The 109,613-nt window shown below is 41.1% G+C and overlaps 2 protein-coding genes and 1 long non-coding RNA gene across 4 annotated transcripts; all 3 read right to left on the bottom strand.

Moving 5' to 3' along the window:
- Nucleotides 1-420: 420 nt before the first annotated feature.
- paip1 (poly(A) binding protein interacting protein 1) lies at nucleotides 421-63,776 on the bottom strand. The gene is given in 13 exon segments (XM_034170753.1): nucleotides 421-849; nucleotides 2,330-2,408; nucleotides 12,497-12,551; nucleotides 12,686-12,803; nucleotides 15,024-15,130; nucleotides 15,227-15,256; nucleotides 15,258-15,350; nucleotides 19,572-19,683; nucleotides 20,569-20,614; nucleotides 20,617-20,680; nucleotides 24,012-24,215; nucleotides 24,479-24,630; nucleotides 63,447-63,776. Coding segments are annotated over 13 exon segments (1,341 nt in total). The 5' UTR covers nucleotides 63,640-63,776; the 3' UTR covers nucleotides 421-761.
- LOC117510862 lies at nucleotides 5,735-12,169 on the bottom strand. The gene is made up of 3 exons (XR_004560829.1): nucleotides 11,970-12,169; nucleotides 10,242-10,245; nucleotides 5,735-5,745 (listed from the first exon to the last, which is right to left on the bottom strand). It is a non-coding gene; the product is annotated as an uncharacterized LOC117510862 (long non-coding RNA).
- Nucleotides 63,777-80,650: 16,874 nt separating the features above from the next.
- On the bottom strand, nucleotides 80,651-104,788 carry fgf10b (fibroblast growth factor 10b). 2 transcript variants are annotated; one of them, XM_034170750.1, is made up of 4 exons: nucleotides 104,283-104,788; nucleotides 103,535-104,109; nucleotides 81,480-81,583; nucleotides 80,651-81,219 (listed from the first exon to the last, which is right to left on the bottom strand). In XM_034170750.1, the coding sequence occupies exons 2-4, from the start codon at nucleotides 103,983-103,985 to the stop codon at nucleotides 81,028-81,030; spliced, it is 747 nt and encodes a 248-aa protein (XP_034026641.1). In that variant the 5' UTR covers nucleotides 103,986-104,109; nucleotides 104,283-104,788; the 3' UTR covers nucleotides 80,651-81,027. The 2 variants fall into 2 exon arrangements, with proteins under 2 accessions (XP_034026641.1, XP_034026642.1); XM_034170751.1 differs by lacking the exon at nucleotides 104,283-104,788 and having other exon boundaries at nucleotides 103,535-104,232.
- Nucleotides 104,789-109,613: the final 4,825 nt, after the last annotated feature.

Below are 109,613 nucleotides of genomic sequence, written 5' to 3'. Positions count from 1 at the left end.
AAGCCTAATTGGTGCTGGGGATTCCCTGTAAATCGTTTGGTGCCTCCTGGCTGTAACTAATCCTTTCTGTACATATAGCGGATTTGTCCGTTTTATACGTATGATGGATTTTGTCCATTTTATACATATGGATTTCGATTATGACGAACAAAAGCGTCTGGTGCACCTTGAATCTATTACATGCGAGTTTTACTGTATTTACTTTTCTGCTATGTGACACCTTTCAAAATGCATTCTGTTTTACAGGTTTTTGACCATTTAAGTAAACTGTGGCCAGATTTACTATAAGCAAATATAATATTTAACACAGGCAAAAATGACCACACAAAAATTCACACAGGGGAGATAAGAGCTATATATGCACTCTGTGGAAACAAAAACAAGCTCCACAGTGCAGTAAAACTTTTATAACTTTTTTTGCACGTGTCCTTCACAACAACTATGATGCACAAAGTGCTCTAAAAATCCACAGCACGTCATGTCCATCCTGGCATTTATTGGATAAGGTAAAGTTAGAAATTTCTCAAATTAAAAAGTCAAAAAAGTTTCAGCCTTATGAACAACTATCCTGCCAATTGTCCCATTTGATGAGCAACAAAAACTGCAGGAAGTGGTAGCATAAAAAGCGTTCTGCCAGACGCTCATGTGTGGTAAAACAGAAGTTCAAACCTACTGGTTTTTGATGCTAGATTCCTTTAGTTTATTACAACCAAGATTCCTGTAGGTTGTGGTTGAAAGAAAGTCAAAGTGCTGGTCTCACATCACTGCTGCCGTCTCCTTTCCGACTCTCGACAAAAACTCTCATAAGCTTCTTCAATCTCAGGCCCCATATCATCTTCAAAGTCATACCTGTAAACATAATTTTTAGTTTTTTAGCTCAAGATGTTGAAAACAGATGTGTCTCAGGGTGCTTAGATGTAAAAACAAACTATATAATAACAAAACCTCTTCACAGACGCACAGCCAGGCAGGTGGATTGGGAGACCCCCCCCCGGAAAAAAAAGTGAATTAACAAACTGGACAGTCTCTGTATTGCAGAGCCTAATGGGTCCATCTCTAGAAAAACTACCACACCCCAAAAAAATGCTACAGGGACACGGGCCCTGTAGAGTGCCTCCAAACAGAGTGGCAACATTCAATCTCCCATGGTTTTGACTGAGAGGTGCCATATTGTGTCCAACGCGAGAGTGATGACTGATCACAGTGTACATCACACACACACCTCAACGCAGCGGGATGCTGGATGCATTTACTCTCCAAAAAGTTTTAAAATGACTGAATGTTGTGCACATAGATGAATTTGATATAAAATGTATAGATTCCCTGCAGATACAGAAAGGAGGAAAGCGTGTGTGTGTGTGTGTGTGTGTGTGTGTGGGGGGGGGGGGGGGGGGGGGGGGGGGAGAGTTTAGGCAAGTTCATGTACACATATACACAATGTGTAGCCCCTACTCTTCAGGATTTTATATTAGAATTATGGCTGTATAAACAATGCCTTAATTTAGATAGGTTATAGAGCCGACATAGCAAATAAATAAATAAATAAACTTGAAAAATTGCATCAGTGTCATGCCAGGAATATATATTTTTAATACCACCAATGACAAAATGATGTTAGATATCATTATTGTGGAAATCAATAATGACCTCAGTTTCTCTGCAAAAAGAGGCAAAGAGCTCTGTTCATTGTTTTTCTGTGGATCTGCTGCATACATGTCAAACACCTGATAAATAATTTTCATAGATATGTTATTTGCTCTAATAATTGTCATAGAAATACAGAAAAAGTATATTTTGTGTGCTTGTGTATTAAATAGAGTTTTGTGCTGAAACACTGATCGTTAATTAAACACAACAGCAGACCTCTGAAACATGCAAAGTGTTTGAGTCATGTTGTTTTCACTCAGATTTTGACATTCAAGGCTCACGTGTAAGAGCAGGTGATGTATAGATACACCACTGTTATTCACATGCATGAATAAAAAATTAAAACAAACGAGCAAAATGCACTTTTTTTCCAACTGAAAAATCAAAATACATAAATAAGTTTTCAAATGTGTTTTTAAGATCTAAATTATCCCTACTGGATCACAATATCACCTTTATGAGTGTGGAGTAGAAAATACAGTAAATGCAGTGTACAGTGGCCCGAGATAAGAACCAATATGGCTTCAAATTGCTAGTTGTCACTAGTCTGAGTAGGGAGGCACTTAAATCACCAAAAATAATAAAAAATAAATAAATAAATATTTGCATGGGTATAATAACTGCACAAAATTAATGTACTGAGGATCCATTTAAATTATTTATATTAATGATGTGTACTCACACGTCATTTCCACCTTCTCCATAAAAATCATAAAAATAGTTCTGCCTGTCGAGGATCTCTTGGTATTTTTCAGCATATTCTGCAAAGGCACAACACCCAAGCACTGATAAAGTTGCAACAAAGATAAAAACACTTTCTTTTCAAAGCATTAAGACACACACACACACACACACACACACAGACACACAGACAGACACACACACAGACACACACACACACACACACAAAATCTGCCAATAGGTTTTCTTAAGCCTGTTTGAAACAGATGTGACATTGAGTCTAAACTATATTGCCCCCTCTGCTGGATAAAACCAGTACTAGATAGCCACCTGGTTACATACAGCAATCTATATATACAACCCCTGGCAAAAATTATGGAATCACCGGCCTCGGAGGATGTTCATTCAGTTGTTTAATTTTGTAGAAAAAAAGCAGATCACAGACATGACACAAAACTAAAGTCATTTCAAATGGCAACTTTCTGGCTTTAAGAAACACTATAAGAAATCAGGAAAAAAAATTGTGGCAGTCAGTAACGGTTACTGTTTTAGACCAAGCAGAGGGAAAAAAAATATGGACTCACTCAATTCTGAGGAATAAATTATGGAATCATGAAAAAACAAAAGAACGCTCCAACACATCACTAGTATTTTGTTGCACCACCTCTGGCTTTTATAACAGCTTGCAGTCTCTGAGGCATGGACTTAATGAGTGACAAACAGTACTCTTCATCAATCTGGCTCCAACTTTCTCTGATTGCTGTTGCCAGATCAGCTTTGCAGGTTGGAGCCTTGTCATGGACCATTTTCTTCAACTTCCACCAAAGATTTTCAATTGGATTGACATCCGGACTATTTGCAGGCCATGACATTGATCCTATGTGTCTTTTTGCAAGGAATGTTTTCACAGTTGTTGCTCCATGGCAAGATGCATTATCATCTTGAAAAATGATTTCATCATCCCCAAACATCCTTTCAATTGATGGGATAAGAAAAGTGTCCAAAATATCAATGTAAACTTGTGCATTTATTGATGATGTAATGACAGCCATCTCCCCAGTGCCTTTACCTGACATGCAGCCCCATATCATCAATGACTGTGGAAATTTACATGTTCTTTTCAGGCAGTCATCTTTATAAATCTCATTGGAACGGCACCAAACAAAAGTTCCAGCATCATCACCTTGCCCAATGCAGATTTGACATTCATCACTGAATATGACTTTCATCCAGTCATCCACAGTCCACGATTGCTTTTCCTTAGCCCATTGGAACCTTGTTTTTTTCTGTTTAGGTGTTAATGATGGCTATCGTTTAGCTTTTCTGTATGTAAATCCCATTTCCTTTAGGCGGTTTCTTACAGTTCGGTCACAGACGTTGACTCCAGTTTCTTCCCATTCGTTCCTGATTTGTTTTGTTGTGCATTTTTTATTTTTGAGACATATTGCTTTAAGTTTTCTGTCTTGACGCTTTGATGTCTTCCTTGGTCTACCAGTATGTTTGCCTTTAACAACCTTCCCATGTTGTTTGTATTTGGTCCAGAGTTTAGACACAGCTGACTGTGAACAACCAACGTCTTTTGCAACACTGCGTGATGATTTACCCTCTTAAGAGTTTGATAATCCTCTCCTTTGTTTCAATTGACATCTCTCGTGTTGGAGCCATGATTCATGTCAGTCCACTTGGTGCAACAGCTCACCAAGGTGTGATCACTCCTTTTTAGATGCAGACTAACGAGCAGATCTGATTTGATGCAGGTGTTAGTTTTGGGGATGAAAATTTACAGGGTGATTCCATAATTTATTCCTCAGAATTGAGTGAGTCCACATTTTTTTCCCTCTGCTTGCGCTAAAAAAGTAACCGTTACTGACTGCCACAATTTTTTTTCCTTGATTTCTTATAGTGTTTCTTAAAGCCAGAAAGTTGCCATTTGAAATGACTTTAGTTTTGTGTCATGTCTGTGATCTGCTTTTTTTCTACAAAACTGAACTGAATGAACATCCTCCGAGGCCGGTGATTCCATAATTATTGCCAGGGGTTGTATATAGACACACACACACACACACACACACATACAAGGTCTGTTAGAAAAGTATGCAACCCTTTTATTTTTTGCAAAAACCATATGGATTTGAATCACGTGTGATTGCATCAGCCAAGCTTGAACCTTCGTGCGCATGTGTGAGTTTTTTCACGCCTGTCGGTTGCGTCATTTGCCTGTGAGCAGGCTTTGTGTGAGCAGTGGTCCGAATTCCTCCGCTGCTCTTTCCATGACAAAAACTCCTGTAACAGTGAAATGTGCCGTTCATTTCCACACTGGACGCTGTGTTGATCCGGGACGTCGTCTGACTTCCACAGGAATTGCGGAAGACGTGGACATCTGCACTTTTTCGGCACATTGAGAGAGACGTGCGGAGGAATTCCGCACGTCTCGGTGGAGCCGCATGGCGCAAAGCAACGCCGTGATGAAGCCTGGACATGTTCTGGCATGTCCAGCTCATGCACAATTTCTCGGATAGTCACACGACTGAAAAGCCACCGAAAGCCATCTGAAAGCCGTCCTGTGAGACCAACACGGAGGTGCTTTTGTCCTGCACCATTCGCGGCTCCGTGGCGCATCCCTCCGCTTCTCTTTCCATGAAAAAAACTCCTGTAACAGTGGAATGTGCCGAAAAAAGTCTTGATGTCCACGTCTTCTGCCATTTTTGTGGAAGTCAGACGACGTCCCGGATCAACAAAGCCTTCACGTTGGAAATGATCTGGTTGTTTCAGCGGGGTGTCAGCCTGTCGATCGGCGCTCGGAGCGCGCCGCGCTCTCAGCTGCTGTGGGTGGTCTTTAAACCGGCTGGAGCACTCCTTAATCTGTGTAATCCCCATAAAATCGTCCCTGAAATCCATCTGAATTTTTCCGAATGGTGTCCACCTGGAGGTCTCTCACAGTTTCTAGAAAAATTTGATGCAGCAAAGCTCCAAATCGTTCAGACATTTATTCACAATAAAAATCCGACGAGAGGGGTGGACCACTGCTCACACAAAGCCTGCTCACAGGTGAATGACGCAACCGACAGGCGTGAAAAAACTCACGCATGCGCACGAAGGTTCAAGCATGGCTGATGCAATCACACGTGATTCAAAGCCATATGGTTTTTGCAAAAAATAAAAGGGTTGGATACTTTTCTAACAGACCTCGTATATTATATAGTTTCACCCTGGTCAGACGCAGTCTCAATCAGTTTAAAGCACATCCCTCTTGGATATTCCACCTTCTCATTCTGTTCGTAATTGTAAGGCCAAATACCCCATGAAGGAATCGAATTTCTGGCGCTTGTTTCCGTGACTTTGCTCTTTCTAGCAAGGTGGGTAATGAAATAATCGTTACGTGGCGGATAAAAGCACCAAATTTGGCATGAGGCTTCACTGGCCCTATTAATCAAATCTGGAATAGGAGCCCGGCATTTATGTAAATCGCAAAAAATTCAAAATGGCCGACACTCGACTGAAAATATCAGATGTATTAGTTGTTACGATCGTTACTGTAGGGTATAGCAACACTATTGTGCTTTATACTCTAGTTATTGGCTTTATTTAGTTTTTTTGATTAGCAAGTTGTGCTAGGCTAGTTATAGGCTAAATTACGGTAGCTCTTCTGGCTATAGTTAGCAAACTTTCGGGATTTATACTCTTTTACATGATGTAGATTTTTAATGGTTCTTCAGTTTACACGGTTCTTTAATACATATCAATAGATAGTATCTAAGTTTGGGGTTTTCAGTAGAAAGCATGTAGAGCATGGAATTTGTCTTTCTATAGTAACTATGCATAACTCAGCTAGCAGGGTGAACTTTAGATAGGAACCTAATACGTATTATATCATAGTTTTTGTTTCTATAATAACATAACCAGACTTATACCTTAGCCTATTAGCCATAACTTTGTTTTACAACAGTAGAGAAGCTTGAATCTTCGACTGGACTGGGTTGCTTGACACGAGGACGTTTCGCTTCAAATCGCAGAAGCTTCCTCAGCTAAAATTCTTGCTCTGGTAGTATGACTTCTGTCTTGACTCTTGTAGAGAAGAATGGAAGAAGAATTCATTTGTTTTACAACATGTCTACAGACTAGGTAGATGTTTATTTCAATCTTTTTCTGTTGGAACATTTAGGGTTCAGGTAGTAACTCTTATAATAATATGCAGTTATGATATTTCTTGTATATGTTGTTTACTGCCATTTGTGTAAGTGTCACTCATGTATGTGCTGTCCATATTCTTGAGCTGCTTGAGTGAGTAGAGAGAGTTCCCATGGGAAAAAAAGCTTTTAAACCTTCTATCCGTGGTTCTCAAGACCAGGCACCTAGGTGGCTCTGTCCCTTCTTCTTTCTTTGTCTTTTTTCTCTCTTTTTTCATATTTAGGAGTACCTTAGTTACACTAGTAGAGTTCCACTTTAGATTTGGAATGTATAATAGAAGATATACCTTACTGAATTTTCATATATCTCCACTCATATAAGTCGTAGGAAGGTCAGTTTCCTCCTATTGGTGTCAGAAGTCCCACTAAGGTAGGAAACAAGTTTTCCAACTTGAGGCCAGTTGTAGGCCTACTTGTGCTTATTCTTTTCCCACCATGCACATTTACTTCAGTGATGCATTATTATTGTTAAAACCTGCCAGAAAATTGTGTTATTATATTGATGCACAATATATTGTGGCTACGCTATGGTGTTTGATATGGCCTAGTAGATCTCAATACACTGTCAACTTTAAAAGTAGACCTCAGTTCAAAAAAAGGTTGGGCATCCCTGCCTTAGGTCAAAGGTCAAGTTTATAAATAAAGCATCATACCTGACAGTATTGCAATGCTCAAAATCAGACTCAGTGACCTCAATGACCAATCAGGGACTGGATATGTAGTGACATGGAGCTGTGTGGAGTTTATATTGTCTCTGGGAATCAGCCTGTGAGCAGGACTTATGTCCCTTTTGTCCTTTATTTAACACAATTATGACAGAGTTGGAGAGGAGAGCAATGAACTGCAGCAGCAGCCATTTTTTTTGTTCACATGTGCTCGCGCAAAAGAATCGTCCGTGAAGATAATTTTATTAACTACACAGATGTATAATAAAACAAATGGTGACTGGTTTATAACACAATTATGACAGAGTTGAAGAGGAGAGGGAGGAACTGCAGCAGCAGCCAGTTTTTTTCTTTGTTCACATGTGCGCGCGAACGGGACAGCAGGTCCTCAAACGAAGCAGAAGTACCACTGAAAGCAGCTGCCATCCAGACGCAACTCCTGCAGCAAATGATGAATTGTGGCGTCGCATTGCATGACATGTTTAGCCGCATGTTCTCCTTGAATTGCTGGCTGTCTGAGTGGTGTCCAAAAAATGAGGTGGGCTTCATAGATAATTGGCAAAGCTTCTGGGGAAAACCTGGTCTTGTTAGGAGAGACGGCATCCATCCCACTTTGGATGGAGCAGCTCTCATTTCTAGAAATCTGGCCAATTTTCTTAAATCCTCCAAACCGTGACTATCCAGGGTTGGGACCAGGAAGCAGAGTTGTAGTCTTACACACCTCTCTGCAGCTTCTCTCCCCCTGCCATCCCCTCATTACCCCATCCCCGTAGAGACGGTGCCTGCTCCCAGACTACCAATAACCAGCAAAAATCTATTTAAGCATAAAAATTCAAAAAGAAAAAATAATATAGCACCTTCAACTGCACCACAGACTAAAACAGTTAAATGTGGTCTATTAAACATTAGGTCTCTCTCTTCTAAGTCCCTGTTAGTAAATGATATAATAATTGATCAACATATTGATTTATTCTGCCTTACAGAAACCTGGTTACAGCAGGATGATTATGTTAGTTTAAATGAGTCAACACCCCCGAGTCACACTAACTGCCAGAACGCTCGTAGCACGAGCCGAGGCGGAGGATTAGCAGCAATCTTCCATTCCAGCTTATTAATTAATCAAAACCCAGACAGAGCTTTAATTCATTTGAAAGCTTGACTCTTAGTCTTGTCCATCCACATTGGAAGTCCCAAAAACCAATTTTATTTGTTGTTATCTATCGTCCTCCTGGTCGTTACTGTGAGTTTCTCTGTGAATTTTCAGAACTTTTGTCTGACTTAGTGCTTAGCTCAGATAAGATAATTATAGTGGGCGATTTTAACATCCACACAGATGCTGAGAATGACAGCCTCAACACTGCATTTAATCTATTATTAGACTCAATTGGCTTTGCTCAAATGTAAATGAGTCCACCCACCACTTTAATCATATCTTAGATCTTGTTCTGACTTATGGTATGGAAATTGAAGACTTAACAGTATTCCCTGAAAACTCCCTTCTGTCTGATCATTTCTTAATAACATTTACATTTACTCTGATGGACTACCCAGCAGTGGGGAATAAGTTTCATTACACTAGAAGTCTTTCAGAAAGCGCTGTAACTAGGTTTAAGGATATGTTTCCTTCTTTATGTTCCCTAATGCCATATACCAACACAGTGCAGAGTAGCTACCTAAACTCTGTAAGTGAGATAGAGTATCTCGTCAATAGTTTTACATCCTCATTGAAGACAACTTTGGATGCTGTAGCTCCTCTAAAAAAGAGAGCTTTAAATCAGAAGTGCCTGACTCCGTGGTATAACTCACAAACTCGTAGCTTAAAGCAGATAACCCGTAAGTTGGAGAGGAAATGGCGTCTCACTAATTTAGAAGATCTTCACTTAGCCTGGAAAAAGAGTCTGTTGCTCTATAAAAAAGCCCTCCGTAAAGCTAGGACAACTTACTACTCATCACTAATTGAAGAAAATAAGAACAACCCCAGGTTTCTTTTCAGCACTGTAGCCAGGCTGACAAAGAGTCAGAGCTCTATTGAGCCGAGTATTCCTTTAACTTTAACTAGTAATGACTTCATGACTTTCTTTGCTAATAAAATTTGAACTATTAGAGAAAAAATTACTCATAACCATCCCAAAGACGTATCGTTATCTTTGGCTGCTTTCAGTGATGCCGGTATTTAGTTAGACTCTCTCAGATTGTTCTGTCTGAGTTATTTTCATTAGTTACTTCATCCAAACCATCAACATGTCTATTAGACCCCATTCCTACCAGGCTGCTCAAGGAAGCCCTACCATTATTTAATGCTTCGATCTTAAATATGATCAATCTATCTTTATTAGTTGGCTATGTACCACAGGCTTTTAAGGTGGCAGTAATTAAACCATTACTTAAAAAGCCATCACTTGACCCAGCTATCTTAGCTAATTATAGGCCAATCTCCAACCTTCCTTTTCTCTCAGAAATTCTTGAAAGGGTAGTTGTTAAACAGCTAACTGATCATCTGCAGAGGAATGGTCTATTGAAGAGTTTCAGTCAGGTTTTAGAATTCATCATAGTACAGAAACAGCATTAGTGAAGGTTACAAATGATCTTCTTATGGCCTCAGACAGTGGACTCATCTCTGTGCTTGTTCTGTTAGACCTCAGTGCTGCTTTTGATACTGTTGACCATAAAATTTTATTACAGAAATTAGAGCATGCCATAGGTATTAAAGGCACTGCGCTGCGGTGGTTTGAATCATATTTATCTAATAGATTACAATTTATTCATGTAATGGGGAATCTTCTTCACAGACTAAGGTTACTCATGGAGTTCCACAAGGTTCTGTGCTAGGACCAATTTTATTCACTTTATACATGCTTCCCTTAGGCAGTATTATTAGACGGCATTGCTTAAATTTTCATTGTTACGCAGATGATACCCAGCTTTATCTATCCATGAAGCCAGAGGACACACACCAATTAGCTAAACTGCAGGATTGTCTTACAGACATAAGGACATGGATGACCTCTAATTTCCTGCTTTTAAACTCAGATAAAACTGAAGTTATTGTACTTGGCCCCACAAATCTTAGAAACATGGTGTCTAACCAGATCCTTACTCTGGATGGCATTACCCTGACCTCTAGTAATACTGTGAGAAATCTTGGAGTCATTTTTGATCAGGATATGTCATTCAAAGCGCATATTAAACAAATATGTAAGACTGCTTTTTTGCATTTACGCAATATCTCTAAAATTAGTGATGCTGAAAAACTAATTCATGCATTTATTTCCTCTAGGCTGGACTATTGTAATTCATTATTATCAGGTTGTCCTAAAAGTTCCCTGAAAGCCTTCAGTTAATTCAAAATGCTGCAGCTAGAGTACTGACGGGGACTAGAAGGAGAGAGCATATCTCACCCATATTGGCCTCTCTTCATTGGCTTCCTGTTAATTCTAGAATAGAATTTAAAATTCTTCTTCTTACTTATAAGGTTTTGAATAGTCAGGTCCCTTCTTATCTTAGGGACCTCATAGTACCATATCACCCCAATAGAGCGCTTCGCTCTCAGACTGCAGGCTTACTTGTAGTTCCTAGGGTTTGTAAGAGTAGAATGGGAGGCAGAGCCTTCAGCTTTCAGGCTCCTCTCCTGTGGAACCAGCTCCCAAGTCGGATCAGGGAGACAGACACCCTGCATTTAATCATTAGTGATTGATCTCTGCTCCCCTCCACAGCATGTCTTTTTCCCAGTTCTCTCCCTCAGCCCCAACCAGTCCCAGCAGAGGACTGCCCCTCCCTGGGCCTGGTTCTGCTGGAGGTTTCTTCCTGTTAAAAGGGAGTTTTTCCTTCCCACTGTTGCCAAGTGCTTGCTCACAGGGGGTCGTTTTGACCGTTGGGGTTTTCCGTAATTATTGTATGGCTTTGCCTTACAATATAAAGCGCCTTGGGGCAACTGTTTGTTGTGATTTGGCGCTATATAAATAAAATTGATTTGATTTGATCCGGTGTGAATGTGGCTCAAGCAGAGCGATACACTGGGCGATGGTGGCGTGTCCATCACCAGATGAGGGATGCGAATTTGTGGTGTCGCATGGCGTCCGGTGTGAACGCGGGGCATTAGAGGATATATATTTTCACTCGGTCGTCAGCCATTTTGAATTTTTTTGATTAACATGACTACTGGGTAAAAAGACGGCTCCTATTTCAGATTTAATTAATACGATATAATATTCGTACATCCTATTGAAGCCTCATGCCAAATTTGGTGCTTTTATCCACTGCGTAACAATTATATTGGAAAATGTCGCTAAGCCACCTGACTATTCAGTCATTGCCCAAAGTTTATGACCATAGACATGGATGCTTAGGATGAGGGGAAAAAAAAAAAAAAGACAGAAATCCAAAGTCTTGGTAAATTAAAAGACAGCAACTATTCATGGCGAAGCAGAAATTTTAAGAATTTAAGTGCCCTGTGGTGCATTTTGGTGCATTATTTGGATTAAAGTTGGACTTGAAACAGCTGTTAAATTTCTCTTGTGATCTCAGGCAGTATGGCATGTTGTACTATCCTGTAGGAGTATATACTGAATATAACAACACAATAGTTCACAAATATAGCTAACTCATGCAAAAAACTTTATTGATTTAGTTTGTTTTTGACTGGGCTCTAAGACTAGGCAATTAAAATCTCAACATTCAAAGAACTAGTTAACTTCATCAAGACATACCGCACTATGCCTTGTCTCGCACCACTAATGTAAGCGTAAAGAGAATCTGCGGTGGTAGAGTCGAAAATGTATGTCGTCTTCACGTTGTGGATTCCGAGATGGCCGCCTCCATCTCCGGTAAACACACCATTATTTTATGATAAATTTCTCAACGATTTGGAGTTTTTCCACTAAAATACCATTTCACGGATTTGAGGAAATAAAAATTAATGTTTTGCTAGTTCTTTTAGACGGTGAGATTTTGCAAAAAGACGGAAATCCATCCAAAGTCGGCGAATAAGCATCCATGCATAGATGCGGATAGCCGCATAAATGAAATGGCAAATTGAGAATCTCGCCTTGTGGCTCAGCTCTTTCTCCACGACAGTGGTCCACAGGATTTGCATTTAAATACCCTCAAATTAAAGCTGGAACCCCAAATTAAAAGTTTTCGATTCTTTAATCTCAAATATTTTAGTGGCAGTCAAAAATAAACTGATCATTTCCAAAGCACAACTACTTCTTGCCCAAACTGTATATTATAAAATACATATCAATATTCTATTCAGGGAACCACAAAGTGCAAGACTGATTCCACATTTTTAAGGTGCTGCAAACTAAATATCCTTACCAGGGTCTGCTGCTGTAAAAGGAATTCCATCTTCTGTGTAGAAAGTAGGCTCATTCTACATTTAAATAAATAAATACATAAATAAAGCAAGCCCATTTCTAGCAGAAATGTACTGTCATAATTAAACAGAAAAATTTAAAATGGAATAAAAATGAGGATTACTCCTCTGACACATTTGATGACATTCACCATGAAATAGTTGGGATCGTTGTCTGGTGTGGCATTGCTAGTGGCGGCAGCAGAACGGACTCTTCCCCAGTCACTGGATCGCAGCTCCACTAGTTTCAAAAGCATCTGTCTGACGTCCCTGGTGAGAAAAACAAACAAAAAAATAATTCCAACTACTGTTACATTTGACATCTGTGAGTGTTAAATGGTTTTCTCAAGCCCATGTTGAAGATTTATAGATTACTTATAGATTATACGTACTGTATAATAACCACTGCTAATTAAGTTGTTTTTGCTCATGTTTGACTCTGATCATTAACAGCTCTTGACAGGTTATTTAAAAAAAAAAAGTCAGTTAGTAAAGAAACTATTATTTGTAGACAAGACAAATTTTGATCTGATACTAATTATTTTAACGTGTTTTTGAATTCTTCTGCCCAACCTCGAACTTGAGCAAGGTCTTAGCAAGGTAAATTTACCACAGCAAATTTAAACACAAGCATCATAGCAAAGGCAAAGCCAGAGGCTTTTTTCTTTTATAATATGTGCAAGATGGTGTGAATATGCACTTATATTGTGAGGTTTGTGTGTGTGTGGAAAAATGCTGTGTCACAAAACAAACACCATGTTCATTTTATGCAATTACAAATGCAATTTATTATTTTCTTCAGTAGTCATTCTGAAAAATGTATATACCACCACATTTTGTAGAACACAACTTACATTTTTTTAAACTCCTTTGGGAGGTCCTGTGACTTATATTCTGGTACGACTTGAATACAGAAAAAATCACACATTTGTTGTTATTAAAAATTTACAGCATACTTTTCTAAGCACCAAAGCTGTACGTTAGTCTATCAAAAAAAAACAAACAAACAAACAAAAAAAAAAAAAAACCTCAAAACTACATTGCTACATGTAGTGTCAAAATTATTAATTCAATGTCTTACACATAGCCTGCCTAAAATGTTGGCATTTAAATCTGCACTGAAGGCCCCCATGTAACCTAATGAGCTAAGCAGCTGCATTAATAACCACATTATTTCTGCCTGATCTTCCCTCTTATCTCCTGTACAGAAAGAAAAAAAATAATTGTGATATTCACTATTCAGCTAGAGTTTTCATGGGAAACTCAAAGTTTAATTTTACTGGAAAATGTGTATGTGACTGTTTGGTGTGCCCCCGCCTTTCTCTGAATGTACAAAAGATCTCCTCAGAAATGCTGTGATCGCACACATATATTCAAAATCCTGCTGTTCAGACTTTTCACTATTGCGCGTGTCTCGAGGCCTCATATTAAAAGCCTGTTATGTTAATCTGCCAATTCTTTGGCTTTTTCCACAAACAGCCTCAGACACTTTGACTTAAAATCATTTTTGCCTCCACATACATTTTTTCCAGGTAATGTAAAATTACCCGAAGATGTACAGAAATATTTTCTGAGCAAAATTTGAAATCTAAGCATGTTTAAGCACATTATGAATCCCACTGCCCATTAGCACTGGATTATGTGACAGCTGTTAGCATGCCGCTATGTGATGCTAGCGAGTTTACGTGCTATCATTACCCTAATAGCATTGTATTATGAATTTCATCCATTTTGAAATAAGCTGCAACATAACAAAATGTGGAAAAAGTGGAGTGCATCAACAAGGTATTGAGCAAAGGTTGTGTTGTGTATTTGTGTAAGTGATTTCTTAGCTTCTTATTTTTAAATAAATTTGCAAAAATTTCCAATTGCCCCCCACCCCCCACCAAAACAAAACAAAACATTTTTCATGTCATTATGGAGTGTTATGAGTAGAATTTTGAGGGGGGGAATTACTCCCTTTTGGATTTAGGCTGTAACATAATAAAATGTGGAAACATTTCTTTCTCTCTCTGTTCAAGATGCGGCTGGATCCACGTGCAGGGGTAGGTGATTTCTGGAACAAATGCAGACCAGACTCTCCTGCAGGAACCGATCCAATGAGTGGCTCGATGAGCCCCACCCCCGACGGTGGACTGGATGCCTGCATGGATTCTCATCAGTTGTGTTGTGTTCTGTATTGTAAACCTTTTGGTAGATTGGCTTAGGCAGTGGGTCACCCCTTTGAGTCTGGTGTGCTTGAGGTTTCTTCCTCAATATCATCAGAGGGAGTTTTTCCTTACCACTCTGTGTGGTTGCTCTGGGGGTTGGTAAGGTTAGACCTTACTTGTGTGAAGCGCCTTGAGGCAGCTTTGTTGTGATCTGGCGCCATATAAAGTAAATAAATTTAATTGAAAAAGTGAAGCACTGTGAATACTTTCCGGTGCACTGTAGAAAGTAGCAGATTTGTGCTTGTCTGTCCAAATTAGAGCCATGTAAATATACACACACCTGCTGCAGGCTGCATCCAGGAGAATGTTTTCTATTTTACTGATGATCTCTTCCATGTGTGGTTTTCCACTTTGACTCCATGCGTCATCCAGAACAGAACCTGTCAGCTACAAGTAGAAAACATTTTGTGACAACCCTCCTCCCTCAACTTAACAAGTTCCCAGAATAAAGTCAAATCTGGAAGTGTGCCTAAACTGTGTAACCTTGAGCAGCTTGACAGCACAGATGAGGTTTGGCATCCACAGGACTGGAAAACAGACACAACAACAGGTCTTTCAAAGCACAGAGGAGGATGTCTGCACGTGGAGGTCCTTTTCCACTTTTTACCTGGACAAACAAAAAAGCTGTTTTTCTGAAACACACCAAATAATAACTGACAACTGAAATACCAAATGCATGATATGTGAATCATAAGGTTTACTGCATTCAAACAGAAAATGCCATCATGACCCCCTGTACAAGTGAAAGGAACACAGCACAGTGCACAAAAGCAGCAGCACAGGTCAAGTCAGGTCTGGAAGCATCACGTAACTGCACAAGTCATGGATAGCAACCACCAAGGCAGATAACCAGTCCATCCCCACTTCTTTAAAGTAACCATCTATCTCCCACAGCCAGGTGAAATGTGGGCATCAACCTGGAATTTTACAGTTGCTGAGGACTTCAACAAGGAGGCACCTGTGTACTGCATCATGCACAGAGAAGTGGGACACACAGCCAAATATCATAGCTGACACTCCCTCACAATGCAAGTGATACTCCTCATCTCAGTCTCCTTACTTAACCACTCATTTGAAGTAATTCCAGTGGTTCTCAAGGATCCTCAGAAGTTGTCACCTTAAGTCACAGGTTAATGTCCAGGTGAGACAAATGGTAAATGGACTGCTTTTATATAGCGCTTTCCATCTGCATCAGATGCTCAAAGCACTTCACAATGATGCCTCACATTCACCCATTCACACTCACACACCAATGTCAGGGTGCTGCCATGCAAGGGGCTTACTACACACCGGGAGCAACTCGGGGATAAAGGCCCTTGGCCAAGGGACCTTAGTAATTTTCGGGTCAGGCTGGGGTTTGAACATCGGATCCTCTGGTCTGAAGCCCAACGCTTAACCCTAGACCATCACCTCCCCAGACAACCATGCAGTAAGACAGGAAGCCCCAGGATCCTACACAATATCTAATGGGTGCATTCGAATTCATGCAGTGCCATGTACAAGCACTTGGTTTGATGTGGCACACTGTGGAACAAATGGCAGTGCATGTTGGTGTGAACTTCAGCCGACTTTATCCAGGGCTGCACAGCATCACCACTTTGGATGATGTGAAAACCTCACAGCAAGTCGCCTGCAGTCAGATGCTGCAATTGCTTTTCACCAGCTGCATCAAGCTTTTCATGACTGCCTGAAGCCTTCACTGAAACTGATGACGTATGGTTTGCTGTCGTCGTATGGCTGTAGTTCAGAGAACTTCAGATTGACTATCTCCTAACAAATGTATAATTTATAAATACAAATCATTTTTTCCTCAGAACTGGTTTGATAATACATTTCTGAAAAGTGGCTCAGCTTTTCAACATGGAGGTTCTGAAATACCAAGAGTTTAGTATTATATTTAACGTTGCTGTTTCATGTAATAATTTCACACCTTAATTTTTATGGTGCTACTGCTTAAAGGGCAGCACAGTGGCTTAGTGGTTAGCACTGCTGCCTCACAGCAAGAAGGTCATGGGTTCAATTCCAACCTGCGGCCTTTCTGTGTGGAGTCTGCATGTTCTCTCTGTGTTTGCGTGACTTTCCACAATGTGCTCTGGTTTCCTCCCACATCCAAAGACATGCAGGTTAGGTGAATTGGAAACTTCATAATTGTCCTGGTCTGCCTTGCAAAAGAGGTCTCGATCTCAATGGGACTGACCTGGTTAAATAAAGGTTAAAATTTGGAATTCTTTCCCATTCTTGCTTGATGTACGACTTCAGTTCTTCAGCAGTCTGGGGGTCTCCATTGTCGTATTTTGCACTTCATTTCATTGTCTTGCTGAAATACCAGGGACGTCCCTGTAAAAGACGTTGCTTGGATGGCAGCATGTGTTGCTCCAAATCCTGGATGTACCTTTCAGCATTGATGTGTCATCATAGATGTGTAAGTTGCCCATGCCTGGGCACTAACAAACCATCACAGATGCTGGCTTTTGAACTTAGCACTGGTAACAATCTGAATGGTCTTTTTCATCTTTTGTTCGGAGGACACGACGTCCATGATTTCCAAAAACAATTTGAAATGTGGACTCATCAGACCACAGCACACTTTTCCACTTTGCGTCTGTCCATTTTGAGCTCGGGCCCAGAGAAGGCGGTAGCGTTTCTGGATGTTGTTGATGTATGGTTTTTGCTTTGAATGGTAGAGTTTTAACTTGCAATTGTAGATGTAGCGACAAACTGTGTTAACTGACAATGGTTTTCTGAAGTGTCCTAAGTGTTACTGAGCCCACGCAGTAAGATGCAGTGCCGCCTGAGGGATCAAAGGTCATGGGCATTCAATGTTGGTTTTCATCCTTGTCGCTTACGTGTAGAAAGTTCTCCAGATTCTCTGAATCTTCTAATTATATTATGGACTGTAGATGATGGAATCCCTAAATTCCTTGCAATTGAACGTTGAGAAACAATGTTTCTCAAAGATTCAACATTGTTTCTCAATGCCCAGCCACTCCGCAGGGTGGCTGGGCGCTCCCTTAGAGATAGGGTGAGGAGCTCAGTCACTCGGGAGGAGCTCGGAGTCGAGCCGCTGCTCCTCCACGTCGAAAGGAGTCAGCTGAGGTGGCTCGGGCATCTTTTCCGGATGCCCCCTAGACGCCTCGCTGGAGAGGTGTTCCGGGCACGTTCCATTAGGAGGAGGCCCTGGGGAAGACCCAGGACACGATGGAGGGACTACATCTCTCAGCTGGCTTGGGAACGCCTTGGGGTTCCCCCGGAGGAGCTGGGGGAGGTGTGTGTGGATCGGGAGGTCTGAGCGGCTTTGCTTGAGCTGCTGCCCCCGCGACCCGACTCCGGATAAAGCGGAAGAAAATGGATGGATGGAAACATTGTTCTTAAACTGTTGGACTATTTTTTCCACACAGTTGTTCACAAAGGGGTGATCCTCACCCCATCTTTGCTTGTGAACGCCTGAGCCTTTTGGGGATGCTCCTTTTATACCCAATCATGACACTCACTCGTTTCCAATTAACCTGTTCACCTGTGGATTGTTCCAAACAGTTCTTTGAGCATTCATCAACTTCCCAGTCTTTTGTTGCCCCTGTCCCGCTTTTTTGAAACGTGTTGCATTCAAAAAGAGTAAATATTTGCCCAAAAACAAAAAAGTCTATCAGTTTGAACATTAAATATCTCGTCTTTGTGTGTATTCAATTGAATATAGGTTGAAGAGGATTTGCAAATCATTGTATTCTGTTTTTATTTACATTTCACACAATGTCCCACTTCATTGGAATTGGGGTTGTATAAGCGTGCACAAAGCTGAGCCTCTAGCAGACTGCTTTTAACAGGTTGCATTCATTATGGACATGCACACGCACCAAGTCTTCTCACAGTGGAGAGCGCTGCTGTTTTTACTGTGACTGCATTAAAATGAACAGTTATCACTTAAAACCGCATTGCAGACCGATTGTCATGGTAACCGGTCCGATATGGGAAAGTATCTGACCGGTAATCAGCCAATCAGAACATGCGTAGCAGCGCAGCCATATAATAATACATTTCATCTGCTACGAAGAATGCAAACAGTGCAAGATCAGCCATCAATTCACGGGCGTAACATGAAACAGAATTTGTTCGAATTGACAGCTCTTATTTTTAAGACTTCACTCCTGCAGGCTGCAGCAAATCACGTCAGTCAAATAGACAGATGGAGGTGAGCTTGAATGCACCTAATATATGACTGGTGCTTGAGGATGTACTGAGGCTGATGCAGTACCACTCCAGCTTCTAACCGCATGTGGTTTTGAACTGGCTGGATGTTTTCACAATCCCAGCACTGCTTGTCCAGGAAGCAACAATGTTGGTAGATTTATACTTTTTAGGTTATTTGTCACACTGAATTGTCTCAGATTTTCACTGAGGGGTCACTGTGGTTTGGGTGAAAGAGCAGACTGTCCAAAAAACGAAATGCCTATGAATCAATTCCTCATTATTCCAATCAGTGTCATTGAAAATTACAGGCACTTCTAAACAAAGAAAACTCTTCCACAGCATGCATTACGTAACAATAAACTTGCTTAAAAAAAAAGAAAAAAAAAAGGCTGGAAACTAGCAACTGTTTGATACTGACTTTTCTAATGGACTAAAAACAAATCATAATGAACTGCATCGTTTTATCTGAATTCTCTTAAGGCTCAATATACAGTACGCTTGTCATTATGTTACAGGTGTGCAGTGTTTAGTACTATGTAACACTATGCAAGACTATTATTGTGAATTGAGACAAAAGATGATCAAGTTATAAGTAATCAATCTAAGAAAAAAAAAAAATCAATTACACATTTTTGACACTTACCTCTAGGTGAAGATAAAGCTCTCCAAGAAAGAGCACGAAGGAGTGAAATCTTTTCTGAGTTTCCTCATCTCCTAGAACAGCTACATCCTTCTGCTCATACTCTGTTCGACACCTACAGTAGAGAGACAGACATGAAGAAAACATTATAAAAGACTGACTGATCAGTAAATTGTTCTAGGAAACCTGATAAAGATGTGCAACATTTGCAACAAGATTTGATGTGTCCTTTTAAATTGAGAACTTTTTCCTTCTGATTTGTGCTTTTTATGAACATTTTAGCAATTTATCTGAAGAAGCCAACAGACTTCCTGTTTCCCACTCAATAGTCAATGTTACAAGTACAATGGGCCCTAACGTGAGGATCTGTACACAGTCTAAAACACAAAACACAAATCCATCTGGGAGGTGTCCAAATCCGAGTCACGATCTAATGCAGCACATAAAAACTAAGAGTTTACCTGTATGGGAAAACTGTTAATGTAAGGCGTGTGCTGCGTTCTTAAAATATGATAAAATCACTGCACTAGAGTTTAGACCTGCTTTCAGGTTGTCTAAATAGTAAACACTTTCTTGTGAGAGATGACAGGAATGCAGCAACTTCACGTCTGACCACACTTTATTTTTGGACAAATATGCCAATAGGAATACACATGAATGCAAGTATATTCAGTACTATTGATTACTGTGGGAAAATGATCTCTGGGCATGAAAATGATAACTGTATCTGGGGGACACTCACAATGACACCTGGATTTTGCTGTGCTCCGTGTTGTGCAGAGAAGACAATAGGAGCCAAAGTGTTTAATTTTAAATAGAATCTGCAGGAAACACTGGATTACTTTCTAGATGGCGCCTTTATTTCACAGATACTGACTGAAAGATTGAAATGTGACACGAAAGATTGAAATGTGACACGAATAAACTGAAAGCAGCCCACTGTTCCAGATTTTTAAAGTAAGAGATCAATACAACCAAAACTCTACTGGGGCAAGATTACCTTTGGAGGAGAAGCTGACGAAAGTTTCCACCTGGTGGACTGATAGGAGATGATGGGACAGGTAGTTACAAAGCCTGGCTCCGGTGTAGGCAAAGTTTGGAATAGTAGTTGACTGCAACAAAAAAACAAATAATCAGTGGATTTGTAGTGCTTCATCATCATATAATGAAAGCTGTTCTATGCAACAACAGTATTAAACAAGCTCCACAAGAAGACCTGAAACATGTTAGAATCACAAGAAAGCTTCTGTAGATGCACATAGCCTCGCGAGATTCTGGAAAAACAGTGAGGAAAATAATATAATATAATTTGTAATTTTAATCGTAGGTACACTTCCACTGTGTGACAGTATCTTAAAAAAATAAAATAAAATTTTTCCAGAAAATCACATTGTATGATTTTGAAATAATTAATTTGCATTTTATTGCATAAAATAAGTATTTGACCGCCTACCAACCAGCAAGAATTCTGGCTCTCACAGACCTGTTAATTTTTCTTTAAGAAGCCCTCTTATTCTGCACTCTTTACCTGTATTAATTGCACCTGTTTGAACTTGTTACCTGTAAACAAGACACCTGTTCACACAATCAATCACAATTCAACCTGTCCACCATAGCCAAGACCAAAGAGCCGTCTAAGGACACCAGGAACAAAACTGTAGACCTGCACAAGGCTGGGATGGACTACAGGACAACAGGCAAGCAGCTTGATAGAAGACAACAACTGTTATGATTATTTATTAGAAAGTGGAAGAAACACAAGATGACTGTCAATCTCCCTCGGTCTGGGATTCCATGCAAGATTCTCACTATTGTGGGTAAGGATGATTCTGAGAAAGCTCAGAACTACACAGGAGGACCTGGTCAATGACCTGAAGAGAGCTGGGACCACAGTCACAAAGATTACATTAGTAACACATGATGCTGTCATGGTTTAAAATCCTGCAGGGCAGCAAGGTCCCCCTGTTCAAGCCAGCTCATGTCCAGGCCCGTTTGAAGTTCACCAGTGACCATCTGGATGATCCAGAGGAGGCATGGGAGAAGGTCATGTGGTCAGGATGAAACAAAATAAGCTTTTTGGTATCAACTCCACTTACCATGTTTAGAGGATGAGAACAACCCCAAGAAAACTATCTCAACCGTGAAGCATGGGGGTGGAAACATCATACTCCGGGGGTGCTCTTCTGCAAAGGGGATGGGATGACTGCATCGTATTGAAGGGAGGATGGATGGGGTCATGCACTGCGAGATTTTAGCAAACAACCTCCTTCCCTCAGTAAGAGCATTGAAGATGGGTCATGGCTGAGTCTTCCAGCATGACAATGACCCCAAACACCAGCCAGGGCAACTAAAGCCGGGTTCACACGGCAGGATAATTAGGCCGATATCAGACCTGATCTTCCCCTTCCGACAATCTGAAGTACGCCCCAACAATCGTGATGACGGTAAAGATATCATATCAGATATTCCTGTCGTGTGGTGTGTTAAGAGCGCTGTGATCTGCACAGACGTCAGGAGCACTCCGATTGTAAATCGGAGATATTCAACATGTTGGATTTTTTTGGCCCGATACTGCAGCGTGTGTTGTGTCCTCCGACCACAAACGAGCACGCAGCCTGCAGAATGTGATGTGTAGCCAATCAGAAAGCGAGGTGATGGATGCAAGGAGCGGAAAATAAAATCAAAACAGTTGTTCTGATTTACCAGAAAGTCCGGTGGTTGCGCTGTCTCCACTCCTTTAAAGAACGCTTTTCTTTTTCTTTTGTATTGTTTTTTTCCTGTTTTAAATAGTCCACAAAGTACCTCCGTTTGTTTACTCTGAAGTCACGTTTAATCGAGAGATTTTGCGAGATTTCCTGTCTGAACTGTAAATGTTCGTGTGTGAAATCTGTTCGTGTTTGGTGTTGTTGTTCTTACCGTGTGACTGAACACCACACACACTGTACGACCAAACGTGTCAGATCCATGATTTTTTTATCTTCACATGTGTGGTCTCTCAGGTTTTGGAAACCTAAAGCTAATTTTAAAATCCTGTCGTGTGAACCAGGCTTAAGGAGAGGCTCCGTAAGAAGCATTTCAAGGTCCTGGGGTGGCCTGGCCAGTCTCCAGACCTGAACTCAACAGAAAATCTTTGGAGGCAGCTGAAACTCCAAACCTGAAAGATTTGGAGAAGATCTATATGGAGGAGTGGACCAAAATCCCTGCTGCAGTGTGTGAAAACTTGGTCAAGAACTACAGGAAACGTCTGACCTCTGTAATGGCAGACCAATGTTTCTGTACCAATTGTTAAGCTCTGTTTTCTAGGGGGTCAAATACTTATTTTATGCAATAAAATGCTAATTAATTATTTAAAAATCATACAATGTGATTTACTGGATTTTTTTTAGATTCTGTCTCTCACAGTTGAAGTGTACCTACAATAAAATTACAGACCTCTCCATTCTTTGTAGGTGAGAAAACCTGCAAAACTGACAGGGGATCAAATACTTACAGTATTTTCCCCACTGTACGTAGCCATGTGCAATTACAAAAGTTTGATCAAATCTAAAGGTGTCAACTTTCAAAACTCTGCATTCCAGAGAAAATGAACCATAACCCCAATCCATACCCTTACCCTAAACCATCTAAAAGAAAGAAATGTGCAAGAAGGCTTAGCAGCTGTAACATTATTAGCCTTAAGCCATTAGAGCCTGAGTAGGTGAGACCTGATTTGGCTATAAATTATATTAAGGCACTCAGGTAGGTCCAGCTGGGTCCCATCCTACTGCCATGTGTCTCACTGAATATGCCTGAAAAGGATGTGGGCCTAAATGGATCACACTGACTTGGTATCTGCTCTAATTAATGATTAATTAGCACAGGTGGGAAAAAAAAAATTCTGAGAGTGTGAAAATGGAAGCATTCAAAACAAGCGCATATCATGTCATTACCATTTTTTCCTTTGGTACATCATACGAGGACCGTTTTAGTGCCAGGTAAATTATCGCAGCTAATAGCTTCGGGGGGCCGGGGCCACCCCCCCCGGACGTTATAGGGCAGTGGCGTCCAAAGTATTCTAGAAAGGGCCGAGAGGGTGCAGGTTTTCTTTGCAGCCACTGGCTCCAGGAGGTGATTTCACTGATGAACTCGTCTCACCTGTTCAAAGTGATGTTATTCAGTGAAATCACCTGCTGGAGTCAGTAGCTGCAAAGAAAACCTGCACCCTCTCGGCCCTTTCTGGAATACTTTGGACACCACTGCTATAGGGTTTTATACCACTTAAACATTCTTGGCAAGCCTTATTTGAACTAATTTTGGGTGGTTTTAGACACATTGAATGCAAGAATAATAATAATAAAAAAATATTTATTTGTAAGATCAAAGTTCTTTTTTGCCATAAAAACCTTTCCATAAAAATAAAAATTTAATTTAATCTCTGTGTGTGTGTCTGTAAAAAGGACAAACCTGCATGTAAATCAGCTCTACCAGTTCCTGCAACAACTCTTCAGTGGTAACCCAAGAATTTAGCACATCAGTTATATGTTCAACATCTGAGTCAAAGGTCCCTGGGGAGGTGCCAAGCTGGTCAAGGAAGTCTGAGACCGCATCAGCCAAGGTTGGTTCGCTGTAATGGCTTTCATTTTCATTTTCAAGATACAAAGCAGGGTCCTACCAAAAAAAAAACAAAAAAACAAAAAAGACAAACAAACAAACAACAAAAAAAACCATTATGAATGCAATCATTGAATTGCATGCAACTGCATTATTTCATAAAATATTAAAGTTGATGGATTTTGTTCTTCATTGTTCACTGGTATCATGTAAATGTCACAGCTCATTATTCCTAGTGTGAAACTAACAGCATAAGAAAGCTGTATGTTCATAAAATGTATGAGAATATCAGGAAAAAGACAATTGTGCAGTCATCTTACTTCATTGTGACTAAAAGCAGCATAGGGGACAAACACTGGAGCACTGGCTGAAAGTTTTGATGACTTAACCAAAGAATCCACATCGTTACATGCTTCAGTATAAGTACTGGTGGCATTTTCCCTTTGCTGGGGCTTGCTCAGCCTTTCACAACCTGAGAGAGAGAACAAAAACATAATATTGTTGGTGGCATTTGGCACTAAGTACAATACACTCCAACAATAAAAGAATAAATGTCAGCAATAAAAAAAACAAATAAATAAATGGCTTCGTAGGACACTGTGCCTTATTGGTTAGCACTGCTGCCTCACAGAATGACGGTCGTGGGATTGCCTCCCACCTCTGGTCCTTTCATTGTGGAGTTTGCATATACTCCCTCTGTTTCCATGGGCTCCCTCCCTGCAGGTGCTCCAACATCCTCCCACTTCCAAAGGCATGCAGGTTAAATGAATTGGGAACATTGGTATAGGTATGAATGTGCTTGTCTGTCTATATGTGCCCCTGCGATAAACTGGCAATGTCCACTGGAATAGGCTCCAGCATCCCTGTGACCTTTAACTGGAAGTAGTGGGTATAGAAAATGAATGTCACAAAAATTCTAATTGTTGTAAAATTAAAACATATACATTATAATCAATATAGAAAAAAAATTCAACTTCTCCTCTCCCATATCTGAAACCTTGTGTTGAAGTGTCACTCAATCATAATTCAGTACATAAAAACACCTCTTAAAAACTCCATACATCTGAGGTGGAGACAGGATCAATTGTGTTTGCATTTTATAATGCAAAGGTGTACACATGCCTTCTGAGCTTCGAAAAGACAAACAAAAAACTAACATTGTAGGAATCCTCCTACTCTTAAACCGACTGCTTTCCACTTTGATGACGTCTACAGCACAACTAAACAGTATATGCTCACTTTCTGATTACTTTCACACTCAATTGTTTCACATAAATAAAATTAAATGAAAAACAAATGACACCTGAAAAACACATCAGTTTAATTTTTGTTTGTACTTATGGAAGCAAATGTATTGAACAGAAGTTGACATGTAAAGTATTTACCACTTAGTTACTAAATCTACATGTCTATCCACATTGCCATTGGCAATCAGACGGAAGAGACACATACAGAGCCTGTTACTGCTAGCGCTGTTATCAGCTAACTAAAACTCTTTCAGCAGTGTTGGCTAACACTGCTTCTTACCCAATTATACAATATACTATGTCCAGATAAGGAACATGATGTTGGAAAAACATCATCCTGGAAGAGTTACAAAGTTATTTCTGAGGCTCTGGAATGCCTTTGAAGTGCTTTTTTGGCTCCTAAAGGTGTCATAACCATTACTTCTCTGCAGAAAAACTACTTTTTCCATCACCTGTGTATAATGAGAATATTTATGTTTGCAGTCCTGTCACAAGGTCATTTTGCCTATGTATGAACATGATAACTTGAGAGCAGCTGAACCTTTCAGTATCAAACATTACTATGTTCCTTGGTATCTTGGAGGAGTTTATATATGGAGATCATAAGTCAAGGTCACAGTCGATGCAGTAATATTTCTTGTGAGATTTTTTTGTTGGTGCTACAATAAATCGTATCAGCATTCATAATTTTTTAAAAGATTCAGGTGGTGGTTGATACATGACAGTCTCAAATTTGCATGTTTTATGTATAAGTCCTACACAGACTCTGATGCCCATTGGTTGCTGTGCATATCCCTGCAAACCGTGGTGAGAAGCATTTGAGAGTCTATGGCTCCACCTGGATGGGAAGCCAGCCAAGGCTGATACCCTTTTATACATTGTGGACTAGAACTATACAGATCAAGTATCTTGTTCAAGGACACAGTCAGGTAGCATGACCAGAACTCAAAGTCAGGTCTACATGCTGACAGCCCAACTCTGAATCCACTGAACCACCTACCTCCCCTGCTAAATTGTTTAAAATAGTCTCACAAACTGCAAAAATTTTAACCCTTGAGACCTCTGCCTTTTTACAGGTCCTAAGGAAAAAATGGTTTGGAGGCCTAGAAACATAGGATTTTTCAATATTTAAGCGCGCGCGCACACACACACACTTTAAGGCAAATCTGAAGGGGTCATTTAACGACCTCAAATGGCAATGTGTCAGCATATTTAAAAAAACAATTTGTACTTCCGCGACTGACCGCCTGATGAAAACAAGGTCAGACTGTACTGCTTGTCTACTGAAATCAGCTGGTTTAGTTTTGTATCTAACTTGCTTCTATCAGCCAGCTGATAGCTATCATTGCTTGGAATGATGAGATTTATACACCAAGCTGACCTGAAATGAACCACTGTACATTAAATTGACTTTATTGATGAGTCTGACCCCTCTGAAAAGTGACCAATTACATGTATTTTGTACCGAGTTTGGCAATGTTTTCATCGTCCAAAAATGGCCACCAGAGGATGCTGGGGTAAATACCGCAGCAACCCATTAGTACGAGGGTCTCTCATTGGTCAATACAGGTCATGTTATCATGAGGCTACGTACTTGTACATGTATTTGCTGTTGATACATAGATTCTCAAACTACGTTAACCATAACCCCTAACAAGACCAATAAAGGACAGTACAAATAGAATTTGGGATTATTAATGGGTTGTAGTGGACTTTACCTGAGCACCCTCTGTTGGCAGTTTTTGGCCAATGAAAACACCAGCGAACGCAATACAAATACGAGGTCTGTTAGAAAAGTATCGGACCTTTTTATTTTTTTCAAAAACGTGATGGATTTGAATCACATGTGCTTGCATGAGCAAACCTTGAACCTTCTTGCGCATGCGTGAACTTTTTCACGCCTGTCGATTGCATAATTTCCAAGTAAGCAGCCTTTGTGTGGGACGTGTGCAGTGCGCTCAGCGGATTTTCATTTCAAGGAAAAGATGGAACGACTGGAGCAGCGCCGCATCAAATTTAGCCAGAAACTGGGCGACAGCCAGGTGGAAACCATTCAGATGATTCAGGCGACTTTCGGTGACTTTTCAGTCGTATGACTATCCGAGAAATTGTGGAAGAGGTGGGCATGTTACAACATGTCCTGTGAGACTTCAACACGGAGGCGCTTTTGCGCCGCTGTCAGCAGCAGCATGAATTTCACCACCAATCTTTTCATGGCCAAATCTTCTGTCACAGTGGAATGTACCGAAAAAGTGCTGATGTCCACCTCTTCCACAATTTCTTGGATAGTCACACGATGGTCCTGCATCACCACAGCGTTCACTTTGGAAATGATCTGGTCATTTCAGCATGTTGATGGCCGACCGGAGCGTGGCTCGCTCTCCACCATTGTGCGGCCGTCTTTAAACCAGTTGTACCGCTCCTTAATCTGTGTGATGCCCATAGCATCGTCACCGAAAGCCGTCTGAATCATCCGAATGGTTTCCACCTGGCTGTCGCCCAGTTTCTGGCAAAATTTGATGCAGCGCTGCTCCAGTCATTCCGTCTTTTTCCTTGAAATGAAAATCCGCCGCGCGCACTGCCCTCGTCCCACACAAAGGCTGCTTACCAGGAAATGACGCAATCGACAGACGTGAAAAAGTTCACGCATGCGCACGAAAGTTCAAGGTTTGCTCATGCAAGCACACGTGATTCAATCCATCAGGTTTTTGGAAAATAAAAAGGTCTGATACTTTTCTAACAGACCTCGTACATGTAATTTGGTCACTTTTCACAGGGGTCAGACTCATCAATAAAGTCAATTTAATTTACAGTGGTTCATTTCAGCTGAGCTTGGTATATAAATCTCATTTTTTCCAGGCAATGATAGCTGTCAGCTGGCTGTTAGAAGCAAAACAAAACCAGCTTATTTCAATACACAACCAATGCAGCCGGAGCTTGTTTTCATCAGGCCCAGTCGCCCAAGTACGAATTCTTCCCTTTGGATTCGCCACTTCGCAGGAAGTGACGTGTCTCCGCGCCAACCCATACAGCTACGTAAAACAGCCACTTCCTATAAAATAAGGTCGACATCAAATTTAAGATATGCCCTTTGAATGATATATGTATCAGTGCAACCTTTTTTACTGCACTGAGAAAATAAAACTTTTTGAAAAATAAATCTAATATAGATTATGTCTGATATTAGTGTGAAGCACTGCTAAGCTAAAGGGGCAACATTTAGCTAACCTGAGCACAGAGTGCATAGTTTTGATCCAGACAAAACTATCAAAACTGAAATGGCACAGGTAAACAAACGGGAGTGACTATTCCCCCGGCTGCTGTCTCTCTCTTGCCGGTGTGAGTGCTTCGCCTAAACAACCAGACACGTGAGTGAGTGCTTTATTTACATCATGTGTTAGCGAAAATGGAACCCAATATTCTGTATGTCGATGAGCTTAAAAGCACAGATAAGATAGCTACCTAGCATCCATGTATTCGTGAGCCAAATAAGTTAACGCAGAATAGGACTGTAAGGCTTCTCCGGATTTGCCAACCGAAGTTGTGATAACCGGTGAGTAAGCTACGTGGCTAAAAGCTAGTTAGCAGCTCCCACCTCCGCCGCTGTCTGTGTCCTTAGCGCTGATATCCGCGGATGGCGGGGATGTTCGCGGCTGGTCTCAACGGTTGCCTCTGGTTTAAATCGATGATGTGGAGTCTTCGTCCCCAGCAGCAAAGAGGCCTGGTGCAGCTGCATATTGACTGCGGGCTCTGCCTGCACCCGGAGCTCGGTCGAAATGCTCGTTCATGGTTGTTCTGTTTGTTAGCTACTTACAGTCCCACCTAACAGCGTCTGAACCAACCAAAGAATCTTCCTGACGCTTGTTTGGTTAGTGGACCATAATAAAACCGCCGAGTCTTCTTTTTCTCAGCGCTGCAAGAAGCAGACTTTATTTTTTGTTAACAACAAATACTTCCGGTAACAACAACCCGTAGGGATTTAATCAACGTTGCCAGGTTGTCTCCCTCTAGTGACAAGGAGTGGAAGTGGTGTTAATGCAGCCATGAAGAGGGCAGAGTATGCTGGATGATCGACTCCCAGCACGCTCCAGAACCGTTTTGGTTCCAAAGCGTGGGGCGGGGTACACCATGGGCAGGACACCAGTCTGTCACAGGGCCACATATAGACAGACAAGTACACTTACACACCTACGGTCAACTTCATATTCCCAGTTCACCTAACCTGCATGTCTTTGGAACTGGTAGAAAACTGGAGCAACTGGAGGGAACCCACAGGAACACATACAAACTCTACACAGGAAGACTCCAGGCAGGAATCGATCCCACAACCTGTTTGCTGTGAGGGCATCAGTGCTAACCACTACTTCACCATACCACCAGCAATAATAATAGTAATAAAATTTTGGAAAGCTAAGAAAAATGAAAAGTACCACCATAGATTCAGAAATGCAAGTTACTTAAAAGCATTTGTTGAGTAATTTAAGTAGTTTGAAGATGTCACATTGGCTTCTCTAAAGTGTTCATTTGAAATATTTTTATTGTGTTGTTTTTTTTAATTATAATGAAATATTCATTATTTTGCACTAGTCAAAGATCATGTGACTGCAAGGCTCACCCCCCCCCCCCCCAAAAAAAAACCCAACTAAACAAACAAACAAACCAACAAACAGGCTATGCCTGTGTTGCCCACATAGTTACTCAACACATCCATCTATTTTCAGTACCCACTTACTCCAGTTAAGGGTCACAGGGGTGACCGGAGCTTATCCCGGCAGTCTACTCAACACATTTAATGGAGAAATAAGGCTATTATTTTATTGACATATCAGACGTGTTGCTGCAACTCAGTGTGTATTCTGCACTTGTGCACACAGTAGCTACTACAAACATGTTGCACCAGACTCCTTGATGAAGTATTCATTAGTTGTTTCAGCCTCCAGTCATTTTCCCGACTTGTTTCCATTAGCTGGATCATATTATTCCACAGAGAATTCCCGTGCCAGAAATGTGAGAGCCTCTTTGATAAAAGATTACCGTCTCTATTTTCTGTTACTCCTTTTTTTTTTTTCCTTTTCTTCTCATGGCAGAGAAACAGAGAAGTTTCAAATATTTACAATTCCCAGAAATGCACAAGATTTTAAGTGACAGCAGTTGTGAGGCCGAGGAGCTCTATTGCCCTCACAGTAAACTACAGTATCCACCTGTGTAAAGCAGTACTTCAGTACTCGTCATAACACCTCTGGTGATTTATTATCTGTTTCAGTAAGTACATTTGAACTGTTAAAGACAAATCAAGGAAAAATTGATACTGTGTTTAGTCCTTATGTGCTGGTACTATCAGTGCTAAATTCTCTCAGAAAGAAATGTTTGACTGACAACCAATAAATAAAGTAGAAATAAATAAATAAATAAATCTAAAATATTTGTTTAATTATTATTTTTAAGCCATTAACAAATATAGACCATTTGTGTTTTGTTTTAATTTTGTTTTTCTCCCCCAGCAACTGTAATCGTTTAAAATTACAGTTGCTGGGGAAACTGACTTATACTGAGTTGTCAGTTGACTTATAGTAAAAAATCACAGTTGACTTTTTTACTATATATACAGTTATGCCCATAAGTTTACATACACTGGAAGAATTTTTTTTTTGTTTTTTGCCCATTTTTTAGAGAATATGAATGATAACACAAAAACTTTTTTTTTTCAGTTATGGTTTGTGGTTATGTGTAGACATTTATTATCAAACAACTGTGTACTCCTTTTAAATCATAATGACAACAGAAACTACCCAAATGACCCTGATCAAAAGGTTTACATACCCTGGTGATTTGGCCTGATATGCACAGACGTTTACACAAACAGGTCTGAGTGGCTACAAAAGGTAACCATCCTCACCTGTGATCTGTTTGCTTGTAATCAGTGTGTATATTGCATAGAGGTCAGTGAGTTTCTGGGCTCCTGACAGACCCTTGCATCTTTCATCCAGTGCTGCACTGACGTTTCCTGGTTTCTGAGTCATAGGGAAAGCAAAGAATTGTCATAGAAAAGGTAATTGAACTACATAAAACACGAAAGGGATATTAAAAAGATATCCAAGGGACCGAGAAAGCCATCAGCAGTGTTCAAACTCTTATTAAGAAGTGGAAAATGAGAGATTCTGTTGGAACCAAAACATGGTCATGTAGGCCAACAAAAATTTCAACAACAACTGCCGAGAAAATTGGCCGGGATGCAAAGAAAAAACCCAAAAATAACTTCAGCTGAAATACAGGACTCTATGAAACAAATGGTGTGGCTGTTTCAAGATGCACAATAATGAGACACTTGAAGAAAAATGGGCTGCATGGTTGAGGTCGCCAGAAGAAAGCCATTACTACGCAAATGCCACAAAGTATCCCGCTTACAATACACCAAACGGCACAGAGAACAAAGTCATTTGGCCAAAATTGAACTTTTTGTCCACAACCATAAATGCGTATTGGAAAGGAGTCAACAAGGCCTATGATAAAAGGCATACCCTTCTTGCTGTGAAGCACGGAGGTGGGTCGCTGATGTTTTGGGGATGCATGAGCTACAAATGCACAGGAAACTTGATCAAGATTGATGGCGGGATGATACTCCTAGCTGTCATTGATATTGAAGGGGCCAATACATGGTGTTAAGAACTGGGATATGTAAACTTTTGATCAGGGTCATTTGGTTCATTTCTGTTGTCATTATGAGTTAAAAGGAGTAAACACAGTTGTTTGACAATAGATGGCTTTACACAACCACTAACCATGAGTGGAAAAAAAGTTGGTTTTTTTTTTGTTGTTATCATTTATATTCTCTGAAAAATGGCCACAAAATAAAAAATTCTGCCAGGGTATGTAAACCTTTGAGCCAACTGTAATTTGCTAATTTTAAGTTGACATTACTCTGTATATGTTAAAATGGGAAGCTGTTATAATTCTATCTGTATAAGAAGAAGTCTTAAATAACACATGACGTTTTGAACATTTTATTTTTTGGTCATTTTCTTGTTTGTGTTCATTGCTACAGTCTCAATGTGAGAAGCCTAACATCCCCTTGGAAGAACACGCCAGAAGGGAAGGAATGTATGGTATTATACATACTTTTTTCCTTTCTTTTCAGAAGGAAACCTGATAAATGGAGTTTCTTTGTGGTAAACCTTCTGCCTTTTGTTCGGGAAACCAATCACTGTAGTTTCAGAGTCTTTGGCACATCCACTTATAGACATACTAGGTGTTATTTTCACAGTCTCAAGATCTGAAAGCATAAACCACAATGCTGTTTATGTACTCCTTAGTCCCTCAGGCCATCAGACTGTACAACTCTTCACTCAGTGGGAGGAGGAGTAACAGGAAGACAGAGGACGGGAAGGAGAGGAACAGTAGTAGCCAGTAAACCAGTATTATATATACTATATATATATATTTCTGGTATTTATATTTGTGTATTTATATTTATATTTGCAAATTGTTTTTCCACTTTCACTGTTGATACTCTGTGTGCTTCTTACCCTGTGTGTTGCTATACAATGCTGCTGGAAGCTCAATTTCCCTGAGGGAGTCTTCCCAAGGGATCATTAAAGTTCTGTCTAATCTAATCTAATCTACAGAAAACATTCCTAAATGAAACTATCTTCAGAATAATGTTATCCAATAAATAAGTAAAATACACACACACCAAGTTTTGAAAATGGTTAAGAGTTAAATCTGTTGCATGTGTCTGAGTAGAAGTAGTTGCTTCATAAGTCAAGTCAGTTTCTGTTTTTGTTTTTGTGATGGGTGACTGGAGTTATCGGTTGAGATACTGGACCTCTTGACTGAGTAACTGGAGCTCCATGAATTATGATTTGTGGATCTGTATCTGCAGGTGGGTGTGTTGCGGTCACAGATGACTTCTGGATAGCAGGACCTGTCTCTTCACTTGCTAAGATGACTTCCACACCATTTTTTAAGAGTTGCCTAGTTGTAGGAGAATTTGACAACCAGTTGACTCAGAAACAACAGAGGCAATTGTTGGATAATGGGGAAGGCTTTTCTGATCGGGGCCCGATTTTCTGATCCTGTCATATCTCAGAAGTGAAGCAGACAGACCCTGACTAGTACTTGGCTGGGAAAGAGCTCTTGGCAATTTTATGATTTTCCATGTAGAGCTGTTTGAGGAAAGGGATCCGGCATGAAATCATCTACCCAATTCCAGCATGCATTTGCATGCATTTGTAGCAGATCTTCTCTGGCAGCCAGGGGCCGCCAAAAGCACAAAAACTGAGCAAAAGACCAAATTTGAGTTTTATAAGGGTTCATTTAAAACATTATTAAAATAGATAATAACACAAATTAAATGTCAAAATATGACAGTTAACCAGTCACGGCATTCTGGCTATTGCTGGTTCAATTCTTTAACTTTTCCAAAGGATATGCAGCAAACTCTTACATTTTTCACATTTACAGTAAAAAGAGTTGTTCTGAAAGAATGGAAATGTGTTTCCCTGTCTTGCTTCAAATCAGTTGAATGACAAGTTGTATTGTTTATACCTTGAAGAAATTAAGTACACGTCACCTAACAAGCAGTCCAAGCATGCCAAGATTTAGGGACTGAATGGATAATATTCTTGACCTTCAGGCTACACCATTCCCATTCAGACATTATTCAACCTATAGCACACACACACAAAACAAAAATAGTGCTAAATAGCTTTTCCTGCTAATTTGGTACCGTTTTTTGTTTTTGTGTTTGTGTGCAGACTTCATAAAATTTCACAGGTATTCCCCTTCTTCTTAATAATAAAAATAAATATGAGTAAATTAGTATAAAATAAAATACATCAGAAAAATAATTTGTTTAATTTTTTTAATACAACAACATTAAAAAAATTAAACAAATTATAAGCGGTTGAAGATGAGTGAGTGAGTGAACTTTTTTAATGTAGGTCAAGTAACAAACCTTTTCAGGTATGTGAATAAAACTCAAATTCTTTGTAAAGTTGATTCCACAAAGACAACAAACGTGATCATAATCAACACGATGTTCTCGTTCTTGTTCAGTTTTAACCCTCAAGTGACCGACTGGGGCCATTTATTCATCATCCTCAAGATTTTTGCACAATACTGTAACTTCGAAAGAGGCATTTTTGGGGACAGAACTTCCATCAGGGAACCAGCAGTCACAATGTATTGGAGCACATCAAGAGTCAAAAGAAACCACCGTTAACAGGACAATAATTCTAGTTGACTGAAGGCTCATATTATGGTTTCTTTTATTGTTTCACCTTCTTCCTTTGATTTTAGATGGTATGAGAGAATCTTGAAAGAATTTGAGAATAAAGGCAACAAGGCTGTCGCGATGTTTCCTCTCTTAGTCCAATCTTCGCTGAGATAGATGTCCTGAGAGGTGGGATGAAAGAGCACGAGGCCCGGAAGCCTGCGGTGTTAATGTTCCCCCGTGGTCTTTTCATCTGCCATCAAGACAGCTGTCACTGATCACTTTGGACGTGATTACCAAAGGAAGTGGGTGGTCAGACACAGGTCATATCACTCATCTATTCCTCTCATACAATCTGGTGTCACATACATTCACAGCTCAGTTCGAACATGAATCTAGTTTCTCCTCACAGACCGATGCAACCAAATAATTTTTACATATATTACTTTCAAACAGTGGGCCCTATCTTGACAACCTGTAGTGAACCGTAAAAAACCGTAACACAAGTGCATTTAATCAATCAATCAATCAACTTTTTTCTTATATAGCGCCAAATCACAACAAACAGTTGCCCCAAGGCGCTCCATATTGCAAGGCAAGGCCATACAATAACCATGAAAAACCCCAACGGTCAAAACGACCCCCTATGAGCAAGCACTTGGCCACAGTGGGAAGGAAAAACTCCCTTTTAACAGGAAGAAACCTCCAGCAGAACCAGGCTCAGGGAGGGGCAGTCTTCTGCTGAGACTGGTTGGGGCTGAGGGAAAGAACCAGGAAAAAGACATGCTGTGGAGGGGAGCAGAGATCAATCACTAATGATTAAATGCAGAGTGATGCATACGGAGCAAAAAAGAAAGAAACAGTGCATCATGGGAACCCCCCACAGTCTACGTCTAAAGCAACATAACCAAGGGATGGTCCAGGGTCACCCGATCCAGCCCTAACTATAAGCCTTAGCGAAAAGGAAAGTTTTAAGCCTAATCTTAAAAGTAGAGAGGGTATCTGTCTCCCTGATCTGAATTGGGAGCTGGTTCCACAGGAGAGGCCTGAAAGCTGAAGGCTCTGCCTCCCATTCTACTCTTACAAACCCTAGGAACCACAAGTAAGCCCGCAGTCTGAGAGCGAAGCGCTCTAATGGGGTAATATGGTACTACGAGGTCCCTAAGATAAGATGGGACCTGATTATTCAAAACCTTATAAGTAAGAAGAAGAATTTTAAATTCTATTCTAGAATTAACAGGAAGCCAATGAAGAGAGGCCAACACGGGTGAGATATGCTCTCTCCTGCTAGTCCCCGTCAGTACTCTAGCTGCAGCATTCTGAACCAACTGAAGGCTTTTTAGGGAACTTTTAGGACAACCTGATAATAATGAATTACAATAGTCCAGCCTAGAGGAAATAAATGCATGAATTAGTTTTTCAGCATCACTCTGAGACAAGACCTTTCTGATTTTAGAGATATTGCGTAAATGCAAAAAGGCAGTCCTACATATTTGTTTAATATGCGCTTTGAATGACATATCCTGATCAAAAATACTGCAAGATTTCTCACAGTATTACTAGAGATCAGGGAAATGCCATCCAGAGTAACGATCTGGTTAGACACCATGCTTCTAAGATTTGTGGGGCCAAGTACAATAACTTCAGTTTTATCTGAGTTTAAAAGCAGGAAATTAGAGGTCATCCATGTCTTTATGTCTGTAAGACAATCCTGCAGTTTAGCTAATTGGTGTGTATCCTCTGGCTTCATGGATAGATAAAGCTGGGTATCATCTGCGTAACAATGAAAATTTAAGCAATACCGTCTAATAATACTGCCCAAGGGAAGCATGTATAAAGTGAATAAAATTGGTCCTAGCACAGAACCTTGTGGAACTCCATAATTAACTTTAGTCTGTGAAGAAGATTCCCCATTTACATGAACAAACTGTAATCTATTAGACAAATATGATTCAAACCACCGCAGCGCAGTGCCTTTAATACCTATGACATGCTCTAATCTCTGTAATAAAATTTTATGGTCAACAGTATCAAAAGCAGCACTGAGGTCCAACAGAACAAGCACAGAGATGAGTCCACTGTCTGAAGCCATAAGAAGATCATTTGTAACCTTCACTTTCTTATAGAGCAACAAACTCTTTTTCCAGGCTAAGTGAAGATCTTCTAAATTAGTGAGACGCCATTTCCTCTCCAACTTACGGGTTATCTGCTTTAAGCTACGAGTTTGTGAGTTATACCACGGAGTCAGACACTTCTGATTTAAAGCTCTCTTTTTCAGAGGAGCTACAGCATCCAAAGTTGTCTTCAATGAGGATGTAAAACTATTGACGAGATACTCTAACTCCCTTACAGAGTTTAGGTAGCTACTCTGCTCTGTGTTGGTATATGACATTAGAGAAATAAAGAAGGAATCATATCCTTAAACCTAGTTACAGCGCTTTCTGAAAGACTTCTAGTGTAATGAAACTTATTCCCCACTGCTGGGTAGTCCATCAGAGTAAATGTAAATGTTATTAAAAATGATCAGACAGAAGGGAGTTTTCAGGGAATACTGTTAAGTCTTCTATTTCCATACCATAAGTCAGAACAAGATCTAAGATATGATTAAAGTGGTGGGTGGACTCATTTACTTTTTGAGCAAAGCCAATAGAGTCTAATAATAGATTAATATGGCAACTTTCTGGCTTTAAGAAACCTATAAGAAATCAGGAAAAAAAATTGTGGCAGTCAGTAACGGTTACTGTTTTAGACCAAGCAGAGGGAAAAAAATATGGACTCACTCAATTCTGAGGAATAAATTATGGAATCATGAAAAAACAAAAGAACGCTCCAACACATCACTAGTATTTTGTTGCACACACCTGGCTTTTATAACAGCTTGCAGTCTCTGAGGCATGGACTTAATGAGTGACAAACAGTACTCTTCATCAATCTGGCTCCAACTTTCTCTGATTGCTGTTGCCAGATCAGCTTTGCAGGTTGGAGCCTTGTCATGGACCATTTTCTTCAACTTCCACCAAAGATTTTCAATTGGATTGACATCCGGACTATTTGCAGGCCATGACATTGATCCTATGTGTCTTTTTGCAAGGAATGTTTTCACAGTTGTTGCTCCATGGCAAGATGCATTATCATCTTGAAAAATGATTTCATCATCCCCAAACATCCTTTCAATTGATGGGATAAGAAAAGTGTCCAAAATATCAATGTAAACTTGTCATTTATTGATGATGTATGACAGCCATCTCCCAGTGCCTTACCTGACATGCAGCCCCATATCATCAATGACTGTGGAAATTTACATGTTCTTTTCAGGCAGTCATCTTTATAAATCTCATTGGAACGGCACCAAACAAATTCCAGCATCATCACCTTGCCCAATGCAGATTTGACATTCATCACTGAATATGACTTTCATCCAGTCATCCACAGTCCACGATTGCTTTTCCTTAGCCCATTGGAACCTTGTTTTTTTCTGTTTAGGTGTTAATGATGGCTATCGTTTAGCTTTTCTGTATGTAAATCCCATTTCCTTTAGGCGGTTTCTTACAGTTCGGTCACAGACGTTGACCCTCCAGTTTCTTCCCATTCGTTCCTGATTTTTGTTGTTGTGCATTTTTTATTTTTGAGACATATTGCTTTAAGTTTTCTGTCTTGACGCTTTGATGTCTTCCTTGGTCTACCAGTATGTTTGCCTTTAACAACCTTCCCATGTTTTTGTATTTGGTCCAGAGTTTAGACACAGCTGACTGTGAACCAACGTCTTTTGCAACACTGCGTGATGATTTACCCTCTTAAGAGTTTGATAATCCTCTCCTTGTTTCAATTGACATCTCTCGTGTTGGAGCCATGATTCATGTCAGTCCACTTGGTGCAACAGCTCACCAAGGTGTGATCACTCCTTTTTAGATGCAGACTAACGAGCAGATCTGATTTGATGCAGGTGTTAGTTTTGGGGATGAAAATTTACAGGGTGATTCCATAATTTATTCCTCAGAATTGAGTGAGTCCACATTTTTTTCCCTCTGCTTGCGCTAAAAAGTAACCGTTACTGACTGCCACAATTTTTTTCCTTGATTCTTATAGTGTTTCTTAAAGCCAAAAGTTGCCATTTGAAATGACTTTAGTTTTGTGTCATGTCTGTGATCTGCTTTTTTTCTACAAAACTGAACTGAATGAACATCCTCCGAGGCCGGTGATTCCATAATTATTGCCAGGGTTGTATATAGACACACACCACACACACACACCACATACAAGGTCTGTTAGAAAAGTATGCAACCCTTTTATTTTTTGCAAAAACCATATGGATTTGAATCACGTGTGATTGCATCAGCCAAGCTTGAACCTTCGTGCGCATGTGTGAGTTTTTTCACGCCTGTCGGTTGCGTCATTTGCCTGTGAGCAGGCTTTGTGTGAGCAGTGGTCCGAATTCCTCCGCTGCTCTTTCCATGACAAAAACTCCTGTAACAGTGAAATGTGCCGTTCATTTCCACACTGGACGCTGTGTTGATCCGGGACGTCGTCTGACTTCCACAGGAATTGCGGAAGACGTGGACATCTGCACTTTTTCGGCACATTGAGAGAGACGTGCGGAGGAATTCCGCACGTCTCGGTGGAGCCGCATGGCGCAAAGCAACGCCGTGATGAAGCCTGGACATGTTCTGGCATGTCCAGCTCATGCACAATTTCTCGGATAGTCACACGACTGAAAAGCCACCGAAAGCCATCTGAAAGCCGTCCTGTGAGACCAACACGGAGGTGCTTTTGTCCTGCACCATTCGCGGCTCCGTGGCGCATCCCTCCGCTTCTCTTTCCATGAAAAAACTCCTGTAACAGTGGAATGTGCCGAAAAAGTCTTGATGTCCACGTCTTCTGCCATTTTTGTGGAAGTCAGACGACGTCCCGGATCAACAAAGCCTTCACGTTGGAAATGATCTGGTTGTTTCAGCGGGGTGTCAGCCTGTCGATCGGCGCTCGGAGCGCGCCGCGCTCTCAGCTGCTGTGGGTGGTCTTTAAACCGCTGGAGCACTCCTTAATCTGTGTAATCCCCATAAAATCGTCCCTGAAATCCATCTGAATTTTTCCGAATGGTGTCCACCTGGAGGTCTCTCACAGTTTCTAGAAAAATTTGATGCAGCAAAGCTCCAAATCGTTCAGACATTTATTCACAATAAAAATCCGACGAGAGGGGTGGACCACTGCTCACACAAAGCCTGCTCACAGGTGAATGACGCAACCGACAGGCGTGAAAAAACTCACGCATGCGCACGAAGGTTCAAGCATGGCTGATGCAATCACACGTGATTCAAAGCCATATGGTTTTTGCAAAAAATAAAAGGGTTGGATACTTTTCTAACAGACCTCGTATATTATATAGTTTCACCCTGGTCAGACGCAGTCTCAATCAGTTTAAAGCACATCCCTCTTGGATATTCCACCTTCTCATTCTGTTCGTAATTGTAAGGCCAAATACCCCATGAAGGAATCGAATTTCTGGCGCTTGTTTCCGTGACTTTGCTCTTTCTAGCAAGGTGGGTAAATGAAATAATCGTTACGTGGCGGATAAAAGCACCAAATTTGGCATGAGGCTTCACTGGGCCCTATTAATCAAATCTGGAATAGGAGCCCGGCATTTATGTAAATCGCAAAAATTCAAAATGGCCGACACTCGACTGAAAATATCAGATGTATTAGTTGTTACGATCGTTACTGTAGGGTATAGCAACACTATTGTGCTTTATACTCTAGTTATTGGCTTTATTTAGTTTTTTTGATTAGCAAGTTGTGCTAGGCTAGTTATAGGCTAAATTACGGTAGCTCTTCTGGCTATAGTTAGCAAACTTTCGGGATTTATACTCTTTTACATGATGTAGATTTTTAATGGTTCTTCAGTTTACACGGTTCTTTAATACATATCAATAGATAGTATCTAAGTTTGGGGTTTTCAGTAGAAAGCATGTAGAGCATGGAATTTGTCTTTCTATAGTAACTATGCATAACTCAGCTAGCAGGGTGAACTTTAGATAGGAACCTAATACGTATTATATCATAGTTTTTGTTTCTATAATAACATAACCAGACTTATACCTTAGCCTATTAGCCATAACTTTGTTTTACAACAGTAGAGAAGCTTGAATCTTCGACTGGACTGGGTTGCTTGACACGAGGACGTTTCGCTTCAAATCGCAGAAGCTTCCTCAGCTAAAATTCTTGCTCTGGTAGTATGACTTCTGTCTTGACTCTTGTAGAGAAGAATGGAAGAAGAATTCATTTGTTTTACAACATGTCTACAGACTAGGTAGATGTTTATTTCAATCTTTTTCTGTTGGAACATTTAGGGTTCAGGTAGTAACTCTTATAATAATATGCAGTTATGATATTTCTTGTATATGTTGTTTACTGCCATGTAAGTGTCACTCATGTATGTGCTGTCCATATTCTTGAGCTGCTTGAGTGAGTAGAGAGAGTTCCCATGGGAAAAAAGCTTTTAAACCTTCTATCCGTGGTTCTCAAGACCAGGCACCTAGGTGGCTCTGTCCCTTCTTCTTTCTTTGTCTTTTTTCTCTCTTTTTTATATTTAGGAGTACCTTAGTTACACTAGTAGAGTTCCACTTTAGATTTGGAATGTATAATAGAAGATATACCTTACTGAATTTTCATATATCTCCACTCATATAAGTCGTAGGAAGGTCAGTTTCCTCCTATTGGTGTCAGAAGTCCCACTAAGGTAGGAAACAAGTTTTCCAACTTGAGGCCAGTCGTAGGCCTACTTGTGCTTATTCTTTTCCCACCATGCACATTTACTTCAGTGATGCATTTTATTGTTAAAACCTGCCAGAAAATTGTGTTATTATATTGATGCACAATTATTGTGGCTACGCTATGGTGTTTGATATGGCCTAGTAGATCTCAATACACTGTCAACTTTAAAAGTAGACCTCAGTTCAAAAAAAGGTTGGGCATCCCTGCCTTAGGTCAAAGGTCAAGTTTATAAATAAAGCATCATACCTGACAGTATTGCAATGCTCAAAATCAGACTCAGTGACCTCAATGACCAATCAGGGACTGGATATGTAGTGACATGGAGCTGTGTGGAGTTTATATTGTCTCTGGGAATCAGCCTGTGAGCAGGACTTATGTCCCTTTTGTCCTTTATTTAACACAATTATGACAGAGTTGGAGAGGAGAGCAATGAACTGCAGCAGCAGCCATTTTTTTGTTCACATGTGCTCGCGCAAAAGATCGTCCGTGAAGATAATTTTATTAACTACACAGATGTATAATAAAACAAATGGTGACTGGTTTATAACACAATTATGACAGAGTTGAAGAGGAGAGGGAGGAACTGCAGCAGCAGCCAGTTTTTTTCTTTGTTCACATGTGCGCGCGAACGGGACAGCAGGTCCTCAAACGAAGCAGAAGTACCACTGAAAGCAGCTGCCATCCAGACGCAACTCCTGCAGCAAATGATGAATTGTGGCGTCGCATTGCATGACATGTTTAGCCGCATGTTCCCTTGAATTGCTGGCTGTCTGAGTGTGTCCAAAAAATGAGGTGGGCTTCATAGATAATTGGCAAAGCTTCTGGGGAAAACCTGGTCTTGTTAGGAGAGACGGCATCCATCCCACTTTGGATGGAGCAGCTCTCATTTCTAGAAATCTGGCCAATTTTCTTAAATCCTCCAAACCGTGACTATCCAGGGTTGGGACCAGGAAGCAGAGTTGTAGTCTTACACACCTCTCTGCAGCTTCTCTCCCCCTGCCATCCCCTCATTACCCCATCCCCGTAGAGACGGTGCCTGCTCCCAGACTACCAATAACCAGCAAAAATCTATTTAAGCATAAAAATTCAAAAAGAAAAATATAGCACCTTCAACTGCACCACAGACTAAAACAGTTAAATGTGGTCTATTAAACATTAGTCTCTCTCTTCTAAGTCCCTGTTAGTAAATGATATAATAATTGATCAACATATTGATTTATTCTGCCTTACAGAAACCTGGTTACAGCAGGATGATTATGTTAGTTTAAATGAGTCAACACCCCCGAGTCACACTAACTGCCAGAACGCTCGTAGCACGAGCCGAGGCGGAGGATTAGCAGCAATCTTCCATTCCAGCTTATTAATTAATCAAAAACCCAGACAGAGCTTTAATTCATTTGAAAGCTTGACTCTTAGTCTTGTCCATCCACATTGGAAGTCCCAAAAACCAATTTTATTTGTTGTTATCTATCGTCCTCCTGGTCGTTACTGTGAGTTTCTCTGTGAATTTTCAGAACTTTTGTCTGACTTAGTGCTTAGCTCAGATAAGATAATTATAGTGGGCGATTTTAACATCCACACAGATGCTGAGAATGACAGCCTCAACACTGCATTTAATCTATTATAGACTCAATTGGCTTTGCTCAAAATGTAAATGAGTCCACCCACCACTTTAATCATATCTTAGATCTTGTTCTGACTTATGGTATGGAAATTGAAGACTTAACAGTATTCCCTGAAAACTCCCTTCTGTCTGATCATTTCTTAATAACATTTACATTTACTCTGATGGACTACCCAGTGGGGAATAAGTTTCATTACACTAGAAGTCTTTCAGAAAGCGCTGTAACTAGGTTTAAGGATATGTTTCCTTCTTTATGTTCCCTAATGCCATATACCAACACAGTGCAGAGTAGCTACCTAAACTCTGTAAGTGAGATAGAGTATCTCGTCAATAGTTTACATCCTCATTGAAGACAACTTTGGATGCTGTAGCTCCTCTAAAAAAGAGAGCTTTAAATCAGAAGTGCCTGACTCCGTGGTATAACTCACAAACTCGTAGCTTAAAGCAGATAACCCGTAAGTTGGAGAGGAAATGGCGTCTCACTAATTTAGAAGATCTTCACTTAGCCTGGAAAAAGAGTCTGTTGCTCTATAAAAAAGCCCTCCGTAAAGCTAGGACAACTTACTACTCATCACTAATTGAAGAAAATAAGACAACCCCAGGTTTCTTTTCAGCACTGTAGCCAGGCTGACAAAGAGACAGAGCTCTATTGAGCCGAGTATTCCTTTAACTTTAACTAGTAATGACTTCATGACTTTCTTTGCTAATAAAATTTGAACTATTAGAGAAAAATTACTCATAACCATCCCAAAGACGTATCGTTATCTTTGGCTGCTTTCAGTGATGCCGGTATTTAGTTAGACTCTCTCAGATTGTTCTGTCTGAGTTATTTTCATTAGTTACTTCATCCAAACCATCAACATGTCTATTAGACCCCATTCCTACCAGGCTGCTCAAGGAAGCCCTACCATTATTTAATGCTTCGATCTTAATATGATCAATCTATCTTTATTAGTTGGCTATGTACCACAGGCTTTTAAGGTGGCAGTAATTAAACCATTACTTAAAAATCACTTGACCCAGCTATCTTAGCTAATTATAGGCCAATCTCCAACCTTCCTTTTCTCTCAGAAATTCTTGAAAGGGTAGTTGTTAAACAGCTAACTGATCATCTGCAGAGGAATGGTCTATTTGAAGAGTTTCAGTCAGGTTTTAGAATTCATCATAGTACAGAAACAGCATTAGTGAAGGTTACAAATGATCTTCTTATGGCCTCAGACAGTGGACTCATCTCTGTGCTTGTTCTGTTAGACCTCAGTGCTGCTTTTGATACTGTTGACCATAAAATTTTATTACAGAAATTAGAGCATGCCATAGGTATTAAAGGCACTGCGCTGCGGTGGTTTGAATCATATTTATCTAATAGATTACAATTTATTCATGTAAATGGGGAATCTTCTTCACAGACTAAGGTTACTCATGGAGTTCCACAAGGTTCTGTGCTAGGACCAATTTTATTCACTTTATACATGCTTCCCTTAGGCAGTATTATTAGACGGCATTGCTTAAATTTTCATTGTTACGCAGATGATACCCAGCTTTATCTATCCATGAAGCCAGAGGACACACACCAATTAGCTAAACTGCAGGATTGTCTTACAGACATAAGGACATGGATGACCTCTAATTTCCTGCTTTTAAACTCAGATAAAACTGAAGTTATTGTACTTGGCCCCACAAATCTTAGAAACATGGTGTCTAACCAGATCCTTACTCTGGATGGCATTACCTGACCTCTAGTAATACTGTGAGAATCTTGAGTCATTTTTGATCAGGATATGTTCATTCAAAGCGCATATTAAACAAATATGTAGACTGCTTTTTTGCATTTACCAATATCCTAAAAATTAGTGATGCTGAAAAACTAATTCATGCATTTATTTCCTCTAGGCTGGACTATTGTAATTCATTATTATCAGGTTGTCCTAAAAGTTCCCTGAAAAGCCTTCAGTTAATTCAAAATGCGCAGCTAGAGTACTGACGGGGACTAGAAGGAGAGAGCAATATCTCACCCATATTGGCCTCTCTTCATTGGCTTCCTGTTAATTCTAGAATAGAATTTAAAATTCTTCTTCTTACTTATAAGGTTTTGAATAGTCAGGTCCCTTCTTATCTTAGGGACCTCATAGTACCATATCACCCCAATAGAGCGCTTCGCTCTCAGACTGCAGGCTTACTTGTAGTTCCTAGTGTTTGTAAGAGTAGAATGGGAGGCAGAGCCTTCAGCTTTCAGGCTCCTCTCCTGTGGAACCAGCTCCCAAGTCGGATCAGGGAGACAGACACCCTGCATTTAATCATTAGTGATTGATCTCTGCTCCCCTCCACAGCATGTCTTTTTCCCCAGTTCTCTCCCTCAGCCCCAACCAGTCCCAGCAGAGGACTGCCCCTCCCTGGGCCTGGTTCTGCTGGAGGTTTCTTCCTGGTAAAAGGGAGTTTTTCCTTCCCCTGTTGCCAAGTGCTTGCTCACAGGGGTGTCGTTTGACCGTTGGGGTTTTTCCGTAATTATTGTATGGCTTTGCCTTACAATATAAAGCGCCTTGGGGCAACTGTTTGTTGTGATTTGGCGCTATATAAATAAAATTGATTTGATTTGATCCGGTGTGAATGTGGCTCAAGCAGAGCGATACACTGGGCGATGGTGGCGTGTCCATCACCAGATGAGGGATGCGAATTTGTGGTGTCGCATGGCGTCCGGTGTGAGACGCGGGCATTAGAGGATAATATTTTCACTCGGTCTTCACCATTTTGAATTTTTTGATTAACATGACTACTGGGTAAAAGACGGCTCCTATTTCAGATTTAATTAATACGATATAATATTCGTACATCCTATTGAAGCCTCATGCCAAATTTGGTGCTTTTATCCACTGCGTAACAATTATATTGGAAAATGTCGCTAAGCCACCTGACTATTCAGTCATTGCCCAAAGTTTATGACCATAGACATGGATGCTTAGGATGAGGGGAAAAAAAAAAAAAGACAGAAATCCAAAGTCTTGGTAAATTAAAAGACAGCAACTATTCATGGCGAAGCAGAAATTTTAAGAATTTAAGTGCCCTGTGGTGCATTTTGGTGCATTATTTGGATTAAAGTTGGACTTGAAACAGCTGTTAAATTTCTCTTGTGATCTCAGGCAGTATGGCATGTTGTACTATCCTGTAGGAGTATATACTGAATATAACAACACAATAGTTCACAAATATAGCTAACTCATGCAAAAAACTTTATTGATTTAGTTTGTTTTTGACTGGGCTCTAAGACTAGGCAATTAAAATCTCAACATTCAAAGAACTAGTTAACTTCATCAAGACATACCGCACTATGCCTTGTCTCGCACCACTAATGTAAGCGTAAAGAGAATCTGCGGTGGTAGAGTCGAAAATGTATGTCGTCTTCACGTTGTGGATTCCGAGATGGCCGCCTCCATCTCCGGTAAACACACCATTATTTTATGATAAATTTCTCAACGATTTGGAGTTTTTCCACTAAAATACCATTTCACGGATTTGAGGAAATAAAAATTAATGTTTTGCTAGTTCTTTTTAGACGGTGAGATTTTGCAAAAAGACGGAAATCCATCCAAAGTCGGCGAATAAGCATCCATGCATAGATGCGGATAGCCGCATAAATGAAATGGCAAATTGAGAATCTCGCCTTGTGGCTCAGCTCTTTCTCCACGACAGTGGTCCACAGGATTTGCATTTAAATACCCTCAAATTAAAGCTGGAACCCCAAATTAAAAGTTTTCGATTCTTTAATCTCAAATATTTAGTGGCAGTCAAAATAAACTGATCATTTCCAAAGCACAACTACTTCTTGCCCAAACTGTATATTATAAAATACATATCAATATTCTATTCAGGGAACCACAAAGTGCAAGACTGATTCCACATTTTTAAGGTGCTGCAAACTAATATCCTTACCAGGGTCTGCTGCTGTAAAAGGAATTCCATCTTCTGTGTAGAAAGTAGGCTCATTCTACATTTAAATAAATAAATTACATAAATAATAGCAAGCCCATTTCTAGCAGAAATGTACTGTCATAATTAAACAGAAAAATTTAAAATGGAATAAAAATGAGGATTACTCCTCTGACACATTTGATGACATTCACCATGAAATAGTTGGATCGTTGTCTGGTGTGGCATTGCTAGTGGCGGCAGCAGAACGGACTCTTCCCCAGTCACTGGATCGCAGCTCCACTAGTTTCAAAAGCATCTGTCTGACGTCCCTGGTGAGAAAAACAAACAAAAAATAATTCCAACTACTGTTACATTTGACATCTGTGAGTGTTAAATGGTTTTCTCAAGCCCATGTTTGAAGATTTATAGATTACTTATAGATTATACGTACTGTATAATAACCACTGCTAATTAAGTTGTTTTTGCTCATGTTTGACTCTGATCATTAACAGCTCTTGACAGGTTATTTAAAAAAAAAAGTCAGTTAGTAAAGAAACTATTATTTGTAGACAAAGACAAATTTTGATCTGATACTAATTATTTTAACGTGTTTTTGAATTCTTCTGCCCAACCTCGAACTTGAGCAAGGTCTTAGCAAGGTAAAATTTACCACAGCAAATTTAAACACAAGCATCATAGCAAAGGCAAAGCCAGAGGCTTTTTTCTTTTTATAATATGTGCAAGATGGTGTGAATATGCACTTATATTGTGAGGTTTGTGTGTGTGTGGAAAAATGCTGTGTCACAAAACAAACACCATGTTCATTTTATGCAATTACAAATGCAATTTATTATTTTCTTCAGTAGTCATTCTGAAAAATGTATATACACCACATTTTGTAGAACACAACTTACATTTTTTTAAACTCCTTTGGGAGGTCCTGTGACTTATATTCTGGTACGACTTGAATACAGAAAAATCACACATTTGTTGTTATTAAAAATTTACAGCATACTTTTCTAAGCACCAAAGCTGTACGTTAGTCTATCAAAAAAAACAAACAAACAAACAAAAAAAAAAAAAACCTCAAAACTACATTGCTACATGTAGTGTCAAAATTATTAATTCAATGTCTTACACATAGCCTGCCTAAAATGTTGGCATTTAAATCTGCACTGAAGGCCCCCATGTAACCTAATGAGCTAAGCAGCTGCATTAATAACCACATTATTTCTGCCTGATCTTCCCTCTTATCTCCTGTACAGAAAGAAAAAAAATAATTGTGATATTCACTATTCAGCTAGAGTTTTCATGGGAAACTCAAAGTTTAATTTTACTGGAAAATGTGTATGTGACTGTTTGGTGTGCCCCCGCCTTTCTCTGAATGTACAAAAGATCTCCTCAGAAATGCTGTGATCGCACACATATATTCAAAATCCTGCTGTTCAGACTTTTCACTATTGCGCGTGTCTCGAGGCCTCATATTAAAAGCCTGTTATGTTAATCTGCCAATTCTTTGGCTTTTTCCACAAACAGCCTCAGACACTTTGACTTAAAATCATTTTTGCCTCCACATACATTTTTTCCAGGTAATGTAAAATTACCCGAAGATGTACAGAAATATTTTTCTGAGCAAAATTTGAAATCTAAGCATGTTTTAAGCACATTATGAATCCCACTGCCCATTAGCACTGGATTATGTGACAGCTGTTAGCATGCCGCTATGTGATGCTAGCGAGTTTACGTGCTATCATTACCCTAATAGCATTGTATTATGAATTTCATCCATTTTGAAATAAGGCTGCAACATAACAAAATGTGGAAAAAGTGGAGTGCATCAACAAGGTATTGAGCAAAGGTTGTGTTGTGTATTTGTGTAAGTGATTTCTTAGCTTCTTATTTTTTAAATAAATTTGCAAAAATTTCCAATTGCCCCCCACCCCCCACCAAAACAAAACAAAACATTTTTCATGTCATTATGGAGTGTTATGAGTAGAATTTTGAGGGGGGGAATTTACTCCCTTTTGGATTTAGGCTGTAACATAATAAAATGTGGAAACATTTCTTTCTCTCTCTGTTCAAGATGCGGCTGGATCCACGTGCAGGGGTAGGTGATTTCTGGAACAAATGCAGACCAGACTCTCCTGCAGGAACCGATCCAATGAGTGGCTCGATGAGCCCCACCCCCGACGGTGGACTGGATGCCTGCATGGATTCTCATCAGTTGTGTTGTGTTCTGTATTGTAAACCTTTTGGTAGATTGGCTTAGGCAGTGGGTCACCCCTTTGAGTCTGGTGTGCTTGAGGTTTCTTTCCTCAATATCATCAGAGGGAGTTTTTCCTTACCACTCTGTGTGGTTGCTCTGGGGGTTGGTAAGGTTAGACCTTACTTGTGTGAAGCGCCTTGAGGCAGCTTTGTTGTGATCTGGCGCCATATAAAGTAAATAAATTTAATTGAAAAAGTGAAGCACTGTGAATACTTTCCGGTGCACTGTAGAAAGTAGCAGATTTGTGCTTGTCTGTCCAAATTAGAGCCATGTAAATATACACACACCTGCTGCAGGCTGCATCCAGGAGAATGTTTTCTATTTACTGATGATCTCTTCCATGTGTGGTTTTCCACTTTGACTCCATGCGTCATCCAGAACAGAACCTGTCAGCTACAAGTAGAAAACATTTTGTGACAACCCATCCTCCCTCAACTTAACAAGTTCCCAGAATAAAGTCAAATCTGGAAGTGTGCCTAAACTGTGTAACCTTGAGCAGCTTGACAGCACAGATGAGGTTTGCATCCACAGGACTGGAAAACAGACACAACAACAGGTCTTTCAAAGCACAGAGGAGGATGTCTGCACGTGGAGGTCCTTTTCCACTTTTTACCTGGACAAACAAAAAAGCTGTTTTTCTGAAACACACCAAATAATAACTGACAACTGAAATACCAAATGCATGATATGTGAATCATAAGGTTTACTGCATTCAAACAGAAAATGCCATCATGACCCCCTGTACAAGTGAAAGGAACACAGCACAGTGCACAAAAGCAGCAGCACAGGTCAAGTCAGGTCTGGAAGCATCACGTAACTGCACAAGTCATGGATAGCAACCACCAAGGCAGATAACCAGTCCATCCCCACTTCTTTAAAGTAACCATCTATCTCCCACAGCCAGGTGAAATGTGGGCATCAACCTGGAATTTTACAGTTGCTGAGGACTTCAACAAGGAGGCACCTGTGTACTGCATCATGCACAGAGAAGTGGGACACACAGCCAAAATATCATAGCTGACACTCCCTCACAATGCAAGTGATACTCCTCATCTCAGTCTCCTTACTTAACCACTCATTTGAAGTAATTCCAGTGGTTCTCAAGGATCCTCAGAAGTTGTCACCTTAAGTCACAGGTTAATGTCCAGGTGAGACAAATGGTAATGGACTGCTTTATATAGCGCTTTCCATCTGCATCAGATGCTCAAAGCACTTCACAATGATGCCTCACATTCACCCATTCACACTCACACACCAATGTCAGGGTGCTGCCATGCAAGGGGCTTACTACACACCGGGAGCAACTCGGGGATAAAGGCCCTTGGCCAAGGGACCTTAGTAATTTTCGGGTCAGGCTGGGGTTTGAACATCGGATCCTCTGGTCTGAAGCCCAACGCTTAACCACTAGACCATCACCTCCCCAGACAACCATGCAGTAAGACAGGAAGCCCCAGGATCCTACACAATATCTAATGGGTGCATTCGAATTCATGCAGTGCCATGTACAAGCACTTGGTTTGATGTGGCACACTGTGGAACAAATGGCAGTGCATGTTGGTGTGAACTTCAGCCGACTTTATCCAGGGCTGCACAGCATCACCACTTTGGATGATGTGAAAACCTCACAGCAAGTCGCCTGCAGTCAGATGCTGCAATTGCTTTTCACCAGCTGCATCAAGCTTTTCATGACTGCCTGAAGCCTTCACTGAAACTGATGACGTATGGTTTGCTGTCGTCGTATGGCTGTAGTTCAGAGAACTTCAGATTGACTATCTCCTAACAAATGTATAATTTATAAATACAAATCATTTTTTCCTCAGAACTGGTTTGATAATACATTTCTGAAAAGTGGCTCAGCTTTTCAACATGGAGGTTCTGAAATACCAAGAGTTTAGTATTATATTTAACGTTGCTGTTTCATGTAATAATTTCACACCTTAATTTTTATGGTGCTACTGCTTAAAGGGCAGCACAGTGGCTTAGTGGTTAGCACTGCTGCCTCACAGCAAGAAGGTCATGGGTTCAATTCCAACCTGCGGCCTTTCTGTGTGGAGTCTGCATGTTCTCTCTGTGTTTGCGTGACTTTCCACAATGTGCTCTGGTTTCCTCCCACATCCAAAGACATGCAGGTTAGGTGAATTGGAAACTTCATAATTGTCCTGGTCTGCCTTGCAAAAGAGGTCTCGATCTCAATGGGACTGACCTGGTTAAATAAAGGTTAAAATTTGGAATTCTTTCCCATTCTTGCTTGATGTACGACTTCAGTTCTTCAGCAGTCTGGGGGTCTCCATTGTCGTATTTTGCACTTCATTTCATTGTCTTGCTGAAATAACCAGGGACGTCCCTGTAAAAGACGTTGCTTGGATGGCAGCATGTGTTGCTCCAAATCCTGGATGTACCTTTCAGCATTGATGGTGTCATCATAGATGTGTAAGTTGCCCATGCCATGGGCACTAACAAACCATCACAGATGCTGGCTTTTGAACTTAGCACTGGTAACAATCTGAATGGTCTTTTTCATCTTTTGTTCGGAGGACACGACGTCCATGATTTCCAAAAACAATTTGAAATGTGGACTCATCAGACCACAGCACACTTTTCCACTTTGCGTCTGTCCATTTTGAGCTCGGGCCCAGAGAAGGCGGTAGCGTTTCTGGATGTTGTTGATGTATGGTTTTTGCTTTGAATGGTAGAGTTTTAACTTGCAATTGTAGATGTAGCGACAAACTGTGTTACTGACAATGGTTTTCTGAAGTGTCCTAATGTTACTGAGCCCACGCAGTAAGATGCAGTGCCGCCTGAGGGATCAAAGGTCATGGCATTCAATGTTGGTTTTCATCCTTGTCGCTTACGTGTAGAAAGTTCTCCAGATTCTCTGAATCTTCTAATTATATTAGGACTGTAGATGATGGAATCCCTAAATTCCTTGCAATTGAACGTTGAGAAACAATGTTTCTCAAAGATTCAACATTGTTTCTCATGCCCATAGCCACTCCGCAGGGTGGCTGGGCGCTCCCTTAGAGATAGGGTGAGGAGCTCAGTCACTCGGGAGGAGCTCGGAGTCGAGCCGCTGCTCCTCCACGTCGAAAGGAGTCAGCTGAGGTGGCTCGGGCATCTTTTCCGGATGCCCCTAGACGCCTCGCTGGAGAGGTGTTCACGGGCACGTTCCATTAGGAGGAGGCCCTGGGGAAGACCCAGGACACGATGGAGGGACTACAATCCTCTCAGCTGGCTTGGGAACGCCTTGGGGTTCCCCCGGAGGAGCTGGGGGAGGTGTGTGTGGATCGGGAGGTCTGAGCGCTTTTGCTTGAGCTGCTGCCCCCGCGACCCGACTCCGGATAAAGCGGAGAAAATGGATGGATGGAAACATTGTTCTTAAACTGTTGGACTATTTTTCCACACAGTTGTTCACAAAGGGGTGATCCTCACCCCATCTTTGCTTGTGAACGCCTGAGCCTTTTGGGGATGCTCCTTTTATACCCAATCATGACACTCACTCGTTTCCAATTAACCTGTTCACCTGTGGATTGTTCCAAACAGTTCTTTGAGCATTCATCAACTTTCCCAGTCTTTTGTTGCCCCTGTCCCAGCTTTTTTGAAACGTGTTGCATTTCAAAAAGAGTAAATATTTGCCCAAAAACAAAAAAGTCTATCAGTTTGAACATTAAATATCTCGTCTTTGTGGTGTATTCAATTGAATATAGGTTGAAGAGGATTTGCAAATCATTGTATTCTGTTTTTATTTACATTTCACACAATGTCCCAACTTCATTGGAATTGGGGTTGTATAAGCGTGCACAAAGCTGAGCCTCTAGCAGACTGCTTTTAACAGGTTGCATTCATTATGGACATGCACACGCAGCCAAGTCTTCTCACAGTGGAGAGCGCTGCTGTTTTTACTGTGACTGCATTAAAATGAACAGTTATCACTTAAAACCGCATTGCAGACCGATTGTCATGGTAACCGGTCCGATATGGGAAAGTATCTGACCGGTAATCAGCCAATCAGAACATGCGTAGCAGCGCAGCCATATAATAATACATTTCATCTGCTACGAAGAATGCAAACAGTGCAAGATCAGCCATCAATTCACGGGCGTAACATGAAACAGAATTTGTTCGAATTGACAGCTCTTATTTTTAAGACTTCACTCCTGCGGCTGCAGCAATCACGTCAGTCAAATAGACAGATGGAGGTGAGCTTGAATGCACCTAATATATGACTGGTGCTTGAGGATGTACTGAGGCTGATGCAGTACCACTCCAGCTTCTAACCGCATGTGGTTTTGAACTGGCTGGATGTTTTCACAATCCCAGCACTGCTTGTCCAGGAGCAACAATGTTGGTAGATTTATACTTTTTAGGTTATTTGTCACACTGAATTGTATCAGATTTTCACTGAGGGGTCACTGTGGTTTGGGTGAAAGAGCAGACTGTCCCAAAAAACGAAATGCCTATGAATCAATTCCTCATTATTCCAATCAGTGTCATTGAAAATTACAGGCACTTCTAAACAAAGAAAACTCTTCCACAGCATGCATTACGTAACAATAAACTTGCTTAAAAAAAAAAGAAAAAAAAAAGGCTGGAAAACTAGCAACTGTTTGATACTGACTTTTCTAATGGACTAAAAACAAATCATAATGAACTGCATCGTTTTATCTGAATTCTCTTTAAGGCTCAATATACAGTACGCTTGTCATTATGTTACAGGTGTGCAGTGTTTAGTACTATGTAACACTATGCAAGACTATTATTGTGAATTGAGACAAAAGATGATCAAGTTATAAGTAATCAATCTAAGAAAAAAAAAAAAATCAATTACACATTTTTGACACTTACCTCTAGGTGAAGATAAAGCTCTCCAAGAAAGAGCACGAAGGAGTGAAATCTTTTCTGAGTTTCCTCATCTCCTAGAACAGCTACATCCTTCTGCTCATACTCTGTTCGACACCTACAGTAGAGAGACAGACAGGAAGAAACATTATAAAAGACTGACTGATCAGTAAATTGTTTCTAGGAAACCTGATAAAGATGTGCAACATTTGCAACAAGATTTGATGTGTCCTTTAAATTGAGAACTTTTTCCTTCTGATTTGTGCTTTTATGAACATTTTAGCAAATTTATCTGAAGAAGCCAACAGACTTCCTGTTTCCCACTCAATAGTCAATGTTACAAGTACAATGGCCCTAACGTGAGGATCTGTACACAGTCTAAAACACAAAACACAAATCCATCTGGGAGGTGTCCAAATCCGAGTCACGATCTAATGCAGCACATAAAAACTAAGAGTTTACCTGTATGGGAAAACTGTAATGTAGAGGCGTGTGCTGCGTTCTTAAAATATGATAAAATCACTGCACTAGAGTTTAGACCTGCTTTCAGGTTGTCTAAATAGTAAACACTTTCTTGTGAGAGATGACAGGAATGCAGCAACTTCACGTCTGACCACACTTTATTTTTGGACAAATATGCCAATAGGAATACACATGAATGCAAGTATATTCAGTACTATTGATTACTGTGGGAAAATGATCTCTGGGCATGAAAATGATAACTGTATCTGGGGGACACTCACAATGACACCTGGATTTTGCTGTGCTCCGTGTTGTGCAGAGAAGACAATAGGAGCCAAAGTGTTTAATTTTAAATAGAATCTGCAGGAAACACTGGATTACTTTCTAGATGGCGCCTTTATTTCACAGATACTGACTGAAAGATTGAAATGTGACACGAAAGATTGAAATGTGACACGAATAAACTGAAAGCAGCACACTGTTCCAGATTTTTTAAAGTAAGAGATCAATACAACCAAAACTCTACTGGGGCAAGATTACCTTTGGAGGAGAAGCTGACGAAAGTTTCCACCTGGTGGACTGATAGTGAGATGATGGGACAGGTAGTTACAAAGCCTGGCTCCGGTGTAGGCAAAGTTTGGAATAGTAGTTGACTGCAACAAAAAAACAAAATAATCAGTGGATTTGTAGTGCTTCATCATCATATAATGAAAGCTGTTCTATGCAACAACAGTATTAAACAAGCTCCACAAGAAGACCTGAAACATGTTAGAATCACAAGAAAGCTTCTGTAGATGCACATAGCCTCGCGAGATTCTGGAAAAACAGTGAGGAAAATAATAATAATAATAATTTGTAATTTTAATCGTAGGTACACTTCCACTGTGTGACAGTATCTTAAAAAAATAAAATAAAATTTTTTCCAGAAAATCACATTGTATGATTTTGAAATAATTAATTTGCATTTTATTGCATAAAATAAGTATTTGACCGCCTACCAACCAGCAAGAATTCTGGCTCTCACAGACCTGTTAATTTTTCTTTAAGAAGCCCTCTTATTCTGCACTCTTTACCTGTATTAATTGCACCTGTTTGAACTTGTTACCTGTAAACAAGACACCTGTTCACACAATCAATCACAATTCAACCTGTCCACCATAGCCAAGACCAAAGAGCCGTCTAAGGACACCAGGAACAAAACTGTAGACCTGCACAAGGCTGGGATGGACTACAGGACAACAGGCAAGCAGCTTGATAGAAAGACAACACTGTTATGATTATTTATTAGAAAGTGGAAGAAACACAAGATGACTGTCAATCTCCCTCGGTCTGGGATTCCATGCAAGATCTCACTTTGTGGGGTAAGGAGGATTCTGAGAAAGCTCAGAACTACACAGAGGACCTGGTCAATGACCTGAAGAGAGCTGGACCACAGTCACAAAGATTACATTAGTAACACATGATGCTGTCATGGTTTAAAATCCTGCAGGGCAGCAAGGTCCCCCTGTTCAAGCCAGCTCATGTCCAGGCCCGTTTGAAGTTCACCAGTGACCATCTGGATGATCCAGAGGAGGCATGGGAGAAGGTCATGTGGTCAGATGAAAACAAAATAAAGCTTTTTGGTATCAACTCCACTTACCATGTTTAGAGGATGAGAACAACCCCAAGAAAACTATCTCAACCGTGAAGCATGGGGGTGGAAACATCATACTCCGGGGGTGCTCTTCTGCAAAGGGGATGGGATGACTGCATCGTATTGAAGGGAGGATGGATGGGGTCATGCACTGCGAGATTTTAGCAAACAACCTCCTTCCCTCAGTAAGAGCATTGAAGATGGGTCATGGCTGAGTCTTCCAGCATGACAATGACCCCAAACACACAGCCAGGGCAACTAAAGCCGGGTTCACACGGCAGGATAATTAGGCCGATATCAGACCTGATCTTCCCCTTCCGACAATCTGAAGTACGCCCCAACAATCGTGATGACGGTAAAGATAATCATATCAGATATTCCTGTCGTGTGTGGTGTGTTAAGAGCGCTGTGATCTGCACAGACGTCAGGAGCACTCCGATTGTAAATCGGAGATATTCAACATGTTGGATTTTTTTGGCCCGATACTGCAGCGTGTGTTGTGTCCTCCGACCACAAACGAGCACGCAGCCTGCAGAATGTGATGTGTAGCCAATCAGAAAGCGAGGTGATGGATGCAAGGAGCGGAAAATAAAATCAAAACAGTTGTTCTGATTTACCAGAAAGTCCGGTGGTTGCGCTGTCTCCACTCCTTTAAAGAACGCCTTTTCTTTTTCTTTTTGTATTGTTTTTTTCCTGTTTTAAATAGTCCACAAAGTACCTCCGTTTGTTTACTCTGAAGTCACGTTTAATCGAGAGATTTTGCGAGATTTCCTGTCTGAACTGTAAATGTTCGTGTGTGAAATCTGTTCGTGTTTGGTGTTGTTGTTCTTACCGTGTGACTGAACACCACACACACTGTACGACCAAACGTGTCAGATCCATGATTTTTTTATCTTCACATGTGTGGTCTCTCAGGTTTTGGAAACCTAAAGCTAATTTTAAAATCCTGTCGTGTGAACCAGGCTTAAGGAGAGGCTCCGTAAGAAGCATTTCAAGGTCCTGGGGTGGCCTGGCCAGTCTCCAGACCTGAACTCAACAGAAAATCTTTGGAGGCAGCTGAAACTCCAAACCTGAAAGATTTGGAGAAGATCTATATGGAGGAGTGGACCAAAATCCCTGCTGCAGTGTGTGAAAACTTGGTCAAGAACTACAGGAAACGTCTGACCTCTGTAATGGCAGACCAATGTTTCTGTACCAATTGTTAAGCTCTGTTTTCTAGGGGGTCAAATACTTATTTTATGCAATAAAATGCTAATTAATTATTTAAAAATCATACAATGTGATTTACTGGATTTTTTTTAGATTCTGTCTCTCACAGTTGAAGTGTACCTACAATAAAAATTACAGACCTCTCCATTCTTTGTAGTGAGAAAACCTGCAAAACTGACAGGGATCAAATACTTACAGTATTTCCCCACTGTACGTAGCCATGTGCAATTACAAAAGTTTGATCAATCTAAAGGTGTCACTTTCAAAACTCTGCATTCCAGAGAAAATGAACCATAACCCCAATCCATACCCTTACCCTAAACCATCTAAAAGAAAGAAATGTGCAAGAAGGCTTAGCAGCTGTAACATTATTAGCCTTAAGCCATTAGAGCCTGAGTAGGTGAGACCTGATTTGGCTATAAATTATATTAAGGCACTCAGGTAGGTCCAGCTGGGTCCCATCCTACTGCCATGTGTCTCACTGAATATGCCTGAAAAGGATGTGGGCCTAAATGGATCACACTGACTTGGTATCTGCTCTAATTAATGATTAATTAGCACAGGTGGGAAAAAAAAATTCTGAGAGTGTGAAAATGGAAGCATTCAAAAACAAGCGCATATCATGTCATTACCATTTTTTCCTTTGGTACATCATACGAGGACCGTTTTAGTGCCAGGTAAATTATCGCAGCTAATAGCTTCGGGGGGCCGGGGCCACCCCCCCCGGACGTTATAGGGCAGTGGCGTCCAAAGTATTCTAGAAAGGGCCGAGAGGGTGCAGGTTTTCTTTGCAGCCACTGGCTCCAGGAGGTGATTTCACTGATGAACTCGTCTCACCTGTTCAAAGTGATGTTATTCAGTGAAATCACCTGCTGGAGTCAGTAGCTGCAAAGAAAACCTGCACCCTCTCGGCCCTTTCTGGAATACTTTGGACACCACTGCTATAGGGTTTTATACCACTTAAACATTCTTGGCAAGCCTTATTTGAACTAATTTTGGGTGGTTTTAGACACATTGAATGCAAGAATAATAATAATAAAAAAATATTTATTTGTAAGATCAAAGTTCTTTTTTGCCATAAAAACCTTTCCATAAAAATAAAAATTTAATTTAATCTCTGTGTGTGTGTCTGTAAAAAGGACAAACCTGCATGTAAATCAGCTCTACCAGTTCCTGCAACAACTCTTCAGTGGTAACCCAAGAATTTAGCACATCAGTTATATGTTCAACATCTGAGTCAAAGGTCCCTGGGGAGGTGCCAAGCTGGTCAAGGAAGTCTGAGACCGCATCAGCCAAGGTTGGTTCGCTGTAATGGCTTTCATTTTCATTTTCAAGATACAAAGCAGGGTCCTACCAAAAAAAAAAACAAAAAAACAAAAAAGACAAACAAACAAACAACAAAAAAAACCATTATGAATGCAATCATTGAATTGCATGCAACTGCATTATTTCATAAAATATTAAAGTTGATGGATTTTGTTCTTCATTGTTCACTGGTATCATGTAAATGTCACAGCTCATTATTCCTAGTGTGAAACTAACAGCATAAGAAAGCTGTATGTTCATAAATGTATGAGAATATCAGGAAAAAGACATTGTGCAGTCATCTTACTTCATTGTGACTAAAAGCAGCATAGGGGACAAACACTGGAGCACTGGCTGAAAGTGTTGATGACTTAACCAAGAATCCACATCGTTACATGCTTCAGTATAAGTACTGGTGGCATTTTCCCTTGCTGGGGCTTGCTCAGCCTTTCACAAACCTGAGAGAGAGAACAAAAACATAATATTGTTGGTGGCATTTGGCACTAAGTACAATACACTCCAACAATAAAAGAATAAATGTCAGCAATAAAAAAAACAAATAAATAAATGGCTTCGTAGGACACTGTGCCTTATTGGTTAGCACTGCTGCCTCACAGAATGACGGTCGTGGGATTGCCTCCCACCTCTGGTCCTTTCATTGTGGAGTTTGCATATACTCCCTCTGTTTCCATGGGCTCCCTCCCTGCAGGTGCTCCACATCCTCCCACTTCCAAAGGCATGCAGGTTAAATGAATTGGGAACATTGGTATAGGTATGAATGTGCTTGTCTGTCTATATGTGCCCCTGCGATAAACTGGCAATGTCCACTGGAATAGGCTCCAGCATCCCTGTGACCTTTAACTGGAAGTAGTGGGTATAGAAAATGAATGTCACAAAAATTCTAATTGTTGTAAAATTAAAACATATACATTATAATCAATATAGAAAAAAATTCACTTCTCCTCTCCCATATCTGAAACCTTGTGTTGAAGTGTCACTCAATCATAATTCAGTACATAAAACACCTCTTAAAACTCCATACATCTGAGGTGGAGACAGGATCAATTGTGTTTGCATTTTATAATGCAAAGGTGTACACATGCCTTCTGAGCTTCGAAAAGACAAACAAAAAACTAACATTGTAGGAATCCTCCTACTCTTAAACCGACTGCTTTCCACTTTGATGACGTCTACAGCACAACTAAACAGTATATGCTCACTTTCTGATTACTTTCACACTCAATTGTTTCACATAAATAAAATTAAATGAAAAACAAATGACACCTGAAAAACACATCAGTTTAATTTTTGTTTGTACTTATGGAAGCAAATGTATTGAACAGAAGTTGACATGTAAAGTATTTACCACTTAGTTACTAAATCTACATGTCTATCCACATTGCCATTGGCAATCAGACGGAAGAGACACATACAGAGCCTGTTACTGCTAGCGCTGTTATCAGCTAACTAAAACTCTTTCAGCAGTGTTGGCTAACACTGCTTCTTACCCAATTATACAATATACTATGTCCAGATAGGAACATGATGTTGGAAAAACATCATCCTGGAAGAGTTACAAAGTTATTTCTGAGGCTCTGGAATGCCTTTGAAGTGCTTTTTTGGCTCCTAAAGGTGTCATAACCATTACTTCTCTGCAGAAAAACTACTTTTTCCATCACCTGTGTATAATGAGAATATTTATGTTTGCAGTCCTGTCACAAGGTCATTTTGCCTATGTATGAACATGATAACTTGAGAGCAGCTGAACCTTTCAGTATCAAACATTACTATGTTCCTTGGTATCTTGGAGGAGTTTATATATGGAGATCATAAGTCAAGGTCACAGTCGATGCAGTATATTTCTTGTGAGATTTTTTTGTTGGTGCTACAATAAATCGTATCAGCATTCATAATTTTTTAAAAGATTCAGGTGGTGGTTGATACATGACAGTCTCAAATTTGCATGTTTTATGTATAAGTCCTACACAGACTCTGATGCCCATTGGTTGCTGTGCATATCCCTGCAAACCGTGGTGAGAAGCATTTGAGAGTCTATGGCTCCACCTGGATGGGAAGCCAGCCAAGGCTGATACCCTTTTATACATTGTGGACTAGAACTATACAGATCAAGTATCTTGTCCAAGGACACAGTCAGGTAGCATGACCAGAACTCAAAGTCAGGTCTACATGCTGACAGCCCAACTCTGAATCCACTGAACCACCTACCTCCCCTGCTAAATTGTTTAAAATAGTCTCACAACTGCAAAATTTTAAACCCTTGAGACCTCTGCCTTTTACAGGTCCTAAGGAAAAAATGGTTTGGAGGCCTAGAAACATAGGATTTTTCAATATTTAAGCGCGCGCGCACACACACACACTTTAAGGCAAATCTGAAGGGGTCATTTAACGACCTCAAATGGCAATGTGTCAGCATATTTAAAAAAACAATTTGTACTTCCGCGACTGACCGCCTGATGAAAACAAGGTCAGACTGTACTGCTTGTCTACTGAAATCAGCTGGTTTAGTTTTGTATCTAACTTGCTTCTATCAGCCAGCTGATAGCTATCATTGCTTGGAATGATGAGATTTATACACCAAGCTGACCTGAAATGAACCACTGTACATTAAATTGACTTTATTGATGAGTCTGACCCCTCTGAAAAGTGACCAAATTACATGTATTTTGTACCGAGTTTGGCAATGTTTTCATCGTCCAAAAATGGCCACCAGAGGATGCTGGGGTAAATACCGCAGCAACCCATTAGTACGAGGGTCTCTCATTGGTCAATACAGGTCATGTTATCATGAGGCTACGTACTTGTACATGTATTTGCTGTTGATACATAGATTCTCAAACTACGTTAACCATAACCCCTAACAAGACCAATAAAGGACAGTACAAATAGAATTTGGGATTATTAATGGGTTGTAGTGGACTTTACCTGAGCACCCTCTGTTGGCAGTTTTTGGCCAATGAAAACACCAGCGAACGCAATACAAATACGAGGTCTGTTAGAAAAGTATCGGACCTTTTTATTTTTTTCAAAAACGTGATGGATTTGAATCACATGTGCTTGCATGAGCAAACCTTGAACCTTCTTGCGCATGCGTGAACTTTTTCACGCCTGTCGATTGCATAATTTCCAAGTAAGCAGCCTTTGTGTGGGACGTGTGCAGTGCGCTCAGCGGATTTTCATTTCAAGGAAAAAGATGGAACGACTGGAGCAGCGCCGCATCAAATTTAGCCAGAAACTGGGCGACAGCCAGGTGGAAACCATTCAGATGATTCAGGCGACTTTCGGTGACTTTTCAGTCGTATGACTATCCGAGAAATTGTGGAAGAGGTGGGCATGTTACAACATGTCCTGTGAGACTTCAACACGGAGGCGCTTTTGCGCCGCTGTCAGCAGCAGCATGAATTTCACCACCAATCTTTTCATGGCCAAATCTTCTGTCACAGTGGAATGTACCGAAAAAGTGCTGATGTCCACCTCTTCCACAATTTCTTGGATAGTCACACGATGGTCCTGCATCACCACAGCGTTCACTTTGGAAATGATCTGGTCATTTCAGCATGTTGATGGCCGACCTGGAGCGTGGCTCGCTCTCCACCATTGTGCGGCCGTCTTTAAAACCAGTTGTACCGCTCCTTAATCTGTGTGATGCCCATAGCATCGTCACCGAAAGCCGTCTGAATCATCCGAATGGTTTCCACCTGGCTGTCGCCCAGTTTCTGGCAAAATTTGATGCAGCGCTGCTCCAGTCATTCCGTCTTTTTCCTTGAAATGAAAATCCGCCGCGCGCACTGCACACGTCCCACACAAAGGCTGCTTACCAGGAAATGACGCAATCGACAGACGTGAAAAAGTTCACGCATGCGCACGAAAGTTCAAGGTTTGCTCATGCAAGCACACGTGATTCAAATCCATCAGGTTTTTGGAAAAATAAAAAGGTCTGATACTTTTCTAACAGACCTCGTACATGTAATTTGGTCACTTTTCACAGGGGTCAGACTCATCAATAAAGTCAATTTAATTTACAGTGGTTCATTTCAGCTGAGCTTGGTATATAAATCTCATTTTTTCCAGGCAATGATAGCTGTCAGCTGGCTGTTAGAAGCAAAACAAAACCAGCTTATTTCAATACACAACCAATGCAGCCGGAGCTTGTTTTCATCAGGCGGCCAGTCGCCCAAGTACGAATTCTTCCCTTTGGATTCGCCACTTCGCAGGAAGTGACGTGTCTCCGCGCCAACCCATACAGCTACGTAAAAACAGCCACTTCCTATAAAATAAGGTCGACATCAAATTTAAGATATGCCCTTTGAATGATATATGTATCAGTGCAACCTTTTTTACTGCACTGAGAAAATAAAACTTTTTGAAAAATAAATCTAATATAGATTATGTCTGATATTAGTGTGAAGCACTGCTAAGCTAAAGGGGCAACATTTAGCTAACCTGAGCACAGAGTGCATAGTTTTGATCCAGACAAAACTATCAAAACTGAAATGGCACAGGTAAACAAACGGGAGTGACTATTCCCCCGGCTGCTGTCTCTCTCTTGCCGGTGTGAGTGCTTCGCCTAAACAACCAGACACGTGAGTGAGTGCTTTATTTACATCATGTGTTAGCGAAAATGGAACCCAATATTCTGTATGTCGATGAGCTTAAAAGCACAGATAAGATAGCTACCTAGCATCCATGTATTCGTGAGCCAAATAAGTTAACGCAGAATAGGACTGTAAGGCTTCTCCGATTTGCCAACCGAAGTTGTGATAACCGGTGAGTAAGCTACGTGGCTAAAAGCTAGTTAGCAGCTCCCACCTCCGCCGCTGTCTGTGTCCTTAGCGCTGATATCCGCGGATGGCGGGGATGTTCGCGGCTGTCTCAACGGTTGCCTCTGGTTTAAAATCGATGATGTGGAGTCTTCGTCCCCAGCAGCAAAGAGGCCTGGGGCAGCTGCATATTGACTGCGGGCTCTGCCTGCACCCGGAGCTCGGTCGAAATGCTCGTTCATGGTTGTTCTGTTTGTTAGCTACTTACAGTCCACCTAACAGCGTCTGAAACCAACCAAAGAATCTTCCTGACGCTTGTTTGGTTAGTGGACCATAATAAAACCGCCCGAGTCTTCTTTTTCTCAGCGCTGCAAGAAGCAACTTTATTTTTTGTTAACAACAAATACTTCCGGTAACAACAACCCGTAGGGATTTAATCAACGTTGCCAGGTTGTCTCCCTCTAGTGACAAGGAGTGGAAGTGGTGTTTAATGCAGCCAATGAAGAGGGCAGAGTATGCTGGATGATCGACTCCCAGCACGCTCCAGAACCGTTTTGGTTCCAAAGCGTGGGGCGGGGTACACCATGGGCAGGACACCAGTCTGTCACAGGGCCACATATAGACAGACAAGTACACTTACACACCTACGGTCAACTTCATATTCCCAGTTCACCTAACCTGCATGTCTTTGGAACTGGTAGAAAACTGGAGCAACTGGAGGGAACCCACAGGAACACATACAAACTCTACACAGGAAGACTCCAGGCAGGAATCGATCCCACAACCTGTTTGCTGTGAGGCATCAGTGCTAACCACTACTTCACCATACCACCAGCAATAATAATAGTAATAAAATTTTGGAAAGCTAAAGAAAAATGAAAAGTACCACCATAGATTCAGAAATGCAAGTTACTTAAAAGCATTTGTTGAGTAATTTAAGTAGTTTGAAGATGTCACATTGGCTTCTCTAAAGTGTTCATTTGAAATATTTTTATGTGTTGTTTTTTTTAATTAATAATGAAAATATTCATTATTTTGCACTAGTCAAAGATCATGTGACTGCAAGGCTCACCCCCCCCCCCCCAAAAAAAAAAACCCAACTAAACAAACAAACAAACCAACAAACAGGCTATGCCTGTGTTTCCCCACATAGTTACTCAACACATCCATCTATTTTCAGTACCCACTTACTCCATTTAAGGGTCACAGGGGTGACCGGAGCTTATCCCGGCAGTCTACTCAACACATTTAATGGAGAAATAAGGGCTATTATTTTTATCTGACATATCAGACGTGTTGCTGCAACTCAGTGTGTATTCTGCACTTGTGCACACAGTAGCTACTACAAACATGTTGCACCAGACTCCTTGATGAAGTATTCATTAGTTGTTTCAGCCTCCAGTCATTTTCCACTTGTTTCCATTAGCTGGATCATATTATTCCACAGAGAATTCCCTTGCCAGAAATGTGGAGAGCCTCTTTGATAAAAGATTACCTTCTCTATTTTCTGTTACTGCCTTTTTTTTTTTTCCTTTTCTTCTCATGGCAGAGAAACAGAGAAGGTTCAAATATTTACAATTCCCAGAAATGCACAAGATTTTAAGTGACAGCAGTTGTGATGCCGAGGAGCTCTATTGCCCTCACAGTAAACTACAGTATCCAGCCTGTGTAAAGCAGTACTTCAGTACTCGTCAGTACACCTCTGGTGATTTATTATCTGTTTCAGTAAGTTACATTTGAACTGTTAAAGACAAATCAAGGAAAAATTGATACTGTGTTTAGTCCTTATGTGCTGGTACTATCAGTGCTAAATTCTCTCAGAAAGAAATGTTGTGACTGACAACCAATAAATAAATGTAGAAATAAATAAATAAATAAATCTAAAATATTTGTTTAAATTATTATTTTTAAGCCATTAACAAAATATAGACCATTTGTGGTTTTGTTTTAATTTTGTTTTTCTCCCCAGCAACTGTAATCGTTTAAAATTACAGTTGCTGGGGAAACTGACTTATACTGAGTTGTCAGTTGACTTATAGTAAAAAATCACAGTTGACTTTTTTACTATATATACAGTTATGCCCATAAGTTTACATACACTGGAAGAATTTTTTTTTTTTTTTTTGCCCATTTTTTAGAGAATATGAATGATAACACAAAAAACTTTTTTTTTCAGTTATGGTTTGTGGTTATGTGAAGCCATTTATTATCAAACAACTGTGTACTCCTTTTAAATCATAATGACAACAGAAACTACCCAAATGACCCTGATCAAAAGTTTACATACCCTGGTGATTTTGGCCTGATATGCACAGACGTTTACACAAACAGGTCTGAGTGGCTACAAAAGGTAACCATCCTCACCTGTGATCTGTTTGCTTGTAATCAGTGTGTATATGCATAAGAGGTCAGTGAGTTTCTGGGCTCCTGACAGACCCTTGCATCTTTCATCCAGTGCTGCACTGACGTTTCTGGTTTCTGAGTCATAGGGAAAGCAAAAGAATTGTCATAGAAAAGGTAATTGAACTACATAAAACACGAAAGGGATATTAAAAAGATATCCAAGGGACCGAGAAAGCCAATCAGCAGTGTTCAAACTCTTATTAAGAAGTGGAAAATGAGAGATTCTGTTGGAACCAAAACATGGTCATGTAGGCCAACAAAAATTTCAACAACAACTGCCAGGAAAATTGGCCGGGATGCAAAGAAAAACCCAAAAATAACTTCAGCTGAAATACAGGACTCTATGAAACAAAATGGTGTGGCTGTTTCAAGATGCACAATAATGAGACACTTGAAGAAAAATGGGCTGCATGGTTGAGTCGCCAGAAGAAAGCCATTACTACGCAAATGCCACAAAGTATCCCGCTTACAATACACCAAACGGCACAGAGAACAAAGTCATTTGGCCAAAATTGAACTTTTTGTCCACAACCATAAATGCTGTATTTGGAAAGGAGTCAACAAGGCCTATGATAAAAGGCATACCCTTCTTGCTGTGAAGCACGGAGGTGGGTCGCTGATGTTTTGGGGATGCATGAGCTACAAATGCACAGGAAACTTGATCAAGATTGATGGCGGGATGATACTCCTAGCTGTCATTGATATTGAAGGGGCCAATACATGGTGTTAAGAACTGGGATATGTAAACTTTTGATCAGGGTCATTTGGTTCATTTCTGTTGTCATTATGAGTTAAAAGGAGTAAACACAGTTGTTTGACAATAGATGGCTTTACACAACCACTAACCATGAGTGGAAAAAAAGTTGGTTTTTTTTGTTGTTGTTATCATTTATATTCTCTGAAAAATGGCCACAAAATAAAAAATTCTGCCAGGGTATGTAAACCTTTGAGCCAACTGTAATTTGCTAATTTTAAGTTGACATTACTCTGTATATGTTAAAATGGGAAGCTGTTATAATTCTATCTGTATAAGAAGAAGTCTTAAATAACACATGACGTTTTGAACATTTTATTTTTTGGTCATTTTCTTGTTTGTGTTCATTGCTACAGTCTCAATGTGAGAAGCCTAACATCCCCTTGGAAGAACACGCCAGAAGGGAAGGAATGTATGGTATTATACATACTTTTTTCCTTTCTTTTCAGAAGGAAACCTGATAAATGGAGTTTCTTTGTGGTAAACCTTCTGCCTTTTGTTCGGGAAACCAATCACTGTAGTTTCAGAGTCTTTGGCACATCCACTTATAGACATACTAGGTGTTATTTTCACAGTCTCAAGATCTGAAAGCATAAACCACAATGCTGTTTATGTACTCCTTAGTCCCTCAGGCCATCAGACTGTACAACTCTTCACTCAGTGGGAGGAGGAGTAACAGGAAGACAGAGGACGGGAAGGAGAGGAACAGTAGTAGCCAGTAAACCAGTATTATATATATAGTATATATTATATATTTCTGGTATTTATATTTGTGTATTTATATTTATATTTGCAAATTGTTTTTCCACTTTCACTGTTGATACTCTGTGTGCTTCTTACCCTGTGTGTTGCTATACAATGCTGCTGGAAGCTCAATTTCCCTGAGGGAGTCTTCCCAAGGGATCATTAAAGTTCTGTCTAATCTAATCTAATCTACAGAAAACATTCCTAAATGAAACTATCTTCAGAATAATGTTATCCAATAAATAAGTAAAATACACACACACCAAGTTTTGAAAATGGTTAAGAGTTAAATCTGTTGCATGTGTCTGAGTAGAAGTAGTTGCTTCATAAGTCAAGTCAGTTTCTGTTTTTGTTTTTGTGATGGGTGACTGGAGTTATCGGTTGAGATACTGGACCTCTTGACTGAGTAACTGGAGCTCCATGAATTATGATTTGTGGAGGATCTGTATCTGCAGGTGGGTGTGTTGCGGTCACAGATGACTTCTGGATAGCAGGACCTGTCTCTTCACTTGCTAAGATGACTTCCACACCATTTTTTAAGAGTTGCCTAGTTGTAGGAGAATTTGACAACCAGTTGACTCAGAAACAACAGAGGCAATTGTTGGATAATGGGGAAGGCTTTTCTGATCGGGGCCCGATTTTCTGATCCTGTCATATCTCAGAAGTGAAGCAGACAGACCCTGACTAGTACTTGGCTGGGAAAGAGCTCTTGGCAATTTTATGATTTTCCATGTAGAGCTGTTTGAGGAAAGGGATCCGGCATGAAATCATCTACCCAATTCCAGCATGCATTTGCATGCATTTGTAGCAGATCTTCTCTGGCAGCCAGGGGCCGCCAAAAGCACAAAAACTGAGCAAAAGACCAAATTTGAGTTTTATAAGGGTTCATTTAAAACATTATTAAAATAGATAATAACACAAATTAAATGTCAAAATATGACAGTTAACCAGTCACGGCATTCTGGCTATTGCTGGTTCAATTCTTTAACTTTTCCAAAGGATATGCAGCAAACTCTTACATTTTTCACATTTACAGTAAAAAGAGTTGTTCTGAAAGAATGGAAATGTGTTTCCCTGTCTTGCTTCAAATCAGTTGAATGACAAGTTGTATTGTTTATACCTTGAAGAAATTAAGTACACGTCACCTAACAAGCAGTCCAAGCATGCCAAGATTTAGGGACTGAATGGATAATATTCTTGACCTTCAGGCTACACCATTCCCATTCAGACATTATTCAACCTATAGCACACACACACAAAACAAAAATAGTGCTAAATAGCTTTTCCTGCTAATTTGGTACCGTTTTTTGTTTTTGTGTTTGTGTGCAGACTTCATAAAATTTCACAGGTATTCCCCTTCTTCTTAATAATAAAAATAAATATGAGTAAATTAGTATAAAATAAAATACATCAGAAAAATAATTTGTTGATTTTTTTTTAATACAACAACATTAAAAAAATTAAACAAATTATAAGCGGTTGAAGATGAGTGAGTGAGTGAACTTTTTTAATGTAGGTCAAGTAACAAACCTTTTCAGGTATGTGAATAAAACTCAAATTCTTTGTAAAGTTGATTCCACAAAGACAACAAACGTGATCATAATCAACACGATGTTCTCGTTCTTGTTCAGTTTTAACCCTCAAGTGACCGACTGGGGCCATTTATTCATCATCCTCAAGATTTTTGCACAATACTGTAACTTCGAAAGAGGCATTTTTGGGGACAGAACTTCCATCAGGGAACCAGCAGTCACAATGTATTGGAGCACATCAAGAAGTCAAAAGAAACCACCGTTAACAGGACAATATATTCTAGTTGACTGAAGGCTCATATTATGGTTTCTTTTATTGTTTCACCTTCTTCCTTTGATTTTAGATGGTATGAGAGAATCTTGAAAGAATTTGAGAATAAAGGCAACAAGGCTGTCGCGATGTTTCCTCTCTTAGTCCAATCTTCGCTGAGATAGATGTCCTGAGAGGTGGGATGAAAGAGCACGAGGCCCGGAAGCCTGCGGTGTTAATGTTCCCCCGTGGTCTTTTCATCTGCCATCAAGACAGCTGTCACTGATCACTTTGGACGTGATTACCAAAGGAAGTGGGTGGTCAGACACAGGTCATATCACTCATCTATTCCTCTCATACAATCTGGTGTCACATACATTCACAGCTCAGTTCGAACATGAATCTAGTTTCTCCTCACAGACCGATGCAACCAAATAATTTTTACATATATTACTTTCAAACAGTGGGCCCTATCTTGACAACCTGTAGTGAACCGTAAAAAACCGTAACACAAGTGCATTTAATCAATCAATCAATCAACTTTTTTCTTATATAGCGCCAAATCACAACAAACAGTTGCCCCAAGGCGCTCCATATTGCAAGGCAAGGCCATACAATAACCATGAAAAACCCCAACGGTCAAAACGACCCCCTATGAGCAAGCACTTGGCCACAGTGGGAAGGAAAAACTCCCTTTTAACAGGAAGAAACCTCCAGCAGAACCAGGCTCAGGGAGGGGCAGTCTTCTGCTGAGACTGGTTGGGGCTGAGGGAAAGAACCAGGAAAAAGACATGCTGTGGAGGGGAGCAGAGATCAATCACTAATGATTAAATGCAGAGTGATGCATACGGAGCAAAAAAGAAAGAAACAGTGCATCATGGGAACCCCCCACAGTCTACGTCTAAAGCAACATAACCAAGGGATGGTCCAGGGTCACCCGATCCAGCCCTAACTATAAGCCTTAGCGAAAAGGAAAGTTTTAAGCCTAATCTTAAAAGTAGAGAGGGTATCTGTCTCCCTGATCTGAATTGGGAGCTGGTTCCACAGGAGAGGAGCCTGAAAGCTGAAGGCTCTGCCTCCCATTCTACTCTTACAAACCCTAGGAACCACAAGTAAGCCCGCAGTCTGAGAGCGAAGCGCTCTAATGGGGTAATATGGTACTACGAGGTCCCTAAGATAAGATGGGACCTGATTATTCAAAACCTTATAAGTAAGAAGAAGAATTTTAAATTCTATTCTAGAATTAACAGGAAGCCAATGAAGAGAGGCCAACACGGGTGAGATATGCTCTCTCCTGCTAGTCCCCGTCAGTACTCTAGCTGCAGCATTCTGAACCAACTGAAGGCTTTTTAGGGAACTTTTAGGACAACCTGATAATAATGAATTACAATAGTCCAGCCTAGAGGAAATAAATGCATGAATTAGTTTTTCAGCATCACTCTGAGACAAGACCTTTCTGATTTTAGAGATATTGCGTAAATGCAAAAAGGCAGTCCTACATATTTGTTTAATATGCGCTTTGAATGACATATCCTGATCAAAAATAACTGCAAGATTTCTCACAGTATTACTAGAGATCAGGGAAATGCCATCCAGAGTAACGATCTGGTTAGACACCATGCTTCTAAGATTTGTGGGGCCAAGTACAATAACTTCAGTTTTATCTGAGTTTAAAAGCAGGAAATTAGAGGTCATCCATGTCTTTATGTCTGTAAGACAATCCTGCAGTTTAGCTAATTGGTGTGTATCCTCTGGCTTCATGGATAGATAAAGCTGGGTATCATCTGCGTAACAATGAAAATTTAAGCAATACCGTCTAATAATACTGCCCAAGGGAAGCATGTATAAAGTGAATAAAATTGGTCCTAGCACAGAACCTTGTGGAACTCCATAATTAACTTTAGTCTGTGAAGAAGATTCCCCATTTACATGAACAAACTGTAATCTATTAGACAAATATGATTCAAACCACCGCAGCGCAGTGCCTTTAATACCTATGACATGCTCTAATCTCTGTAATAAAATTTTATGGTCAACAGTATCAAAAGCAGCACTGAGGTCCAACAGAACAAGCACAGAGATGAGTCCACTGTCTGAAGCCATAAGAAGATCATTTGTAACCTTCACTTTCTTATAGAGCAACAAACTCTTTTTCCAGGCTAAGTGAAGATCTTCTAAATTAGTGAGACGCCATTTCCTCTCCAACTTACGGGTTATCTGCTTTAAGCTACGAGTTTGTGAGTTATACCACGGAGTCAGACACTTCTGATTTAAAGCTCTCTTTTTCAGAGGAGCTACAGCATCCAAAGTTGTCTTCAATGAGGATGTAAAACTATTGACGAGATACTCTAACTCCCTTACAGAGTTTAGGTAGCTACTCTGCTCTGTGTTGGTATATGACATTAGAGAACATAAAGAAGGAATCATATCCTTAAACCTAGTTACAGCGCTTTCTGAAAGACTTCTAGTGTAATGAAACTTATTCCCCACTGCTGGGTAGTCCATCAGAGTAAATGTAAATGTTATTAAAAAATGATCAGACAGAAGGGAGTTTTCAGGGAATACTGTTAAGTCTTCTATTTCCATACCATAAGTCAGAACAAGATCTAAGATATGATTAAAGTGGTGGGTGGACTCATTTACTTTTTGAGCAAAGCCAATAGAGTCTAATAATAGATTAAATGCAGTGTTGAGGCTGTCATTCTCAGCATCTGTGTGGATGTTAAAATCGCCCACTATAATTATCTTATCTGAGCTAAGCACCAAGTCAGACAAAAGGTCTGAAAATTCACAGAGAAACTCACAGTAACGACCAGGTGGACGATAGATAATAACAAATAAAACTGGTTTTTGGGACTTCCAATTTGGATGGACAAGACTAAGAGACAAGCTTTCAAATGAATTAAAGCTCTGTCTAGGTTTTTGATTAATTAATAAGCTGGAATGGAAGATTGCTGCTAATCCTCCGCCCTGGCCCGTGCTACGAGCATTCTGACAGTTAGTGTGACTCGGGGGTGTTGACTCATTTAAACTAACATATTCATCCTGCTGTAACCAAGTTTCTGTTAGGCAGAATAAATCAATACGTTGATCAATTATTATATCATTTACCAACAGGGACTTAGAAGAAAGAGACCTAATGTTTAATAGACCACATTTAACTGTTTTAGTCTGTGGTGCAATTGAAGGTGCTATATTATTTTTTCTTTTTGAATTTTTATGCTTAAATAGATTTTTGCTAGTTATTGGTGGTCTGGGAGCAAAGGCAGGTATAACTCCACTTTTTGATTAACAGAGCACATACACTGAGCACATACAGTAGTAACACACACTACACAGGTGTGTTTTGGGTTTGTAGTCTGTCACTGCCTTTACAGAGCTGTGCACCCTTAAAAATAACACATTGCTATTTAGATGCTGGCTTTAAGTGGCAGGTTTCCACTAGTGTATATACTTGTATTTAGTTCAGGGATTCTCAAAGTGGGGACCGAGGCCCCTTGTTGGGTTGTAGAGGCACTGCAGGTGGGCCATGAGAGGTCATTAAAAATACATAAATAAAAACATCTTTGATTCAATATAGATAGATAAACTACATATGTAGATATACTTTAGTGTCTTTATATTGAAGGGGTCAGACAACAATATAATGAAGTTTGGGTACTACTCCCCTGAGACATAATATATTTAAAACAAACGCATTCACCTTCAACCGCTTACTCCAATTAAGCTGGAGCCTATCCCAGCAGTCATAGGGTGGGAGCGAGGGTACACCCTAGACAGGACGCCAGTCTGTCGCAGGGCCACATACAGACAAACAAACACATTCACACCTGCACCTATGGGCATTTTAAAGTTTCCAGTCCACCTAACCTGCATGTCACTGGATGTGGTTGGAAGCCGGAGCACCCAGAGGGAACACAAACACGGGGAGAACATGCAAGCTCCACATGTTGGGATGGTGTCGTAACACGGACCCACAACAGGGGGCGCAAATGAACGGACAATGGATAAGAGAAGGAGTAACAATTTAATGTTGCACAAGAACACAACGTAATGTAAACAAGAGGGCTGCCAATCATACACAAGAGGACTGCGGGCAGGCTTGAAGATAGGAAACCTCGGATGAACGAAGAGCCGGGGCCCACACCGCTTCTACCACCAACGGCCTGAAGAACACCGAAGCCGCCAAGCCCTGAGTCCCCAGGTGGTCTCTGTCCTCCGTTGTCGGCCCTGGTACTGCTGGCAGACAGAAACAGAAGGTGGTGAGTGTGAATCCTCACACCCAGCAACCTTGATTAATGATTCTTCTGGGAGGGAGAACCTCCACCTCCAATCATACACACGTGCAGCTCCTGTTTACCACTTATCGGTTTTGGGGTGTGAGGCGAAGTCGTCGCAGTCACACCAAACGCCAAAAATCCCAGATAAGGAATACCAACAGGAAAAACAGCTGCAAAACAGATCAGATTATTATTCGCAATAATCACAGCAGAGAAGTTTACCTCGAATCGTAGGAGATTTCTCGGCGAGGAGGTGGAGTCGCCGTCCGGCCTTTATGGTGATGATGATGATGAGATGAATGAGTGACAGCTGGTGTTGAGGATGATTGACGGCTGTCACTCCCAGTGGTTCTGGCACCCTCTTGTGCTTGAAGCCCGCACTCCAAGCAGGGCGCCATCTGGTGGTGGAGAGCCAGCAGTACCTCCTCTTCAGCGGCCCACACAACAGGACCCCCCCCTCAACGGGCGCCTCCTGGCGCCCGACCAGGCTTGTCCGGATGTCGGTGGTGGAAATCGACCAGAAGGGCCGGGTCCAGGATGAAGCTCCTCTTCACCCAGGAGCGTTCTTCGGGTCCGTAACCCTCCCAGTCCACCAAGTACTGAAAACCCCGACCCTTCCGACGGACGTCCAGGAGCCGACGAACAGTCCATGCCGGCTCCCCGTCGATGATCCGGGCAGGAGGTGGGTCGGGTCCGGGGGAGCAGAGCGGTGAGGTGTGGTATGGCTTGAGTTTGGAAACATGAAAAACCGGATGGATCCGCAGTGAAGCCGGGAGCGTCAGCTTCACTGCAGCCGGACTGAGGATCTTGGCGATGGGGAACGGCCCGATGAAGCGGTCCTTGAGTTTGTGGGATGTCACCTGGAGCGGGATGTCCTTGGTGGATAGCCACACCTCTTGCCCTGGTTGGTATGTAGGGGCCGGGGAACGCCGGCGATCTGCATGGGCCTTGGCCCTCGTCCGGGCCTGCAACAGGGCAGAGCGGGCGGTCCGCCACACCCGGCGGCACCTCCGCAGGTGGGCCTGGACCGAGGGTACCCCGACCTCTCCCTCCACAAGTGGGAATAACGGGGGCTGGTAGCCCAGACACGCTTCAAAGGGGGAGAGGCCGGTGGCAGAGGATACTTGGCTGTTGTGAGCGTACTCGATCCAGGCCAGATGGTTACTCCAGGCCGCCGGGTGAGTGGAGGTGACACAACGAAGAGCCTGTTCAAGGTCCTGGTTCGCCCGCTCTGCCTGGCCGTTCGTCTGTGGGTGATACCCGGATGAGAGACGCACGGTGGCCCCCAGCTCCTTACAAAAACTCCTCCAGACTTGCGAGGAAAACTGGGGACCACGATCTGAGACGATGTCCGACGGTATCCCATGCAGACGCACGACGTGGTGGACCAGGAGGTCTGCCGTCTCCTGGGCCGTCGGGAGCTTCGGGAGGGCCACGAAGTGGGCCGCCTTGGAGAATCGGTCCACTACCGTCAGTATGGCGGTGTTGCCCTGGGACGGCGGGAGGCCCGTGACGAAGTCCAGGCCGATGTGGGACCAGGGGCGATGAGGCACAGGCAGGGGTTGGAGTAGGCCCCTGGTCTTGCGATGGTCCGCCTTGCCCCTGGCACAGGTGGTGCAGGCCTGGACGTAGTCCCGGACGTCGGCTTCCAGTGACGCCCACCAGAAGCGCTGCTGGACTACTGCCACGGTCCTACGCACTCCAGGATGACAGGAGAGCTTGGATCCGTGGCAGAAGTCCAAGACGGCAGCCCTAGCCTCTGGTGGGGCGTAGAGTCTGTTCTTCGGACTGTTTCCCGGGTCCGGGTTCTTTGCCTGGGCCTCCCGGACGATCTCCTCCACGTCCCAGGTGAGGGTGGCCACGACAGTGGACTCGGGAAGGATGGTGTCGATGGGGTCCGACAACTCGGCCTTGGCCTCCTCTTCGTGCACCCGGGACAATGCATCGGATCGTTGATTCTTGGTCCCGGGGCGGTAGGTGATCCGGAAGTCAAAGCGCGCGAAGAACAGGGACCAGTGGGCTTGCCTGGGGTTCAGCCGCTTGGCGGTCCGGATGTACTCCAGGTTCCGGTGGTCCGTAAAAACCGTGAAAGGCCCCGTAGCTCCCTCCAACAGGTGTCTCCACTCTTCTAGAGCCTCCTTCACCGCGAGGAGTTCTCGATTGCCCACGTCATAATTCCGTTCAGCGGGGGTCAACCTGCGGGAATAGTAGGCACAAGGATGGAGAACCTTATCGGACTCCCCGCTCTGGGACAGCACGGCTCCTATTCCTGAGTCTGAGGCGTCCACCTCCACTACAAACTGGCGAGTAGGATCAGGCTGCACCAGAACTGGAGCAGATGAAAATCGGCGTTTCAACTCCCTAAACGAGGCTTCGCACCGGTCCGACCAGGTGAATGGGACTTTGGTGGAGGTCAGGGCGGTCAGGGGGCTAGCAACCTGACTGTAACCCTTAATGAACCTCCTGTAGAAGTTTGCGAAGCCGAGGAACTGTTGCAGCTTCCTACGGCTCTTTGGTTGGGGCCAATCCCTCACCGCCGCAACCTTGGCCGGATCCGGGGCGACGGAGTTGGAGGAGATGATAAACCCCAAGAAGGACAGAGAAGTGCGGTGAAACTCACACTTCTCGCCCTTCACAAACAGCCGGTTTTCTAACAACCGCTGTAGGACCTGACGTACATGTCGGACATGGGTCTCAGGATCCGGGGAAAAGATGAGTATATCATCCAGATATACGAAGACAAACCGGTGCAGGAAGTCCCGCAAGACGTCATTAACCAAGGCTTGGAACGTCGCGGGGGCATTAGTGAGGCCGAACGGCATGACCAGGTACTCAAAATGACCTAACGGGGTGTTAAATGCCGTCTTCCATTCGTCTCCCTTCCGGATCCGAACTAGGTGGTACGCATTCCTAAGATCGAGTTTGGTGAATATTTTGGCTCCATGCAGGGGTGTGAACACCGAATCCAAGAGGGGCAATGGGTATCGATTGCGAACCGTGCTCTCGTTCAATCCCCTGTAATCGATGCATGGACGAAGTCCGCCGTCTTTCTTGCCCACAAAAAAGAAACCAGCACCCATCGGGGAGGTGGAGTTCCGGATCAACCCGGCGGCCAAGGAGTCCCGGATGTAGGTCTCCATTGATTCGCGTTCCGGACGTGAGAGGTTGTATAGTCTACTGGACGGGTACTCAACGTCCGGAATCAAATCAATGGCACAATCGTACGGTCGGTGCGGCGGAAGGGTGAGCGCCAGATCTTTGCTGAAGACATCAGCCAGATCATGGTACTCCCCTGGCACCGCCGTCAGATTGGGGGGGGTCTTAACCTCCTCCTTAGCCGTGATTCCGGGGGGAACCGAGGATCCTAAACACTCCCAGTGGCAGGTTTCGCTCCACTGCACCACGACCCCAGACGGCCAATCGATCCGGGGATTGTGCTTCACCATCCAAGGAAAACCCAAAATCACTCGGGAGGTAGAAGGTGTCACGTAAAACACTATCTCCTCCCGGTGATTCCCAGACACAACCAGGGTCACGGGCTGGGTCCGGTGTGTGATTAGCGGGAGTAGAGTGCCATCTAGTGCCCGTACCTTCAAGGGCGAAGGCAGAGCCACTAGAGGGAGCCCTACTTCCTTTGCCCATCTGCTATCCAACAGATTCCCTTCGGACCCCGTGTCCACCAGTGCTGGGGCGTGAAGGGTTAAATCCCCACTCAGGATTAACACTGGGATTCGTGCTGATTTGCGGGGTCTTCCCGTGCACATGTTATGGCCCACCCTTAGCCCAGTTTCTAAGGACGGGCGTTGGTGTTTGACCGTTTGGGGCAGTCTTTTAACATGTGTTCACATGAGCCGCAGTAAAAACATTCCCCGCGGGCCAGTCTCCTTTGTCTGATATCAGATCTCACTTTAGCCCTGCTCGTGTCCATAGCTTCGTCAGCAGGGGGAGCTGTTGCCACACGGAGCCCACTGGCAATGGAGCGTGGGGACGACGTCACCCTTTCAGACCCGGAAGAGAGAGGGACGGCTTGTGCCCGGCCACGCCCCCCGGCCTGCTCCCGACGGTGTTCATTCAAGCAGTTGTCTAAGCGTATAACCAGAGTGACAAGCCCGTCGAAAGTCTGCGGTTCGTCCTTAGCCAGTAAATGCTCCTTCAGTACTGGAGACAGTCCGCTTATGAAGGCAGCGCGGAGCGCAATGTCATTCCAACCCGACCTCGCAGCCGCGATGCGGAAGTCGACAGCGTAATCAGCTGCGCTCCGACGCCCCTGTCTCAGTGACAGCAGCACGGTCGAGGCGGTCTCGCCTCTGTTGGGATGATCAAACACCTGTTTGGATTCCCGTATAAACCCAGCGTAAGACGTCAGAAGCCATGACTGCTGTTCCCAGAGCGCTGTAGCCCAAGCGCGTGCCTCACCTCGAAGCAGATTAATTACATAAGCCACCCGGGTGGCGTCTGCTGCGTACATGACTGGACGCTGTGCAAAAACGAGCGAACACTGCATCAAGAAGTCTGCGCACGTTTCCACACAGCCTCCGTACGGTTCAGGTGGACTTATGTAAGCTTCAGGGGACGGTGGGGGGGGTAGTTGAACGGCCAGTGGAACATCTACATTAGGCCCCGGGCCAGCAGGAGGAGACACTGCAGCGACGCTCGACTCGCGTGCTTCCACTCTGGCGGTGAGAGCCTCCATCCTCTGATTGAGGATTGCATTTTGCTCAGTTACCAGCTGTAACTGAGCAGTGAAAGCGGTAAGGATTTGCTGCAGATCACTTACCACGCCTCCTGCTGACGCCTGCGCTCCTTGTTCTCCCATTGGCTGTTCAAGCTGTGGTTGACGCCCCTCGGGATCCATGACGAATGGCCGAGAAATTCTGTTGGGATGGTGTCGTAACACGGACCCACAACAGGGGGCGCAAATGAACGGACAATGGATAAGAGAAGGAGTAACAATTTAATGTTGTACAAGAACACAACGTAATGTAAACAAGAGGGCTGCCAATCATACACAAGAGGACTGCGGGCAGGCTTGAAGATAGGAGACCTCGGATGAACGAAGAGCCGGGGCCCACACCGCTTCTACCACCAACGGCCTGAAGAACACCGAAGCCGCCAAGCCCTGAGTCCCCAGGTGGTCTCTGTCCTCCGTTGTCGGCCCTGGTACTGCTGGCAGACAGAAACAGAAGGTGGTGAGTGTGAATCCTCACACCCAGCAACCTTGATTAATGATTCTTCTGGGAGGGAGAACCTCCACCTCCAATCATACACACGTGCAGCTCCTGTTTACCACTTATCGGTTTTGGGGTGTGAGGCGAAGTCGTCGCAGTCACACCAAACGCCAAAAATCCCAGATAAGGAATACCAACAGGAAAAACAGCTGCAAAACAGATCAGATTATTATTCGCAATAATCACAGCAGAGAAGTTTACCTCGAATCGTAGGAGATTTCTCGGCGAGGAGGTGGAGTCGCCGTCCGGCCTTTATGGTGATGATGATGATGAGATGAATGAGTGACAGCTGGTGTTGAGGATGATTGACGGCTGTCACTCCCAGTGGTTCTGGCGCCCTCTTGTGCTTGAAGCCCGCACTCCAAGCAGGGCGCCATCTGGTGGTGGAGAGCCAGCAGTACCTCCTCTTCAGCGGCCCACACAACACCACACAAAAAGACCATAGGTGGGAATTGATCCCATGACCTTCTTGTTTTAGTTTTTTATCCTTTTGCCTCTGTATGATATGTTTTTACACTTTATCTACTGATGTTTTAACTCATCTTGCTTTTATTCTACTTTGGGGCCATCCTTGTGGTTCTTTTAGCTTTTTAGCACTGTTGTTGCTTTGTCTTGTTCTGTGTTTTGCTGTGTGTTTATCAAAAAAGATGACTCACTCACTGTAAACTAATTTTACCCAAGGGTATAATAATAAATTGAATCTGAATCTGCTATGAGGTAACAGTGCTATACCACCATGCTGCCCATAAAACAAACATCAAAGATTAAAAAACAGTCATTGGTCAATAAGTAATCATTTGTAAATAAATAATCAAAGATTCAAATTTTCAATTTTCTAATGAAGTATAAAATTACCTAAAATATTGGATTAATTAAAACCAGTCAGTGGTAATAAAACACAATAGTGGGATTTATATTATGTGTTATTCTTCATTTACCAGACCTAGTTTAATATAATATATAAATACTTCATCTTTGTCTCATGTGATTCAAGCTTTGGGTGGGCTCCAGATGATTTTTAGATTTCAAAGTGGGCCCCGGCATTCTTAATTTTGGGAATGACTGATTTAGTTTTTCATGTTTGTTTCAATGAAATTTTTTATCTTATTTATAGTTTAATGTACATTCCAGTGTGTGCACGCATAGTGCAATCATGTAATGTGAACCCCCCTCTGTAAGGTGCATCTGACTATTGGACCATATAACTAGCTTCATTTTACTTTACAGTAGCAGTGCACCATTACTGCACCCAGTAACATCAACATGTACCTGGGCCCACAGGTGAGTGCAAGTACTTTTGACGATTATGCAACACAGGTGCTGGGAAAATGACAACATTGGTTGGAAACTAGCAGTTACACCTGCCCTGTGCTCTCCTTTGCACCTGTAACAAGATAGGGTCCAGTGACTTTAAACAGGTGTTTCCTCCATGCAGCCTCTTCTGATGAGGGTTGTTGCAGCTCCACAGTAATCAGGTAATATTAGGAAGTGATGTCAGTTTCTTTCTACGGTCACAGATTTCACCATCCTGCCATGCTGAAGTGGTTAGTTTGAAGGGTTCCTGTTTGTTTGGGAACTAATCTTGTGCAATAGTTGCCATAAGGAATGTGTCTGGCAGTAATGGTTGCCTTTTGTGCCTCTGGCATCCTTCCTTGTAGAGTCAGATAAGCCCTACCATGACCAGAATGGCCACCAAGGCTGCTCGCCACTTGGGAGAAATTGCAACATTTTCCAGAACTTCCTCAACCGTGAGGTCAGTCTGTGGTACCTGCAGGTATAAAATAACACAACGCCTTTACAGAGGAGAAAATTATGTTTTATTTTCACATAATAATCCCCCTATAAAAAGTACATAAAGCAAAAAAAAAATGCTGGTAAGTGTTCCTCTCTAGTTAAATATTTCACAAAATAAATAAATCATTACAGTACAGTCCAAACACAGTGGTTAAGTATGAGATGTATGCATTAAATGTGTTGTATTCTATATTATTTAATAGTACCGTGATAAACTGAGTAATCATGTCAGAGCTTTCATTTCATTTTTTTATGTGGATTAACTTTGGTGGAATGACTCTCAGCAGAGAGTGGATTATAAATAATAGTTTGGAACAGTTTTGGATTATTGGACAGTATATTCTGGGTTGTTCTCACAAATACACACATACAGACCCACACACACACACACACACACACACACACATACTGGTTGCATTCTGGTTTGGCACAGACAAAAGGATAAATATTGCATCCAGTGCCACAGAAAACATAGATTATCATCTTCTCCTCCGAGCAAAGTACATCTCAAAGTCAAGAGCAGGGACCACTTGTGTGTGGAACAGTGTTAGTGCCTTATTTTCGAATAAGTAGAAGTCAGTGAGTGTCTTTATTTTACATCTTTTTTTGGAGTAAATATCAGTGTCCAGTGCTGCATTCTCCAGTTCAGACCATAATTGGAAGAAAGTGGGTGGCCGTGTTCTTCCGGCGGGTTTTCTTCCCTCTCAGCGGTTTCCCGTGGACGTTTAGCCCCACAAACATCTGTCGCTTCTTGTTCCGCCACTTGGCTGATGCATACGTGTTGTAACCATTCTCCTCAATCCGCTCCTTCAGCATGCAGTCGACACCAAACTCTCTCTAGAAAACAGCAGGCGTCACGTTTGAATGTTTTATCCCTGACGTGATGTGATGAAAGCAAAACTGATCTGATGTGTTTCTACATATTGACATTTTTTTATTCCATGTTGATTTAATTTGCATACTTTGTGTGTGCACACTACAGTGTGCCTAAGAGCATCCAGCGGTTAGAGAGAGGTAAATATAAGGTCTCTTTTGATAAGGACGGAAGAATCTCACGAACATCGCTGTTCAGATTAACCTTTGACCTGGACACTAACCGTTCCGTACAGCTCTCCTTTCTTGTTGATAGCCAGATAGTAGTTACTGTTCAGCCCTTTGACGGCCACCACTCCCACGTCCACCGACGTGATTTCCAGAATACCTAAGATTCAGGGAACAAAGAAAGAAAGAAGATGTTGTATGAAGACAAAGTGTTGAATGAGATTAAAAGCAGTGAAAGAATTTTCCAATATGTGTTTGGGTACCACTGGAATGACGTGTCAAACAAACAGTTACTTTGGGAGACTAAGATCAGGACTATTGCTTACATTTTGAGAGAACGTCAGATACAACATTTTGGCCATGTGGTGTGTTTGTCTGGGTATAATCTAGCATGCAGGTTCTTCCGTCGTGAGGACACCAGCGGCTGGTGATGGCCACAGGGATACAGGGATACACCTTTCACCTACCATAATTTCTGGAGTATAATTCACACATTTTTTTTTTCTGTATTTTGAACTTACTTTTAAACACAAGGTTTGGCTGGGAGTGAGTTTAACAATGGACAATATGCTACACTGAATAGCACATATGCTGCTCAGTGTAGCACATGTGCACACCACAGTGTGTACTGTTACTTAACATAAGGACTTATAAATTCTAAAAATAAGCAGTATAGACAAACAACTGCCTGATAGACAACATATTGGATGTGTATTTGTTGCAGCAGGGACATCATGAAACACCAGATGGCAGTTAATGAGTTTTAAATTCCAAAAATAAACAAGTGGGTCAAATTGTGGATGTTATTTGATGCAGATGAACACAGGTTGCTGACACACAACACTGGAAATGCTACAATAAAAATGTAAGTCCATTTGATATTTTTAATCAACTCTAAGTTGGGATTTTTGTGCATTTTTATAGTGTACTTTTATTATTGGAACTTTTGTTGAGTGCATTGAGTCCTGGAAAGGTTCTTTATAAATTATTATTGTTATTATTATTATTATTATTATTATTATTGATGATGATGATGATGATAATAACAGACACATGATTTATTTATTTTTGGCATAACTCACAGGACTACACTAGTGAACAAAAAACAAAACAAAACCTGTGACTGATACTATGGAAAATACAATAGACAGTTACTTTTGAGAGGTGGTGTCTGCATGCCTGGATGGTTGCTATCCAGGACCCAAAGTGGCTCTGCAGTGTGGTGGATAGATGCGGTGGCGTGAGGTACCGTCAGTGGTGGGCACAGGTAACCAAAGAGTTAGCTTTGATAACAGCTAAACAGCTAACTGAAAAGTTATCTTTTTATAAAGCTAAACCACCCCAAAAAAATTATTGGAAGCTACAGCTAACCAATAACTGCCAGGATTATCTCTGGTACACTTGCAACTACTAACAAGTGCTGACTTTCTGTGCCCTGTCCACTGCTGGAAGCTTCTGTTTACTACATATCACCATTACTGCTTTGCAGCAGTTAAGAGGAGCAGCTAAGCTCAACTCTACCTACACACACAAAAAAATATGTCATTATTCTTTAACGGTATACAGCAGTGTCACTGTGAGGCAGAGGTCTTGGAAAATAAAGCAGTTTTGACTAATAGCTTTAATTTATAAAACAAATGAATCCAGATAGAATAACTCCATTAATGTCAATTCTGTCATTTGTACAAAGTTAAAATATAACACATATCTGTTAATTTTAAATAATGCACTAATTCTGAAGTTCTGTAACAAACAGACAGATGCCAAAGGGATTATGTGTTGTGTGGGCCGCCAGAAGAGGAGGTACTGCTGGCCCACCACCAGAGGGCACCCTGCCTGAAGTGCAGTCTTCAGGCACGAGAGGGCGCTGCCGCCACGGACACAGCCGGGGGTGACAGCTGTCACTCATTATCTCTTGACAGCTGTCACCCATCTACTCTACAGCGTCTCACTCCATAAAGACCAGACGTCATCTCCACCTCGTTGCCGAGATATCGTACTTCTATGGAGGTAACTTTCTCTGCCTGTATTGATTCCAAGAGCTATTGTTTTGCAGCTGTCAACCAGAGGACCGGCGTGGGTCGCGACTGTTTCGTCCTACGTCCGTCAGATAAGTGGTCACACAGACGCTGCACAAGTGTGTGTTAGAGGTGGAGGTGGCATTCCCACCGTTGTTGTTACGGGGTGTACACACACCCACACTTGACTGTCTTTGTTCTTCGCCAGCAGTACCAGATCCGACAGTCGGGGACGGTGATCACCTGGGAATTCGGGACTTGGCGGCTCCAGTATTCACCAGGTTCGGTGGCGGCGGAAATCGTGTGGTTCCGGCTCTTCTCAGGACAGACGTCTTCTATCCTCGAGCCTGCCCACACGTCACCTTTGTGGATTGACTGTTATCAGATTCTGAGATTGTCTGTGTATTTGTTGTGCACCTTCACAACATTAAATTGTTACTTTTTAGCTCATCTATTGACCGTTCATTTGCGCCCCCTGTTGTGGGTCCGTGTCACTACACTTTCACAACATTATGTGTAAAATGAGCCTCCGCTAACACTGATTGGTTGACTCATTCATTGTATGTAAAAACCAACACGTTAATGTGAGGTGTGTGTTGGTGTTGACATATAAATGTGCTTTTGTAAAATTGCCATTTTTTTATTTGTAAAAAAAAAAGCCATTTGCAAAAGCCAAAAGTCAAGTTGTGATGAGACAACCATCTGATATAACCGGGGTCAAAATGCATAGAACACTGCCATCTACTGGCGTCCAGACGCTCAGACCCTAACCCATAATCCTTTGCACGTCAGAGAGTTGCACAGAGAGAATCCACGACGACAATTGTAAATGAACATTATACAACCAAAATGTACATTTTTATTTCTTTTCATCAGCTGCAGTAAGAGGCTGCAACTCTCTGACACGCAAAGGATTATGAGATATCTCAATACTTAGGGCGAATACTGCTATGAACACTACTGGCCAGGAGATGGTAGTAGAGACCATGAAAACTTGCTAAAACAAATATTTCAAATAAATATTCCGTCTGTGTCTGCTACATTTAAGATGCGTGGAATTTAATGAATGCAAACCGAATTTCAGACATCTTATATGTATTACTCTGGAACAAAGAGGACACACAGTGTTTGACATAAGGAAGACTTTAAAGAGCAAACAGGAAGCAATTGCAGCTTACAATGATTCCAGTTGAAAATAATGGAGAAGCAACCTGAGCTTCTTATGGCATTTTTACATAAAACAAACACAATATCGTCTATAAACCCAGAGAATATATTCTCGAGAGTTTTAAGCACAATATACAAAGGGTTTAATGCTGTTGTCCGTGTGGAGCCTGATCAGAGAATCTCAAATACATTTCTCCTGTTGTGAATGTAATGAGATTATCCATAATGCACTTTGTGGAGACAGCATGTCCACACTAAAACCTTCAAAATTACAGCAGTACTTTAAAACTAAAACATATATCTGATATTTTCACTTTATACTACTTTAGAAGTGACGTTAATTTAAATAACTTGTCCGAAATTAGTTTGGTTAAAATTTTAGCCATAAGTTAAAACTGTATGTCTCTGGATGACTTGAGTGATATTGCCGGTGAATCAGTAAAGTAGTCAAGTGAAATGAGCTTTTTTTTTTTTTCTTTTTTGTGATTAGTTCTCCTTTGTCTCCTCTGTAGAGGATAGAATTGTACATCTGCCACAAAACATTTAACGGGTAGGTACACAAATCTTTGATGTCCCACTTCATAAATGTTTCTATTAAGCTTTGCTCACCACGCCTGCAAAAATATCTTAGCAGGTCTAAAAATTATTGGAGCAAAATTTATCAGAAGATAATTAATCCACTAATGGTTTTCAAAATTATCTGAAAAGCTAATCTGATAGTGAAAACATTAGCTTTGATAATTAGCAGTTAGCGGATTAGCGAAACTGTGCCCACCACTCGGTACCGTTGCATGTTCCCACACCTGACCTGACCTTTGTTTAAAGCAGGGTTGGAAGAAATCACTGTTCAGAATCAGTGGTTTACCTAACATATTGGTATTTTTAAAGTTTTATTGAATGTGTCCCTTGTTATATAAAATCTGTAATACAGTTTTCCGACAGCAGGCATTTCAAAGCAGTGGCTCCATCAAAGGTTTTAAAACTAGTTCAAAGTACTGGACATCATACGAGCAACACTGTCAAGGAAGAATGAAAGGCTTTTTTTTTTTAAGTAATAATGAATAGCCATGTATATTTTGGATTTTATCTGGGAACAATATACCATTCTGTTATTATTAATTATAGTTTTTGTTGTATGATGCGTTTTAGGGACATTTTAATAGAAAACAGATGTTTGGTGGCAAGTATGAATGAAATAATTTAGACACAAATGTATTTAATGTGACCTAAAACATTCCTCTCATGGAATATTTTTGAAAGTGAGGTAATATGATGAAGAAATGGCTATTTTGGACACCATCTGGAATATCAGGCTTGAGTCCAGTTTTTATTTTTGGGAAGATCTTGACTGTGCCTTGGAGTCATAAGGACCCTAAAAAAGTTGTTTTGGGTTTGTTCAGGCAGAGGGGCAAAGGAGTGGTCCTAGCTGCCCCCCAACACATGTGTCAGTGTTAAGTGAACACTGTGGGGTGTGCATATGGCCTCAGTCATTACTGTATTAAAGCAACGCTATTGTAGTACGAGGTCAACTCTATTAAAACCCGTTAAATCAAGTTGATCAGCATTCATAGATTTAGTTTACACTATGATACAGTTAATTTAACACAGTTCTGAATAGGACCATATGCACTCACTGCAGTGTTAATTTACCATTATTTTTAATAGGACCACGTGCACTCGCTGCAGTGTTATTTTAACATTATATTTAATAGGACCATATGCACTCACTGCAGTGTTAATTTAACATTATTTTTATTTGCGCCATATACACTTGCTGAATTGTTAATTTAACATTATTTTTAGTAGGATCATATGCACTTGCTGCAGTGTTAATTTAACATTATTTTTAATCGGACCAAATGCTCTTCCTGAAGTGTTAATTTAACATTATTTTTAATAGGACCACGTGCACTCATTGCAGTGTTATTTTAACATTATATTTAATAGGACCATATGCACTCACTGCAGTGTTAATTTAACATTATTTTTAATCGGACCAAATGCTCTCGCTGCAGTGTTAATTTAACATTATTTTTAATTGCACCATATGCACTCGCTGCAGTGTTACTTTAACATTATTTTTATTTGCGCCATTATACACTTGCTGAATTGTTAATTTAACATTATTTTTATTTGCACCATAAGCACTCGCTGCAGTGTTAATTTAACATTATTTTTAATAGGACCATGTGCACTCGCTGCAGTGTTAATTTAACATTATTTTTAATAGGACCATGTGCACTCGCTGCAGTGTTAATTTAACATTATTTTTAATAGGACCATGTGCACTCGCTGCAGTGTTAATTTAACATTATTTTTAATAGGACCATGTGCACTCGCTGCAGTGTTAATTTAACATTATTTTTAATAGGACCATGTGCACTCGCTGCAGTGTTAACTTAACATTATTTTTAATAGGACCATGTGCACTCGCTGCAGTGTTAATTTAACATTATTTTTAATAGGACCATGTGCACTCGCTGCAGTGTTAATTTAACATTATTTTCAATTGCACCATATGCACTTGCTGCAGTGTTAATTTAACATTATTTTTAATTGCACCATATGCACTCGCTGCAGTGTTAATTTAACATTATTTGTAATAGGACCACGTGCACTCGTTGCAGTGTTATTTTAACATTATATTTAATAGGACCATATGCACTCACTGCAGTGTTAATTTAACATTATTTTTAATCGGACCAAATGCTCTCGCTGCAGTGTTAATTTAACATTATTTTTAATTGCACCATAAGCACTCGCTGCAGTGTTAATTTAACATTATTTTTATTTGCACCATAAGCACTTGCTGAATTGTTAATTTAACATTATTTTTATTTGCACCATATGCACTTGCTCCAGTGTTAATTTAACATTATTTTTAATAGGACCATGTGCACTCGCTGCAGTGTTAATTTAACATTATTTTTAATCGGACCAAATGCTCTTGCTGTAGTGTTAATTTAACATTATTTTTAATCGGACCAAATGCTCTTGCTGAAGTGTTAATTTAACATTATTTTTAATAGGACCACGTGCACTCATTGCAGTGTTATTTTAACATTATATTTAATAGGACCATATGCACTCACTGCAGTGTTAATTTAACATTATTTTTAATAGGACCACGTGCACTCGCTGCAGTGTTAATTTAACATTATTTTTAATAGGACCACGTGCACTCGCTGCAGCGTTAATTTAACATTATTTTTAATAGGACCACGTGCACTCGCTGCAGCGTTAATTTAACATTATGTTTAATAGGACCACGTGCACTTCCTGCAGTGTTAATTTAACATTATTTTTAATAGGACCATGTGCACTCGCTGCAGTGTTAATTTAACATTATTTTTAATAGGACCATGTGCACTCGCTGCAGTGTTAATTTAACATTATTTTTAATAGGACCATGTGCACTCGCTGCAGTGTTAATTTAACATTTTTTTTATTGCACCATATGCACTCGCTGCAGTGTTAATTTAACATTATTTTTATTGCACCATATGCACTCGCTGCAGTGTTAATTTAACATTATTTTTATTTGCGCCATATGCACTTGCTGAATTGTTAATTTAACATTATTTTTATTTGCACCATAAGCACTTGCTGCAGTGTTAATTTAACATTATTTTTAATAGGACCATGTGCATTCGCTGCAGTGTTAACATTATTTTTAATAGGACCATGTGCACTCGCTGCAGTGTTAATTTAACATTATTTTTAATAGGACCATATGCACTCGCTGCAGCGTTAATTTAACATTATTTTTAATAGGACCATATGCACTCGCTGCAGCGTTAATTTAACATTATTTTTAATAGGACCATGTGCACTCGCTGCAGCGTTAATTTAACATTATTTTTAATAGGACCATGTGCACTCGCTGCAGTGTTAATTTAACATTATTTTTAGTAGGACCATATGCACTTGCTGCAGCGTTAATTTAACATTATTTTTAATAGGACCATGTGCACTCGCTGCAGTGTTAATTTAACATTATTTTTAATAGGACCATATGCACTCGCTGCAGTGTTAATTTAACATTATTTTTAATAGGACCATGTGCACCCGCTGCAGTGTTAATTTAACATTATTTTTAATAGGACCATGCACTCAATGCAGTGTTAATTTAACATTATTTTTAATAGGACCATGCACTCAATGCAGTGTTAATTTAACATTATTTTAATAGGACCATATGCACTCACTGCAGTGTTAATTTAACATTATTTTTAATAGAACCATATGTACTCGCTGCAGTGTTAATTCATCATTATTTTTAATAGAACCTTGCACTCACTGCAGTGTTAAATTAACATTATTTTTAACAGGACAATGTGCACTCGCTTTAGTGTTAATTTAACATTATTTTTAATAGGACCATGTGCATTCGCTGCAGTGTTAATTTAACATTATTTTTAATAGGACCATGTGCATTCGCTGCAGTGTTAACATTATTTTTAATAGGACCATGTGCACTCGCTGCAGTGTTAACATTATTTTTAATAGGACCATATGCACTCGCTGCAGCGTTAATTTAACATTATTTTGAATAGGACCATATGCACTTGCTGCAGCGTTAATTTAACATTATTTTTAATAGGACCATGTGCACTCGCTGCAGTGTTAATTTAACATTATTTTTAATAGGACCATATGCACTCGCTGCAGTGTTAATTTAACATTATTTTTAATAGGACCATATGCACTCGCTGCAGTGTTAATTTAACATTATTTTTAATAGGACCATATGCACTCGCTGCAGTGTTAATTTAACATTATTTTTAATAGGACCACGTGCACTCGCTGCAGCGTTAATTTAACATTATTTTTTAATAGGACCATATGCACTCGCTGCAGTGTTAATTTAACATTATTTTTAATAGGACCATATGCACTCGCTGCAGTGTTAATTTAACATTATTTTTAATAGGACCATGTGCACCCGCTGCAGTGTTAATTTAACATTATTTTTAATAGGACCATGTGCACTCGCTGCAGCGTTAATTTAACATTATTTTTAATAGGACCATGTGCACTCGCTGCAGTGTTAATTTAACATTTTTTTTATTGCACCATATGCACTCGCTGCAGTGTTAATTTAACATTATTTTTATTTGCGCCATATGCACTCGCTGCAGTGTTAATTTAACATTATTTTTATTTGCGCCATATGCACTTGCTGAATTGTTAATTTAACATTATTTTTATTTGCACCATAAGCACTTGCTGCAGTGTTAATTTAACATTATTTTTAATAGGACCATGTGCATTCGCTGCAGTGTTAATTTAACATTATTTTTAATAGGACCATATGCACTCGCTGCAGCGTTAATTTAACATTATTTTTAATAGGACCATATGCACTTGCTGCAGCGTTAATTTAACATTATTTTTAATAGGACCATGTGCACTCGCTGCAGTGTTAATTTAACATTATTTTTAATAGGACCATATGCACTCGCTGCAGTGTTAATTTAACATTATTTTTAATAGGACCATGTCCATTCGCTGCAGTGTTAAATTAACATTATTTTTAATAGGACCATATGCACTCGCTGCAGTGTTAATTTAACATTATTTTTAATAGGACCATATGCACTCACTGCAGTGTTAATTTAACATTATTTTTAATAGGACCATATGCACTTGCTGCAGTGTTAATTTAACATTATTTTTAATAGGACCATGCACTCAATGCAGTGTTAATTTAACATTATTTTTAATAGGACCATATGTACTCGCTGCAGTGTTAATTCATCATTATTTTTAATAGAACCTTGCACTCACTGCAGTGTTAAATTAACATTATTTTTAACAGGACAATGTGCACTCGCTTTAGTGTTAATTTAACATTATTTTTAATAGGACCATGTGCATTCGCTGCAGTGTTAATTTAACATTATTTTTAATAGGACCATGTGCACTCGCTGCAGCGTTAATTTAACATTATTTTTAATAGGACCATGTGCACTCGCTGCAGTGTTAATTTAACATTTTTTTTATTGCACCATATGCACTCGCTGCAGTGTTAATTTAACATTATTTTTATTTGCGCCATATGCACTCGCTGCAGTGTTAATTTAACATTATTTTTATTTGCGCCATATGCACTTGCTGAATTGTTAATTTAACATTATTTTTATTTGCACCATAAGCACTTGCTGCAGTGTTAATTTAACATTATTTTTAATAGGACCATGTGCATTCGCTGCAGTGTTAATTTAACATTATTTTTAATAGGACCATATGCACTCGCTGCAGCGTTAATTTAACATTATTTTTAATAGGACCATATGCACTTGCTGCAGCGTTAATTTAACATTATTTTTAATAGGACCATGTGCACTCGCTGCAGTGTTAATTTAACATTATTTTTAATAGGACCATATGCACTCGCTGCAGTGTTAATTTAACATTATTTTTAATAGGACCATGTCCATTCGCTGCAGTGTTAAATTAACATTATTTTTAATAGGACCATATGCACTCGCTGCAGTGTTAATTTAACATTATTTTTAATAGGACCATATGCACTCACTGCAGTGTTAATTTAACATTATTTTTAATAGGACCATGTGCACTCGCTGCAGTGTTAATTTAACATTATTTTTAATCGGACCAAATGCTCTTGCTGTAGTGTTAATTTAACATTATTTTTAATCGGACCAAATGCTCTTGCTGAAGTGTTAATTTAACATTATTTTTAATCGGACCAAATGCTCTTGCTGAAGTGTTAATTTAACATTATTTTTAATAGGACCACGTGCACTCATTGCAGTGTTATTTTAACATTATTTTTAATAGGACCATATGCACTCGCTGCAGCGTTAATTTAACATTATTTTTAATAGGACCATATGCACTCGCTGCAGCGTTAATTTAACATTATTTTTAATAGGACCATATGCACTCGCTGCAGCGTTAATTTAACATTATTTTTAATAGGACCATATGCACTCGCTGCAGCGTTAATTTAACATTATTTTTAATAGGACCATGTGCACTCGCTGCAGTGTTAATTTAACATTATTTTTAATAGGACCATATGCACTCGCTGCAGTGTTAATTTAACATTATTTTTAATAGGACCACGTGCAGTCGCTGCAGCGTTAATTTAACATTATTTTTTAATAGGACCATATGCACTCGCTGCAGTGTTAATTTAACATTATTTTTAATAGGACCATATGCACTCGCTGCAGTGTTAATTTAACATTATTTTTAATAGGACCATGTGCACCCGCTGCAGTGTTAATTTAACATTATTTTTAATAGGACCATATGCACTTGCTGCAGTGTTAATTTAACATTATTTTTAATAGGACCATGCACTCAATGCAGTGTTAATTTAACATTATTTTAATAGGACCATATGCACTCACTGCAGTGTTAATTTAACATTATTTTTAATAGAACCATATGTACTCGCTGCAGTGTTAATTCATCATTATTTTTAATAGAACCTTGCACTCACTGCAGTGTTAAATTAACATTATTTTTAACAGGACAATGTGCACTCGCTTTAGTGTTAATTTAACATTATTTTTAATAGGACCATGTGCATTCGCTGCAGTGTTAATTTAACATTATTTTTAATAGGACCATGTGCATTCGCTGCAGTGTTAACATTATTTTTAATAGGACCATATGCACTCTCTGCAGCGTTAATTTAACATTATTTTTAATAGGACCATATGCACTCGCTGCAGCGTTAATTTAACATTATTTTTAATAGGACCATGTGCACTCGCTATAGTGTTAATTTAACATTATTTTTAATAGGACCATATGCACTTGCTGCAGCGTTAATTTAACATTATTTTTAATAGGACCATGTGCATTCGCTGCAGTGTTAATTTAACATTATTTTTAATAGGACCATATGCACTTGCTGCAGCGTTAATTTAACATTATTTTTAATAGGACCATGTGCATTCGCTGCAGTGTTAACATTATTTTTAATAGGACCATATGCACTTGCTGCAGCGTTAATTTAACATTATTTTTAATAGGACCATGTGCATTCGCTGCAGTGTTAACATTATTTTTAATAGGACCATATGCACTTGCTGCAGCGTTAATTTAACATTATTTTTATTAGGACCATATGCACTCGCTGCAGTGTTAATTTAACATTATTTTTAATAGGACCATGTGCATTCGCTGCAGTGTTAATTTAACATTATTTTTAATAGGACCATGTGCATTCGCTGCAGTGTTAACATTATTTTTAATAGGACCATATGCACTCGCTGCAGCATTAATTTAACATTATTTTGAATAGGACCATATGCACTTGCTGCAGCGTTAATTTAACATTATTTTTAATAGGACCATGTGCACTCGCTGCAGTGTTAATTTAACATTATTTTTAATAGGACCATATGCACTCTCTGCAGCGTTAATTTAACATTATTTTTAATAGGACCATATGCACTCGCTGCAGCGTTAATTTAACATTATTTTTAATAGGACCATGTGCACTCGCTATAGTGTTAATTTAACATTATTTTTAATAGGACCATATGCACTTGCTGCAGCGTTAATTTAACATTATTTTTAATAGGACCATGTGCATTCGCTGCAGTGTTAATTTAACATTATTTTTAATAGGACCATATGCACTTGCTGCAGCGTTAATTTAACATTATTTTTAATAGGACCATGTGCATTCGCTGCAGTGTTAACATTATTTTTAATAGGACCATATGCACTTGCTGCAGCGTTAATTTAACATTATTTTTAATAGGACCATGTGCATTCGCTGCAGTGTTAACATTATTTTTAATAGGACCATATGCACTTGCTGCAGCGTTAATTTAACATTATTTTTAATAGGACCATATGCACTCGCTGCAGTGTTAATTTAACATTATTTTTAATAGGACCATGTGCATTCGCTGCAGTGTTAATTTAACATTATTTTTAATAGGACCATATGCACTCGCTGCAGTGTTAATTTAACATTATTTTTAATAGGACCATGTGCATTCGCTGCAGTGTTAATTTAACATTATTTTTAATAGGACCATATGCACTCGCTGCAGCGTTAATTTAACATTATTTTTAATAGGACCATGTGCATTCGCTGCAGTGTTAAATTAACATTATTTTTAATAGGACCATATGCACTTGCTGCAGTGTTAATTTAACATTATTTTAATAGGACCATATGCACTCACTGCAGTGTTAATTTAACATTATTTTTAATAGAACCATATGTACTCGCTGCAGTGTTAATTCATCATTATTTTTAATAGAACCTTGCACTCACTGCAGTGTTAAATTAACATTATTTTTAACAGGACAATGTGCACTCGCTTTAGTGTTAATTTAACATTATTTTTAATAGGACCATGTGCATTCGCTGCAGTGTTAATTTAACATTATTTTTAATAGGACCATGTGCATTCGCTGCAGTGTTAACATTATTTTTAATAGGACCATGTGCACTCGCTGCAGTGTTAACATTATTTTTAATAGGACCATATGCACTCGCTGCAGCATTAATTTAACATTATTTTGAATAGGACCATATGCACTTGCTGCAGCGTTAATTTAACATTATTTTTAATAGGACCATGTGCACTCGCTGCAGTGTTAATTTAACATTATTTTTAATAGGACCATATGCACTCTCTGCAGCGTTAATTTAACATTATTTTTAATAGGACCATATGCACTCGCTGCAGCGTTAATTTAACATTATTTTTAATAGGACCATGTGCACTCGCTATAGTGTTAATTTAACATTATTTTTAATAGGACCATATGCACTTGCTGCAGCGTTAATTTAACATTATTTTTAATAGGACCATGTGCATTCGCTGCAGTGTTAATTTAACATTATTTTTAATAGGACCATATGCACTTGCTGCAGCGTTAATTTAACATTATTTTTAATAGGACCATGTGCATTCGCTGCAGTGTTAACATTATTTTTAATAGGACCATATGCACTTGCTGCAGCGTTAATTTAACATTATTTTTAATAGGACCATATGCACTCGCTGCAGTGTTAATTTAACATTATTTTTAATAGGACCATGTGCATTCGCTGCAGTGTTAATTTAACATTATTTTTAATAGGACCATGTGCATTCGCTGCAGTGTTAATTTAACATTATTTTTAATAGGACCATATGCACTCGCTGCAGTGTTAATTTAACATTATTTTTAATAGGACCATGTGCATTCGCTGCAGTGTTAATTTAACATTATTTTTAATAGGACCATGTGCATTCGCTGCAGTGTTAATTTAACATTATTTTTAATAGGACCATATGCACTCGCTGCAGTGTTAATTTAACATTATTTTTAATAGGACCATGTGCATTCGCTGCAGTGTTAATTTAACATTATTTTTAATAGGACCATGTGCATTCGCTGCAGTGTTAATTTAACATTATTTTTAATAGGACCATATGCACTCGCTGCAGTGTTAATTTAACATTATTTTTAATAGGACCATATGCACTCGCTGCAGCGTTAATTTAACATTATTTTTAATAGGACCATGTGCATTCGCTGCAGTGTTAAATTAACATTATTTTTAATAGGACCATATGCACTTGCTGCAGTGTTAATTTAACATTATTTTAAATAGGGCCATATGCACTTGCTGCAGTGTTAATTTAACATTATTTTTAGTAGGATCATATGCACTTGCTGCAGTGTTAATTTAACATTGTGCACTTGCTGCAGTGTTAACACTGCCAAATTGATTGTGCACCTGCTCAGACCACAATGCTTCCAAATTAATAGGTGAATACTGTCCTCATGTGTCCTTTGAACACAGACGCTCCTTGTATCATGGTGTGCTGGTGCACGTGTACAAGCCCCCCTGGTTCCCACGCCATGTTTGACTTCATGCTTCACTCCCGGACTTTCTTGTTTCACTTCCTGTGTGTGTGTCTCTGTTATTTTGCCCTAATAAACACACATCTGCACAGACACACACTGCACTGTGGCGGTGTGTCTCGAGCTCCAGAGAGACAACAGTGTCCTTTGATCTGATTGCCATCTTCTGCTCGGTCTGATGAGTGTTTGTGCGGTGGTCGGATCTACTCTCAGTCCCACTGTCCAGTGGCTGGGGGGTCTCTAAGGCTGCTAGCTGTCTACATTAGTGGACAGTGGAGGGTGCAGGTGTGTCCCCAATGAACAATCCCTCTTTAAAAAAACCCAGCAGGCTCTCTCCACCTCTGTGAGGTCGTCACTGTATCAGTTTCCAGTTCAAACAGTGGCACCTCGGGCAGTGCGGTCTGAAGAGGCAAGGTGGTGGTGGGGACTGTGACACAACGGCCATTGAAGATCTGAGAGGAGCTGGTTTCTGTGTAGGATCAAGTGTCGGGTATGGAGTGAGAATGTAAGACAATCTATGGCAGTCTCTGGCTGCTCTGTAAACATGGGAGGGATGAAAGGAAGCAGAACAGAGGAGGACAGAGGAGCCATGACAGTGAGACTTGGGGTGGAGTGAGGATTAGAAAGGCTGTAATGATCACTGATCAAAGTCAGCCACCGGAGGCAGGGGCGAGACACACACAGGGTTAATGCTGCAGCAGGTGAATGTGCACTTGCACACAAAATACACACTCGATCTCCAAAATCTCCATTTACTCTTCTCTGCTTGGCCCACAACAATGAGCTCAGAAAACAGTATGTAGGAAAATCAGCTCTTCTTTAATGCTGCTACGATAACCATCATTTGCACTGACAACTACTATTTTTATAGTAAATAATTTAGTCTGGAAAATCACAGAAAATAGTAAACAAGTGATCAATCACAATCTCTTAGTATTAAAGAAATGTCTTTAAATTGCTTTCGTTGTCAAATAAATAGTTCAAAGCTGAACAGTGCTCGATTTACAGTTGTGGAGGCCCAGGGGCAAAGTGAGGTGTGGAGGCCCCTACAGTACGCGCGACTTAACATAACACATTAGTAACAGAACTCGAAAATGAAATTTTGTTTAAAAACATTTTATTATATACAAACACACATATCACTTACAAAACCTAAATCAAAACTCTTCTAGCTTTACGTTTATAAAAATCAGCCACAATGTGTTCAAAGTCTATCTCCCTCATGACATCAAATTCTCTTTGGCCTCTTTGGCCAGCTTTCTCTTTGTAGCCCCACTTTGAAAAGTCCTGACACCCTTGTGTCTGTCTTGCTGCTGGCTTCCACTCATGCTGAAAAAAGGAAATGGGAATTATTGATTTTTGGACAAAATTGTTTACCAGTTGGCGTAGTAATAGAACATTGGGGAATACCGACTTCCGGTTGAGATTATACTCGATGAATAAGACCAGAAGCTATTACTGTTTTGAAGCTATTATGGTGAAACTGTTACATTTGGTGTAACTTGTAAGATGTAATATTGCGAATTGGTAATGTCATCGACACAGTCGACGACACCGATTCGACGGTTTGTCATAGTAATAATTTTTTTGTGGAGGCCCCCTATTTGTGGAGGCCCGTGGGCAACTGCCCATCATGCCCCTATGGTTAATCGGGCCCTGATGCTGAAAGATATTCAGTCAAAACAACTTTATCCAAAGTTACATCGGTTTAATTCCAGTGTGTGTGGGTGGGTGGGGGAGGGGGTGGGATGTCTAGTTTTACACAATTTGAAAAAAATAAACATTTTATAACAGTTTAAACCAGTGTGTTCTTGGTGGAGGGTAGTTGAAAAACATTTCTGTGATTTTACCAGATTGAAATCAGTATAGGACATTTTATTGCTGTCTTAGAGCTGTTTAAAAGCAGTTAAATGTAAGCTCATGTCTGCTGTGAAGCAGTTTAAAGGGGTCATAAACACTTCATCAAACTTATGTAGATCACCAATTGTCCTTAACATACACATTATTGGTGATAATAAATAATAATAAATCAATTTCAACTTATAATTCATAAAATTGTGTAAAAGGGACCCACCAAAATAAAAAGGCAATCCAGTGATAAAAGAAAGAAGTCCTACACATGCTCTGATGCGTGATGCTACTTGTGCTCATCTCAGATTCCATAGCACGAAGTGGAAGAGAATCTATGACTTTCCCTGGACAAGACACAAGTCTTTCACAGGTTACGACCCCGATCAAGGCTGGTACCCATTTACAGCTGGGTGGACTACAACAATGCCAACGAAGTGCCTTGTCCAAGGACATAGACAGGTAGTGGTCAAACAAAGCTGGAATTGAAACTAGGTTTGCATATTGATAGCCTATCTTCCATCCCACTGAGCTCGTTGTTCAGGAGAACAAACTGAGTGTAAGTGTTGTTAGCTTTGATGCATAAGATAAATCCAAACACAACTTTGTTTTGCTTACAGTATATGCCATAGGCTGTTATCTACTGGACATGTCTTGAATTATTGCAGGGAATAATTTTGATCTTCATCACATGCATGACAGAAATTAAAAGTTTGTACATAATCATAAATAGCCCATCGATAGATAGATAGATAGATAGATAGATAGATAGATAGATAGATAGATAGATAGATAGATAGATAGATAGATAGATAGATAGATAGATAGATAGATAGATAGATAGATAGATAGATAGATAGATAGATAGAGGAATTGTTCCTGTTAAGGCCTAAATTTGACTTGCAGAGCAGAATTGTGGGACTTTGACGACACTTAACTTGAAACTCCAACATCTAACTAAAAACAGATACCTACAGAGTTTGTGCATCGTGACCTCTTTTAAAACTTGCTTAAACAGGCACCAAAGCAGTTTGTCTCAAATAAAGCAGAAAATTTTTGATTTTTTAAAAATGCAAAATTTTAAAAATATTTTAAAATGGCAAAAAACAGTAGAATGATGATGAATGAATAGTTTTCTGATGAGCCTACTGTTGATGTGGTAACTGCTTCAACTCTACTGTTCTTACAGCTTCCTTCATATCACATTCAGGGTTAAATGGGACAGAAGCTAGACAATTCAATGCTATTTCAGCCTCTAATATAAACTTAGACATATTGGTCATTTGTGTTAAGTATTGGGATGTTACAGATGCCACACAGCATGGATTATTTTGCATCACAGAAAAAATTTAAAACAAATATTTTTCTCCTTTTTTGGGCCATATTTATATATTAAAAGCCCAGTGGCCTGTGTGTACGTGTATGCATGCACAGTAAAATCACCAGTGTAAAGTGTGTATGTCTTTGATCATGGAGAAACTGGGGAGAGCTGACGTTTGCTATTTGCTTATGTATTTTGGGTCAAGAATGAATGCTGCAAAATGGAAAGTTGATAGGACTAATATTTTTGGACAAATTATGGATATTGCATAAAAAACTGTGAACAATGGATGTTGATAATTGCATTCTGGACTGACGCTATTCCAGCAGGGGGTGGAAAATCCTCTATATATTAAAAGCCAAGTGGTCTCTGTGTATGTGTATGCATATGTGTGTACAGCTTAGATCACGGACAAACTGGGGAGAGCTGACATTTGCCGTTTGGTATGTTTATGTATTTTTGGGTCAAGGATGAATGCTGCAAAATAGAAAGTTGATAGGACAAATAATTTTGGAGAAATTACGGATATTACCTAACAACAGTGAACAATGGATGTTGATAATTACATTCTAGACTGATACGCCATTCCCGCAGGGGGCAGTAAAACATATATATATATATATTAAAAACGAAGTGGCCTCTGTGTATGTGCATGCCTGCACAGTAAAATCACCAGTGTAAAGTTAACACTGACAGTGTTAAATTAACACTGCCAATGTACATGTAGCCCTGCCCTGGTCAGAGTGGGACCATATGTACACTGTCAGTGTTAATTTCACACTGGTAATTTTACTGTGTGTGTGCGTGTGTGTAACTTTGATCACGGAGAAACTAGGGAGAACTGACACTTGCCGCTTGGTATGCTTAGGTATTTTGGTTCAAGGATGAACACCATGAAAATGGAAAGTTGATAGGACTAATATTTTTGGAGAAATTAGATATTACGTAACAACAGTGAACAAGGGTAAATGGTAAATGGACTGCATTTATATAGCGCTTTTCCATCTGCATCAGACGCTATCCCTCACATTCACTCCGATGTCAGGGTGCTACCATACAAGGCGCTCACTACACACCAGGAGCAATAGGGGATTAAAGACCTTGCCCAAGGGCCCTTAGTGATTTTCCAGTCAGGTGGGGATTTGAACCAAGGATCTTCTGACCTCAAGCCCAACACCTTATGGGTCATTGATAATTACATTCTGGACTCACAGGCCATTCCAAATCATTATAGAAACTTTGCATAATCTATTACCACCCTTAAAAATGTCAGCTACCTATTTTACAAACACTACCCAATCTAGAGCCCATGGATCCCCATGGGCAACATGCTAGTAATGAATTTAGAAGCAGAAATTTTTTAAAATGTTACACATGACAATTTCATTGCTGTTGGTGCACAGTCTGTTTTTACACATTTTGCAAGTTTGTTTTGTTTGGTAGATGAGGAAGATCTAACCCCACCCACCCTGCTCTACATTCTGAAACCATAGTAATGAAGCATATTAAGCATGCACTGCCTTACCAGTTTCACAATACAGTTATATATTAGGGGTGAAATGACACGGAGAGAATTGCCGTTGAGAGGAAATTGCCAGTGTGCAAAACATCAAAGAATCAAAAGGGACAACCCTGTGTCATATGGAGGTACTTTTACAGACCACAGATGTGAAATATTGCCTAACATCAGCCAGCCAGGTTAATTTGTTGAGGTGGGGAAGCAGCAGTTTTTTGGTGCAGGCTGGTAGCTTCTTTCTTAATGTGTGGCTTATCTGATATGCTCAGTTTGGATTTACAACAGTTAATGTTGCATTGTTTGTGGAACAGAACCACACAACAGCAAGAATTAAAGGTGTTTTTTTCCACAGTGGGATGCCAAAAAACTCCATGCTCTGCAGATTGAATTCTTATTATTTCTCCCTCTGGATACTCCTGCCCCCCCCCCCCCCCCCCCCCCAAAAAAAAGTGCAGTGGTTGCACAAAATGGTGTTTGAAGAGATAAGTTATTGTCTAAATTACGGTTTGTGCCCCTCATCCTGAAAAATGGAATGGACAGAGGCATAAATCAGGATATGTACTAATAACACTTGATAAGGACCCCACTGAGTGTATTTACATAGAGGGGATATCCAACCTCTTCCCCACCTCCACTAAAAGCTATACATCTTTCTCCTCAAACCTCCATAAGAGCACCATCTGTTGTTTCCCACACAAAAAACCTACTGCTTTGATTAAAGGAGTTGAATGCGCACACACGCACACGCACGCACACATGCATACATGCACATGCAAATGATACATACTGCTCGAGCCTTGTGCACAAGCGTGTTGTTGCACACATGCAGCACAGAGGTGTACACACACGTGCACGCAAATCTTCCTCTTGCACCATCACAGCCGCATATAATTAACTGTTTTTGTTAATCACGCACACCTCTAGATGAATCTGTAAAGTCTATATTGGTGTTGTAGTAGTATTCTTGGTGATACACTAAGGCTATGCTGATACCCAGTTAACTGACATTAACATAATCTCTCCCTGCCGGTCTATAACCTCAGCACAACCTCCCAGGGGGTTGGAAAGCCATGTGGGATAGTTTTGCACTGGCATCCCCATAAATCTGCGGGAGGGTGAATGCTGGGTCTTTAACAGACAGTGAGCCAGCCACAGGCAGCACCCAAAACCAGCGTTCCCACACCTCACAAACACATCACTTTTTATGCCTACAAAAACAACACTTCATGTGTCTTCGTTGTAAAACTTCAGGAAAAGGCAGGTCATCTCCAAGATATTTTATCACTTTGAGCCTCTATCGGGGGTCTACAAAGGATGTCAACCCTTGGATCATGTCTGGCCCCAGGGACCAGAGACTGAAGCTGCTGTTGTGTAGTATCCTTTACACTGTGAACCTGATATCAGGGCACATAATCCATGCATAGTGTCCCCAGATTCCCTCAGGGCACAGCTTCTCTTTTTTTATGGCACCATCATTGATACTGAAGATGTGCAGCTTTGATGTGGCCAAAATAATGTTCAGCCATGTCATTCATGAACCTGCAGAGACCCAAACACCCACCCTGGTCACCTCACATCCAGTAACTCAAACCCATTTACACCCCTTTGAAAAGTCTCCGGAAATGTGCAGAAGCAGTGGGTTGGTTTAAAAACAAAGAAATAAACAAACAAACAAAAATCAAGGCAGATGAGTTTAGTGGGTGCATATCTACAATTATTATGAGGTGAATCTGAATCAGGTAACTTTAAAGAATTAGTATTGTAATTTTGTATCTTTACAGCAAAGCATGACTGATATTTCATGTCAAACATCCTCAAAGTCCCATAATTCTAGGACTATACATATGGAAACTACCCTGTTATGAAGAAATTTAAGACCTAAAATGGCTTGTTTTCAGTTTGTGTAACATATGTAATGAAAGTCCATATTTTGACTCCTTTTGGTTTTGTGAGGCATGCTCGGCCTTTGTACTATATAACCACATGTTTTATGGGACATGCCATCAGAGACATGCCCCCCCCCCAATAAGAGAGTGGGTGTGGTCAGCAGCTCCTTTTCGTGAAGAAACTTCTTTTTTAAAGAAAAAAGTGAAACAAGCTTTTTTTATTATTATTATTATTTATTTTATTTTTTTTTACGCAACTCCCAAATAATGTTCTGATTACAAATGATGATCTCTTTTCAAGACACACGTTGACCCGTACTGGCTGTCAAAACAAACATCTCGGCCTGCATTTTGTCTGCCCTTGCCATTTCCCATAAGTCCCCTTGATTGAATGTGGGATGTAGCTCTCTTAAGTGAAACATTAACAGCTTCCATATACACTCACTGTGGGCATGCACGACACAGAAGAGGGGGAGCATGAGAGCAGAGATGAACATGTGTCGTTGTTGGCTGCTCTGTGATCACACACCCACCGGAGCGTGTGAGTGCCCGCTGGCTGATGGACGCGCACACACATGTAGCTCAGTGGGAATGCTAATGAGAATGCCATTTTACTGACTGATATGGCGAAACATAGAACATGTAATCACTTTAAAGATGTGTTTCTTCAAGTGAGTTTGTCAAACTGTTTTAAACAAACGTCTGATCTGTGACCGAGGGTATGTAATTAGTCCAATGCCGGCTAGCAGGCGGGCAATCTGAGTGGGAGAGAGACAGAAACAGAGCAGAAAGGGGGCTGGTGGGTAAAAAGACTAAAAGCATCAATGAGACTGATGTCCGTGTCCATGTCCTAGTCCCCCACCCCTCAGTCCGCTTCTTCAATGCGTGTTATCAGGGCTGTTTACCCTAGGCTGTGAAGACTGCCTGATAATGGCCGGGTTATCTGCCTCTGGTCCTTTTAAAGCCAACCTAGAGCTACCATCATTGTGCTGAGTGTTTGGACAGTAGAGATACCGCTGGGATGTCTGGTTTAAAACAAAAAGATGCCTCTAATCCAGAATGCTCCATCTAAATTGACAACCGATGAGGAGGCTGATTTTTTCTTTTTCTTTTTTTTCCCCGCCAGTATGCTCTGATGCAGTCACACTGAGTCATAGTGTGTATTTTGGGGTGAGATTTCTGCATACACACTGTTTTTATGAATTGGGTCATTTTTACAGTGTCAAAACTACTTTATTCCTCTAAAATCAACACTTTTCTAATTAATGATTTGTATCAATCTCTGGCCTGAAGTAACCAGCAGGTGCTTTTGGTTTTACATCAAAATCCAAAGAAAGTTCATAGAAGTCTGTAGGAGTTAGGTATGTCATAAATAGGTGACATATTTAAACATAAATGGCCACTGGCCACCAGTGGGAACCTCAGCTCCTCGGCTTCTGGGTCTTTCTTTGTTTTTGTTTTGTTTTGTTTTGTTTTTGCTACGCTTACTTACTGAAAGGGTCGTCTTTGTTCTTGGTTCCATTAACCTTTCCATTCCCATCGATCCTCAGGAAAAACTTCTGGAATGAGAATAACTTCCTCCTTCGTATGTCCCCTTGGAGATGACAGTAGCTGCGCACATGCCTACCCTGTGGCCCCCCAGTCCGACCTCCAGTGACCCTGGTCCTAAAGACATCCTCAGTCTCAGAGATGTTCAGTGGGACCTTGAGAGTCCGTGGTATGGCAAGCCTTAATCTGTCTCTGCGGAGCTGATGGTAAGCTGACCCAGGTATGGAGAAGATGAAAATTACCAGGACTATCAGGAGAGGCAAAGATGGGGAGGTGAGCAGTGCTGGTGACCTTAATCTGGAGCTGGTCCCAGAACAGGAAGATGTCCCTGAGCTAGTCCTGGAGCAGGATGAGGCAGCGGTAGCCTTACTCCCTCCAACAGCCCATCTGGTCATGGTAGTGTGCTGTGTGGAGGACTAGAGGCAGCCTCAGAGCCTGGGACATGCTGCTGGGGGCGAGGATGGTCTGTGAGGGCAGGGAGGAGAACCTCCACAGTCAAGGATAGGCAAGATGCTCCCACTAAAGAACGAAGAAGAAAACCTATAAAATCCTTTGACTTGTTTTTGATAATTCCAGCCACATGTAATTAATGTTCAACAAGTGAGCTTCCTTTCAAGAGTAAAACATTTTAGTCTGGAAAGTCAGTATGGAAAAAAAATTGTTAAAAATTACAGCAATTACTCAGAACAAACCTTATTTCCCCCTTTTGTTTCCACTTTATAATGCTTCCTAAATTTTAAGCTTCTGTCCTGGTTGCTTGAGTTTGGTCCTTGTATTTCCAGAAAACTGTTCATAAACAAAAATCCAAATGTATAACGCTCATCAATATCCAGGTAAAAGGTTCTTCATGTTAAAAAGTTTTTTTTTTTTAGTTCTGCAACTGAAATCAAATGAGTAGAATATTTGATAGCTGCTGCACCCCACAACAGGTCCAAACTAGACTTAAAGCAGACGTTTGGTGAATCCATGCGCAGGTCAGATAATCCGTCTTCTGTTGCTCTGTAACTCTCACTCTGTCCTCAACTCCTTTTGCTCTCTCTCTACCCCCCCAAATAACTCCACCTTCATAAAGCATTGAAGTAACTGCTGGGTGAGGGGGTGTGGAGTGACCTCTTCCTCCCTTTGGGTTGAGTCAGAGTCGTTCCCGTTGGTTTTTCCTGATGAGGATTTCTGGTGTGATCTCCTCACCTGAAGGCCGATCACAGAAAATGACTGTTTGTTGTGTGTAGCTGTGAGATTCTGTTAGTTATTTGATCCCTCCCTCCTTTACTCAACTTCCCCTCTCACATATGGGAGTAAGTAGTGCTCTGCATGTGTGTGTGTGTGTGTGAGTGTGTGACTCTGTGCATGCCTGCATGCAAGAAAATGTAACTTGTACAGTCTCATATTGGAGTCATCTCTTTGGTTGTAAATTGCAGGTTAATTAGAGTGGCCCTGGTTTTCTTGGGGGGGGGGCGGGCAGGGAGGGAGCATGGTTTGAAATGGACCACTTAATACTCATTAGGCGTGATAACCCTGACAAGAGGCCGTCCCTCTTTTACCCCCTCTGATAAAACCAATATTAAGTTACCATCACCAGTTCCCGTCTGGATGCTGTCTTGTCATTTAAAAACCTTTTTTTCCCCCCGCTGCTCCTGTCATAGTGCGTTATCTCACCTACATTTTCACTCACCAGTTCTCTCCCTTCCTCTGTGACTCAGGTGTCAGACAGCTAATGAGGCTCCCTTTAATGAACCATGTGTCTCCGGTTCCTCAAGGCCAAATGGACACACAATGCACAGTTTCACAGTACATGGGGTGACACATCCACTCGCACGGAGGTCCACACAAAGTTATGTTAAGATTAGCTGCTGGCTACGTGCTCGTGTTAGGAACAGAAAGTGGCAAAGATGGAAAAACAGGAAGAGAGTAAAAGATGTGCATGTGAATGAGTGGATTCAACACCAATGGGAGAAATTCTCCATCGACTGTTCTGTTTAAATCACTATGAAACAACAATAACAAATAAGAATAAAAAAGTGATGCAGAGCCACTTTGGGAAATGAAGAGAAAATGGGAAGCCTTCTGATAGGGGTCAGGTGAGGTCAAGGTCGGGAACATGTGCCTTGCTGTACCCACCACCATGCAATAAACCTGCTTTGGGTTCACACTGACCTTCAGCCCATCGTTGTTATCCCAATAGTATCATGTATCTGCCACAGCCAGGTGTTATTTGGACTTCCATTCTGCCCGTGGTCCTCATCAATGACGTGTGTGTATTGGATCATACTTTGGAAAACGCATCACAAGGTCGCCATGTTGCAGCTGTTGCCCTGTAATGATGCATTTAATGTCCCTTAGTTACATCGTGCATAAATAAAAAATGTTTTGCTCCACTATTAAGTGTGTTTAGTGGCCGAGACAACCCGTACGCCCTATCCCAGCCAACCTGACTAAATCACCCACATCTGTTCCTATACAAATAATCAATGTTTATGAGTGCAATTGTAAGAATATTTGCACGAGTTGAAAGATGGAATGTTCCTTCTTTCAACTCATGAAATAATTATTTCCATTACACAAATGGGAAACATTCTTTATTTGTTTAATATGACACCTAAACAGATATGTGTCATTTGATATTTTACTCAAAATTAGACAGGTTTTTCCTCTTGGAACAGTAGAGACGGCTGTGTGTCCGCACACCAGTTGTCTTCATCCCGCAGGCGAGCCGCCAACGCACTGCTGAGCACAGCGAGCACACTGTGTTGGTTTCCTCAGTCCAGCGAAAAATTGCGATATGAAGTTGTCCGTTTATTCATCTGACAGCACTTTTACAGACACTAAAACTGTCCCTATGAACACTGGGTTTAGCTTCCACATATTTACTCATTTTTATGAAAAAGTAATGGATTCGTTCAATGGAGTGAAACGTATGGGACAAAAATACACATTAATTGGCATCAGTCATACAGTGGACTATTCTCTATAGAATGGGAGAACTAATGAATGTCACCTGACATACAATCCTCCAGTGAAATGACAAGGATCTATTCAGGTGGCACAGTAAATGTGTTATATCATGTTGTGCAGTTTCAGACTAAAAAGCATATCCAGAATTAAAGGCTTCTTCCTGTTAAACACATCAGCATTCAGTCTACATCTGATGCGGTCAGATTTCAGAAGTGAAGTGGACGATGTTCTGCTTAATATTCGGCTGAGAGACCACTTGGGGAGATTGGTGATGTGTCTGATTCTCCACGTAGAACTGGAGTTGTTTAAGGAAGGACATCCTGCATAAAACTTGTGACAAATCCCAATAACGATGTCAAGTGGATCTGCTGTAGTGCTCTTCAACAACCGAGGCAGCCAAAACACAACAAAAACTAGAGCACTGTGCTCGTAGAGCACAAACCTCCACCAATGCTAGCTTCCAATTCCACGAAACTTTACCTTGGAAAAAATTTTCAAGGTCAAAGAATATGCGGATCAAACCAAGTCTGTTCATTAAGAGTGCCAGTTTGCACCTCATTGTCACAAATGAGAGTGATTGAGGTACTTTTGACTGAGATATAATGCAAAATGTGCACCAAATGGGCTTTTAAATATTAAATTCAAATGTCCACAAAATGTTGGGAAAGTGTAGTGACACGGACCCACAACAGGAGGCGCAAATGAACGGTCAATAGATGAGCCAAAATATAACAATTTAATGTTGTGAATGTGCACAACGAACATACAGACAATCTCAGAATATCACAACAGTCAATACACAAAGGTGACGTGTGGGCAGGCTCGAGGATAGAAGACGTCTGTCCTGAGGAGAGCCGGAACCACACGATTTCCGCCGCCCCAGAACCTGGTGAATACTGGAGCCGCCAAGTCCCGAATTCCCAGGTGATCACCGTCCCCGACTGTCGGATCTGGTACTGCTGGCGAAGAACAAAGACAGTCAAGTGTGGGTGTGTGTACACCCAGTAACAATAACGGTGGGAATGCCACCTCCACCTCACACTCAGCGCGTTGCAGCGGTCTCAGCTGAAAAGGAGCGCCGTCTTGCACAGCCTCCTCAAAAACGACCGGTTCTCCTGCAAACACTCACAATAAACAGATTTACAAAAGGCTGAGTATATTACCTCCAATGAAGTATGATATCTCGGCAATGAGGTGGAGATGACGTCTGGTCTTTATGGAGTGAGATGATGTTGAGTAGATGGGTGACAGCTGTCAAGAGGTAATGAGCGACAGCTGTCACCCCCGGCTGTGTCCATGGCGGCAGCGCCCTCTCGTGCCTGAAGCCCGCAGGCAGAGCGCCCACTGGTGGTGGCCAGCAGTACCTCCTCTTCTGGCGGCCCACACACAACAGGACCCCCCCCTCAACGGGCGCCTCCTGGCGCCCGACCCGGCTTGTCGGGGTGTCGACGGTAGAAGTCGGCCAGGAGGGCCGGATCCAGGATGAAGCTCCTCTTCACCCAGGAGCGTTCTTCGGGTCCATACCCCTCCCAGTCCACCAAGTACTGGAACCCCCGACCCATCCTACGGACGTCCAGGAGCCGGCGCACCGTCCAAGCCGGCCCCCCGTCGACGATCCGAGCAGGAGGGGGCGCCGGTCCGGGAGCACAGAGGGGTGAGGTGTGATGAGGTTTGATACGTGACACGTGGAAAACCGGATGGATCCGCAGTGAAGCCGGGAGTTGGAGCTTCACTGCGGCAGGACTGAGGACTTTGAGGATCTTGAAGGGGCCAATGTACCTGTCCTGAAGTTTCGGGGAGTCCACCTGGAGGGGGATGTCCTTCGTGGAAAGCCACACCTCCTGCCCGGGCTGGTAAGCAGGGGCCGGGGATCGCCGGCGGTCTGCATGGGTCTTCGCCCTCGTCCAGGCCTTCAACAAGGCAGAGCGGGCGGAGCGCCACACCCGACGGCACTTCCGCAGGTGGGCCTGGACCGAGGGCACACCGACCTCTCCCTCCACCACGGGGGCTGATACCCCAAACACACCTCAAATGGGGAGAGGCCGGTGGCCGAAGACACCTGGCTGTTATGCGCATACTCGATCCAGGCCAGATGGTTACTCCAGGCCGTCGGGTGCGCGGATGTGACGCAGCAGAGGGTCTGTTCCAGTTCCTGGTTGACCCGCTCTGCCTGTCCGTTCGTCTGTGGATGGTACCCGGACGAGAGGCTCACGGTGGCCCCCAGTTCCCTGCAGAAGCTCCTCCAGACGTGTGAGGAGAACTGGGGACCACGATCTGAGACGATGTCGAAGGGTATCCCATGCAGACGGACAACGTGGTGGACCAGGAGATCTGCTGTCTCCTGGGCTGTTGGGAGCTTCGGGAGGGCCACGAAGTGGGCTGCCTTGGAGAAACGGTCCACTATCGTGAAGATGGTGGTGTTGCCCTGGGACGGCGGGAGGCCCGTGACGAAATCCAGGCCGATGTGGGACCAGGGGCGATGAGGCACCGGCAGCGGCTGGAGGAGTCCTTGGGCCTTTGTGTGTACTGCCTTGCCCCTGGCACAGGTGGTGCAGGCCTGGATATATTCCCGGACGTCTGCCTCCATAGACGTCCACCAGAAGCGCTGCCGGACAACTGCCACGGTCCTTCGCACCCCTGGATGACAGGAGAGCTTGGAACCGTGACAGAAGTCCAAGACTGCAGCTCTGGCCTCTGGTGGGACGTACAGACGGTTCTTCGGACCTGTTCTTGGGTCCGGGCTCCGTGCCAGGGCTTCCCGGACGGTCTTCTCCACGTCCCAGGTGAGGGTGGCCACGATAGTGGACTCAGGCAGGATGGGCTCCGGTGGATCCGACAGTGCAGTTTTGACCTCCTCTTCGTGTACCCGGGACAAGGCATCCGACCTCTGGTTCTTGGTCCCGGGGCGATAGGTGATCCGGAAGTCAAAACGCCCGAAGAACAGTGACCAGCGGGCTTGCCTGGGGTTCAGCCGCTTGGCGGTCCTGATATACTCCAGGTTCCGATGGTCAGTGAAAACCGTGAACGGCACAGACGCTCCCTCCAACAGGTGTCTCCACTCCTCAAGAGCC

The sequence above is a fragment of the Thalassophryne amazonica genome, chromosome 5 (genome assembly GCF_902500255.1).
Source record: "Thalassophryne amazonica chromosome 5, fThaAma1.1, whole genome shotgun sequence".
In the NCBI taxonomy this organism is placed as follows: domain Eukaryota; kingdom Metazoa; phylum Chordata; class Actinopteri; order Batrachoidiformes; family Batrachoididae; genus Thalassophryne; species Thalassophryne amazonica.
The sequence above is the reverse complement of the archived record's forward strand: the minus strand, read 5'-3'. Positions and strand labels throughout refer to the sequence as shown.

Bases quoted from the DNA above. Each gene is read 5' to 3' on its own strand.
- fgf10b (XM_034170750.1), bottom strand. From the start codon at position 103,985: ATGACCAGATGGGCTGTTGGAGGGAGTAAGGCTACCGCTGCCTCATCC. The intron at 81,584-103,534 runs GTAAGTAAGCGT...CCTGAATCTTAG, and splicing joins GAACAAAGACGACCCTTTCA to GTATTCTGGAAATCACGTCG. The intron at 81,220-81,479 runs GTTAGTGTCCAG...GCTGTTTTCTAG, and splicing joins AAGGAGAGCTGTACGGAACG to AGAGAGTTTGGTGTCGACTG.